This window comes from Phoenix dactylifera, chromosome 1 (genome assembly GCF_009389715.1).
Source record: "Phoenix dactylifera cultivar Barhee BC4 chromosome 1, palm_55x_up_171113_PBpolish2nd_filt_p, whole genome shotgun sequence".
Taxonomy (NCBI): domain Eukaryota; kingdom Viridiplantae; phylum Streptophyta; class Magnoliopsida; order Arecales; family Arecaceae; genus Phoenix; species Phoenix dactylifera.
The window spans coordinates 7,596,138-7,739,688 of NC_052392.1; the positions used below are offsets into that span (position 1 = coordinate 7,596,138).

The 143,551-nt window shown below is 39.9% G+C and overlaps 9 protein-coding genes across 14 annotated transcripts; 4 read left to right on the top strand and 5 right to left on the bottom strand.

Moving 5' to 3' along the window:
* The first annotated feature begins 8,938 nt into the window (after positions 1 to 8,938).
* On the top strand, positions 8,939 to 13,169 carry LOC103697598 (lipase-like). Of its 2 annotated transcripts, none has more exons than XM_008779489.4 (8): positions 8,939 to 9,403; positions 9,505 to 9,599; positions 9,737 to 9,840; positions 9,970 to 10,070; positions 10,372 to 10,475; positions 10,570 to 11,007; positions 11,117 to 11,248; positions 12,732 to 13,169. In XM_008779489.4, exons 1-8 carry the CDS (start codon positions 9,164 to 9,166, stop codon positions 12,892 to 12,894), a joined length of 1,377 nt encoding a protein of 458 aa, XP_008777711.2. In that variant the 5' UTR covers positions 8,939 to 9,163; the 3' UTR covers positions 12,895 to 13,169. The 2 variants fall into 2 exon arrangements, with proteins under 2 accessions (XP_008777711.2, XP_026657099.2); XM_026801298.2 differs by having other exon boundaries at positions 9,164 to 9,403; positions 11,117 to 11,321; positions 12,732 to 12,866.
* A 952-nt stretch (positions 13,170 to 14,121) lies between these two features.
* LOC103697597 (serine/threonine-protein phosphatase BSL1 homolog) lies at positions 14,122 to 30,162 on the bottom strand. The gene is made up of 21 exons (XM_039125390.1): positions 29,958 to 30,162; positions 29,755 to 29,815; positions 29,385 to 29,463; positions 29,204 to 29,283; positions 29,007 to 29,101; positions 27,464 to 27,563; positions 26,219 to 26,288; positions 21,541 to 21,642; positions 21,176 to 21,257; positions 20,894 to 21,064; positions 19,485 to 19,668; positions 19,157 to 19,385; positions 18,906 to 19,076; positions 18,594 to 18,832; positions 16,455 to 16,539; positions 16,262 to 16,360; positions 15,993 to 16,192; positions 15,834 to 15,909; positions 15,361 to 15,496; positions 15,129 to 15,268; positions 14,122 to 14,586 (listed from the first exon to the last, which is right to left on the bottom strand). Exons 1-21 carry the CDS (start codon positions 30,160 to 30,162, stop codon positions 14,503 to 14,505), a joined length of 2,688 nt encoding a protein of 895 aa, XP_038981318.1. The 3' UTR covers positions 14,122 to 14,502.
* A 6,832-nt stretch (positions 30,163 to 36,994) lies between these two features.
* LOC103724232 lies at positions 36,995 to 52,283 on the bottom strand. Of its 2 annotated transcripts, none has more exons than XM_008815427.4 (3): positions 51,931 to 52,283; positions 51,787 to 51,829; positions 36,995 to 37,343 (listed from the first exon to the last, which is right to left on the bottom strand). In XM_008815427.4, the coding sequence occupies exons 1-3, from the start codon at positions 52,189 to 52,191 to the stop codon at positions 37,219 to 37,221; spliced, it is 429 nt and encodes a 142-aa protein (XP_008813649.2). In that variant the 5' UTR covers positions 52,192 to 52,283; the 3' UTR covers positions 36,995 to 37,218. The 2 variants fall into 2 exon arrangements, with proteins under 2 accessions (XP_008813649.2, XP_038981324.1); XM_039125396.1 differs by having other exon boundaries at positions 51,946 to 52,278.
* A 4,149-nt stretch (positions 52,284 to 56,432) lies between these two features.
* Positions 56,433 to 57,399, top strand: LOC103724231 (histone H2AX-like). The gene is made up of 2 exons (XM_008815426.4): positions 56,433 to 56,762; positions 56,939 to 57,399. The coding sequence occupies exons 1-2, from the start codon at positions 56,565 to 56,567 to the stop codon at positions 57,155 to 57,157; spliced, it is 417 nt and encodes a 138-aa protein (XP_008813648.1). The 5' UTR covers positions 56,433 to 56,564; the 3' UTR covers positions 57,158 to 57,399.
* Positions 57,400 to 71,086: 13,687 nt separating this feature from the next.
* LOC103724228 (squamosa promoter-binding-like protein 9) lies at positions 71,087 to 109,065 on the top strand. Of its 3 annotated transcripts, XR_005511407.1 has the most exons (11): positions 71,091 to 71,705; positions 75,949 to 76,124; positions 78,875 to 79,131; positions 79,275 to 79,349; positions 79,458 to 79,565; positions 92,811 to 92,928; positions 97,980 to 98,115; positions 104,649 to 104,826; positions 105,758 to 106,336; positions 108,346 to 108,724; positions 108,867 to 109,065. XR_005511407.1 is itself a non-coding variant. In XM_026800420.2 (10 exons), exons 1-10 carry the CDS (start codon positions 71,173 to 71,175, stop codon positions 106,732 to 106,734), a joined length of 2,220 nt encoding a protein of 739 aa, XP_026656221.1. In that variant the 5' UTR covers positions 71,087 to 71,172; the 3' UTR covers positions 106,735 to 108,339. The 3 variants fall into 3 exon arrangements, 2 of the variants coding, with proteins under 2 accessions (XP_026656221.1, XP_008813644.1); XM_026800420.2 differs by lacking the exons at positions 108,346 to 108,724; positions 108,867 to 109,065 and adding an exon at positions 106,675 to 108,339 and having other exon boundaries at positions 71,087 to 71,705; XM_008815422.4 differs by having other exon boundaries at positions 108,346 to 109,054.
* An 878-nt stretch (positions 109,066 to 109,943) lies between these two features.
* LOC103724230 (ribosome biogenesis protein NOP53) lies at positions 109,944 to 120,737 on the bottom strand. Its single transcript, XM_008815425.4, has 12 exons — positions 120,395 to 120,737; positions 119,248 to 119,420; positions 119,127 to 119,172; positions 119,007 to 119,032; positions 118,061 to 118,141; positions 117,788 to 117,898; positions 116,341 to 116,426; positions 111,840 to 111,959; positions 111,635 to 111,757; positions 110,702 to 110,768; positions 110,531 to 110,610; positions 109,944 to 110,246 (listed from the first exon to the last, which is right to left on the bottom strand). Exons 1-12 carry the CDS (start codon positions 120,564 to 120,566, stop codon positions 110,237 to 110,239), a joined length of 1,095 nt encoding a protein of 364 aa, XP_008813647.2. The 5' UTR covers positions 120,567 to 120,737; the 3' UTR covers positions 109,944 to 110,236.
* A 2,070-nt stretch (positions 120,738 to 122,807) lies between these two features.
* On the top strand, positions 122,808 to 131,709 carry LOC103724227 (LEC14B homolog). 2 transcript variants are annotated; one of them, XM_039125410.1, is made up of 10 exons: positions 122,808 to 122,936; positions 124,240 to 124,624; positions 124,743 to 124,862; positions 126,011 to 126,088; positions 127,757 to 127,933; positions 128,469 to 128,546; positions 128,732 to 128,907; positions 130,277 to 130,453; positions 130,816 to 130,876; positions 131,377 to 131,709. In XM_039125410.1, the coding sequence occupies exons 2-10, from the start codon at positions 124,274 to 124,276 to the stop codon at positions 131,566 to 131,568; spliced, it is 1,410 nt and encodes a 469-aa protein (XP_038981338.1). In that variant the 5' UTR covers positions 122,808 to 122,936; positions 124,240 to 124,273; the 3' UTR covers positions 131,569 to 131,709. The 2 variants fall into 2 exon arrangements, with proteins under 2 accessions (XP_038981338.1, XP_017702405.1); XM_017846916.3 differs by having other exon boundaries at positions 130,298 to 130,453.
* A 786-nt stretch (positions 131,710 to 132,495) lies between these two features.
* On the bottom strand, positions 132,496 to 134,951 carry LOC103724226 (myosin heavy chain, embryonic smooth muscle isoform-like). The gene has a single exon (XM_008815421.4). It carries the CDS (start codon positions 134,701 to 134,703, stop codon positions 132,655 to 132,657), a length of 2,049 nt encoding a protein of 682 aa, XP_008813643.3. The 5' UTR covers positions 134,704 to 134,951; the 3' UTR covers positions 132,496 to 132,654.
* Positions 134,952 to 140,163: 5,212 nt separating this feature from the next.
* On the bottom strand, positions 140,164 to 140,472 carry LOC103717248. Its single transcript, XM_017845215.2, has one exon. It carries the CDS (start codon positions 140,470 to 140,472, stop codon positions 140,164 to 140,166), a length of 309 nt encoding a protein of 102 aa, XP_017700704.2.
* Positions 140,473 to 143,551: the final 3,079 nt, after the last annotated feature.

Below are 143,551 nucleotides of genomic sequence, written 5' to 3' on the forward strand. Positions count from 1 at the left end.
TTCGAGTCATGTCTTCAATGATCCACGAGCTCAAGACAGCCGGGAATAATCTCACTGATGAGCAGCAGGTTCAAGCGGTGATTCGTTCACTACCGAGTACTTGGGAGACAATGAGCCAAAACATGACGCACAATGATAACATCAAGACTTTTGATGATGTGGCGCGTCATTTGGAACTAGAAGCTGAGCGCTTAGAGGCTATTAGGCTTAATAGTTCCGTGTATATGGCTGAGTCAAGTCTGCGTAGGGCATTTAAGTCCAAGCGCAGAAACTTTGACCGCTCTTCCAACCAAAGGACAGCTAGTGGACCAGCTGCCAAAAAGGCAAAGACCATCAAGCGCAAAAGAGGTAAACGCGCTGGAAGGAAGGATAAGTCCAAGATGGTCTGCTACAATTGCAGAAAGGAAGGCCACTTCGCTCGTGAATGCACTGAGCCAAAGAAGGTATTTTCTGACCACTCTCGTTGTGTTTTTGTAACAAGTTATGCTATGGTTGCTAACTCCTCTCCTGTGTGGACTATAGACTCAGCAGCAACCGAGCATGTAGCGCGAGACAGAGTCAGATATGTGGAATACCGCCGGTTACCTGCTGGAAGTAAAGACATAAAAGTGGGGAATGGAGTCAGCGTGGAGGTGCTTGGCATTGGTACCTACAAGCTGAATTTGCGTGGTGGGCGCGCTCTATTGCTCCATGATGTGTTATATGCTTCAGAGATTCAGCGGAATTTACTTTCTGTAGTTGTGTTAATGAGACTCGGTTTCCGTTTGTTGTTTGAAAATAATGACGCTACATTGTATTTGGGAACAAATTATTATGGTTGTTGTTTTATTTCTGATGGTTTTATGATATTGGATTTGGATTATTCTAATGTCGATGATTCAATTATTTATTTGACTTCATCTGATAATGTTAGTTCACTGACATGGCATGCTAGGCTTGGCCATATTGGGCAAGATAGGATGACTAGGTTAGTTAGAGAAGGTCTTATAGGCAATCTCGCTAAGGTCTCCTTGCCCACATGTGAACATTGTCTAATTGGAAAGTCAAAGAAAAAACCATTCGAAAAGGCCACTAGGGCATCGTTTCCATTGCAATTAGTCTACTCTGATATTTGTAGTCCAATGAGCGTGAGGGCTAGACATGGTGATGTCTACTTCATCACATTTATAGATGACTTTTTTGTTATATCTTTTTGATCTCCCATAAGCCTAAAGCATTGGATTGTTTTAGACAATATATTAGAATGGTTGAGAATCAATTAGACAGGAGTGTTAAAGCTCTTAGAACTGATCGTGGCTGTGAGTATCTATCTAAGCAATTTAAAAGGCTCTGTGATGAGAAAGGAATTAAGAGGCAGTTAACGATGCCAAGTACGCCACAACAAAATGGTGTGGCGGAAAGAAGAAATCGTACAATGCTAGAGATGGTTAGGTCAATGATGGCGCAAACAAACCTACCGATATCTTATTGGGAGGATGCATTGTTGACTGCAGCCTACATTCTTAACCGGGTGCCCTCTAAATCAGTACCTTCCACCCCGTACGAGCTATGGACCGGTGAGAAACCTAATTTGAATAACTTGCGGCCATGGGGTTCAACGGTTTTTGTTCACGATACTTCTCACAAGTATGGAAAGTTAGGCCCTAGAGGAAGGAAATGTATCTTTATAAGATACCCAGAGCATTCCAAGGGCTATGTTTTAATAGGTGAACAATATGATGGAAGTGTGACTGAAATTGAATCACGAGATGTGGATTTCATAGAAGATGAATTTCCAAGCAGAGGAGAGGTTGATAGAAACTTAAAACTCTATGAAGTTGTGGATCAAAGGGAAGGCGCTCCAAGTGGCCTAGTAGAGGATGAGTAAGAAATTTCTCAAACTCTTAGGGATAGTGGGAGTGACTCACTACCTAGTGGGAGTACACCATTAGAAGATGATCAACAACAACCTCAACTGCGTAGAAGTCAACGTGGAAATATTCCCCGTCGTCATTTTGAGATTGAAGGGGAAGCTTTCATGGTTGCTCCGCATGATGATGATAAGCCCAGAACAATTGACGAGGCTCTCTTATCTTCTGCTAAAGATGAGTGGATAAAAGCAATGGATGATGAGATGGAGTCAATGAGGACAAATCAAGTCTGGGATCTGGTAAACCTACTACCAGGGCAAAAGACAATTGGGAACAAATGAGTTCTTAAAGTCAAACGCAAGGCGGATGGGTCAATCGAAAGGCATAAAGCTCGCCTTGTGGCGAAGGGTTATACCCAGAAGGAGGGTATAGACTATGAGGAAACTTTCTCTCCGGTTGTAAGGTTTGCCTCAATTCACCTTATTATGGCCATTGTTGCAAAGTTTGACTTGGAATTATATCAAATGGACGTTAAGACTGCTTTTCTCAATGGAGAACTAGATGAGGAGATTTATATGGATCAACCAGTTGGTTTCGTGGTAAAAGGACAAGAGCGCAAAGTATGACAGCTCAAACGGTCCATTTATGGCTTGAAACAATCATCTAGGCAATGGTATCTTAGATTTCATCGAGCCGTTCTATCGAATGGGTTTACGATGATCGAGGAGGACCATTGTGTCTATGTTAAACGGTCCAAGAATAGTTTCATTATTTTGTCATTATATGTTGATGATATCTTATTGGCCGGAAATGATTAGGAGCTAATTATCGCCACAAAAGAATGGCTATCCTCCAATTTTGAAATGAAGGATATGGGTGAGGCAGACTACATTCTGGGAGTTAAGATCTTCAGAGATCGCTCAAAAAGACTTTTGGGCATGTCTCAAAAGACCTATATTGAAAAGGTTCTTAAATGCTTCCAAATGTATGATTGTAAGCCTATTGACACTCCTATAGTGAAAGGTGAAAACTTATGTCAAGAAATGTGTCCTAACCCTTCAGAAGAGATTGAGAAAATGTCTCGTGTTCCCCATTCTAGTGCTGTAGGTAGCTTGATGTACGCTATGATGTGTACACGACCGGATATATGTTATTCGGTTAGCTTAGTTAGCAGATTTCAGTCTAACCCTGGGTTCCTTCATTGGAAAGATGTTAAGAGAGTTCTGCGATACTTCAAAGGAACGATGGACTATGTGCTCTGCTATCAGGGTTCGGATTTGCAGCTTATTGGCTACACTGATGCTGATTGGGGCAGCGATCTAGATGAGCGCAAATCGACTTCTGGTTATGCTTTCTTGCTTAACAATGGCGCCATTGCCTGGAGTAGCAAGAAACAACCCTGTATAGCCTTATCGACCATGGAGTCGGAATATATAGCATGTTCAGCAGCCGTTCAGGAAGCAGTTTGGTTGAGGAGGTTCCTTCGGCACCTTCGAGTTGTCAAGGATACTTCAGATCCTGTGACGATTCATTGTGATAGTACGGCAGTGATTGCCTATTCTAAGGATTCCAAGTATCATGGAAGAACCAAACATATAGACATTCGATATCACTACGTGAGAGATATGATTGCGCATAAGGAGGTGGTCCTGAAGCATATTTCTACAAGTCGCATGGTTGCAGACCCCTTAACTAAGCCTATAGCAAGAGATGCTTTTAAGGCACATGTTAAAAGTCTAGGGTTGCATAGATTTTAATTTTTTCTTTCTTTCTTCAATTGATTCTGATTTGTACACCTATTTGGGATATCAATGAATATGATGTTATTCACGAATTGTTTCCACACATCTTTCATATGTTTGAACATATGATGTAAAAGGTATGTCAACAAGCAAGATTGGCTCACTCACACGAGCAATCGCCTCTGGCGCTTGGAAGCGAGCAGAGATGAGACATTGTGTCTCTTGATATCTTTTGTGGTTCAAGAAGAATTGTTGACACAATTAAATGTCACCTTAGTCGGAGCTAAGATGAGGTCTATCTTGTAAAGATCATACATGGATATCCCACAATTCATGTAGCTTGTGTTTTAGCCAGATGCAAGATCTTCATTTGGCGCCTTGGAGAGGCGAGCAAATTTGAGAACTCGGGTTAGGCGCTTGATGAGCGACTAGACTAAGATATGTACAATGGATCGAGACATACGCTCTTTATCAAAGAGAACTCCATTGTAGCATGTATTTCATACTGCATGTGCTTTACGCGACCAATTAGGGAAGTGAGAGAATGAATCCCTGCTTCCTCACTGCGTGAGTCCTTGAGTCATTTGACTTATTTTTAAGCCCTTGTTTACCTTTGACTATGTCATAAGACTAAGGTTTTGATGTCTGCTACTCTAGCGTGTTGCCTATGACTAGATTAATGCAGTCTAAAGGGGCATTGCTGGGAAAACGGTTATACCAAGGTTAAGTGGCATGAGGGCGAAGAGAAGACTATTCATTGACACATTAGTGAGTGTATTTACTGTCGACAAGTTATGGCGCCATTTTGTATAGTGACATAATCGTGAATACATTACGATAATGGTTTAAGGGTCAAGCTTTGTTTTGAGTATTTATGCTCAAGAGGGATTAAAAAGGGCTTGATCTGGTGTGTCTGAATGAGTCTAGGGCATAATGAGACACTTAAGGATGTTGCTATGCTGGTCTTCACTCGTGAGAGATTTGGTGTAGTGCTCCCACATTTTTTTTTTTTTTACATGTGTGCTCGATAGTCGCACAACCTGTTTGCTAGTATAAACAAGATTGAGAACACTTAAGGAGATGTCTGACTGGGGTCGTGCCCACTATGTGCGAGTGGGAGATGTAATAAAGGGAGGGCGCCCTTAGTGGGCGCTCCCCCCTTTGCTGGCAGTAACGCATGGCTTTAAGCCAGGCGTTACATGCCGTTTTGCCGGCCCAAATAATGCCAGCAAATGGCCATTGATGGCCGGATTCAAATCCGGCCATCAGTTATATTTTGGGGGGCCTATATAAAGCCCCTCCTCCCTAGTTGAGTGCACATGAACATGAACAAAATTTCTTCTCTTTATTATTTTAGCGTTCTCTCTTGATTGGGGCATTCAGGCTGTGGAAATAGTGGGCGTTGCTCCTGTAGAGCGTTCCTTCACCGAGTAGAAACTCTGGCGGATCAAGCTTTGGGGGTTCAAATCTTGGAACACGTGAAACAATCCTTGGAGGATCAAATTTCTAAGATTATTAGGTATGCAAATTTCCGCTGCAATATTTATTTGCATACTTGATGTTGGTTCATAGGATTTCTAACATCAATCAACCTTGTCCTGCAAGAGCATACTTCACCAGCGAGGCGTTCTTCCTACTAAAGCCCAAGCTTGCGATTTTATAACAATCCAAGACCTCACCCAAAATAGTTAGCTGGAGCCTGAAAAGTATTATTTGGATTTTTGATCCTGTATAAGTATCCAAGAGCTGAAAACCACGCCAGTATTAAAGTCTAGGAAACTAGATACAGTATCTGACTACAAATAACATCAAACCAAGGAAGTTTGGGAGTCTATGGTTCTTTAGATGATGAGCACGTTTGACACATGTGATGACCCGTTCCTTCATGGAGAATAGCTTGACCTACAGACGAACACCCCAAGTGTCATGTGTATCACATTCACATCACAAACCCCTCTGACTATATGTGTGCATGAGCCTCGATGACTCAAGTGTGAATGTAGGCGTCCTTCAGCTATATACGTTCTTCATCCTTGTTGAAAAATTAGATTAGATGGAGCAAGAGGGATGGGGCGTGAACCATGCGTTCCAATCGGCATGCATTGGTGTACTTACTCGTCATCAATTAGATGCTGGATGCGAGTGATTTGGGCACGATGCCGGTCTGGTTAACACCACCGACCTATCCATGTATTACACCAATCCCTAATTATCGCATCATTATAATGAACCAAGTGGTAATCTAATGCATAATCGATCAATAAAAGTAACGCTCAGAAAGAAAAAAATACATAGCTGTAGGACGACCCACCTATTGTGGAGTCAAGATTCTCTGCAGTGTATATTTTGCACCGTAGAAATTTGTGCACGTCATCCAATCATAAAGACGGACGGCCATCTAACATACGATGCATTATGTATGGCATGCAATCCGATGTGACCAACTATGCTTGTTTGGTGGCCATTGTTTTTATGTTAGATGAGTGCGGTGAAATGTACACTACAAAAGATCTGAACTCTTCATTGTATTGGTTGACTTTTCTAGGCTCGATAGTGTTTGGTCAACAGTGCGCCTGTGCTAGATCTGGACCCAAAGGTGGTCGTTCAACTATCACCGTTGACTTTCTAAACAAGGATTTCAACGGTACTTTATCGCCAATCCGGACCGTAAAGCGTAACGGGGGGTTCATCATTGGTCGCAGCCGTCGCTTTTTGACTCGGACCCAAACAACGCCTTGACGTGTAGGACACGCGGCAGCATTTATGCTTCAAAACAAAAGTTTGTATAAGTTTCCGTCGCCTAAGAAAAGAGACAGCGACGTGGTGTAATATAACTCGTCAAGACCGGACACTATTAGCAAAACAACCTAATAGATTATTTTAGTGGAGGAGATTACCATGTAAGGTTTTCTTTGTTTGAAACCACGACCAACCACCTGTCTTTCTGGAAAGCTCTTTTGGCATTTGACAAGTAGCGTATACATCGCCAGGGCCTTTGATTGGTTACGCTAAGAAAATGAAAGCTCTATCGCCATGCCTTGGATCAGAGAAGGCATGATGGGTCATCAAACACCAATAATATAGTGTCCTCCCTTGTTCTTTAATAGCTTATGATCAGGAAAGATCACCGCATAATGATTTCTCAATTTGTTGAATCTGTGAGATCTCGTGCAAGCGTATATTTAGTTCTATATCAGTTATTCACCGAAGAGATTTTAAATATTTATACAGAATTAAGCCACTAGTCTTTTTAGGTTATGTTTTGGGTTGTGATAGAATCAATGCAATTTTCAATCCAAGATCAACAAATATATATGTCTTGTTCTTCATAAATAGAACCAATTAGAAAGAAAAAAAAAAGGAGAAAAGAAACACACTAGTGGCTAAGTGCTTGTGATGTAGTTACTAATTGTGTTGATTGTTGAGATTATTATTTTAATGAAGGTGGGCTTTCGACCCATGTTGCTAATAGAAGTATCAAGAGTGATTACCACTGCACTCACTACGAATCTATTTAAATTATAAAAATAAAATGCATTATATACATAAGAATGTCCCATCATCCATGCCTACTAATAAAAGTGCTTGTTTTTTAATTCCAAAAAAGTAAAAAATTTTCCAAGCACGACGACTAATATTGCCGATCATAATCTTGTTAAAAAACAGGGGGGAAAGAAAATCTCACCTCTAGGGCATGTTAAAACCCAGTCTTGGCAGTAATAATGTTGTTAACAATTGGTAGTTCAATTAGTTCTCATCTATTTCTCCAAGTGAGAGGTCTTAGTCTCAAACTTAATTACCGCCAGTTCCTCCAAGTGATAGGTCTTAGCCTAAAACTTAGGTATTCAGTAAATCTCTTATGCACCAAGGTAAATCACATCATTTTTTTTCTATAACTTTTTTTTTTTCTTAAATCATGACCGGTGAGCTTCAGAACAAGGCCGGCAAAGCCATATGCTCAGCTCACGCCGACGGGCGGCATCGTGACCCATTCGTATAAATATACCAACTCATAATACAGCACAAAACCTCTAGTAGAGATGGCAGTATTTAACTTTTTAATCCGTTTAATTTGATTCTACCTATAGTAGGTCAAATTAGATTATCTGTTTAATAAAATGATCATATTTGATTAGAATTTTTGGCATATTTAATCAATAAGTCAGGTTCGAGTTGAATCAATCTTGTATCCAATCTAAGCAGAATGGTTTTTCTTTGACTCAGCCTTATCCAATGTTAGCAACGACCATGGGAATATTAATGCTTTGTATTATAAACTCCAGGAGGAAAGGGAAGAAAAGAGCAAGGAATTGACCCAAGGAGGGCAGAAACAAATCGTCTCCAGAGAATCCAAGAAATTTCCTCACAGAAAACCACCACTCTTCGTCACGAATGAGGCGGACAAGCAAGAAAAATTGACCGCAACAAGGGACCATTCCTTGGTAAAACCATATGCATAGAATAAAATAGTGTGTCGGTGTTTCCAAACTTCCTCTCGCGTATCGGAGCGAGGACAAGGCGCCAATTAGGACACGTGGCATCTCCACCCACACGTTATATCTTTTGAAGGAAAATCTTATAAAAATAAGTCCCACATTTTCAATCTATTATCTACATCTAGATTTTATACTCAAGTACTATATATATATATATATATATATATATGTTTTTTTGCAAAACAGTTAACAACCAGAAACTCATCCAAATAGTTAAAAAATATTATTTAAATTTTTTAATTTTATATAAATATTTAAAAAAGTTTCAGTAAATAACTAATATAAGACTAAACATGTACCTGCAAGTCATTCTAACTTTTACGTCCTCAAAATATTGCAGCACATCGAACATTTTCTCCATCTCCTAAATTCAATGTTTACGGTCGGAGGATGAGCTCCACTCTCAAACACCGGCGAATTAAGCTTTCTAAATTACAAACAACAAAGCAAATCAAACAGTAAATGCTTAAGATGATGCACCCCGATACAGACTAATGCTTTGCCTTAGATGGTCAGAGTTGAATCATAATGCTTTAGTTTTAACAAGACTAGACTGGCCAACATTTGGCACCCAGCTTTTTCTCTGAAACTCAGCAACTTGCCTCCCAAGTTTGCAACAGCATTGTATTAGATAGGGTCACCCCATTATTATTAATAAAAAGATAAACATAATTAAAATATAATAAAATAATATTTTTTTAAAATTTATTTTGTTTATTTTTAATTTCAAAGTGGCACAGTAGAACTCTGGGACCACACGGTGGAACATGAGATTGTTGTGGGAGGTGTGGCAAATACCACATGCTTCCCGAGACCTTTCTAGATTCTTTCGAACATAGAAACCGAGCCCCGAACCTCATCATTTCCCTCCTCTAATAGAGCAGAGAAGAAGGAGAAAAAAAGGAAAAGAAGAGGAGAGAGAGAGAAAGAGAGAGGAGGAGGAGGAGGAGGAGGAGGAGGAGGGGAAAAGAGATTTCTTCCATTCTCTGTTCCATCCCCTCCTTCTCTGCTACATATTTGATTTTTTTTCATCCCTGTAGAGGAAGTCGGGAAGCGTGCGCAGCAAGGGAGCGAAATGGTCCGGCTATCCCTGGGAGTCTTGGGATTAATGGAGCTCTGCGTAAGCGCTCTGGTCCATCTTCTATATGGCTTCTATGTATTTAGCACGGCAGCGGCGGGGGATCTCTCGCAGGCGCTCTCCGATTGCTTCCGGCCTCATGCTGTTAACATGGCGAAGGAGAAGGTGGTGGTGCCTCTGGATGGGTCTGTTCCGCCCATAGTTCTGGTCCATGGAATCTTTGGATTCGGCAAAGGGGTATGTGGTAGTATGATTGTGATATGGTCTTGTTGTGCATTTGGATGTCGCATTCTTCGAGTAAGTTCTTTTTTTTGTGGGGGATTTTGCATGAATGGCAGAGGCTTGGAGGGTTGTCGTACTTTGCCGGGGCTGAGAAGAAGGATGAGCATGTTCTTGTGCCTGACTTGGGCTCTCTGACAAGCGTGCATGATCGGTAGGCTTGCCAAATGGACTGGAATGTGGTTGCTTGATTCAATTTCTTTTCTTTTTGTTTCCCTGTTTTCTGTTTTTAGCTGTTCTTGTTTTGTGATTATAATTTGGCAAGAGTGTTGTTGGGATTGATGGTTTCAGGGCACGCGAGCTGTTCTACTATTTGAAGGGAGGGCAGGTGGACTACGGGGAGGAGCATAGCAGGATTTATGGGCATTCGCAGTTCGGGAAGGTTTATGAACAAGGTAGTAAGAGGAGCATTTGCCTCGAGATTCATTCTCTTATTTTTGTGTTTTTCTGAAGTCCTTTGATTTCATCCTGTGACAAAGTTTTGGCTAATTCTTTTCGATTGGTGGATTTGGATTTGATTGCAGGGCACTATCCATTGTGGGATGAACACCACCCAATTCACTTTGTTGGTCATTCGGCAGGGGCGCAGGTCATCCGAGTGTTGCAGCAGATGCTAGCTGACAAGGTCTGCCTGTTTTCCACTCTGCTCTTGAATAAGTTGGCAAGATGGCATTGAATTTTATGGTTAAAATATATTTCTTTGTAAGTATATCCTCAATCAATATATAAATCGAAAGGTTAAAAAAATCGAAAAATCAAAGAAGTTTGAAAAAAAAGTAAAATTTTTCAGAATTGGTAAAACTATTTCGATCAAAAGTGTATCACAAGGAAATCTACCGTTCATATTCGATTTCTATAGTATAGAAAAAAAAAATAAAAAACATTAATTACTGGTGATTCTCATGACCACTATTTGTTGAATTCAGGAGTTCAAAGGATATGAGAACACTTCTGAGGATTGGGTACTCAGTGTAACTTCATTATCAGGTGCACTCAATGGAACCACGAGAACTTACCTAGATGGAATGCAGTAAGTATGATTAAATTTAGTCATCTGGCCTGGTGTTTGACAACATGTTTCTTTCATACTTCAGTCTTTTGCTGATCCGGAGGTTTTATCTCAGACCAGAAGATGGAAGGTCTTTGAAATCTATTTGCCTGCTCCAGATCTGCCGCATAGGAGTCATAGTGTATGATTGGTTTGACATCTCATTGCTCAAGAATTACTATAACTTTGGGTTTGATCACTTTGGGATGGGATGGAGGAAGATGGGCATTTCAGGTCTTGTCGATCTGCTATTAGGGAATTCAGGGCCATTTGCTTCTGGTGATTGGATCCTGCCCGACCTTACGCTTCAAGGCTCCCTGAAGCTAAATTCCAGCCTGCAGACCTTCCCTAACACTTTCTACTTCAGCTATGCAACTAAGAGAACAAAAAAGATTATGGGTGTCACGGTGCCATCGGGTGTTCTTGGAATCCACCCTTTGCTCTTTATTCGAGTCTTGCAAATGTGCCGATGGCGGTTTCCCTCAGATGCGCCTCCTCCCTACAAAGGTTACAGGTGTGTGGTGCGATTTGCTGAATTAGAACAGCATTAATTTTGTAGTCCTTGACATAACATTTCGCTTGTGAATGTCGATGGAACACTTATGTTATTTTGAATGTAACAGGGATGAAGATTGGGAAGACAATGATGGGGCACTGAACACAATATCCATGACACATCCTCGCATACCAGTAGAACACCCAAGCCATTTTGTTGTGGATGATGCAGACTGCCATACCATGCAACCAGGGATCTGGTTCGTGCTCCTTTCATCAGCACAATAATTTTAAAATCGACAAAAAAATGGCATGTGAACAAGGATTCAGGCAGTTAAGCTAAATTTTGAATTTTATGAACTGGGTCTATTATGCATTAGTCCATTATTATTTCCAATCCAGTGAGAAACAAATCATTCAAAAGTTTTTCAGGTGTCATTATTATCACTGATCATCCATCATACACCATTTGTTTGTAAAGATTTTTCTAAATCAAAGATGTTTACTTCCAACTGATTGGTTCTTAATATCTAAAGCTATAGATCACTCTGTTGTTTTAAATTGTCCATTATTCAAGAACTGCAATCGAGCATTTTAAATTGTGAAGTTCAGTTCTATGCTTTCTTAGTTTAATTCAAGAACTTTTGGTTCACAGCGGGACAAGATGTTGTCTTCAGATTTAAGACACCTAAACTCTAAGGAATCCTACTATGTTTCTAATCACATAATTCTTGATGCACAGACTCCATTTTCCAATATACTTCTTGTTTGCTTGGGCCTCTGAGAGTGACCATGAATCTTTCTGTAATTCTGAATATACTCCACGCATTCTTTGCAAACTTTTAGCAGTATTTTATTCATAATATTCCTTATTTCACTTTGTATTTTATAAATCTCAGGTTTGCTAACCACAAGTGATATGAAATGGAAATTTTTATTACATGCACAAACCACATACACTACTATATGTTTGTTTTTGGTATTTCAATGTTGCTGATAGTTTAGAAAAGTCGTCTTACTAGATATTTGCATTCCCCCAAGTAGTTTTTGATATATTTAATATGGCAGCTTTCATTGCTCATGAGTCATGAGTACCCCAGCTGCTATCATAAGTCCAGCTACCAGAAGGGGTTATCTGTTCCTTTCCAACTATCACATTCACCTGCATTGTCACAAATAATTTCTTGTACTTGAGGTACAAATTATACTTAAATTAATAATACGGCCATTATAGGAGAAACTCTTCTTGATTCTAGCTTATACAGTGCATCTTTAATTGTCATAGAAGAGAACATGAGTGCAAGGTATCATATGAATGCCAGAAATCACAAGTAATGTTGAATGGGAGAGAGAAATTAATTTCTTGATGTATTTGAATGAGCTATCCATTACATAGAATTCTTGTCAGCACTTTATTTGGTAGGAGAACGAAGATTAGGCCTTTCGAAAGCTTTCCTGACTGTAACGGTGCTCAATTATGCACCCCATGAGCATTAGGGTTTTTCTTTTTCATATTTACTTATCAGAAAATGCTCATGGGTGCACTTGGGATTCAGAGACAAGGTCCCTTTATAATATTAACTAGACCGATAGTTTCAATTATTTCTTCAATAAATTTTCTTTCTAGAAAGAAAACTTTTTCATTTCACTGTTGTGATGATCAGACCCATCATCTTTATTGGCAATGCTTTTAACTTCGAGTGAGAATATACTGACATGACTGGTGGTGCTGGTTTCTTACAGGTACTATAAGATTGTGGAAGCTGATCACATTCTTTTTATTGTGAATCGGGAAAGAGCAGGAGTGCAATTTGATCTTATATATGATAGCATCTTTGAACGTTGCAGAAAGCATGCATTTAGGACCACTCCGCCGCCAACGCTGCCTAATGATGGCCGCTCATAGACTTATATTCAGTCCATTTACGCATACACAACAGAAAGGTATCAAGAGAGAGAAGCAGGGTTATGGACTTTTGGATACTCTCTGATTTTCTTTTTCTTTTCTTTTTGAATGGATATCATCTGGGTCTTAACAAGGGGCTCAAAATTTTCATTTTGTACACCAAAATCATCTTCAATATTTCAAACAGGTATCTCCAGGAATCTTAGATGTACATAGTTTTTTATTTCATGAGAAGAATCGAAAATGGCAATTACAATAATTTCTTTCGTGGATTACTTTTGCAGTCAGTTAAGATGGATTGGGTTTGCACAAAAAGATAAACTTGTAAATCTCAGCTCCTCTTCTAGAAGATGCATCATTCACATATTAATAATCTAGAAAACCTTCACAATTTGTTTCTCCAGAAAATCAACCATGGCTCTTCTGCCCTCCAAAACTTTAAAAAATCCAACTATCACTCATCCAGAGCCTCTATGCATGTGGTCCAGTGCTACTTGTCAGCACAGATCAACTCATGGATTTGGCGAATGTGTTCCGAAATAATTTAACTCTGCTGCAATGTCAATTATGTCCATACTTTAAAAAAAAAACATAAATTATCACAAATTTCCTAAATGATTCCTGAGTATTTTGTCAGACCTGTAAGTTCTGAATTGTTAGCTAAAAAACTTGTCTCATGGATTCAGAAACTACCATGCTCTGTAGATTACTGATTAATGGTGAATGATGCCACTTGTTTTAGGTGTTGCTGCTACTTGTTGCCTCATGGCATGTTTTCCATATTTTGTGAATACTGAATGACCTGTCCTGAGTCAAAATTTATTCCGCTATGACTGAAGTTGTAATTATGGCATCTTCCACAATTTTGTGATGCTTTGGACCAAGTTCTGCAGTGCCGGAACCACATCACCCGATCACCATTTGACCACATGGAGATCAAAGAGGATCTGAACTTGCATGAGAAAATAGGATCAGTGAACAAAAGAGGCAATGATGGGGGGCTTTTGCCTTCTCTTGTTTGTTTTGAGGCATTAATGAGGTTTATGGTGTGAGTGTGTAGATAAGGGAGAATAATGATGCTTGCAGAAATGCCTGCGGCCATCAAAGTAAGAGGCATAGGTTGACAATAGGGCCATTTTTACAACCAAAACCATTTTGGACTGGGGAAGAGCGTAGATTGATGTCAAATACAAGAAATGGACAACTTTGCATAGAGCCTGAGAAATGCCTTCAAGATCGACGAAATCACTCCAATAGGTTATTGAACTATGCTCCTTGAAAGCAAATTACATTTTAGCGGTTGCATCATTAGCCATGTACATCACAAGGATTCACTTGCATCTCGCTGTAACTCAAAAAGGTTTTACAAACAATAAGAACATTTCATTACAATTTACCAAACCATGTACATTGGAACTACATCTGCACTGTGATGGTAGATGACATAGGGGGGATGAACACTGGCAAATATCACATTGCACACAATGGAAAGAGCAATGCCATATAATGCTAAACCTGGCATTCAAATGCCAAGCAATTGTGAGGTCCGCACTTTCTCCGCAAAAAGAAGATTAATCTCTGTTTGGACATGATTCACAGGGTTTGCGGTCATATATAAGCAAGTGAATTCCGGTCATTAGCAGATTGTGGCCTGCCTCGAGTAGGAGTAGGTGGTCTTTGGATGTTGAGTTCCTGAAAAAAACCAATATTCAGATGTCATGCATAGTAAGTTAATCCCAAGAATCTCATTTTCAGAGTCTCAACATGGGAGTATCTAATAGTATATTCTGAGGTCGATGAGGCCTTACAGGACATTGTGCCAAAGAAATTAGAAATTACTGATTCTACAAAACAATGAAATACACGGTAGTGGCAGTGGTTTCATGATACGTAAGATACATATTTTGTAAAGTAAGTTTTGTTCACATCGTGCCTGGTGAAAATGCCTACTTTCAACATCTGTGCTTGAGAAGTTATCAATGATTCACTTCCTTAAAGTTCATTAAAGCAATTTAATAAAAGATTTATCCAGTAATTAAGACATCATTAAAAGTTAAGAAGTTAAAACTTAAGGATGCATACTGACAAAAGTATGCTCATGATGCTCTGGTGACTACATTGCTTAATATGCAGGGGTAGAATGTATGAAACTAATCAAGTATTCTCTAGAATAATCAGAGTGAGATTGGCATGATCCTGAGTAATGAAAGATGCAAGTTCAGATTGGTTCTCACCTGCATCCATGTGTCCTCTAAGACGTGGTCAGGTGAAGAGTCAGGTGATCGAAGGGGTGGTGGAAGTGGATGAATCAACTTTGGAACCACGACTAACCCCCTACCAACCACAAGTATAGCCCCCGCATTGTTTGCCGTCCCTGATGCAAGATACAGCTTAACACAAAAAAAAAAACTCTATATCGATGATATATATAACTAATAAGCGAAATCAAGTTCAAAGTTTGATTACCGCAATAATTAGTTGCTGAAAATAAAGTTATCAACTGCCCCTGAGCAAACCTTTCAAAACCATCCATAACACATTCATGAGCTCTTATGATGAGCTGTAATTTGTTTCTCTTACAAAAATCAGTGACTCTGTCAGGCTGCACATTTGGAAAGACTTATAAGACGTAAAAAATAGTGATGAAAAGAAAGAACAAATTACAGCCTGCAATATGTAGCTTATGGTGCCTGGACAGATGAAGTCACCCAATCAACACCTATGGCAGTTTGCTGCCTGATAGCATCCAAAGGACAAAATATTCAAAGATAAATATTGGCAAAAGGAAGATTGAGAGCCACAATCATAACCATCAGGCCTCAGCTATATGCGAATAGCCCTTCAAGTCAATGACAAGACATGCGAGAAAACAAAAGGAGGAAGGAAGAAACTAGAAACAAGCAAAAATCTTCATAGGACCAGGTAATGCATCACCATACCCCAAAAGTTACTAGACCAGGTCCCCTTGCATTTGGTCTTAAGCCCTCGATGCTATCATTCTCTGTTGGATCAGACCTGTAAGTTAAAAGATATTTCAGTCCGAAAGACCGAAGTCCAAAAACGAATGATCATACATATGTGATAAAATTTTGAATTACCATAGAAGGTCCATTAGAATGATGGAACCAACATCCATGGTGATTGGCCTTTCAAGTTTCTCTATCTGCTCGACTGAATTTATAGACCTTCCAATGCCACCATGCATGCAGATTATTTTCTTTTCTATTAAAGCACCAAGTGGCAGGTAGTTGAAAAGTTGATTAAATCGAGTCCATGCCCATATACCATCACTTTCCCCCTGCAAAATTCTGTTATCAATACTAACTTAAAAGCAAGAAACATATGTGTTTGCCTTCCTGGTTCCTACCATTCTCTCGACGCATTCAAGACGAAAACCAAAAAGAGCATTAATGTCAGCAGCCTCATGGTTTCCCCGGATCAAGTGGATATTCTCTGGATATTCTATCTGCATAAATTGATTACAGGTCAACAGCATGCCACATAATCACAGTTGCAGGTGCAAACAAACTTATGTGAACTTTCAAAGGCTAAAAGCTTACTTTCAGAGCAAGAAGAAGTGTTATAGTTTCCAAACTGTGTTGCCCTCGGTCAACATAATCACCCAAAAAAAGATAGTCTATATACCTGAAACATAAATTTATATGAATGTTCACAAGTGTTCAAAATCCAATTCACAGGCACAACCCATCTAGCAATCTAATAATTGGAAGATACAGTATGCAGATCAAGGTGTTTTGTTATAGTATGGATGCTGAGATATCTATTCATGAGCTTTAGGTCAGGCAAGAATACAACCATGTCGTGCTCTTTGAAAATAAATATGTAAATGCAAATTCTTATGGAACTGCCATCCTTAAAAAATTGGTCTTCCAAAAATCAATTTCTACATCCAGTTTTTTTTTTATTTTTATTTTTATTTTTATTTTTATAGCAATGAGGAGCAAGCCCCCCAGGTTACAATCTCTCAACTTGGCTCCCATGGAATCAGCAGATGTGAAAGCTAAAAACATAAAAGGGAAACAGACAAACTTACCTTCTATAATGTAACTATTTTGTAAATAATTGAACAGAATTTTATTGAAGCGGTAAGGGCCAATCAAATCTAAGAAGCAGTAAGTTAAAATCTGTGTTAACGAATACTGTTCTCGTTCCACCTGGAAAGGCTAGGGCTAGCTGATGATGGTTACAATATGGTTATGCCTCGCGTCTGCCACTATTTGACTACTTAGGAATAGAGGTGCCTTTTCTTATGGAGAATTATTTAATACTTAGAACCCAGCATCAATCCACTCATTTTGCTAATGTTAATTACCATGTCCTTCATGAGCTTAAACAAGATACCAAACCATGGTTGTACAAGCAAAAGAAGTTATGGTTAGCTTACACTAAGCATGGCTGTCATTTCACAGGTACTTGACTTTGCAATACGGCCACCATTAATATATATGAATTCCAAGATTATTTTAACAATTGATTATCAAGCACTTTTAGCCTTACTTTGAAAAGTTACCATAGTCTACTGCATCTGCAGGTTGCTTGCCATTTACTATGAATTTCATTAAGGCTTAATTAAATCTTATGCTTTAATCTTAAGGCGAGCTACATAATGCCATGCTTTGTCATCCACCTACTACCAAACCTATCTATTCAATTATCTCTAGAAAGTTTAACATTCCAGATGGTACTCTAACTGGCTGCATACCCTTCTGTAAATTTTAACAGATGAAACAGCTTCTCTATATAGAGCAAAAAAAATATAATAATGGTTGAGCACATGACATACTTAAAAGAAAGCAGGGGAAGGAAAAAATTGGTATTAAATGAAGATTCATAGCAGTTCTATGACAAATTGGTAACAGATGAGATAAAAAAATATAAAATCTAATTGCTTGAAAATTCAGTTGAGCTACAGCAGGGCATGTAGGAACTAGGATGCAAGTGATTGCTTCAAGACGAAGGCAAATTTGATTTGACTGTGACCTCGTCAATCACTATAATTTGGAGTAGGCTCTATGTATATACCTCCCATTTACTTTATGCATTTCTTTCTCCATCAGAGTCATTTATTAGCGAGAGAATATGGAGTTATTTATTTCAAAGGAAGCATAATGCACCAACAAAATTGGAATTTCATCTCGCGATGTCCATCTCTATTTTCTTTCTCTGCTATATATCATGGTTGGATAAGAACCACTTTCTCTTAGCAAGAAAGGATCATATTCAGATCTGTTCTCATCCTAGTAAATATCTGTAACCTTCTGCAAATAATAGATGTTGGGATTTGCTCCAATGCAGAACTGTATCCATGACTTGGAACTCCTAGCTTAACCATCCAAACCTTCCCATGCATCTCTCACTACATTGGGATATCTTCAGGGCATGACCATGTAAACAACCAACCCTACACTTTGTTCTCATATAACCTTTAAAATCGCAAAAATTCTACACCATGGACAAATATGGCTGGTATTTAAACTTTTCATCAAATGCCAGGAATGCCCCTTGTGAGACTCTCTTGCTATCTTTGCCTTCGCAAGTGCCCATGTGCCACCTTAAATAGCATGTGCATGTTCCTTTGTATGTACCCACGTGTTTGCTACTTGACTATTATCTGAAACCTGAACAGTTCTTTCTCTTTGCATGTAAAAACAATGCATCAAATCCAGATTTTGGCTTACGTTATATCTCCAGCAGTCGAGGGAAAACCATATTCATCAAATAACCGCATAAGGTCACCAAACTGCCCATGAAGATCACCAAATACTTTTACTGGAGCTTTCAATTGCAAAACTGTGGGTTCCTGCATAAATATTTGCTCAGCAGCATGGCAAAGCTCACCAACTTCATATGAATCAAGAAAAAAACTCCGATTAGCAGGAGGTTTCCAACTTCTTGGTCTGAGCAGTAGGGAAATAATCTGCAAGATGAAAACTGATAGTAAGATATTAATGTCTTAGTTTGAAACCCATGAAATTAAGTCGTATACTTGCCTTCTTATGCAAACCCTGGGGAGATTTCTGTCTATTCAAGAACTTCTTTATCGGCTGTGCCTGGTCACCATTTGAAGGATACATTCTTCTACTCTCATTTTCAAACTGATCCAATGAAAGCTGCCGTACCAGACCACCCAGACTGCCAACAGCCTCTTTAGCTACCACTACCTGCAATATCAGGATAGTATGCATCTGCTTACACAGAATGGAAGATTCCCATAATTAAAATTGACAGAATGATATCATACCGCTCGAGGGTGTAGCCGTACACCTGGTTCAAGGGAATCAGTACCATCTGAAGAGTCCTCTGAGGCTGGTGATTTATGATTAACTTGAGACTCAGACTCATTTATATCCGAAATGCCTTCATCTGTGGAAACTGCAGATGCTTCCTTTGCAGCTCGCCAGGCAGCACTAACCGCTTCAGCTTCAGCAGCAGAAGCTTCAATCAGCTTGTCGATAGATTTTTGATCCATGCTGATAGCAATAAACAGTATTAGTCATCTAACACAAAATTTAGAAGAAAAATAAATCTAATGACCAAATATGTAGAAAAAGAACTGCAAAATTAGAAACCTCAAAGAGGTTGTCTCCAGTCTGCTATCCAAAGATTGTTGGAAGGATGGAGACTCAGAATGAAGACTTTGATTGACTTGATGATTTGTTGCAGATGGGATCCTATCACAATTGTACATGGAGGAAGTGATTTCAGATTGAAAATGTGAATTCTCTGCAACAAGAAGATCATCAAGTAGCGTCTCTGCAAAACAGAGCATACAACAATATCAGAAGTACCAACAGAAAGAAAAAAAGCATTGGATGGTGTTTTGGGGGGGGGGGGGGGGGGGGGGGGGTCCATGTGGGAGGAGAGCAATTACTTTGATTCACACAGTGTCAGCTATCTTTTTATATGATAAATTGTGCAGTAAGCATAACTCTATGGTGAATGGCTTATATATATTAATCTCCCAATCTAGTGCTTGCATAAAGAGTGTAAGACTGATCTGTCACTAATTTTAAGCACGTCCAATAAACCAATATCTTGCCCACTAGAAAAGGGAAGTCAGGTATGGCTACCATTTATCACTGCCAGATGGCAAACAGCAAGGTTCACAATATCATTTCAGTATCCATATCGATACAGTGTCTGTATGGATCAATTCAGCATACCAACCCTCAGTATGCCCCCCATACCGAGGATTGGTATAGGGCAGTGCACACTGGTGAGGCAAACCTTGGCAAACAATTCTTTTACACACTGGTGAGGCAAACCTTGGCAAACAATTCTCTTGCTTTTGCCAGGTAAGGCACAAAATCAACATTTTAGCATGAATTCTGTAGAGACAAAGAAATGCTCGTTCAAATAAGCTCATCATGTGTATCTTATCATCTGAGTTTACTTTCAAAGTCTCAATAGAACAGGGTTCAAAATTATTCACAAAGTTATTAAACATATATGATCTCATTTCCCCCCCCAAAAAAAGGAGAGAGAGAGAGAGAGAGAGAGATAAGGCTGGCACTAGTGGTGATCCACTAATTTTTTTTCTTTTGTGTATTAAAGAACTATAACATAATCCAAAAATTGGCCCTACTATTTCTAGGTTGCAGTATGTTATTAAAAATCCAGCTTACAGACATATCAAGCAGCAGTGAACAAGAGGATTAGATGTCACAGAAAGGAAGCAACTGTCCTAGTTTCCTAGAAATGATAGGAAGAAAATGTGAAAAGAGCGAATTATTTTGATTAATTACCATATAATTTTTTTTGATGTATATGATGGATTATCTTTTTTTAGCAGAATGGCTTAAATCAAGGTGAGTCTAAAACTAGTCAAGAAGGTTCTTACAACTAAAATCAAAGGCAATGTTCTTCATCCTTGCATTTTCACTTGATTTTAAGCTGCTAAATGATAGACATAAGAGTCAAGTCCAATTGCGCATGAATCAAGAGCATTATTCAAACATTGTGGATTATCAATCTTTACCTCCTTTAAGACCACCATATATATAAATTTGAGTGCCAACAGGGGCAGCAGCATGGCGGCAACGACGCAGAAGCTCCAAAGAAGGATCATGGACATTTGAGGACTTGTGCAAGCGGGAGGAGGTAACAACACCATTTTTGTCCAACCACACCCCAGTAGCAGTATCCAGAACTTCAACAAGAAAAAGGCAATGATCAAACAAGACTTGAAACATCAAATAATAATATGAAACTTTATACAAAATAACGCGCACACACACAGAGAGAGAGAACCAGGAGTTACCTGCAATAGATCCTTCACCTTCAACAGCTCTCCCCCCCCTAAGAGCACCTCCAGTAACATGCAAACGAGCATGAACAAAAACCTGTTTAACTTAGACAGTCACTACATGCAAAATAAATTGTTATAGAATATCACAAGTACACAAGTTATCGTTCATAAAATATACAGATGACAGCCCAACAGTTTACCAGCCAACATGCAAATTTCCCAAGCCATACAGCTAGAGGGCAATGCCTCAAACATCCAACTTTTGTGTATATGACAGAATGTAATAGCAATAAAGCTAGATCTTCTTGATTTTTTTTCATAAGCAAACAAATAAGAAAATAAGGACGATGCATTCCCTTGTACTGTGAATCACTTACCGCTGCATGTTGATACCTTGGTGATGGAGAGACACCAGGAGCTAGAGTCCACTCCCACCGGCCATTTGTATGCATTAGCAGTCCATAAGCATCAGATTGTGGCTGTAGATACAATTAATAATTACCATGTAGTACTCGCAATGGAAAAGCCTCCAAATCTCCAAATCATGCCATAAATGTAACACATCGGTACCATTTTAAAACTTGAATTAAAAGTAAATATTAACTAAAGTCACTGTCAATGAAGTTTTAAGTCTTTGGGGGGAAATGTAGTACAAGAACATATATAATAGATCTTTTGCTTCAAGGATGATTAGAATAACTTTTTAGCCACACTATGCCTTCCAGCAGGCACAGCACTCACATTAATGCATGGTCATAAATGACTGAAATTCCTGGCAGTTTTGTAAAGAAAGAAAACTTTTTATTCAGACACTTGACTCCAAACAACATATATAAGGACCCAAGCTTTGCGAAATAAAAAGATTCCCTTGTTTATGGGGAACTCCTAAGCTAGGGCTGAAAATGGATCGGATATAAATTGGATACTGGTATATTCATATTAATATCCATATATTTTAAGCGGATACAAATACGGATACAAATATTAAACTGACACCAAAATTTACATCCATATTTGTTCCAAATGGATACAGATACGAATCGGATATTAAGCATATCCACATTTGTTCTAAATGGATATGGACACAAGTTGGATATCATTTATATCCATATTTTTTCCATCTCGACATGGATATAAGATGGATATTAATTGGATATAGATTTTGAGCAAAATTCAATAATGCAACTACCATAAAAGATATAATTATAAGAATACCAATCCATTATCCACATCATATATGACAAGTTGGATATCATTTATATCCATATTTTTTCCATCTCAACATGGATATTAGTTAAATATTAGTTGGATATGGATTTTGAGCAAAATTCAATAATAAAACTACTATAAAAGATATAATTATAATGATGGCAATCCATTATCCACATCATACACGATGCATAGATAAGGAGGTATGGGTCTAAGTCATAATTATCAGACCCACACAAAGATTAACCGAGCCAAGGGCCTGGATCACTGGTGTGGCCGGGCTATTGTTAAAAATATAAAAATAAAAATATTTAAAATAAAACATAAATATAAATATAATAACAAACTTCTACATTAAAGGCCACCATTACTCCTTAATTACAGCATTAATGAGAAACAATCATGAATTATCCATTTTTAGGAAATTTGTTACAAAATTATGTAGTATTCAAAGTCAGTGAAACCGTCCCGAACTGGACGTTTTCGGCCGTCACAAGCCGTACTAGTGGCTCACCAATACGGTTCCGGCAATGAAAACGAAAACCATTGCCGGAGCTGGAGAAGGAGAAGAAAAGACAGAGCAAGCAAGGGAGGGACGCCGACGGAGAGCCAGCGAGGAAGAGGAAGGGATGCCGGCCGAGGGCCAGCAGAGGCCGCAGGGGGCGAAGCTGCGGCTGGTTTGCGACTTCACTTAGAAATCATGATTTTTTTAAGACCACGATCGGACCCCTATTTCATTCGAAACAGAAAAATCGGCCGCGACCTCGCCTCCCGCGGCCTCCGCCGGCCCTCCATCGACGTCCCTCCCTCTCTCTCCCTTCTCTCTCTCTCTCTTTTTCTCTCCCACTGTTTGTGTGCCCTCTTCTCTATTGGTACAAGTCCGGCACAACATGGCGCGGGCTCGTACCAACTCGTGTTGCCAGAGAATCGGCATAATGCCCGGTACCAGTTCGGCCAACCTTGGTAGTATTGATATTTTTTTAATATTTTAAAGAACAAAATTTTAAAATATCATAAAAAAATTAAGTATATTTTCTTTTCATTCATTGTCAAAGGGAAAATGATTGATTTTTTAATTTAAAAATTATTTATAAAAATATGAAGTATCACGAGATACTTCAATGACTTTATATAATGATGTGATTAAGTTTTAAATAAGTATAATAAAGCATCATTATGTAACAACCACTTAATATTGTCCTAGTTGTTGAGTGATCGTAGGGCTATGAGCTATTTATATTTAAATGAACTTTTTACTAGATATCCAAATCCAATTCTTAAAAAAATTTAAAATCTGAATCCATATCCAGCAAATCCAATTCGATACAAGAATCACTTTCCAGATCCAACCCGAACGAATAGGAAAACAAGCAGTCGGATATTATTCGACCCATTTTCAGCAGTACCCTAAGAAGATCTATTTGAAAAGTGGTCTAATGTGGTGCCTTAGAAAAACAACCTTCTCAAAAATGGAAATAACTGAAGGATTAAAAAATACAAGTGGTGGCTTTATTCAATGAATAATTTAATGTAGTGCTTTTTTCAACACCTATATTTATCCAAGTTCCAAAATCTAAGTCAAATTCCTCTTCAAGTTAAAAAGAGATTAATTTTTTAAAAAAAGAAAATTACATAAGAGTGCAAATCCTCTAGGGGCTACATCTCGACTCCAACATCATCTTTCTCTTATGTTGCATCACCTAATTCCTCCTAAACTAGAAGATACATCTAGTCAAAATTTTGCATGAAAGAAAAGTTTACCTTAGCCGGCCCATTTTGGACCACAAATTGTGTCAAACCCCCACATCAATGGGATGCAATGAACACTTCTAAGGTTGTCACGCCCTCATAGTGCTTAGCAAGAGCTTTGTTTTGGCTCCTAGAATGCTGAAGACAAAACTATATGAGAAAGTAATGGCATCCGGAATTTACGATTCGCAATCGACTCCTAGTTGTAGCATATCTTTCTTCTAGACCTTGTCCAAACCTACCCAAAGTGGCCAAATTAGTCCGCAATGAGTCTAATGATCCTCCTGGATCAAGCCATGCAAAATTGCAAGTCTTATTGCCATTTTATAGAATTTTCTTGTTAATCGCCGAAATATGCATAAGTCACGACACACCAAAAGCACCTCTCCACTTCATATATATTTAGCTTTAAGTTCTAATCATGGTCTGCCGAACCGGACCGTACCGGCCGGTTCGGCCCAGTACGGACCGGTCCGGCCTGGAATCGGTACCCGAACAGCGTAAAAACAGGTTCCAGCTATTTTTGGACTGATCTTGACCAGTACGCATGCGTATCGATCGTGTACCAACCGGTTCGCATTAGGTACATTTTTTTTGCATTGGAAAGCGCGCATGGCCCTTTCGGCCACGTGCTCCTCGAGTAGAGCGCACGCGCGCCTACTCCCCGACCCGCGCAGTTCCCCGCGCTGTGCAGCACCGCGCGAGCGATTCCCCCACCCTCGCGGGGCAGCGCGCCCGCATGCCCACGCGGGCTCATTAATGCCACAGCGTGGCATTTAATGCCACTCTGTGGCATTTATCCCTCGGGCGTGCGATTTCTCGCCCCACGCGGTTCCGCGCACTGGGGAACCGCGCTGTGAATTCCCCCACCCACGCAGGGCAGCGCACCCGCGTGCCCACGCAGGCTCATTAATGCCACAGAGTGGCATTTTGTGGCATTTATCCCACGCATCCGTGCGCATACATGAAAATCAGAAAATAAAAAAAACGTTTACCGATTCGTACCAGACTGGTTCCGATACGAACCGAACCGTACCGGTCTAGTAGGCGATCAGTACGCCTACCGGTACCGGTACGGCAGACCTTGGTTCTAATTATATTCCATATATCTTCATCGATCTCCTAATTCTCTTGTACAACAGTATCTTCGTTAACAAAAACATTCATTGATATTTCTTGTCCATAAATCTTGATTGGGAACTAATCTTCCCTTCTAATTTCATTGAAATTGCATTCTATACACTCTGTTTTGATTTTTGATAATTTTCAGCATTTAACTATATCCTCTTCTCATCAGTCAACACTAAATCATCTGTAAATGTCATAATCTCCAAAGTAATGGTTAAATTTCTTTGTACGTTGAACCCAAATAGAAAAGTTAAGAGGTCACTGGTCTAATCAAAAGGCAGTATATGGCTGAGATCAGACAAGATTATTTTGAGGTTTTTCTTAGAAGTATATAAAATAGGAAGGCTGGTAAGGCTGCTGTCCACTTTTTTCAATGCTTTTTCCTAATTCTTTTCCATGCTCCAATTCTTCTTTTATCTCCTACTTTTATTGCCCTGTATAAGACCCTGCAGTTCAGATTGAACCAAACTTGAATTGATTTGTACTGGTAACCCATAATTAATTCTCTCTATTAAAGCATTAGGATCTAAGAGCCCTAAGGACAACCACTAAACTTGGGGACCATAAAACCCTTATCTTTACCCGCTTTTTTCAATAAGATTCCTTACATATCATGCAAAACTCAATATAAGTGCGCAGACCTAGGAATTCTGATTATAAGCTTATCAAAAGAACAAAAACACAGCATTGAGGTAAGCATAGTATTTTGGGTGTTCTAAACTATTGTATCATACTTGTACATAGCTTCTTTTGCCAGTGAATGTACCACGTCCAACATTGAACTTGTCTCTCTAAGGATAATTCCTCCAATCAGATTAATATAGGTTATACTATAGCTCATTTTGTTTTTCCATGTTAAAAAAAAAGTAACAATATTTTTTTTTTTTTTGCTTTTTGATGAAATATCATTTAATTGACAATATACTAAATTAGATTTTCTTTTTTCAAAATACAAAATAAGAATTATACCATTCCAGAAGAGTCTCTTCCACCACAAAGCAAGAGCATGCCATCTGAACGAGCACTAGCAGTAGCGTACCTGCCAAAATATAAGAAAAGAAATTCATTTTTTGTGAAGCAGCAACTGTTAGAGTTAATGCAGTTGTTGTTTCAGCAGAAAACAGAATATAGAGGATTATAATGTCATTTGTAGAATGAAAGATATTAACAAGCACACTCAAAATGTATCTCACAGAATGTATGTAAGTTATCATTAGCATAAGCTATTCTAGAACTTCTCTAGCACCATATGCACCTCCATCTCTCACTCTAATTTGACATGGTTGATGGATTAACATTTTCTTTTTTCATTAAAAGGCAAACTAACCATAAGGCATTCCCATTCACTTTGGCGACTTCATATTTTTAAGAAGTATTACATGTCCTGATGTGAAACAATTGTTCACAAACACCTTCACATACTTTAGTCGACAATTCAAATAAATTAAAAGTTCATACATACATTGGAGAGCCTCAATATACTATCCCAATTATTATCTACATGCATTTTCTAATAAAGATTCATTTATAAAGACCATTAGCTACTCTTAATATGTCCAAGTTTCCTGTCTTAAGCATTATAATTCTCAAAGAAGCCACTCCTTCTTCAAAATTTAATATGTTATATTCAGACTTTAGTTAACTTGTAAAGTCAATGCTCTTAGGGGGCATTTGGTTGCCTGCAATTCCAATTACTATTGGAATTGCAGTTGTACTCGGAATTGCCGCAATTGGAATTGCATATGCAAAAATTGTTTCTGTTCGGTTGCCTATAACCGACAATTGCAAATGCATTTTCCGCTGTTTGGTTGTATGATGCTAAAAGCAATTTGGACCCCTGTCCATTCAATTCTACTTCTTTTTTATCCCCTCCACCCCCCCCCCCCCCAACCGAATGTATTGGCTCACATGCATTAGATGTGTAGAGCACTAGTTATAGATAAAATTTCAAGAAAAATAAATCTTTGAAGTCCATAGGCATATTTTTACTCATTTCATACAGATATGCACTGAAAAGTGAAAAATTAGTATGCCTCCGCAAGAAACCATGTTGTAGATTTCTAGCATGAATGTAAACAAGATCTGCTTGTTACCAGAAATAACCTCATGCAAAGGATAAATAGATTAAGCATAAAATTGGCTATTGCAAATGACCAATAGAGACAACAATGTGTTACATTTATCAACAGGTTATCAACTTATAAGTAAGCTCACATTCTTGCTGAAGGTCTGTCACCTTCAGGGTTGAGTTTCTGCCATCTGTAGGGTTTCTGTGCCGTATCCAATGCCCAAGCATCAGAAAGAACCCTCTTACCTACACCAAAAGATTCTATTCAGTTTCCATAGAACTAAATTGCCATAAAGGAAAAAAGAAAGAGTCAAAAATTTTGGGACCATGCTGTTGTCAATAAAAAGATTGAGGAAAACAAGGTGGAAATGGTAATTTGGACTTCCTACAGCTACAGGTAAAATTTATGTTCCCTCCAAATGGTTCATTCACACGCATGGAAACTGTGAGAAAAGATTTGAAAAAAACTGGTTGTGAGGCAGAGGTAGGCTTCAATAGGGGCAAAGAAAGATCCATGGATCCAGCCACAGTTGGTAGGGAAAACATTGTTTGTATGGTTAGAGTTGCAATACTGTCTCATAAATACTGTTAAATATTGTCATTTTCAAGCAAGGAAACAAGGCATTTTCCTGATATAGTAGTACACAGAAGTAGAACCCTTCTGCAACTTAAAAGCCAGGTGTTAAGAAATAATTTGGAAGAAAAGAAAAGGAGAAAAATGCGGAGAGCAGGATGTCAGAAAGCAGTAAGAAAAATGACCCATGCATAAATTCATGGATAAAGAAAGCTTTGGACGCCTTGAATGTGGTATGCTGTTGTTGGGTGCAAGGACCTGTCTACGTGCCAGCAGCTCAATAGAGCTGGAAACAAGAATTTGATCTGTACAAATCTGAGTGCCTTCACTTGATGATTCATCTTCTTGCTCGTGCTTTGGATTTGTGAGAATCAAGAGAAGAAAGATCCTCAGATATTATTTTTCCACTGGCAGCTAACCAGGAAGGAAGTTTGCTGCAAGAATTCTGAAAGAGGAAGACAAGGAAGGCTCAGATTGAATGCTAGGGGTCGGTTCCACTTTGGATCTGGAGCTGGAGGAAAGTTCAGAACCCATCAACTCTGGGAAGATGCAACTTGAAGGCTGCAGTTATCCCCAGAAATAAAAAGGAATAAATTGTAGAGTTATTCGATGGGTCTAATTCTTCGTTATTCGAAAAGAATAAGTCATTTGGAATGATTTACATAATTATAAAGCACTAGTATGACAACATCAGCTAGAACTTGACCTCGTGTTTGTACCATGTCATATCTAGCTAACATTGTTGACCAACATTAAACATACATAAATATATTAAGATCACTTTTCCCAACTTAAAACTATTTTGAGTAGTATTCTGATGATAATCTTCTGAGGAATTAGCCATGATATATCTGATCCATGCATAATATCATGAAAAATGGATACAAATTTTTGACAGTGGACATGTTTGAAACATTAGAATACATATTAGATTATTATGGCTACATAAAATTCTATGAATCCATCTGGATATACCTTGCTTGTTCTAAGAGAAATAGCTGAGAATACACGAATAGTACCATATAATTATATAATAATCCAAAATCACAAGCTAACATCCAGTTATCCCTAAACAGCAATAACATAGCTCGATGAAAGTTAGAGGCATAACTCACCATCATTGCCACTAACGGTGACAAGATAACGTTGAGCAACCAAATCCATGGTATGGCCATAGCGAGGTCCTGGTCCAGGCCCTTGAACCACCACCCTGAAACAAATTTCAGCAATGTCGAAAGAAATGATCCATTCCAAATCCACATAGGCAGACAAAGAAAAAAAACATTGAATATAACATCACTTCAATCTTCACCTGTGCCACTTGAACTTATCATTTGTCAGGTCAAGCACGTAAAGATCATCCGTGGAATGCCCAGCAGGGCCTATGCCACCCTAGCAAGACAACATCGCCCAGTAATTTATCATCCCAAAAAAACTACGGGAACTCCAAGAATTCAGAATTTGGCAAACAGATTCTATTTAACTCCTATCACCTGGAAAACTACCATGGTGCCAACCGCAGCTGCAGCATGTGCAGCCCTCGGCGAAGGTGGCTCTCCGACTGGATGCAACCTGTCAGATTTGAATTATATTACTCGATTCTCATGAAAAATTTCGACTTGAGTCCAATTTCATAAAAAAGGCACCTTTTTCATCAAAAAAAGGAAGAACAGTTCAAGGATGATCGGAAAGGAAAGAAGAGAAATTAGAGTAAACATTAAATTATATTACCTCACTCTCATGAAAGATTCCAACTTGAAATCAATATCCCATAAAACAAACTATCTTTTATCGAAATGAAGAAAAATTCTATGACAATTAGAAAGAAGGGCAGAGAAATATGGGGAAAAGGAAGATCAAGACCTGGTCCATTTCCTGGTCTCGACGTCGTACGAGTGAATCGAATTCGTCACTCCCGCCAGCCCTTCACAACAAAAAACACCATCAGCAACAAACATCCGTCCAACTCGAATCAGATCAGAGCAGCAGGGAATGGGGGGGAGAGAGAGAGAGAGAGAGAGAGAGAGAGAGAGAGACGAAGGAAGAGGGGGGATGGGGAGAGTAACTGATGCCGGGAACAGCGGAGGAGGCGCCACCCTCGATGGCGGTGGCGCCACCGAAGAGAATGAGGCGGGGGCCGTGAGATTTGGTGGCAGCCACGGCGGTGAGGGAGTGGCCACAGCGGGGACCCGGGGCGTCGTCGTCAGTGTCCCAGCTCGCGTCCAGCGGCCTGTATGTCGGTGCCGGTATCGGCCACGGTTTCGTGTCCATCTTTCCTCCTCCGCCACCGCCGTCGCCGCCGCGAGACTTCGGAAGACGAGGAGGGACTCAGGAGGAGGGCGTCGCGGACAGATCGGAAAAGGGAGGAGGTTGCGGAGTCGAACAGTGAAAGCTAAAGCCCTAAAGGGACCCGCCTGGGTTCCAGCTAGTGCGACCCAGTGGTGTAGGAGAGAAGAGCCGAGATGGAACGTTGGGTCAACTCTGGGGTGCCGTTTCTCGGTCTCTTTCGTGGAAGTCAAATCTTAGTAGTTAATGCATCCTTACCCTGGAGCCGGCCAGCGTCCGCGGAGAATTTGATGCAGAGTTTGTCGCTGATGGCTGTACACAAATCTCCACGCGGAAGTCCAATCGTGCGGTTGCCAATGGACACCCATCAAGGTTTTCATCTCGGCTATCACTTTCTATCAGTGTCCTTTAATAATCGATACAAGATACATAAAAACAATGAGGTGGTTTATTTTGAACCCAGAGATATTGATTAAAATGAGATCGAATGATGACCGGTATACCTATAGGAGTTAGATAAGAATGCACATAGGTCCGATTGTCCGGATTAAAGGCTAATCCAAGTTCAACCCTATCTTCATTAGTTGTTAATTATTGAAATTGGAATCGAAATGATGAATGTCGAAACCAACCCAACATGATACGGTTAAGATCCGTGTCGTTAAAATTGCTTTGGTTTAGAAGTGTATGCATATGTGCGTGCGTGCATGCCTGCGCGTGCATGCATGTGCCTGTGCGTGCTGCGTGTGTGCTTGCATGTGGGTGGAGAGGTGTGTACAAATGTTTGTGTCGTTCGGATTGGCTTTGGTCTATTTTATATGAACCCTTGACCCAGTCCTAAACAAATATAATGGGGCTTCCAAATGCTAAAATCAAATTGTCCTGATCATAATAGAGGAACCCAAACCAACCTAACCATTAAAACTAGTTCATTAGGGTTGACTCAAACCTATTTACACCCCGATTCCAAGACGTCGAGGGGGAGGGGGAGATTCCGCGAGAGGAGACTGAGGGCGCCGATGAGAGTCTTCATCTCCTCGATGTGGTCCGAGGAGAAGGAGCTCTCGACGGAGGCCGCCATGGCCGAGAACGAGAGCTCGAACGAAACCCCCGCTTCTAAGTCATAAACATAAAAGAAGGCAACGGTCCCTTTCTTTTTCCCCCTTCGAGAGAGCTCTCTCGCTCGGTTCCTTCTTCCTTGGTGATGGAATTCGCTCGCTCGCTCTCATAACTGGAAATGTCGGAAACCGGAAACTTGGAACGGGCACGATGGTCGGTTAACGGGTTCGGGTGCGCAAGTATATATAGCAGCGATTGGGACACGTGAGATGCACGTGACTAGGGAATTGTAACGTTTAGCCTTTTAGTTTTATGTTCGGTTTCCACTTCGGACCCGCTTGCGATCTTGAGATCCAAAAGCGGGTCTCGTGCAAGCTGTGAGATGCACGTGCCTAGGTGTATGTACGTAGTATATACTCCTTTTAACATGAGGTTAAACATACACTTTATTTCCATGGATCAACAACCTCAAAAATTGTCCAATTAGAATTTATGAAATATGGGAAGCAATGACAGATGTCAAGTTCACATGTAGTCTCACTAGGCATATTTGTGTAAGTTGACAAATTTTCTCTAGCTTTTGCTTGGTGCATTCTTAATTATTTTCTCTCTTCTTCTTCTTTTTGTTTTTGGCTAAGATGGGTGGATCATATCTGATGAGTACGGATACACCCAATAAAATCGAAAAATAAAATACTACAAAGTGCCAGGAGCAACTTCCTATCTTCAGCCCATACGGTGCTATCCGAATGACTGACTACATAAGTAGCCATTCAGTCCGCAGCCCCATTAGCTTCACGGAAAACATGCTTGGCCTGCAAGGCCCCTCCAGCCCCCACCATTGCCCAGATATTTCGAAACAAAGAGTGGACGCAACCATTGCCCTAATTATTTTCTCTTTGAAAAAGCAAGCATTAAAAAATAGTTTATTGTATAACTTAACATAAAAATATATTTTATACCATAAAAAATAATTTTTGTATAGTTTTTTAAAAGCTTTATCATATTAGTTTTTCCTATAGCACCATTCTTTCATTTGTAAGATGCCTATATATCCTCCAATAAGGACAAGATAAAGAAAATTATTAATTTCTATCTACATCGTCACAAATCCTTGCCATGTTTTCCACTTCTATATATATATATATATATATAGTGTCTAGGTAGATTCTATCATTTTGCTTTTTGTCACTTATTTTCTTTTGTATCTATTTTTAGTATTTATTTTATGTGTAATTATTTTATATTTATTTTTAAATTACTATGTGTTACATATACTGAGTCATGAGTTCTTTCCCATCAGATTAAAGCCTATTTTCATAAAGAAGCAAGAAAAATCAGCCCCAATGGTTGATTTAGCTTTCTTAAAGAAAAAGCAAGAACAGTAAATTTTATTTGACATTGTTGTTGTCCACCTGCTGCCTTCAATTATAACAACATATCATATGAAATATAGGAATCAGTTTGAAATATAATAAATATATTTAGTTTATAAAGAAATAGTTACAAGTAGTAAGTAAATATAATTTTTTTTGAAGAAAAAATGACTAACTAGCAACTATTGAATTAAAAAGAAAATATTAATTATATTGTATGCTTATTTATATCAAGTTAGACCGTGTCAAACAAAAGCAAGCTAGATCCAGATTATGTTCAACTTCTTCATACTTTAAGCTCAAAATATTGGTTCACGTTTATCTCATTCATTAATTAAGTCAATTTTTAAACTGAAATTTTTGACTTCAGTATGAGCTACTAATGAACAGCATGCTCACATGTCATCCATGGATATCTACATTGTAGCTTTTGATGTTTAGTTGATTATGAGAATGTAAACATAAAAAGATAAATTTTGAATTTTTTTCCGAAGAATCTCTATACTTAATCAAAAGTTTTGAAAACAATTGGACCAAATTAATTGTTTATTATTTAGCCTTTTTAGTTGATAGATTATTTTTCCCATTCTAAGATGTGATCAAATAACATGTATTCCTTTCCAAGTGGTATATACGAGCTTTTAGTCAATCTATTAGTTATTAAATATCATTAATTTCGTGCATTATATGTTGTCACGGAGTGCAACAACCAAGTAAACTAATTCAACATGTTCGAAATGTTATATGATGGTAAGTACTTAAAACTAATACTATGATTGTGTTTTATCTTGATTAAGATAAAGATAAAAATAATTATCATACCTATAGCATTTCGATATCTCAACTCATAATATGCATCATACATTTAATGTTGTGTCAACCTAGCGAGTCCATGAGCCACAAACTAAGTCAGTTCTGGTCTGGACCAGACCAACCCAATTCATCCATCTCTCTTCTTTCTCCTATGCACACACCTGGCCCTGTGTCCCCTCCCTTTTCTTTTCTTTCTTTTTTCTTCTTCTTCACTTCCTAACTGAGCTCTACTACCACCACACAATCTTTGCCAATGCCTTCAGTTTTGCCGCCACCACCTCTCATCTTACCATTCATCCAGTGACCATCCCACTGACATTTTTCCTTCTATTCATTTCTCTCCTGCCTTCTTTCTTTCTTGCTCGCACAATATAGCATCTCCTTCCTTCTCTCATCTCTCTCTCTCAATCGGCCCACTCTCTTTGTCTTCCTTTTCCTATCTTCTACCATTTTGTGCATCTAATTGGTAAGAAATCCCTCTCCATTTCTTCCTATCCCTTTTCATTATGGTTTTGCCCTCTCTAATTTAACCTGTGGGTTTTCTTGTGTGGAGAGAAGAGGCCACAGTAATGGAAAAGAGGAAGTTGGATATGAGGCCTAGTTTATAGCTAGAGGCTCAGATTGAGGTAAACTCCAACCCTATTATCTCTAAATTGGTAAAATATTGTAATTTGACAGTAGATTTGAGAAAGAAAGAAAAAAATATAGTCTTATGTTCTCTGTCCCCTCAGGCAGGTTTCCAATAGCATAGCTTAGATCCTTAGTTAATTATGGTATCACATATAGGAGGCGTTTGGTAACCCCAACAGGATCACCACGGTGATCTAAGATCCCCGGTGATTCGAATGCTGGGGTAATTTGATCCCTAATGATTTAAAATCAATGTGTTTGGTAGGCCATGGTTCAGTGATTAAAAATTCTTGAATATCCATGAATAAAATTACCAATTAGATCACCGGGGATCTTAAATCTTCCCTATTAATCTTCTTAATAATTAATATAAGATATTTGTGGTATTGTTACTAATTAGTAACAATATCTTCTTACTAATTATGGAGTTATTATAAAAATATAGTATATTTTTATAAGATATTGTTATAAGATTAATTAGTAAGAAGATTCAAGATCACCGACCACATAATATCACAAATATCCCCAATATATCTTAGATGGATTTTTTATGTGTTTTTAATTCTCATGAATTAAAAATGTAAGTCAATATACTAATTTCTATAATAACTCCATAATTTTGTCACATATTCTACTTTTAGTAGCCCTTATCATATATTTATTAATCATATAAAATATATTATATTAAAATATTAATATATTTATCAATATATTCTATAAAAATATATTTATTACTCCTATAAATTATTAATCTTATAAAAATATGTTATTTTTCATTATAGAATTAATATTTTTATTTATTTTTATAATAGATTTTTTAATACTAATAATTATTTTGATTAGAAAAATAAGATAAATAGGAGTAATATATTAAATATTTTCATTATATAAATATAAAATATAATAATATATTTCTACTATACTTTAAAATTATCCTTCAATAATAATATGATAATAATATGATTAGTAATATATTATAATATAATATATATCATTAATATAATATATAATATCAACATAATATTATATATATATATATATAACATTGATATAATATATTGATGATATATTGATATATCAATTTTTCTGCTAAATTGAGGGGTGTTTTTGTCTTTAACTTTCAACCCAAGATCACTGTCCTGGGGTGATCTTGGATTTCCGACCTCAAGGACGGATATTCCATCATCGGGTTGGGCGGTGATTTGAGGAGTGGAGGTGATTTACGATCACCGCCACGTAGGATCACCGTGATGCAACCAAATGCGGTGATCTCATCACCTCCACCCATATCACCCTTGATCCTGGGACGATCACCCCATACCAAATGCCTCCATAATGTTTATTCTTGCCATTCATAAGACTAACTTTATCATGTAATGCAGATTCTAATTGCATTATTAATTATGGATTGGATCAAAAGCAAGAGAACTACATTTAGCCTCCTTCTAAAGTTACTTCAGTTATAGTTCCCATGACATATGGAATACATACAAATAGATATTAGCCATATATCCAGCCAGATAATGGCAAGTTCATGGCATGAAACCAAGAACATTAGTTAATGATAAAGTCTTTCTAATTACTCCCAAATAATATGACTCAAGCAATAAAGGATCCTGCCAACTAGGAACATTAATCAAGATTTGTCGTCTCAATGCATCATGCCTTGCATTATACTGGTACCAAACTGATATTTGGTATGGAAAGTGTATCGAAAGTATTGATGCGCCAAACTGACCCATACCGATATGATACCGGCTTAGGTACTGAAATTGTTATTACGAACTTTGACATCAATACAGAATTAGGAAGACCTACCTTATTGAATACATTATCTCATTCAAACGAGGAGCAACCATCTACCAACTAGAGTAGAGTCTAAAAGGAAAGCGAAAAAGTATAAGCTCTCACTAATATAAATTGTAGCAACTGAAAGGCCATGATAAACCTTTGAAATAATAATAACGGCAAGACTGACTACAAATAGGATAAATATGGATAAGTAAATCATAAGCATGAATACCTTCTCCTATCCATATGATACACTTATATGGATCCAACTTCAAGGATCCCATGCAATGTCTAGTCTGCTGGAACAAAAACTACTTCCATTTCTTGCAAAGAAATTCTCTATTTACACAACCTGAATATAAGACACATTCCTCACAGTGACTGCTTTGGTCAATCTATCTTTTGCTCATCAAAAACCATCTCAAATGACTTGGGTTATTATAGTTAACAATTAATGCAATCTCAAGCAGATAATTTAAAATTCATAGTTATATGAGTTACTATTACTGTTTAAAATTTGTACTTAATTACAATTTGTAGGAATAAATTAAAAAAATCACTACTAGTTAATTAATTACGTAACATGAATTAACAATAAACCGTGTTTAATTCAAATTTTATCTTACTTTTGCTTTTTCTTCTTCTTTTTAATGAAATTTCATCCTGCTTTTGCATGATTTGGCACATGCACAATTTCAAGATTCCGGCACCTGCAAATGTGCTGTCAAGTTACATACTACCAAACCCAAAGAACAGTGTCATCCTTTACATTACACATTCACTGCCTGCAGTGCCTATGGTTCTTAAATGCTATCTAAAGTGAACAAGGTCACAATTAGTGCAATGCAACCGCCCTTTGTTTTTATCTGTTATATATACAGTTGTTAGACATCAAATTTTGGAACAAAAGTAAAGAATGAATAGTTGAAGAGAATTTTGCGTTTCGGACTATGCAATGAGATAATGTTAGCTCATTATGCAATGAGATAATGTTAGCTCATTATGCAATTCAAAATAAGTTTTTGCCAAACACACATCATCAACAGGCTCCTAAACATTGTATAATAGCAATTAGTGTTCATAAGCATTCAACCCACCATTCCTTTCAATTTTATTGACTATCTCAACAGAAATTTGAACAGCAAAAATAACAAGATATCAGACTTGAAGGTGAATGATTACTATTGCATAAAGCATCCAAGCAAATATAAAGTGTGTCTAAACTATTTTAAGTAGCCCAAGATAAGACTAGACATGCCTCGTTGATGAAAAGACAATATCATGTGAAAGGCCACCAGGTAAAGCCCTACAAATTGACATTGAACAGCAAGAACAAAAAAAAATGGTCAAGGCACACCACAAAGCCTCAAAACTAAGCCAAGCTCTGTTTTACCACTTTGGAAGAGTTTCTTTTTTCCTTCTCAGACTCTGGAATATACTTCCACCCACGCTTGTTTACGCCGCTCATTTTCACAGGAGCATCAGCTGCTCGTATACCTGCAGGATACACTTCCATGTAAAGATACTCAAATACATGATTAATCAAAAAGGGATGTATATAGTCAGCTATAAATTGGGTGCATTAAAAAAAATCAAGATTCACAGACAAATTTAAGTGACTAAGAACAACAGGACCCAGTGCAGTCAATAGAAATCCAGGTTGAGCACCTGAGAGGTGAAGATTGCTGCTTAAACTTTGCAAATATTTTAAGGAGTTACTTGTGGCAACTGTGAGACAGTAGCAGCAAGCAAAGTTTGTTGCAAGTTTGCTCGTGTAAAGCTCATGTACATGGAGACATAATTATCATCATGCTGAGCACCCTGAAAAACCAGCGTAGTTTCGTAAATAATTACCAAGTATATTTGAACTCAAGGCTAAATCTCATTGCTGATTATGCTCATCTCTCATGCATGAAGTCGTTTTTACTGCTCCCACGAACTTTTGATTTCTACTGTAATTCATAAAATGAACAGGGCACCTTTCCTGCTCAATATTTGATTTCTGCTCAATAAATGGTACTAGAGGATATTCCTACATAATGCCTGCCCATTAAGAAAATTAGTGTCGCTACCTACGAACTTGGTTAAAATCTTGCACCATTAGAACACTCGCTAATCAGACTCATAATGAAATGTTCAGGATTTGCTATTCTCTGTTTTTGGCTGCTTTAAGTTGGCACCTTTAAAGCACATTAGGCTTCTCTTAATTTATAAAATGTTAGATCCAGTCCATTCATCATAGTGTTGACTACAGATATTATACAAATACTTGCCAATATGGTCAATTTCAATTGTGATTTTCATTAGCATTGCTCTGCAGACATCATTCTGCAGCCTTGCAATATTTTTATTTCTTTCTCAAAGGAAAAATTAACAACCTAAGATATCAAGATGATGCCAGAAGTGGCTGCTCTGAAATCATGTCCTAATTTTACACGGATTTTCTTTTCCCTATTCATCATAGGCCATTATTTATAGCAAGCTTGGTAAAATGAAGTTTATCAATCAAGGAGAAACAAGGACAAACCACAAGTTTCAGACATAAATGCAAACATATCTACCACAGTCAAATTATCTAACTATAATAAAGCATAACTTTTACATTCAAAGTCCAAAAATTCCAACAAATTTGTGAATTTCAGTGTTTATATCGGCAGATGGGAGTGTAATTGTATTATCCCCCTAGCTATAACAAAGTGTGCTTGGAGCTTTCCCAACCCTTCTCCTTCAAGAAAAAAGGTACAAGCAATGTATAATAATAGACTAAACTAAATTATGGTTACGAAATAAATCATTCATTAAACATTCCAATTTCGACGGCATCGGCATATATTTAGCATAACAACATGTCTGCACAAACACTAAGAAATCAATAAGCGCTGATATGGCTGCCCATAAGCCAGTATAGGCACTCAGGTGATCTCCCTTGCTAAATTTATACAATAGGAGTCTTAAGGTAAGAAGTGGCGCAAGCACCAAGGCAGAAGGCACATTGACAACCTTTGAAGTCAATCTTAATTCTCAAACAACAATGATAATGAGTCATTTGCCAATTTCCTTGTCAGATGCCTGTATCACGCACACAGATGACTCGCTCATGGCATTCTATGCTACAAGTATTTATAAACTGGATCAAACATGTACTTTCGTATAAATGTGCTTGACGAGTTAACAAAATAACAGAAAACACAATTTTTATAGAATTTGTAGCTGTTACGGGGGAACTTAGCCACCATGCCCCACGTGACCGGCACGCGCGCCCAGGAAGACTACGGCTGCCCCTTGATCCAGCAATCCGACCTCGGGTCGGATATCTTCGGCTCCGCAGCCCGACCCCGAGTCGGCTGCCCCTTGATCCAGCAATCCGACCTCGGGTCGGATATCTTCGGCTCCGCAGCCCGACCCCGAGTCGGCTGCCCCTTGATCCAGCAATCCGACCTCGGGTCGGATATCTTCGGCTCCGCAGCCCGACCCCGAGTCGGCTGCCCCTTGATCCAGCAATCCGACCCCGAGTCAGCAATCTCTCGACAACAACAGACTGTTCCTCTGAGGCACGCCGCGGCCCCCTGCTCCACTACTCCCTGCAACGGCCGTATCCGGCGCTGCCCCACGATCCCCTGTAACAGCCGTACAAAGCGGAGCTCCACTATGCCCTGCCATGGCTGTACCCAGCGCTGCCCCACGACGCCCTGTAACGGCCATGTCAGTGGCAGCCCCATCGTGCCACACAATGACGAATCCCCGGAAAAACCCCCAGCCTGATATATATGAAGCTGGGGGGGAAGGGGGAGGGTAAGAGATATCTTCCAGAGTATCATCTCACCTGCTACCTTCTCCTTCTCCTTCTCCTTCGATCTCCTCTGACTTGATCGTCGGAGGGCCCCCACTACCCCGGTGGTGGTGCGAGGCTTGCTTGCAGGTTTCACGGCGGAGGGCGGAGCGCAACCAAAGCAACTCAAAGGGAACCCCGTTCACACCGCTGTGCCAATCGTTCTCGGTTTGGACCACCAGCAACAGTTGGCGCTAGAGGAAGGGACGGATCTCAGAGCGATCGTAATGGCACGGCGAGGTGGTCGTGGAGCTTCCAATGCTTCGGGTCGCGGGGCCTCTCGCGCCTCCGGCCGGGAGGCCGTTGCATCTCCAACACACTCTCAGCAACACTCCACCACCCCACCGCCCATTCAGACGGTCGAAGCCGCCCAGTTCGACCAGCTAGCCCAGCAGGTTCGCGCCCTCGCGGAGGCGGTGCAGAATCTGCAGGGTGCGATGTCCCGGGCGCCGCAGCGGGCTCAGAAGCCACTGCTCCCTGAGCGCTCGCCTGTCCTCCTCAACCCGCGCTCCTTCCTCTCCCATGGGGAGGAGCGCCGGCGCGAGGAGGATTCTCGAGCACGGTCTATTCTGCCGGGACCTTCCCATCGGAGCTGCGCGGGGTACGAGAGGCGGGCCCGGGCGCGTTCTCAGACCCCCCAGTCCTCGAGGAACCCGCGCTCCAGTCGGTCCCCCACTCGCCGCTCCTTGTCTCCCACCCACCGGTCGCGCTCCCTGGACCGGCGGGTGGACGATCTCCACCGACAACTCCAGGTCCTGAAGGGCCATTCCAAAGATCCCTTCGCCGACTTAGAGATCTCCTCCCAGCCGGCGCTTGCCTCGAGGATCCTGCGGACCCCGAATCCCCCGGGGTTCAAAATGCCGGCGATCGAGCCCTATGACGGGGCGGCAGACCCGCGAGATCACGTCGAGAGTTTCAGGACCCTTATGCTCCTCCACGGAGCATCAGATCCCCTTCTCTGCAAGGCCTTCCCGGCAACCCTCCGTGGCCCGGCGAGGGCGTGGTTCGCCGGGCTGGAGGCTGACTCAATCCGGTCTTTCGACCAGTTCACTCGCCTCTTCATCACTCATTTCGCCGTCAGTAGCCGGCGGCGACTGGTCTCCGACTCCCTCTTTGACGTCCGGCAAAACGAGGGAGAAAGCCTGCGGGATTATCTTACCCGCTTCAACAGGGCTACGCTGGAGGTCCGGAACCTGAGTCAGGAGGTAGCTCTTTCAGCCCTGAAGCGTGGCTTCCGGAAGGGCAGGCTCACCTTCTCCCTGGACAAACGCCTGCCGCGGAGCTTCCCAGAGCTGTTGTCCCGGGCGAACCAGTATGCGGACGCCGAGGAGGCGGCCGCCCACCGGAGCAAGGAGGCTGCCGAGATCCCTCCAAAGCTTGGGAAGAAAAGGCGGAAAGAGGCACGCCAGAGGAGGAGCCCGACGCCCCAGCGTCGGCGCAGAAGCCCGTCGCCGGCGAAGAACCACAGCGCCCCACGCCCTCGTTCTCCGCCCCGACGTTTCAACCGGTACACCCCTCTCCTGACTCCCCGGGCCCAGATCCTTATGGAGATCAAGGGGCGGGAGGACCTCCCGGCCCCGAGACAGATACGAAGGATCCCTGGAAAGAGGCCCTCCCAGGCGTACTGTGAGTACCACCGAGACCACGGCCACGACACAGAGGACTGCTTCCAGCTTCGGGACGAGATCGAGGCTCTTATCCGTCGGGGGCGTCTCGGTCGATATGTGAGCGACCGACGTCCCCCCGCAGACCCGCGTCCGGCCGACCCGGCTCCTCCGGAGCCTCGGGAGCAGAATCGACCCGTTGCGGGCGTGATCCACACTATCACTGGGGGCTGCTCTCGGCCCGTGAGGAACGCAGGGGGCTCGACGGAAGCGTCAGGGACGGCCGTCGTAAAGAGGCAGAGGGTCGGCAATGTAATCACCTTTTCTGATGAGGATGTAAAGGGGGTTCAGACTCCCCACGATGACGCCATGGTGATCTCCCTCACTATGGCAAACTATGATGTAAGGCGTGTTCTTGTGGATAGTGGAAGCTCAGCTGATATTTTGTTTTACGAGGCCTTCCAAAAGATGAGCTTGTCCAGACAGTTGTTGCACAAAATGTCCACCCCCCTCGTAGGATTCACCGGTGACGCTGTCCCGGCGGAAGGTGTCGTTGAGCTGCCTGTGACTGCGGGCGTCGCACCCGCAGAAGCCACGGTGCGACTCGGGTTCTTGGTCGTCCGTGTTCCCTCGGCCTACAACGCTATCCTCGGGCGACCCGGGCTGAACGCCCTTCGCGCGGTGGTCTCCACGTACCACTTGCTCATGCGGTTCCCCACGGCGGTCGGGATCGGAGAGGTCCGAGGTGACCAACCGACCGCACGGCAATGTTTTCTAGCAACCCTCAAAGGGAAGAAGCCCGTGGAAGCCCTAAGCGTCGAGTCCCTTGATGCCAGAGACGAGGTGGCCTTGCGGCAGGGGGAGCCGGCCGAGGGTGTGGTCGAAGTCCCCCTCGAGGAAGGCCGCCCCGACCGGGTCGGCGCCAATCTCGATCCGGGAGCTCGGGCCCGGTTGGTGGAATTCCTCCGAGCCAATACCGATGTATTTGCCTGGTCGGCGGCCGATGTACCTGGGATCGACCCGGAGGTCATTTCTCACGCCCTCAACGTCGACCCGACCCACCGACCAATAAAGCAGAAGAAGAGACACTGTGCCCCGGATCGGATTCGGGTGGTCGACCAGGAGGTAGACAAGCTCTTGGAGGCAGGATTCATAAGGGAGGTAAGCTACCCCGAGTGGCTGGCAAATGTTGTACTTGTCCGGAAGGCGAGCGGGAAGTGGAGGATGTGCGTCGACTATACCGACCTGAACAAGGCGTGCCCTAAGGATAGCTTTCCGCTTCCACGAATAGACCAACTGGTCGACGCGACTTCCGGATATCAGCTGCTGTCTTTCATGGACGCCTTCTCCGGTTACAACCAGATAATGATGGCCCCACAGGACGAGGAGAAAACTGCCTTTATAACAGACCGGGGGCTGTACTGCTACAAGGTAATGCCCTTCGGTCTGAAGAATGCTGGCGCTACTTACCAGCGCCTCGTCAACAAAATCTTCAAAGAGCAAATCGGCCGGAACATGGAGGTGTACGTGGACGATATGCTGGTGAAGAGCCGCCATGCAGACCAGCACATCGCGGATTTGGAGGAGACTTTCACCACCTTGCGGAAGTTTCGCATGAAGCTGAACCCAGCGAAGTGCGCCTTCGGCGCTTCGGCCGGGAGGTTCCTCGGTTTCATTGTCAACCAGCGGGGTATCGAAGCCAACCCGGACAAAATCAAGGCCATCCAAGGTATGTCCCCTCCGACCAAAGTAAAGGAGGTTCAGGAGCTCGCTGGAAGGGTCGCCGCGCTTGGACGATTTGTGGCAAAATCGGCCGAACGCTGCCAACCATTCTTCAAGGTGTTAAAACGCCCGAAAGACTTCCTCTGGACGGCCGAATGTCAAGCAGCATTCGACCAGCTCAAGGAATACCTGGCGTCTCCTCCCCTACTGTCCAAGCCGCAAGAAGGGGAGATGCTCTACCTCTATCTGGCGGTCTCCCCAACCGCGGTCAGTGCGGTGCTGGTTCGGGAAGAGGCAAAGCTCCAGAAGCCCGTGTACTACATCAGCCGGGTCATACGGGATGCCGAGACGCGGTATACGAAGGCTGAGAAGATCGCCTTCGCGCTGCTGACCGCGACCAGGAGACTCCGCCCCTATTTCCAGGCCCATTCTGTCACCCTCTTAACTGATCAACCACTACGACAGATCCTCAGCAACCCCGGGAATGCGGGACGGCTGGTGAAGTGGGCAATAGAACTCGGTGAGTTCGACATCCGCTACCAGCCTCGACCCGCCATCAAGGCCCAGGTGCTCGCGGATTTCCTCGCTGAGTGCACGGTGCAGGAGGCGGAACCTAGACCGCCGGAAACGCCCAGCCTCGACCTCCCGACCTGGACGCTTCACATCGATGGGTCGTCGAACCCCGAGGGTGGAGGAGCCGGGCTGGTCCTTACCAGTCCTGATGGAGTGATAGCCGAGTATGCCTTGAGATTTGGATTTCCAGTGACCAACAACGAGGCGGAGTACGAGGCCCTAGTCACGGGACTCAAACTCACCAGGGAGCTCGGCATCCGGCGTTTGAAGGTCTTCACCGACTCCCAGCTGGTGGTCGGGTAGGTCCGTGGGGAGTTCGAGGCCCGGAGCCCGACCATGCAGAACTACGTCCGGAAGGTGCAAGCACTCATTCCCGATCTCGGCAGTGTCGACATCCAGCAGGTCCCCAGAAGCGAAAATGCTAGGGCCGACAGGTTGTCCCGCTTGGTGAGCGCAGAGGCGCACAACTTGTCGAGGGCAATCTACCTGGAGACCCTGGAGGCCCCGAGCATCGGCGAGGCTGGAGCGGTGATGGCGATTGATCCGGAGCCGTCTTGGATGGACCCGCTCGTCGCCTACCTCGCCGAAGGGATCCTCCCTGAAGACGAAGATCAAGCTCGGCGACTTGTCAAGAAGTCCGCCCACTACGTACTCTATGAAGGGAGGCTGTATCGGGCCTCGTTTACCGCCCCCCTCTTAAGGTGCCTCCGCCCCTCGGAGGCGGCCTACGTCCTCGGCGAAGTCCACGAGGGCGTTTGCGGATCGCACTTGGGGGCTAGGTCCTTGGCGCACAAGATCATGAGGCAAGGCTATTATTGGCCTACCTTGTTGGAGGACTCAAAGGATCATGTACGGAAATGCGACGCCTGCCAGCGCCACGCTAACGTCCAGAGAGTCCCTTCTGTCCCCTTGGCACCAATCACCGCACTCTGGCCCTTCGCACAGTGGGGAATGGATATCCTCGGACCATTCCCCGTCGCTTCAGCCCAGCGGAAATTCTTGATTGTTGCAATCGACCACTTCACCAAGTGGGTGGAGGCAGAGCCGCTGGCCACTATCACGGAGGCGCAAGTCCGGAAGTTCGTGAAGAAAAACATCATTGTCCGATTTGGGGTACCCCGAGTCCTCATCTCGGATAATGGTCGACAGTTCGACAACAAGCATTTCCGTGATTTCTGCGAGGAGTTCGGGATCGAGCATCGGTTCACATCTGTGTCGCATCCCCAAACCAACGGTGAGGCCGAGGTCACAAATCGGACAATCCTCCAAGGAATTAAGGCGCGAATCGGTCGGACGGGGCAAGCTTGGGTCGAAGAAATCGAGAATGTCCTTTGGGCGTATCGGACCACGCATCGGACCCCTACCGGGGAGACACCTTTCAGCCTAACCTATGGCACGGAAGCGGTTGTTCCCGTGGAGCTCGGACTCCCCTCGCCCCGGGTGGCCGCGCACCGACCCGAGGCCAATTCGGAGCAACTCCGAGGGAACCTGGACCTCTTGGAAGAAGCAAGAGAAATGGCGCAGGTTCGGATGGCGATGTATCAGCGGAGGGTGGCCCGATATTATAACTCCAAGGTCCGACCGAAACTTTTCAGAATCGGAGATCTGGTGCTAAGGCGAGCCAAAGCATCTCAACCCGCGGAAGGTGGGAAGCTGGCGCCAAATTGGGAAGGCCCGTATAGGGTTCGCTGGGTAAACCGACCTGGCTCCTACCAGTTGAAGGCCCTAGATGGTCGAGAAATTCCGAGGAGCTGGAATTCCGCTAACCTGCGGGCGTATTACCAGTAGAACGACAAAGCCAGGAAGACAGTTCGAAAAATGTACAATTCTTTTCATTTCAATAATTCCTGGTTACAACGGTGTGTTCGTGTGATTACAAAGAATTCCCAGAGGGGAATTGGGGAGTAAAGAAAACAAGGAAGAGGTGGAGACTCCGTGGAGCTGAAGATCTGGGATCCCGAACCCTCCATCCGAAGCAGCTGCAATCCCACCGGGCGTGGGTGCTTCTCCCCGGAGGCGCCATCGACGCCTCACGAAAAAGATGAGGAGCCGCCGCAGAAGAAGTTCCCGCTGCCTCCAGAGGAACGCCACCTCCAAGGGATATTCCGGTCCTCCCTAGGAGAAGGGGAGGGAAGGAATACAAGGGAGAAGAGCGCGAGGAGGCGCGATCCCGGATGAAGCGTCTGGCGCAGAGCTCAATCGGGAGGCGGGGCTGAAAGGAGGGGGGATGTGATCCCGGATGAAACGCCTAGAGCGGAGTTCCGCCGGGGAGAACCTCCTTGTTGATCCCAGATGAAACGGCTAGTTGGCGGAAGTCGCGAGGGGCGCGCCTCCCGTTCCTCCGGCAGGGGTTTCCCAGCCACACGCCGGAGAGGAGGTCCACGATCCATGGCAACCTGAATAGCTCCGGCTTGGGAGGCTCCACCGCACCTGCACTTATATTTATAGCCAAACTGTGGCCCCCCGGTCGTTCCGATGCGGGTGGCTCCAATAAAGGCGGGCGCACCGAATCCGGAGCCGTTCCAGCTCTCGAGGCGTATCCTCCCACGATCTCCTAAGCGTCGTTCTCCTTAATTGCATTCTTCATGCAGGACACTCCGGGCGGTGTGTATCCCACGGCCCACGTATCTCCGCTCGCGCCCAGGCCGCATCCGCCTCGAAGAGCGCGCGTATCGCGGCCGCTTAACTGACACTCCTTGCAAGCAGCAACTGGCGATCCGATTTCTCAGGTAACGCCTCAATTAGCATTTAATACCCTTCTGGTGTTCCCCAGGCGACGCTTGGAGAATAGGAGAAACACGATCGTAGCTGGCCACGGAGAAATCCCGTCGAGCGGCAAGCGACAGGCGCGTGGCCAACGAGCGGAATTTTCCGAGGCTCGGCCCTCGGATGCCAGGCTAACCCGATGATCATCCCGGGAGCAGACTAGCCTGAAGCCCCGACCGGTCACCTCGGCTTGCGCCAGCCTTGGCCGACCAACGAGCGGAATTTCCCGAGGCTCAGCCCTCGGATGCCAGGCTAACCCGATGATCATCCCGGGAGCAGACTAGCCTGAAGCCCCGACCGGTCGCCTCGGCTTGCGCCAGCCTTGGCCGACCAACGAGCGGAATTTCCCGAGGCTCAGCCCTCGGATGCCAGGCTAACCCGATGATCATCCCGGGAGCAGACTAGCCTGAAGCCCCGACCGGTCGCCTCGGCTTGCGCCAGTCTTGGCCGACCAACGAGCGGAATTTCCCGAGGCTCGGCCCTCGGATGCCAGGCTAACCCGATGATCATCCCGGGAGCAGACTAGCCTGAAGTCCCGACCGGTCGCCTCGGCTTGCGCCAGCCTTGGCCGACCAACGAGCGGAATTTCCCGAGGCTCGGCCCTCGGATGCCAGGCTAACCCGATGATCATCCCGGGAGCAGACTAGCCTGAAGCCCCGACCGGTCGCCTCGGCTTGCGCCAGCCTTGGCCGACCAACGAGCGGAATTTTCCGAGGCTCGGCCCTCGGATGCCAGGCTAACCCGATGATCATCCCGGGAGCAGACTAGCCTGAAGCCCCGACCGGTCGCCTCGGCTTGCGCCAGCCTTGGCCGACCAATGAGCGGAATTCCCCGAGGCTCGGCCCTCGGATGCCAGGCTAACCCGATGACCATTCCGGGGGCAGACTAGCCTGAAGCCCCGACCGGTCGCCTCGGCTTGCGCCAGCCTTGGCCGACCAACGAGCGGAATTTCCTGAGGCCTAACCCTCGGATGCCTGGCCTAGCGCCGGAAGAATTTCCTGAGGCCTAACCCTCGAATGCCTGGCCTAGTGCCGGAAGAATTTTCTGAGGCCTAATCCTCGGATGCCTGGCCTAGCACCGGATGAATTTCCTGAGGCCTAACCCTCGGATGCCTGGCCTAGCGCTGGAAGAATTTCCTGAGGCCTAACCCTCGGATGCCTGGCCTAGCGCCGGAAGAATTTCCTGAGGCCTAACCCTCGGATGCCTGGCCTAGCGCCGGAAGAATTTCCTGAGGCCTAATCCTCGGATGCCTGGCCTAGCGCCGGATGAATTTCCTGAGGCCTAACCCTCGGATGCCTGGCCTAGCGCCGGAAGAATTTCCTGAGGCCTAACCCTCGGATGCCTGGCCTAGCGCCGGAAGAATTTCCTGAGGCCTAACCCTCGGATGCCTGGCCTAGCGCCGGATGAATTTCCTGAGGCCTAACCCTCGGATGCCTGGCCTAGCGCCGGAAGAATTTCCTGAGGCCTAACCCTCGGATGCCTGGCCTAGCGCCGGATGAATTTCCTGAGGCCTAACCCTCGGATGCCTGGCCTAGCGCCGGAAGAATTTCCTGAGGCCTAACCCTCGGATGCCTGGCCTAGCGCCGGATGAATTTCCTGAGGCCTAACCCTCGGATGCCTGGCCTAGCGCCGGAGGAACTTCAAGAGTCAGGAGTCGGCGAGGCGCTACCGAGAGTTAAAAAGAGGAAGGATGAAAGTGAAATGAGGAAACACTCTGTTTGCATTAACTTTCGTTGCACCAGGGCCGAGACCCATACAACATGGCAAAACGCCAACATACAAAGAAAAGAACAAAGAAAAATACAGAGGGTCAGCTTGGAGGAACCCCTGGGTCGGGAACGGCGAGCACACCCGCAAGGGGTAGGGAGACAGTTGGAGAATCAGCAGGCAATGGCATCGAAGGGGAGTCGAGGAGGAAGACCCCACTCAGGTCAATTTCGGGGTATCTAGCGGACACCCTCGCCAGGCCTTCATCGAAGCCTAAGACAAAGGAGTCGGACCCCGCGTCCGACATGTCACGGATGAACTCGGCGGACTGACGATAGGCCTGTACCGCCTGACGCCCGATTTCCGCGCTCTTCTCGGCCAGCGCCGCCTCCGCTCGCTCCGTAATCTGAGCTTTCGCCTCCATGACCTTCGCCACAATCCGGTCGTCCGCCTCGGAGGAGACCCTCAGCAGATCGGCCCGAGCCTCCATGTGCTTCGCCTCGGCAGCAACGCGAGCAGCCTCAGCCTCCTCCAGGCGCGAATGAAGCTCCTGGTTGCTCGCGCGGGACTCCTCCAAGGCCGATTCCAATTCGGCCAGCTTGGCTTCAAGAGATCGGGCTCGGTTGCGGGCGTTGTCGGCTGACTGCTGGGCCTTCTCCCACCTCTCCCGGAAGTCGGCAGCCTTCCGGGACTGCTCTTCGGCCCGCTCCTCCGCCTTCCTGATCTCGCCTTCGAGACCCGAGGCAATCTTGAGTTGCTCCTGGGTCTCCAACAGTTGCCTCTCGAGGGCGGCGAAGCCGAGTACCCGCTCTTCGGCCACCTGGAGCCTCGTCTCGAGGTCCCTGGTCGTCCTCCCCGCCGCAGCCTGGCCTCCCTCCTCTACAGCTTTCAGTCGGTTCTCGGCCCTCGCCAGAAGCCTCGCCTGTTCCTCGTGGCTCTCCTCCAGACGGATCATGTACTGGGCGAGCTAAGAGATAGGAAAAATGAGGGCGTCAGGCGGGGATCAATAGAGCCTATAAATGACGAAAGCGGCCAGAAGAACACTCACCGACATGAGACAGACGCAGCTGGCAGCTCCGACGTCAGGGATCCCCATCTGCCGGACCCGCCTACGGTCACTCTCCAGCAGCACCGTCTCGATGAGGTTTCGGGCGCCGGCGAAAGTGAAGGCTGACCCCGACTTCGCCCCGGAGCCGGACGGTGGTTCTGCGGCCTTACCCTTACCCATTGCTTGGGGGAGAGTCATGCTGACCGTGCTCGGGGCGGGGGCCGCTCCAGAAATCGACAGGGTCCCGCTCGGCCGGGGCCTCGGCGCGCTCCTTCTCGTATCATCCGAAGCCGACCGAGTCGAAGGCCGGGCTGGGGACCGATCGCGTCCGACCCGGCCGTCTCGGGCGCGCCCGGGTGACGCCTCCGGAAAAGCGGTAGTCTCATCACCGGAGGGCTGATACGGCGTCAACTGTCGGTCCGAGCCCGCGGCGTCCCCCTGATCGGTGGGTCCGGACCCGTCTGTCGGCGTCGGAGTCGCCTGCTGGCGGGACTTCTTCGCCGGTGGGACCCCGCTCGGAGGAGTCCGTTTCTTCCTCCGGACCGCTTTCAGTAGGGACGCCCTACTGACAGCCATCGCCTTGTCCGACCGCATGACATCGTCGATTTCTGCAAAAAGGACGAGATGGTCGGAGACTGAGAAACTGATGGAAAGAAGAAACGAAAGAGGAGAAAAGAGCTAAAAAAGAAGTGGTGGCGGGCTCACGGTCGGCGGGGACCGAGCTCAGACCGACGTTCACCAAGGCATTCTCGGAAATAAGGCGGGCCACCGAGGGAAGCCGGCCCTCGGCAACCAGCCCCCTCAAGACGGCAACGCCATCGGACTCCTCCCTCGACAACCTCGATAAGCCGATCGGGGCCTTCATCGGCGTCTCCCAGGTTGTCCCGATTCCCCAAGAGGGATCTACGTCAATGAAAAAGAAACGCTCCTTCCAGCCGTGAATGGAGGAAGGAGCATCCTTGACGAGGCCGCACCCTCGCCGCACCGCGAAGCACCACCACCCTCTGTCCCGGGAGTGGCCGTTCAGGCCGTAGCATTCCCAAAAGACATTCAGGGTGGCGGGAACCTCATGCATGCGGCAGAGAACCTGGAAGGCCGTCAGGGTGCGCCATGAGTTCGGCACCAGTTGCGTCGGCGCCACTCTTAAACCCCGAAGCACCTGCACGACTAAGTCCGAGGGGGGAAAGCGGAACCCAGCCCGAAGGATGTCCTCATTGATGGCGACCTTCCCTGGAGGAGGATGGGACATCCTCTCCTCAGGCCCCGGGAGCGTAATGTTGCAGGCTTCGGGAAGGTGGTACCGGGCCACGAACCTATCTAGGTCTTCAGGGACCAGCTCCGACTGAATGCGGTCCGCCCTTACTTCGTCCATCCCTAATGGCCAGTGAACCTACGGTCAGGACGGGGTCAAGAGGGGGGAAGGCACCGGAACGACTGGAGTACACTAACACGAAAGGAGAAAATACGGAGAGCCCTAAATTGAAGAGTGGGGCAACTCACCGGAAAGGAAGGAAGAACGGCTCCGAGAGCGTCAAAGGAGGAGCGAACGAACAGTTCGGCGGCAACGGCAGCGGCACAAGGGAGAAACTTGAAGATGCCTGTGAAGAGAAAGGCGGACGGGGGTGGGCCCCCGGTTAAATAGGCGGAAAGGCGGGTGACACCTCGATGACGCCAGAGGACGCCTGGCTGCCGAAAGTTTGTTCGCGCCCCAAAGGCGAATCGACGCCATTAAGGAAGGATGTCCGCCGAAATCCGCAGACCGCCAGATCAGCGACAACTGCCATACGCCATAAAGAAGGCTGGAAGCTCGGAGCGCGCGCGCCTTTCCGAGGGATGGCGGCAATCTCGAAGCATCACTCCCTTCACCCGTTCCCCTCCTGGTTCCAGGCTCGGGAGTGGGGGGCTACTGTTACGGGGGAACTTAGCCACCATGCCCCCCGTGACCGGCACGCGCGCCCAGGAAGACTACGGCTGCCCCTTGATCCAGCAATCCGACCCCGAGTCGGCAATCTCTCGACAACAACAGACTGTTCCTCTGAGGCACGCCGCGGCCCCCTGCTCCACTACTCCCTGCAACGGCCGTATCCGGCGCTGCCCCACGATCCCCTGTAACAGCCGTACAAAACGGAGCTCCACTATGCCCTGCCATGGCTGTACCCAGCGCTGCCCCACGACGCCCTGTAACGGCCATGTCAGTGGCAGCCCCATCGTGCCACACAATGACGAATCCCCGGAAAAACCCCCAGCCTGATATATATGAGGCTGGGGGGGAAGGGGGAGGGTAAGAGATATCTTCCAGAGTATCATCTCACCTGCTACCTTCTCCTTCTCCTTCTCCTTCGATCTCCTCTGACTTGATCGTCGGAGGGCCCCCACTACCCCGGTGGTGGGTGCGAGGCTTGCTTGCAGGTTTCACGGCGGAGGGCGGAGCGCAACCAAAGCAACTCAAAGGGAACCCCGTTCACACCGCTGTGCCAATCGTTCTCGGTTTGGACCACCAGCAACAGTAGCAATAAAAGATTACTGACGGCTGAGTATGTTGGAAATGTCGAGAAGTCATCAATACAGATCACTCTTATTTTAAAACAAAAATCGCAGAAAAATCGCATTCTTTGTAAAATTTCCCCTTCCTGTAACAAAATGGCAAGGACAAGGACACGGAGAAAAAAAAAAGAATTCTTTTTGACTCACCGGCCTTGTATCTAATCCCCCATGCCTTGCCGTGCCGCCCATCCTGCAACGTAATAACATCAAACAAGATGAAGACGGTGGGAGATTTGAGAAGGAAATGGTGGTGGAAGGGAGAAAGGGGGATTTGGGAGGGCTAGAAGAGACCTTGTAGAGATTGACCTTGGTGAGCTCGTAGGAGACGTCTTGCCAGTGGGTCTTAGCCACCTTGTAGCCGAGCCCCCAGCTGGGGAGGAACTGTATCACGTCGAACAGGTTCTTCTTCTTCCTCCGTTTCGGCTTCGACTCCCCGGCGGCGGAGGAGCTCGGAGCCGGAGGAGAGACGGAAGTGCTTAGGCTTCTGAGGAGAACGAAGGACTGGCGGAAGAATCCGGTGATCGCTCTGTCCGTCACCGCCCTATTCATCATCCCCGCCGCCGCCGCCGCCGCCGCCAGGGCTGTAGAGAGAGAGTAGCGGCTCGGCCTTCACACCTAAAGGAGCAATGGGGACACACAGGAGTTTATTGGGTTCGGTTCTGAATATTGAGTTAGATTCGGATCCTGAGAAATCGGACCCAACATCTTATCGGGTTCGGATTTGGATAAGAACTAGAGAAATCCAAAATCCAATCCAGTCATATAGCGTGCATGCGTCCATGTCCATCTATGCGTGCATGCACGTGTGTATTTGGTTTGATCTATCGATCTTATCATCATAGTCCATATACCCAAGTTTGCTAGATATCACCAACAACATAACTTGTGACAGGTTTTTCAAAAATAAGAACAACACCAAATACATTCTAAATTACCTATTTAATAAATAAGTCTTTTATTCTTCTATTTCAAGTTTATTGATTAATTTAGTAGATAGATTGGTTGAGATTAATGGTACATTCGAATACCTTGTGTATCATTTGAGAAAAAGCCAGCTCAATCCAATTTTTGCTAGCCTTAGTTACAAAAATTGGCCTCGGCCATGGATTTTGATGAAAAACGAGAATTTTAATTCTATTTTTCAGATTTTAAATTTTTTATCTTAATTTGACCTATCTAACCTAATACGTTGGGGTTTACGGGTCGACTACGGGCTAGTTAACTCCAACTTGCTAGCAAGTCGAGCATGGTTTAGGTCATAGAGGGAGGCTGGATTAAATAATATATGTATATAATTAAATTTACATCTATGTTAAAATTTAAGCCATGGATGGAAATGGCAATCGAGCCGGATGGGGTCAGATATAAGTTGGGTTGAACACTAGTCGGATCAAAAATTTGTCCACCCAAGTCCGACCTGTTTATGAAACATATAACCATACTCGATCTACATAACCCATTTATCAAACAGATCAAGACAAGTTAAATGGGTTAAACAAATTAAGTGAATTTTTTTATAGGTTAAATAGATTTAAACATATTAAATAAATTAAGCATGTTGAGTTCCTTAGAATAGAAATATGTTAAATATGTTTTAAATGGGTTAAACATTGTCTTGAACGAGCTATGACATAATGTAATTATAAATAGGTCAAAAGTCTAAATCCAAATCCAACCCATTTAATAAATAGAGTTAGACAAATTTTATCCGTCTATATCACATTAGAACCAACTTAAAGCATGCTCTTTGCAAGTCGAGTTGACATATTGGACCATAAATTGTCATCCCTAGCTATGGTCTATGTAAGAATTCTTCCTCCTCCTGTATATTAGCTTTGGTAAGTTCAGGAAAACCCATATATTGGAGAGCGAGGACTCAAAATGTGTTGACAGAAGGCTCTTGGGTTGCAGATGGCCGATGAATCTTATTGGGCTTAGGATGATGTCCAACCATAACAAATTATGGCCCTGTTTGGGGGAGCTGTTAGTAGTAGAGCTTTTGGAAATAGAGCTGTCTGAAGCAGAGCGTTTATAAAAACTGTTTGCTGTTTGGTAACTACATTTCTAAAGTGTTGTGGCACTTTAACATGTATTTGGTAAACAAACTGAGAAAGTACTTTTGTGTGACAAAATGACCATAAAGGACATTACCAGTATTATACAACAGAGCATAATAAAATATAATATGTATTAATACATAAATATATGATATAGTATAATATTAATGTAATGTAATATAATATTATTATAATATAGTACTATAATATTATGTATTAGAGAATAATAATTTAATATAATATTAAATTATTTAACATAACATATCAATGTATTATGATATAATGTAATATAATATTATATTTATAGTATAATACAATAATAAATGTATAAAATATTATAATTATTACTGTAAATTAATTTTTCATCCTTCTAATGACCATATATCTCTCTAAAAATTTTCTAGCTAGGTGATAAAATTGGTTAAATAATTACTAATATTTTTATTTATTTATTTATTTAGATCAGATTATTTGCCACTCACTCATTATTTTTCTTTTTATTTATTTATTTATTTATTTCTTTGAAATATAGAGGGGTCGCGGGCCATGGGTGGTGGCTGACATGATGGCTGCTACCGTGGCAGCCACGAGCTCTCAAAATGAAAAAAAGAAAAAAAAAAGAAGAGGAGGAAGGAATAGAGGCGGCGATATTGAGAGGAAGAAGAAGATAGAGAGGGAGAGGGAGGGGATGGGTGAGAGAGGAAGAGGTGGGATGAAGGTTTTAGAGGAAAAAAGTGAGATTTAAATTGAGATATTTTGGTCCAAAAAAATAGCTTCCCGATAAAGCTGAAAACAGCATTTTCGGAAAGCTTTAAATTGGAGCTTCTCCTCAAAAACTATTTTTCAAAAATTTTACCAAATACTATTTTTTATCTAAAAGTATTTTTGAAGAGCTAGAAAGTATTTTTTGGCCCTCCAAAAGCTCCCCCCAATAGGGCCTATAACAGTCGCAAATAGATTGCATGTTGGACCTCTACTAGTGCTGTATTTTTATCATTAGATATCAGTTTGCACAAGTTTAAAATGTAACGGGTTGGATGGGTCGACTAAAATATTTGACCCAACATCAAGCATTCAGGATTGATCTGAATTTATGTCAGACACAGTTAAAAAATAAAAATGGCTTAGCTCCTTTAGCCAAATTGGTTTTATCCAAGTGCCAAAAAATTTTGCCAGGAGTACAAACTCAACCTTACTCGCATCTACATTCACAAAAAAGAAATAAAATTAAGAGCAGCAAAAATATTGCAAAAAAAAGAGAAAAAAAAGAAAATGAAAAGGTTCATCTAGATTCTCTAAAGTAGGATCGAGTTGTAGGCAATTGATAGTAGTCGATCATCTACAATGCGACCTTGTCGACACCATCGGATACCGAGAGGGAATACCATACAAGTGCAATTACAGGCTATTTTTGAGGTGAAAAACAAAAAGCTATTTGGATTGAGTAGAGTTGAATAAGTTGCTCATCCCACTGCCATTATTATGCCTTTCAAATAGAAACTAAGTAGGTTACTATTTATATTAATAAAATGTTAGCTATATTTATACTTAATTTTGTTAGATTTTTATTAAATAATGATTAAAAGTTTTCATACTTAAAACATCTATATTATGTATGTAGGTTAAGAAAAAAGTATGGTGTGGATGGTTGGTGAGTCGATTTGAGGTGCATGAGGTTGTTGGTTCGAATCTCTCTTCCCTTCCGACCTGAGGTTCCTTGCGCCTGTGCGACCCAAGGTTCGTTGCACTTGTGCTCGTCCGACCCATCTCGTGCGCGTACTCATCCGAAGCACGAAGAGCCGAGGTCATATCTCGTCCGTGCTCGTCCAAGAGGAGCCGAGGTCGAGATCGAGGTCGGGCCATATGTGCAATGAGCCAAGAGGTGGGTGGGCTATGCCTCGCACCCAAGGCGTGAAGAGCCACGTCGCTTCCTCGCTTGCATCTCTTCGCAACCGACCTCGCATCCGTTGACCCTACTCCCAGTATTTTTTCAAACTTTATTACCAGTTTTGACCGTTGGACCGGTTTTTGGTCGCGTCTGTCCCGAAGAAGTCTATAAATAGACCTCTTCGGATTAGACAAAATATACAATCGAAAGCAGAGAACTTCCATTCTCCTTTTCTGCTATTTTCCTTTCAATCAACGGGCTTGCGGCATACTGATTCTGGGTTCGAAGGCTTCTTTGATCCGTGCAAATCATTGAGGCAGAAGGAACAGTGCGAGAGGCTGTTGTATCTCAGGAGTAGAATGCCATCCAAGCCTAGTGCACTGTAAGACGGTGAAATCTACTTCAAGGAAAGTGATCAACATACCACGCCTCAGCATTTCGGATTCTATTTTTCCACTTTCTCTATTTATTTTCTCTAAGTCTATTTCTGCCTATTATTTGTTGAGGTAGAATATTTTAGTTTTTACTAATTCTGGGGCAGTTTATTCCCAACAGATTTATCTTGGAGATATTAAATTAATATTATTAATAAAAAACTTCTCACTTAACAAAAGCCTCTTTTTTATATATTTATCAACAAAAAAAAACTAGGTAGTATAGTTTCAACCAACCGGTCTAGTGTCTAAATCCGGAGCGGAGCCAGACACGCTTCGCTTCTAAGATTACACCACGTGGAACAATCCAGTCCCTCCACGCTGGCGATCCGTGGCTACCCCCATCTCACAAATCGCAGAGAACCTCTCTCTCGCCCCTCTCCGATCCTCACCTATATAATGAAACCCCCCAGACCCTCCTCATCTCTAAGACCGCTCCTCCCTTCGGTCTGCTGAAAAAACCCCGCCGATCCCTCGTTCCGATCCTCTTGGCCTCCACTGAGGGTTAGGGTTTTTTCGTTTCCTCGATCCAAGAAGAAGAAGAAGATGAGCTCCACGGCCTCGACCAAGGGCGGCAGGGGCAAGCCCAAGTCCTCCAAGTCCGTCTCCCGGTCCCAGAAGGCCGGCCTCCAGTTCCCCGTCGGCCGGATCGCTCGCTTCCTCAAGGCCGGCAAGTACGCCGAGCGCGTCGGTGCTGGCGCTCCCGTCTACCTCTCTGCCGTCCTCGAGTACCTCGCCGCTGAGGTTGGTGGTCCGATCTTTATTGCTAGGGCTTTGTCTTTATCTTATTTCTGTTCCATTTCTGATTCAAAGTTTGTTCTTCTTGCAAAATTTGATTTTTTTGTCGGTTTTCGTTATATTTTGGGGAACCTTTCTGATTCAAAGTTTGATCTCTCTTTTTTTAAAATGATCCTTTTCAGGTTCTAGAGTTGGCTGGGAATGCGGCAAGGGACAACAAGAAGAATAGGATTGTTCCGAGGCACATACAGCTTGCGGTGAGGAATGATGAGGAGTTGAGCAAGCTTCTTGGGACTGTGACTATTGCTAATGGCGGAGTTTTGCCTAATATTCACCAAACTCTGCTGCCTAAGAAGGTGGGGAAGAAGGGGGACCTGGGGTCTGCATCACAAGAATTCTAGATCTCTAACAATCTCAAGACAGGATGGGGATATCTTCTGTTTGGGGGTTTTATGTCAGGGGTAGTGATGGTTTGATGTATGAATATGGTCGACTAGTTGCAGTACCTTTTTTGATGTTGAATCAAACTATACTCTTTGCTTTATACGATGAAAATAAGTCAAAAAATTGATGTTCTTCTGTGTTTTGTGGTATTTGCTTGATGCAAATTGATAATTTGATTTTCTTTGTTTTTTTTCTTTTTTGTCTTTTTGGTTCAAAATTTGCTAAATCTAGTTTCTTTTAGTTTTGAATCACATTGTTTGATGGATAGTGTCTGAGTTGGTGGTTTGATTTAATGCAATGGTGTTGATGCTGTTCACATGGGTTTTGTCTTGTGTTTCCACCCATTGCAGGACTTGTTGAAGCCTGAAATCTAACATTTCTTGTCTTGAATTTATTATGGTGTTGATATAGGATGTTTGTCGCTGGCTTTGTCTTCTGAAATCAACATCTGATTTTGAACTTTCACCCTTTTTCCCCACCCTGTCGATATGTGTGTGGTTCAGATGGGGGAAAACGCTGATGTCGCTGATGTCACTTTCAGGTTGATATCTGGTTAATTCATTTGCTTATTTGCTGGTTGGTTGTGGTTGACATTTGCTCTTCTTCCTGGAAAAGCGGAGAGATAAAAAAAATGTTCATTTGTTGCAAAACAAATTACTTTGGTTCTCTTCTTAGATGTCATCGTGGTGAAAAGATGGGCTTGGTAATCTGTAACAGTGGTGTGCCCTTGCATGTTAGGCTGAGGGTGCTGTTAGAGCTCTGAATTTGTCTGAGTCAGCTATGGTCTTTCTCAAGTCTGCTGGTTTGCTGTTGCAAGTCCTACAAGTTGAGAAGGAGCTGGGGAAGGGAAATGAGATGGGAGCTCTGTCCCTCGTCAAGGATTTCTAGGGAAATGTGTTTGTGATTTGGAGAAGCAAAGCAGGTTGTCCCCCTCCCTACATGGGCTCTTTCCTAGAGATTGTGCCAGGATATCTTTTGATGTGAGTGCTTGCCATATTTTAATTTTATGTGCTGATCTCTTGTCATTTGAACCTGAACAATTTTGATCTAATTTTATGATTTTTGGGTAATTGTCTAATTTTATGTTATTTATGGGATGTCATAACATCAACATCCAACACATTCAATTTTACTTCTTCTAAATTGACAAAACATGCTCTCCATTTGGTTTGTTTTGGATGGGGCTTATCCAGGGACACTATACAGATAATACATAAGATGTTAATGCTTGTGTAAAATGTGTAATTCAGTTGTACTGTCTTGTGATAGAATTTCTTACCCAGATTGTGCTGTCAGTTTCCATCCTCGCCAATTATACATTATATAGGATGAATTGCTGGGTGATTGCTCTTTAATTGTTTGCTTCTTCCAAGCAAAATTGTTTTGGGTTGACTTGAATTTCGTGAAGATCAAGTAGATGCATGCCAATAATTCTATTACACTTATGGGGCAACTATCCCTTAAATTTCATTTATGCCTTGAGATTTTCTAGTCTTGTAACTCAAGCTTTTATCCATTCATGTTTGATATTTAATGATGCCAATTCCTCAATTCTCATTGAAGCCTTGAGATTTCTCATTGTTTTGACATGTTCATTCACTTTTAATCTTCTTATATTATTCAAGAGATGATTCTTTTGATCTACTTATGTTACTTGTTTTTCCTAGCTGTTGCTTTTCAAGCAATTCCGCAATGTAAAACCGCTCTTACTTTGACACACTATTAAATTTAAATACAAATAATCATATCTATTTCATGTTCAAATTCTCAGAAAGTCTCATATGTTTGAATTATTTACTTCTTCTATAGATAATTCTTTTTCTTTTTCTTTTTTAAAAAAATGAAAAAATTCTATGGATAAAAGATTTTTTTACATCTGCCCACCCTAGATCTTGTAGTGGTGGGAGCCTTGTGCACTGGGATGTTCTTTTTGTTCCTTTTCTCTTTCTTTAGATCATGATGATTGTTTAGCTTTTCCTTGTTTAACGGTGAAAGTTGTTCTGTAGGTGCTGTGAAGACTATGTATCCTGGATGAGTTGAAGCTAAATGGAATTAACATAGCTTCTTTTTTCTCCTGTGAATGTAACTTTGGGTTTGATAGAGAGAAATCTTTGACTTGCTGCAGTCCTAGGAGGCAAATATTGTATCTTTCCCTAGGTTTACTGTTTCTATGGACTTTAGATTTGGTGAGTTAAATTTGCCTATTATACTGAAAAAGATTTTCCAATGCCTGGATTAATAAAACATATGATTCGCTTCAGTTATGCTAAGGGGAATTTTACATAAAATATGCATTTATTTTTGAGGTTTATGGTAATTTATTCAGATTTTTCCGCTGATTAATGATGGCTCAATAAAAACAAATTCAGTGGGGATAAGTGAGCTTGCTTGCTTTTACACCTCATTGTATTTTTCATTCAAAAAGATCTAAATAATCTGTCAGTCTCATTTTCGTGGGGCTAGTTTTGCTGAATATTTGCTTCATGCTTATAAGCTTTCTTGGCAAGGAAGTATCAAGAAAATTCACATGCAGTTATGTTTTCTCTATTGTTAGTTCTCAGATGGAAATTCTCTTCTGACTTTTCTGAAAGTTCTTTTGTTTCATTTTGAAATCACAACTTTGCAAGTTGTGTAATGAAGTAAAGATGAAAGAGAACTACTTTTAACAACATAAACTTGAACAATACTTCAATAATTTAAATAAATGGTGAAAATAGTTTTATTTTGCCAGCAATCAGATAGCTAAATCAAAGGAGGTGACAATCAGTAGGGAAAGAAAATAAACTCAATAGTTTCCTCTTGTTTGAATGAATCAGGAGAGCCGATAAGAAAGTTGTGCAGATATGTGTTGGCAACCCTGATCCACTAGTCTTTTGTTTCTTATTGTTGAAATTGCTTCTTATTAGAGAAGGAAAAAAAATTAGGCAATGAGAATATAAAACCTTTTCTCCCTATTTTTGTCTCCTGGAATTTTTCTTTCATCTTTAAACAAGAGAAAAGAAGACTTTCTTTTCTGTAAGTTTCTTTGCAAGTAGTTCTCTTTATCAAAAAAAGAAATTTTGAGCCTTAATTACAGGATTTGATGAAGAATCGAAGCCCTATTTACCTAGTAAACCTTTTTTTTTCCTTTCCTGTTGTGGGTGTCATATGTTTTTAAGACTGCCTACTTCCAGTTCATGCAAATCAGCTTCTTACACCATCTTGTCTATACTATGTCCATGTCTTCAGATAATGTCCAGAAGAGGCCCATTTACCATCCTTTTGTGGTTGACTTAGGCTGGTGTGTCATTTCCCAACCATTTTGATTACCACCTACAGATACCTGTCATTTTCTAGCTACCTTACCTACCGCTGTACTCATCCATTTTATTTTGCTGTTAGTGGAATTTCTTAGCGAGTCTACTTCACTGAATATTCCTTCACTGGTCTTAATAACATTCTTGCCTCATATCTTGCACCACTATTTTCTGGATTACTGATAATTCATATTACCATGCTGGGCTTCTTTTTCTTCCATTTTTCTTCATTGGACTTGGATGTTCTTTTGATAGGTAGGAGGCTTGACTGAGATATGAGGATGCCATATCCCAACCTAAGAAGTTATGTAACCAACATTTGACTGATTAACTAGCTGCATTGCTGGGTGCATAATTTTTATGTATGTGAATCTTCCATTAATGATGTTGGACAAACTTATAGGGGCGACTTATACATAGTTCTATATGTTAGGGTGCAAGCCATCTATTTAATAACATGCACTATTTTATGCAAACCTAGAGGTAGATGATATGCGGAGGTCATTAAAGCAATGAGAGCAAGCAAAAGTATGTTACATGAAAGTCAATTAATCATAAGATTTTTCAAATTTAGAGTGCAGATGATGCAAAAGAAAAGAATTAAGCCAAGGTTATATCGCTGTGGCACTATTGGTAAGATGACACTGTCCTGCTTGATTTAGGGGAAAGGGATTTTGTATTCTGTCTTTTGAGCCTTTTGTTTGTATTGCTTGAGTGTCTTTTTAATAGCTCTTATCTATCCCTTTTGTTTTGGCTGCTATTTGATTTTAAGCTCTTAGGTTTCTTTTGATGGAGGAGTCAGGAACTTGGTGCTTGATATGATCGGTTCCAACCTGAGTCAAAAATACCACAACAGGGTTATTCAGGTAAATCATGTATGAGTTGTGCATATTAAATATTCCTTATTTTGTATTTTCTCCTTTGTTGTTATGAAGATGATATGTAATATATGTTGATTTTAGTTTTCAAATCTTGTGGGATAGGGCTGTCCTAGTTTGCCCATGGAACATGATGCACTTCCCGACACTTACGACAAGGGATGCCAAGATGTGCCTATTGGGATGCTACCCTGTCCCGGTATCCCGACATGTGAAATAGGCTTTCTTAATTTGGTCCAACAGGATTGGCATAAATTTAATTGCAAGAGCAGGAAATGCTCTAGACATGCTTAAATCATATTAGTCATCAAGTAGCAATAAATCATATATGTTTTAATCAGATGGTCTCAAGGATGGTACTGACAAGTCTGAACTTTTGCCCACATGCACTGCATCTCTTAGTAAACAAAATGAAGTATATGTTTTGGATATGCTCATCTGAGCTAGTTTGCTTCTTTGCAACATGGAGCTGGTCATTTCTTGATAGCTTTCTTGCTTGGAGTCCTTCCAAAGTAAGCCTTAATGAAAGAAGGATCAATGTGCAAGCTGTAACGTCTTTTGTTGATTTTGAGTTTCTTGATGAAGTTTGTTTCCTTTTTTTTTTCTATTTGTTCTTTTTTCTTATTGTTTTAAGTTTTGCATGTGCCACTTTCTTCATGCCATTGGCATATTAAATTAGGAGTTTGCTGGTTGCCTTGGCTTTTTGCATCCAGGATAGAGGATAACAATCTTTTGAAGATTTTCTGAAACTCTTTTCGTTAAATGCTTCTTGCCTGTCTTAAATTTTTGAAGTATGTTTTTATCACGATCAATGATCTCATTGCCATATCATTTAGTATATATTATGCTTAAAACACCAATGATGTGCAGTAACTGCGGTTCTTATGCCATACTGGTAGTTTGTTTTATAGCTTGTGAGAAAGTTAGATGCTTTCTGATTTTGTTATGCATAATTCTGGAAAAACATATTGGTCTTTTTTCATCAATACTGTAATGTGAATGTGCCATCACTTGCTGAGCCTTGTATGCTTATCAAATCAAGTAATTTTTTTATTGCCCTTCTCAATAATTAAGTCAATATAGTACGCTATTGGATTGCTAGGTGCCTGTAGGCTGTCCATGTGACCTGTTTCTAGTAGGATTATAAAAAACACATGGTGTGTTCTGAGTTAGTGAATGGTGCTGGAATGACCAATTGCAGCTTTTGTTTTTATTAATGTGGGAGAAAGGGCCAGAGGATTTGTTGGTTGTTCAACGACACAGGACAATGATGCATTTATTAGATGAGCAGCATATGATTGTTTGGCTCTTGGTGCTCCATTTGTAAAGCTAGTAGGGCTTTCATTTTCATTGTGTAGCCTATGCAAATACTCTCACATTCTCTGCATGCTTGTATGAGCTGTAATACTTCTGGTAAGATATGATCTTCAGTCCTGTTGATGCAGAGCATGTGATGGGCCATAAAAATTGAAATTTATGCTGTTAATTATGGTTTTAAATGTTTAAAAATAAAAAAAATCAATATTTAAAATATCAGGATTTCTTACCTATTTGTCCATTGATCAGAAATTAGGTAGTTTTTCGTGGCAATGTACCTCTTTGGGCTCGTTTGGTTCGCGGGAAAAGAAGGGGGGAAAGTGTGGTCAACGGGAAAGTAATGAGATGCCTCTTGTTTGGTTGGAGTTTTCAAAGGAGAGAGAAGGGAAAGTTATATTCCCATGGGAATGTGATTCCCACATTTCATGGGAAAGTCTTTCCCATGAGAAACATGGGAAAGTTACTTTCCCATGAGGTGGGAATCACACTTTTTTTCAAAAAGTCCTTTCAGCATTAAAGAAGCATTAAAGAGGCATTAAAAATCTAATTTTTATTAAGGGCATAATAGGAATTATATGTAACTTTCTTAGGAAAGTGGATGGCCAACCAAACATAAGTACCTTGGAAATTTGTCACTTTCCCATGGTCAACCAAACATGCCAAAATTACTTTTCTAGGCATCCTCTTCCTAGAAATTTGTTTTCCAGAAATCATATTCTTAGGAAGGAAAATGCTTCCCGCGAACCAAACGAGCCCTTTGTGAACTTGAAGAGCCCATGTTGGAGTTGGCATGGCATCGCAAGTCAATCTAATATGGATGCCGTTGCTACACTGACCACATTTATGCATATAACAGAAGGTCACTGCTTCTTCCACAAGAATATGGAACGGTCAAATTTGTGGGCTGTTTCGAAAGACTATCTTTTGGTTCTTGAAATATTCATTGCAAAATAGAAAAGTTTCAGGCGACATGCAGTGAGGCATGTGACTGAAACTACAACTTTGTACTGGATTTTATTTGTGTATATCATATTATTTAATAAAAAAAACCATATTATATATATCCAAACCAAGTGCATAGTGAAATCTATACACAAGTAATCCTGAATTATATATGCTAGATACAGCTGTCGCTTCTAATGATGTTCTACCATGCTTCTGTTGAAATGCAAAGGGAGTATATTTCGCTCCTGCATTTGTACAAAAGAAGCTGCATCTCACTCCCATATGGCACCGCATTCAGATGCAGTATAACACAATACTACAAAACACCTTAGATGATTCATTTTTCTTGTTTTCAACTATAATTTACACTGCCTATATGTTTCCTGCATGTATATTATTTTCAGAGTTCTGCAGGTGCAATATGGAGCACCTAATGTTTTGAAGCTTGTCCATGTTCTAGTTGAATAGTTTGAAACGCATTAGAAGGCTCTGCATTAGAACTTAGAATAATGTGAGAACCGGTTAATCTATTTTTTGAAGTTGAATTCAAGGACCAAGTGATGTCATATATTGAAGGTACTGATAACATTTTTTGGCATCTTACATGCTACTTGTGTTTTAGGCTCTTAATCTATTCTTATTCTATTCCTTGCAGATGTCAGACTCTTTCTTTCCTCCTCTATAGCATTGTGGTATGTTTCAAAGAGATCTTATTAGTGCTGTTCATTGTGTTATTCAGTGCATTTTTGCTTTCTTTTTTTTTCTTTCATGCCACTTACCCACACACTATCTTGTTCTTTGTTTAATTATGTGTTGTTGTTGAGAATATTGATTGTTGCTAGAATTGGATGCCTGAAAGCACATATGCACATTGTTGCACCTTCTTGAAATTAAACTTACAGGCTGCATTATCTCGGATAAAGTGGCTGAAGTAGATATAAATGACAATTGTCTTCGAGAACTAATCTTGATTTACTCTGGGAAGTTAAATATTGATGCTAATTCCTGAATTTGGCATTTGATGGAAGGTTTGGAGGAGCAAGGATTTATCTGTTTCTAATGTTTTGAAGGCCATAATGATATAAATTAAAGCGAAAACAATTGTTAAATGTTAAAGTAACTACTTTTGAATGCCAATTGTTTGTTCTTTTTCTAACTATTTTTGAAATATAATATAATAATATAATAAATTATAATAATAGAATATTTCTGTTGCACACATTAAAGAATGAGTTTTAATGGTAGTTGAGCACATTAATACCAATGTCCATATGGTGCCGGAGAACTCTACATAAGATGAGCCTCCATTTTAGATATATGTGCAACCATTATTTTTCTAATATCAATCATTTCTAAATCACATCAAGCAAGCATATTCATGGTGTTTATATGCTATCAGACTAGAAAGGCTCAACACTAACATGCTCCATCATTAACATAGTATCCTCTTTACATTGTAACTCTCCAAGTTGTTTTGCTAGTAAATTCCATCATTGTTACGGGCTTCCTCATGGCACATGAAAAGCTTAGCTTACATGCATACATATAACATATGTACATGCCCATGTGTGTGCACCCATATATACATATATATGTACACATATATATATATATATATATGTGTACATATATATATATATATGTGTACATATATATATATATATATATGTGTACATATATATATATATATATATATGTGTACATATATATATATATATATGTGTACATATATATATATATATATATATATATATATATATATATATATATGTGTACATATGTCTGTATGTATGTATGTACATATGTATAGATAAATAAATAGATAAATAGCTGCACTCAATTTGGTTGGATCGATTGTCTTTGGAATTGTCTGATCTGTACCAATTTAGACGCATCAAACTTTCTACCCTACCATTAATAGCAGCTGTTTGGGAAAAAAGAAAAAGAAAAAGAAAATCAATTGGATGGGACATGGAGATGGACCAGACTAAGTACCATTTCAAGTCATTTGCATTAGTCTATAATAGTCAAAAAGAAAGTGTAATTATCAAAATTTTTATCTATTCATTTTTACTCTAAAAACCAAGTATCCTTGAATTGATCTTGAAAAACCCTTAAAAAGATGAGTTTTCGAAGGTTTGCATTGCTCTGAAAGCGACTTTCTGTCACTTTTCAAAAGGAAGAGCCTTCGGATGCGTGGGCTCCGCTGTCTGGAAGTGAATCCCGGGGTGGAAACGACACCTAGCCCATTCCCACCCAAAGTAACGGGTAGTTCTATATACACCCCCCCTATTGCTCAGGACACCCCCCAAAAACCAAAAAAAAAATACCCAAACTAACCTTTAGTGTAATTACCATATTGCCCTTGAAATTTTCTCATACACCCCCCTTCCTCCTCCTCCGTTTCGTTTTGAAAAGAAAAAAAAAAAACCCCCTCAAACCCCCCTTAAACCCCTCCTCCCCCGTTCCCCCTTCTCCCTCTCGTCGCCGGCATTCTCCCGATCTCCGACCACCTCGCCGGCTTCTCCCGGAACCACCTCGCCGGCTTCTCCCGAATTTTTTTTTTTTCACGGTTCGTGCTCCGTTCGGCACTGGATCGCCGAACAAAAGGCTTCTGTTCGGCTGAACAGTGCCGAACAGAAGCCTTCTGTTCGGCAACCCTCAACCGAACAGATCTGTTCGGCTGCACAGTGCCGAACAGAAGGCTTCTGTCCGGCACTGTTCAGCCGAACAGAAGCCTTTTGTTCGGCGATCCAGTGCCGAACGGAGCACGAACCGTGAAAAAAAAAATTTCGGGAGAAGCCGGCGAGGTGGTTCCGGGAGAAGCCGGCGAGGTGGTCGGAGATCGGGAGAATGCCGGCGACGAGAGGGAGAAGGGGGAACGGGGGGGTTTTGGGCGTTGGCGAGGTGTTTTGGAGGGGAAGAGCGGGGTGGGGGGGGGGGTTTGGGGGGTGTAGAGAGCAATTTAGGTGAGGGGGTGGGGAGGGTGGGGGGTAATTTAGGAATTTTTAATTTTTTAGGGGTGTCCTTAGCAAATGGGGGGGTGTAGAGAGTATTTAATTTTTTTTTAATTTTTGGGGGGTGTCCTGAGCAATAGGGGGGGTGTATATAGAACCACCCCAAAGTAACCACTTTCCCGACTTTAGACTCGGAGTGGGTATGAAGTGGCCAAAAGTGGGGCCGGGCCTTCGTTCACTTTACCCTGACTTCCTCGCCTCTTTCCTCTTTTGTCCTCAAGTGAATAGCGTGATACACGTCCACGTGGTCCGCATAATACACATAATATAGATATATTTTTTTCAGCCTCTCTTGATTCTTATATTTTTTCCATCTTAAAATTATATTGGTGTATCGTGTGCACCAATATAATTATGCACCATACTAACCATATCGTCTCATTTTTATAGACTAATCATCAAAATGAACATATGATGAATGAAGCCTTCAGAAATGAGACGATCTAATTGGTATCGTACATAGCTATATAGTGCATGCAATATAAGATATGATTTCTCTCCTCGAACTCCCAGGGCATCTCCGTGTTAGATCTATCTTGATCTCGTGATGCCACACGTTCCCATGGGCCATTTTTCTGGACTTATGATCATATCCTTCAGATAGCTTACGTCCAAAAACCTCAAGCTGACCTATAACACCATGAAGGATGGGCGCATAATTATATCCTTTGGGGGCAGCCTGGCTGAAGCCACCTTGTGAATATTGACAAAGCCATTGGATTTTTTCTAAAATTAAGCAAGTTCAAGATAGACCTCTGAGTCTCTAAATTGGACAAGTTCAGGATAGGCCTCTAAGTCTCCAACATCTGCACCTGTAAATTAGACTAGTTTGAGATGAATCTGTGTCTCTAAACTGGACAAATCAAGACATACTTCCAAGTCCATAAAGATAGACTCACAAGTCTTTAGACCAAGCACTTCTACAAGAATTTCAAATCTTTGGACTAAAATTGACTTGTGCTGATAATGTACATTGTGGTTATGCCTCTATCTAAGCCATGTAAACTTGATTGAATTGAAATAAAGGTGTGTTTTTAACTTAATTTTATTTAGTGTTTTCCTCGACGTCTCTTAGTCGGAAGGACCTTAAAATAAAGGGATAATTAACAATGGGCTCTTGAACATGCTAGAAGCCATGGTCCATATAAACCCCTCCCTAACAGGACTAATTTAAATAGATTAATTTATAAAATAAATCGCAAATCTCTCGTCTCTCTAAACCTATCCCTAGAGTAGATTTGTTATCCCACAAACTTTAACACACCCAATATTACTTGGCTGATCCTCCTTTGAGACCTCAGGACAATGCCAAAATAAAGGGAAAAAAAAATCAAATAATGGTTTGTTTTTCTTAGTCACAATGAAATTATGGTATGTAGCAAGAGAATACTTACCCCTGCTAATGCTGAAACTTGAACTAGACTATCTTTTTGGGTGCTAGTTCTTATGTCTGCATGGTGCAAAATATTATAGAAGTAGGCACTACTGGATTTGCAATTCAGTTCGAAACCATCTAGGAGGCAACTTGCTTCATCCTTGGCCTTGCAACTGTTATTAATTCAAGCTCTTACATAAAGTTAAAAAAAAATTACTTTCTTTAATACCATTAGCCTTGGCTAGTATTTTGAATGTAATAGAAGTCCAACATGTGACCTTTCTCAACTCTATGATAATTTTAGTTTCTATATGACACCTATTGTTTAGGAGTTTTCTCTAATGTTGGAGTCTTTCTTTATAAATAATTTTCTCTCTGTTCTTTTTTATGCTGTTTCTTTAGAGAGGCACCTTTTCAAGGTTTCTCTTCATGCTTTTCCTTAGCAATTATTGGTATCTTATAAATAGGAGGAAGACCTATAAGATTGAAGCATGTAAAATTGTAGCCTATAAATCATGATCGTACAAATCTCAACTTCGATTCATTGTAATATTTTATTATCTTCTTTTATTTAGCCAAATAGTACTGATATTTAAGAAATTTATGATATAAGTATCCCTAATTTGGCGGTGCGATAGCAAAGAAAAGTAAAGTAACCTATGGGAAAACTATTTTATTGAGATTTGTAACAAGGGGATCACCCATCTGATTACTACCCAATCATTCACCTCATATCCAGATCTATAATTTTGAAATAATTTAAAGTCTTGTTCGTTCAATCAAGTAACCATTATATTGCATCAAATTCAAAATTTATATAAGATAATACTTTAAAATATCTATAAAATTATTTATCCCACCAACCCATCAGTCAAATATATTCCAATACCATGGATGATATATAGGAACTGAGATATTAAAGTCTTAGCTATTATAATAAAACAAATATAAGTATTTGAAGGCTGTGCTTTTCAAAATTATTTGTTGAAAATTTTGAAATATAAAAGAAGGATAACAAAATCCTAGCTGATACTATATGAATATTATATTCACTGATATCTTGAGTCATGTTGGTTTATTTCATTTAAGGGCTAAATTTTTCATTTAATTACAACACCAGGTGTCCAATATGATACAAATTGATAACTTGGTGGACATCCTAGGTAAGATGAAAATCTTGTTTATTGGCAATCTAGTATAAGTTATGATACTAAAACTTATAATAGATGAGTAAAAGCATGAGACTTTTTTTCTTTTTTTCCGAGTAAAGTGGAAGCATAGGCAGTAAAAAAAAAAGAAATCCGAAACAATTGATATAGTCAAAATCAATTTGCGGAAGATCAAAACCACAACCACTTGAAAAAAAAATTAAATAAAACCATTTTGATGGTACTTTATTTTTTGTTTTTAAATAAACTTCGATATCTACTAAAGTTATTGTATTATAATCAACCATAAAGTTGCCATAATAGTTAAATTTTATTTTAATTTTCGAAGGTACTTAACCTTCTAGCTCGACCATAATTTTGGAATATCTCGGTAAGGTACGGTGTTTTGCTTACAACTTTATTTGTTTACTGTTGTTTTATTTTGGAATGATGCTTTCATTGATCTATAAAAAATATCAACCACAATTATGGCTTCGATCAAGCTTCGATCGAACTGATTATGGCTTAATATCAACCACAATTAGAATGCTGTAGGAAAATAAACTTGAGTATACCAAAATTTAATGACCTGGGTTACATGTTCAAGATTGGATTTTGATTTCACAGCCAATATGAGACGCCGAACAACTTGCACCTAACCTATTTTGTTCACGTTCTCAACAACCGGGATGTCAACATTCATTTGTCCTCTCTCATTTAGTTTAAGTCCACCATTTGGCCACTGGTATATTAAATAACATCATGGTTTGTGCCACCCACGCGCCATTCTGTGCATGGCACAGTTTTCCATACCATACATGTCCAAAGCCGAATCCCGTCCGTACACTTGGTAATCAGATGCTCGTTCCGAACACAAAACACCGTGTAGCCCTAAAATTTTTTTTTTTTTTTTTTGCTAAAACAAAAAGGGGAGGGGGAGGAAGGGACAAGCCCATTCCCGCGGAGTAGCTCCCACTGGCATCTACCTCGCCTGGAGAATATTCGATGCGGACAAAAATGACCGTGTGTTGGGCACGCCGGCTGGTTTTACTCATACCTTCCCCACTTGTAGGCTTGGCTCGTTACCCCTTTGGGCTCCGATATGGTTATTCTTTGTGTGAGTATGTCACACCTAGTATCACCGAGGTTACCAGCGGACCAATAAGCCCTTCCAGACTACGTGTCCGAGCAGGGAGCATCCGATTTTCATAATTTAATCGACGTCCACGTGTTTCGAACTCGAAACCACTTAGTTGGAAGTAAGGTACAGTTCCACTGAGCTACCACCTCAGTATCGCCCTAAAATTCTTTTCTCGCTTAGATTTAGATCAAATTATGCACCAGCAATCAGTGAATCCCATTGGTTCCACCACCAATGATGCTGTCTCAAACATACAGCTGATCCCAACGAAGCACGCCACGTCCCACCGACCCTCTTACTTTTTTTTATTTTTTTAATCTCTACATCTGATTCCATCAACCGGACCACCATCATCCAACGGTGACAACGAGCTTATACAATATAAGATCATGTATAAGCTTCACAGAGTAGCGCAGATAGCTGCATGATTCATGAATCATGGCTCTTCTTGGTCGCTGTCAATTGGAATATCATATTCACGCGGAATATTATATTCCGAACCATGTCGACATGGTGTTCCAAATTGCAGCCCGCCTATCCGTTCTCTCTCTCACTTTCGAGCCAATGGTCCTACGGTCCTACCAAAGAGACGGCCCTGTCGGCTCGAGATCTCTCCGCAGAAATTTGATATGCGGGAACAGCATCTGCCGTCAGAATTTTTCATTTTGACGGAAGATATGTTACTCGCATATAACGTTTTATGAGAATAGTCGCAGAATAGAGGTGCCCGCCCACCGTTCTCTCGCCCCGCCTTCGTCTCAAACTATACCAGCGACGACTCCTCCCGCTAAGGAAGAAGAGAATTGCTTCCAGTTGTCTCTCGCTCTTCGTGTCCTAGGGTTAGGGTTTCGGGAAATGGAGAATTCGGATGGCGTGGCCGGCGAAGGGGCGACGGCGACGGGCGCTTTGGAATGGGGAGGCCTGCTGGATTTCACCATCTACGACGACAGCCCGCTCTTCCTCCCCTGGGGTGGCCCAGAGGACCGCCCCCAAGACGTGGAGGTGGCGGCAGCGGAGCCTCCACTCCCTCCGCCTCGTGCGGTCGGCAGCGTGGATCGCGTCCGGAAGCGGGACGTGGGGCTGGTCTGCTCGAATTACTTGGAGGGTCGGATCCCTTGCTCGTGCTGGGAGGCGGAGGAGACGGCGCAGGAGGAGGGGGAGGGGCAGGAGGTGGCGATGGAGGGAGTGGAGAGTAGTAAGGGAAAGAAGCGGGCGAGGATGGGGGGGCCGCCGATAGGGCCTCTTCGGTGTCAGGTGCCGGGGTGCGAGGCCGACATCGGCGAGCTCAAGGGGTACCACCAGCGCCACCGGGTGTGTCTCCGGTGTGCGTATGCTCCTTCAGTGTTTCTTGATGGGGAGACCAAGCGGTACTGCCAACAGTGTGGCAAGTAAGTTGGCCATGGAATCTCTATTTGTTTCTTTCCATGCCATCGTAGTTTCTACATAAAAGCTTATGGTTCTTTTATCGGCTCTCGACTATTAGAATCTGAAATTTAATTATCTTTAGACTTTAGGGAAAAATTGTTCTTTTGCGGCCGTGCAGACCGCTAGTTGGCACTGGTTGGGTGGAAAAAATTAATAAATGTATTAAAAAAAGAATCTTTTGAATTGAAATGCTAGGTTTGGAAAAAAAAACAAAATTCCATCATGGTGATCCAATTTGTACGCTCTTGTTTTATTTGGTTGTAGAAATTTTGACCATGATGAGACATGTTTCAAATATCAGTTATTCTTGTTATATTGGTGATTTTGTTAAGTTACCACGCTGACTAGCACAGATAGGCACATTATTGCTGATAGATACATGAAAGATATAAGGGCTATCATAGGGAACTCTTTCTTATAGTTATAATGGATTGCTTTATAGTGGTGAATAGGCATTTTAATCATTGAAAATGCATAGCTGAGTAACCCAGATGAATCCTTGTATTAGGAATCATCATCTGGTATATGGGTCGGTACTCATAAACATCATAAAAGTATGTAAGCTATTCCATTAAGCCCCTGTTTTGCACCGTTGCTGTTTTTGTGTTCTTGTTTCTATACAAATTAGTCAAATCCTCTATGGAGATTGATGTGGCAGACTGCATTTGTAAGAAACTTCCGGAACTCTTCACTTCCATTTTTGCTCATTTTTGAAAGCAATAAATCTTCGCTTCTGCTAGAAAAAAGAGTTTTATCATGTAAGTTATCTGATCCAATATATATTTCTCCTTCGGTTTTTGAAAACAGAAACAAAGCAACAAAAGAAATACCAAACCGCAAACCGGCACTATCCTTTTCTGTCTAACGGATGTTATGCAACTATAAGGAGCATGCCCCGTAGATTTGCACATTAGAAAAATGGAAGTTTGGACTAATAAATCCAAATAAGTGGTACAAACATGGGCTGGCTGCTTAAGCTAATGGCCAACCTAGAACTAACCTATGACAATATTCAGTTGGCTCGTTTCAGCTCCAATTTTTTCAATGCTAGCACAACTTTTGTCAGGCAAACTTGGGCCAAGTTAGGTCAGTTTTGGTTGTATCTTTTATGGGATTTTGGTCATAAGCCAAGGCTATAATTCAGACTAGGTTACGGGAATTTGTGAAGCCTTCTGTTGCATGCAAGTTTCAGAGACCTAGATCACTGGCTTTACTAACCCTTTTTTTATTTGTATGGTGGAGATTGCATGATCTTATATTATTGGAGGCTTTAGACTTGTTATTTGACATGGCAACTTAAGTTACAATGGCTTGTCATTTCTTAAACAAGTTTTTGGCCTTTTTGGTAGTCCAACAGGTAGAAAAAAAAAGGATGATTGAGAGGAGAAAATGGGCGGACGGATTGCCCATCTCACTCGGGCATTTGTACTACCCTCTTCACCTAGTCCTCTCCTTTTAAATCCTACGGGCCTGCTTAAAGTGTGGATTTGGGATTCAAAATTTGTTTTTTTAGGGCTCAGTATTTAAAGTCTATGCTTAATAGAGACATTATGTCTTTGAAGAATAGAAGGAATTGAGAATCAGAAAAAGAAACGCCATAAAGCAGTCTCCATCAACTACCTTGTTATGGAAATATTGATTTTGTATCAAGTTGCATTTGGTTCAAGCTATCTAGGTCTTTAACTCCAATTCAATCTAACTTGAATCACGTGATATGTTCTAGTCTAAGCCTGACTCGAGGTAGGTATATGTCAACCCAACTTGACCTGAACTATGAGTTATGTTGGGTCAGGTATGGATTAAACCAGCCCAAGTTGCATGCTATCCAAGTATGCAAGAAAGGAAGATGCATGCGACAGAAGATAAATTGATAATTGCTGCTGTCCTAATATCTTAACCCGTCTAATTCCTTGTCATATAGGTTAATGAATGATTGTTTGTAAAGTTTGCATTGTTGGGGTTATCAGCTGGCTCTCAAGTTGTATAACTAATGCTAAATCTGCCTACTGACACCCAACACGCATATTTGTGGTGTAATTCTGGTAAGGCTACAAAATCTGGGAAAGATAAAAAAGGTATGTTATATAGCAAATGAAAAGGGACTTAAAAAGGAAATCTTTTAAGGGTATTAGAAATTTTGAGGTTATGATCGATAGAAGTTGGAGTAAGATGTTTTTTTTTTGTGGAGAAATTGAGTGCATTTAGGGCCTACTGTTCACATGACAAGGAGTTGGTTGAGATGAGTAGGCGAGGACAAGAATTATGGGAATCAAGGAAGCCCTTAGATTTCATATTCCCGTAATCCAAGATTTTGATTGATATGAAAAACCACTAGAAAGTTAACTCTAACGTTTTGCTAGATTTTGGGATTGTGGGATCAATGGCCTCCTCGATCCTCCCTAGTTTCCAACCTGCTTGTCTTCTCCCTCACTAGCAAGGTTCGCCGTCTTGGTACCGGACTCTGTATCGATGCCACACTAGAACAATGTCGATACGGTATGGTATAGAATTTTTTTGGCATATCGAGTGTCGGTATGCCACCTGTACCGAACTGGTATGGTACGGTACGCCCCGTATTGCCCGATTCAGGCTGGTACAGCGTACCATGCTCACTAGTTTCTCTTTCATGGGAGTTAATCATGGACGTGGTATGCAAAGAACAAAAAATGCCCCTAATGTCCAATCTAGCTATGTTCAAACCAAGGAGAAGGGAAAGGGGGAAGTTAGAATTCCAAACTCTATGGGAGCTAGGTAGCCCATTATTTTGGGAATGGATTTGTGACTAAAGGGAAAAAGTGAAGAGCATTTTTTGTAAAATATGGCACTAGCCTATCATCATCATGGATGGGATTGTTGAAGTTTATGACAAGATATATCCACAGATCTAACTGTGCATTGGGTTTGGGATATTATACAGAGATCAATAATAAGAAAAGGGTAAAGAAAACAAAAAGGAGATCGAGACATAGGGAGAAGGTAATTTGAACAATCCTATTAAAGGAATGCAATGCTGGAAGGCCATAACTTATCACAGGGTGACATAAGGTGCTGTTTGGATGCCTGCACAGCTTATACATGGAATATTCCTTTGTAGTTAAGAGACAGAATAACTTGGCAGGGTGAAGAGAGGTTCTTTCCCTGATCAGGGAACCTTGTGGCTCCCAGATCCCTAAAGTTTAGGATATGTACCAGCTTTCTACTGGAATACATTATCAAAGTTATGCCATCGTGAGAGCTCGGCAACCTCCCTCAACTCAACCAGTCAGACTATTTTTCTCTTATCTCCTTTAGATGGTGACAACTGCTGATGATAAGCTATCAGCAGATGAGAAATTCATGCATCCAAATAGTTCCTTAAAGGCTTTTTTATAATAAGTATAACGTAGCATATGCAATATTAATTAAAATGATTGGTGGAGGTCAATACAAAGCTGAACAGCCATCAGGTACAATATACCATAAGTCTATCTTTGGTCAGTGGAAATTTAAGTAATTGCATTGTGACAATTGTCATGGAGAACTCTTACTCTTCAAGATATGGATGATAAGCAGATCTTTTAGAATTAACTGTTGGAGAATATAACATATCCTATATGGAAATTTTAGTTATAATATGCCTCATAACATTTAATTCAAGAATAATTAGGAAATTTTTCCTACTCTTGACCCTATCACAAGAAAGTTATGCTCTCAGACTTACATTTTGGTACTAACTTGAAGATCCTTCATATAAGCAGATAAGAAAAGTAGGAGACAATAATAATGCTACACCTTACAAGGATCCATGAGATTTTAAAAGACTTATCATGCAATCAGATATCTTTAAATTAATATTTTATTTACTGATAAAAGGAAAAATGGTCTGCTGGAAATATACATGGCTTTGATGTTGTAATACTTTGTTAGAAACAATTTTGTCCTTGACATGGCGATTTTATCAGTTTATTCTGAAATAATTCAGGCTATAATTAATTTCAGAGGAGGAAAACCTGCCCTTTGCAGCCATATATAATTAAAGCATGCCTGTGCTTTTGAGCTTCGTATATGTAGGTTCCTAGAAAATGTATTTCAGGTTTTAGAAATGGGTTCTTAGTTCTGCTTAAATAGTACTGGGAGTCTGCTAGTGGTATTTCCTAGAATGTAATTCTGGGGAAAATCTTAATTCAGGGAATCTATGATTAATTGTTTCTTTTGGTTGTTTTCCAGGTTCCACATATTGACAGATTTTGATGAGGGTAAGCGTAGCTGTAGGAGAAAATTAGAGCGGCACAACAAACGAAGGCGGAGAAGACCTACCGATCTTATAAATATTGTGGAAAAGGATAGGGAACATCAAGGAGACATTTTGGAAGATAATAATTGTGTTGGTAAACCTAGAAAAGGTACAACTTGTATAACTCAAGTGTCTTCTGCAATTACTTCTGTTCATGTAGAGATAACAGAATTATGCTGTTGAAATCCAATTTCTAGGATGCAGCATCTTTGAAAACATAAGTTTTGGTGGAGGTACTGCTGTATCAGATTTGTGGTCCTTACTGATTGAATTGGGATGACATGTTTTGTTTCAGTTCATAAGCCTACTGCCTCTCTCGAGAAAAAAGGGTGTAGAAATAGTATATGTTTTAGACTTATTCAGTCATGCATGACTTAAAATGCTATCGGTCAATAAGATTACTGTGCGGGCATGCCGTGTTAACTGACGCAGCATTTTCCATTGTCTCATTTTTTTTTCTTTTTTTAAAGAACTTCTAATTTCTCATATTTATGTCTTACTTAATGGTGTTTGGGATTATCTAGTCAGTTGTTCCATGCTTCACATTATCAACATGCTTTGTCTACTGAAATCTATCTAGGAAGACCCCCTTTCTTTTTACCCTTTCCCAATGCATCAAGGTGGATGGTGGTCTTTAAATCCTGTTAAAATCTGATTTGCAGACCAAAGTTCACTTCAGTGGTAGGGACTGAAAGATTACAATTGCTTTGATAATTCATGTTCATATTTTTTTCTCTGTGCCCTGGTTCTTGGTTGTGTAGCTCAATTAGTTCCTCTACTTGCCATCTTGGCTGATGTAATAAGATTCGTTCCAAGATATCAGCAGTTATATTCATATAGTGGCCAAGCTATTTTTTGAATATTATTTTTTTGACTATCTCATTATGTTTAAGATGTATTTTGAATATTATTTTTGACTATCTCATTATGTTTTTTTAATAAATAAATAATACAATTACTGCCTAAAACAATAGTGCTTCTTGCTTTTTACTACGTTAGCTATTCATTTGAGCCCTCAGTCATTATATTCTATCCGAGTTATTGGTATATCTTACGCCTTATGAAATTTCTTCACCCTTAATATCTCATTCCATGTTGGCGATATCATCCACTGAGCTGGTTGAGACACTGTATTTTAAAACCCTTTTTGGCATCCAAACAAAGAGCTTGCATTGAATCCTCCAAGCATCCTCCAAGTATACTTAATACATAAAAAGTGCTATGTCATCAGGAAGCTTGTACATGTTAATTATCTCTCAGCCACTTTGAATCAACTTGAATTTGGTAACAATTGATGGAGGCTAGAATCTAAAGTTAGGTTTTCACTTTTAGCATGCCATAAGGCTTTTTAAATCAAGGATATTGGTGTTGATATGCAGGTTCGTATTGTATTTTGTGTACCTTGCCAGCAAGATATGGGCATAATATCGGGATATGTAGTGTTCTGTTATGCATGCAGATCCATTCCTGTTTGCCTATTGGCATGGACTGGGGTAGACTGGTATGGATTGATACATGCCCTCTCTTTTGCCATGCCCTGGTGTGTAATGGCCATAACACCATGTGGTGTCATATGTTGATAATTGTACCTTTCCATATTGTGATTGGCACAGGAGTAGCATGTGGTACTTTTAATCCACTTTTCTACATATTCTTATGTGTAATTAAGCACTCATTTACCTTTCACGCTACTAAAATAAAAATTGATACCATTGCACACTTCTTGATAACTACCTCTTAGACAATATGGTCTAAATTCATCTACTTTGCCAAAATGATAAATTTCAAACCCTTCTTCTCAGTACATGCTTTGAAAACCTTACATTGTTTACCTCTTAGCAATAAAAAATATCAGTTTCTTTTGTTGACATGTTTCAAAACAGGTTATATTAAACTTCTAAAAGTAGTAAATTGCAACGATATCTTCCAGTTCAAATGGACACTTCTCTAATTGACATATAGAGTACAACACCGAAGAATGACCAAAAGACACAACCATAATCATGGAATGCCGTACCGGCTTGTACCGGCCGGTACGTACCGGTCCGGCCGTGGACCGGTACCGGAACGGATAAAAAACCGGTATTTCCCGGTTTTTTATCCGAACCGGCCGGTACGGGTGCGTACCGGCCGGTTCACACCGGTACGATTTTTTTTTTTTTAGAACCACAGCGCCGCGCGCTGTGGTTTTTGAAACCACCGCGTACCGGCCGGTACGTACCGGACCGGACCGGTCCGGCCGGCCACCGGTATGCCGACCGGTACCGGTACGGCGGACCTTGACCATAATGCTGAAGGGAAACAAGGGCTTGACAGTTCTCCTTTAAGGTTTCCTTGGATTTACCACGAGAAGATAGCTTCTCTTTGTTCCTAACCATGATCATTAATTCATAGCAATGAGTTTCCATGTACATAGAACCTTCAAAATTGTTCCTAAGCCAATTGGAGTACTCAAAAGTTGAGCTACCAACTATAATGTCTTACCTCGGACATTTTTTTTGGGCAGTCAATTAAGAAAGACACTACTGACCACTGAGACATATTAACAGATATTCCTTTTTAAACAGAATATACTTTCTGTTTAAACAAAGACTTTAAAGAACGCTCTTTCAAGTAAAATGCTCCGTACATCCTTTTGTAAAAATTCTGTTAGATTCTAGATCAATGTGCCCTTTATTACTAGTATAGTTCTAGTAGCAAGTGCTTTAGTTGTTTTCTATCCATCATATGCTTATTTGGACCCTAGTTCTGGTTTAAATTTCAGTCTGTATTAACTTGGCTTGCTAATCGTCTTTGAAAATGAGATTTGCTGTATACACATCTTGTTTATTTAGTTTTGCTTGCTTCTGTATTGTTCAGAGACATTAGATGGATTTGCATGTGGTACAGTTGAGACATCTGTAAGCAACAAACTGAGGGAGAGAGAAACACTATTAGAATCTGAAGATGGGCATGGTTCTCCATTTCATTCTCTTAGTAGTTTCAATAATGTTCATAGCAACAGCATCATGTCTTTCGTTGCATCAGATGAAGCCCAGAGAGAAGAAAAAATTGATAATTCTAAATCTGGCCTTTCTTCAACATTTTGTGACAATAAGAGTGCTTATTCATCTGCGGTAGGTTCCTATTTCTTCATCATCCTAGCAATTCAGGTCATACTTTTTCTTGGTAATGCCTTAGCTAGGTCTATTCATGTATGGCAGCAATATTATGCTTTGATTTTATTGCATGAAGAAAATGATGCATTACGTGTTTGTAGTGTCCGACAGGTCGTATATCATTCAAGCTTTATGACTGGAACCCCGCAGATTTTCCTAGACCACTTCGCCACCAAGTACTCTTAGAAAATTATAACTGCAATTTAATACTTTAAGTGAAATAATTGCTTTCTGCCTGGAGTTGCTAAAGGTCAACGAGTTCATCTTGTTCTTTGAACATGCAGATATTTCAATGGCTGGCAAGTATGCCTGTTGAGTTGGAGGGTTATATCCGTCCTGGATGTACCTTGTTGACTGTATTTATTGCAATGCCACAGTTCATGTGGGAGAAGGTAATAGACTTTCCCTATTAAAGAACTCCCCCTTTAAAGAGCACAGAATGTCCTTGGTTCATCATTAGGATGGTAGGATCCTTGATTCTTCCTGCACTACTTGTGTCAAAACCTACACTATTTATGATTCCAAGAAATTATCTCATATTGCACCATTATTTGAACTTTGAAGCAATGTATTAGTTATCCTTAGCATGGAAAACAATAAAATATTAAATTACCTTTTACTGTGTTTATGCATTATTGCACCTTAGTAATTAATATCTGACATTTTGATATGCTTTTTCTAGTGTAATACTTCTTAAAGACAGCAATAGAAGTGGCTTTGTCATATGCACTGGAGTTTTGTATAATAAATTAGGTGCACCGTGCACATTCAGAAGATACATGGTAGCTGGGAGGATGGATTGGAGTTGCTTGACTAATTACCAACATGACTGGGTTTTTGTTGTGATGGTGTGGTCATTTGCATAACATGCAATGATCGGTGATCCGATTTGAGCCAGCTTGTTAGAAAGAGGGCATAGACCATAAAAGCCTAAACTAAAGTTGTGATGAAGGATTTGAACAAGTACACGAGATGATAATGGCCAGCAATAATATCAAGTGGTGCAATGTAATCTTCAATGTGGTCCAACATTATTGGGTATGCTATTTTCCCCTCCTTTTTTTGGCTATCAAGACCTCAATGATAACATCTTTAATTTGTTGGCGTACTTTTATGTGGTAAGATTGCATGTGCACAAGAATAGCAGACATAGAATATGTGTGGTAACTCTTGGGTTGCTTAGAAGTAACAAAGTATATACCGAGATGTGTTTTGGATGTGTGAGAAAGTCAGCGAAAGGGCTTAAACTGGGAAACAAGAGGAGCATAGACCAAGCGGATCTAGATTGAAGTTATGAAGTTATTTCAACAAGTTCAAATGGATGACAACCTAATAATAGTGTGAGGACCTGTGCGGGCGTGTGCGTAGTCCCACATCGGTTATTCACCGAGGAGATCTTGGGTACTTATACAGGGCTAAAGAACCCAAAAAATACCTTCCAGTTAGCTTTTTGGGTGAGGTCCTGGGTTATGATAAATGGTATTGGAGCGGACTTGGCCTATGGCCTATGTGGTCTAGGGGACACCGCAACACGAGTTTATAGAGGCTGACCATAGGCCTATCGTGGTGCTTGTGATTAGATATGAATGGATTTGCACCCTTAGCCTGATGAGGACGTCAGAGCTTGAACAGAGGGAGTATGTGAGGATCCGTGTGGGCATGTGTTTAGTCCCACATCAGTTATTCACCGAGGAGATCTTGGGTACTTATACATGATTAAGAAACCCAAAAAATACCTTCTGGCTAGCCTTTTGGGTGAGGTCCTAGGTTGTGATAAATAGTCAATGACATATTATAGGCTTCGCAAATTTTAACTAAGTTGGTGTTGCTGGGGGACATGGTCAAGACCCTTGTGGATGGTGGACCCAAAATTTCCTATTGTAGCTATTCAATATATAGATTTTGTCCAAAGAGGCCCCATTTATTTAAGCATCATAAGCTCACAATTCTGAACTTTATGTCCAAACATAAAAAGAAACGTCAATTGGATGGTGCCTTTTTGATGGGACCATACTTACCCAAAGGGATTAACTCCATCTTTAAGTCAACGGGTTCAAGCATGAAAATGGGTCTCTTTCAAAAACTTGGCATTTTCTGAGTTAAACAGTTTTGGAGACCACACTTTCAAGTCTTACTACCAAAAAAATCATTAATTTAACTTTTATAAAGGACACTCAGGTTAATGAGTTTGTCTTGTGATACATGCAAGAATGCTGGATAAAAAGAGCAAGCAGAAAAATATATTAAAGTAAACAAAATGATAAGGATATCAATTCCCTAGGAATGGAGTCCTGCAGGAGAAGTTGAAGCAGAATACTGAACTGTCGGATTACCCCCGCACGCGTTGTGACGATCGCAGCGGAAAGATGCATGGGGTCGTTCATCTCATGAACGTTTTAGGGAACGTAGATTTCAAAAAAATTTTAGAGTTCTCTAACTCTAAATTTATAAAATCTAAAGGAAAGATTAAAATTAAAAGACTAGATTAATTCCAGATCTACTACAATTCCTCATTGTATAGAATTTATAAAAATTTAATCTTTATTTTTGAGCGGGTAGAACTTCACCACTATCTGATGATCGTTGGATTTTTGGTTCGCTCGAAGCCGCAAAAGCGTCTGGCCTCTATAGGTATCCACACGAGGTACAGATCGCTCCAAGATCTCACTGGGGTGCTAGCTCCCTTGCAGAGATCATCTTTGATGGCTGAATTTCTCTCCCTTTAATCAACTCCTTGATTACTTTGCGAGGAAGAAGGAGGATGACGAAGGTCGAAGAGGAGGAAGAAGAAGAAGACGCCTCTTCTTTATTCTTTGCTCACGCCAAGGAGGGAGAAGGGAAGAGGGTGGCAGCTGCAAGGAGGCTTCAATACTTCTATGCCTCACGCCTGGTCCCTTTAATGGGCATCTCATGCCCACACAAACAAGGAATAATTTCAACAATCAATCACTCCTTGATTCATCTCTCTGAAATCAGCCACACCCCTTAATTCTATCACAACCCTTACTTAAAAGAGTTTGGAGAGAATCCAAGGGACGTGCTTGTGCCATGTGGCAATCCGTGTAAACCTACTGCAGCCAATCTGCACCACAAGGACCCTTAGGGCCCATGTTTATGTGCTTGTCAAACTACAACAACCTCACCGTGATTAGCTAAGGCATCGCAGGTCTAAGTACTAGTCATACAATTGCAGCATCAAGTAAGTCATTGACGAGTGGATAGACATCCAAGTGACTTCTTGTTTTGGTCACGCTCAGTACCTTTGTTCTCTAACAAGCACTTGCACAATCATCCTAGTGCCCCCACACTATGGACTTAAGACTCGTCTGTCAAGGAAAGTGATTTGTGCACTAATCTTATCGGATCGATCACCGTCCTTCGTGATGATCCATCGATCAGGAGCTATTCAGGAATTAACTATTAATTACACATGCCTTAAATTCTCAACTCTTGAGAATATGTGTTATTATTTTATTAATTCCTAGGATAATTCATGGACACATAATAACACGAATGAACAAAATGCCTAATTTTATTAATTGATAAAAGATTAAATATAAATTTCATGCCTCCAGAACAATTACAATGCGTCTGCCAAATTGGCTTCTAGGGTATACTCCTAACATTCTCCCACTTGCACTAAAGCCAATCAGACATATATCTAAGCTCCATCTTCTCAAGATGTGTTTCTGTCTTTTGCTGACTCAGCTGCTTAGTGAATGGGTCTGCTACGTTATCTGTGGAGTATACTCTCTGCACCTTTACATACTTCTTTTCGAGGTAGTTGCGTATCAGGTGATATCGTCGCTGTATGTGCTTGGACTTCTGGTGAGACCTCGGCTCCTTAGCCAGTGCTATGGTGCCATTGTTGTCGCAGTAGAGTGTGATGGCATCTGATGACATCACGCCTAACTCTTCAACAAACTTTTTGTACCAGAATGCTTCCTTTGCAGCTTTAGAGGCGGCAATATACTCAGCTTACATGGTAGAATCTGCAATGATTGGTTGTTTGGAACTCTTCCTATTTATCGAACCACCATTGCACAAGAACACATACCCTGATGTAGACTTTCTATCATCAATGTCAGTCATAAAGTCTGAATCTGTGTATCCTTCTACCTTTAATTCTGATCCTCCTTCAAAGACCAAGAACATATCCTTAGTTCTTTTTAAGTACTTAAGAATGTTCTTCACAGCTATCCACTGCTCTTTACCTAGATTCGACTGATATCTGCTTGTGACACTCACAGCATGTGCTATATCAGGTGGTGTACATAGCATGGCATACATGAGGCTTCCTATAGCTGAAACATAAGGAATCTTGCTCATGCATTGAATCTCTTCTGATGTATTGGGGCACATCTTCTTGGAGAGATGAATCCCATGCCTGGGGGGTAACAATCCCCTTTTAGAGTTTTCCATGCTGAACCTCTTCAGCACTTCCTCTATGTACATTTTCTGTGACAGGCCAAGTATCCTTTTAGATTTATCTCTATAGACTTTAATTCCCAAAATGTAGGATGCTTTCCCAAGGTCTTTCATAGAGAATTTCTTAGACAACCATACCTTGACCGAAGTAAGCATGGGAATATCATTCCCAATTAGGAGGATATCATCCACGTACAATACGAGGAATATAATAGCCCTTCCACTAACCTTCTTATAAACACATGGTTTCTTTTCGTTTTTGATGAAATCAAACGATTTGATTACATCGTTGAAACAAGTGTTCCAACTTCGAGATGCTTGCTTTAGTCTATAGATGGACCTTTGTAGTTTGCAGATCTTGTGATCACCATCACTGGAAGTGAAACCCAAAGGCTGCTTCATATAGATATCTTCTTCAAGATATCCATTTAGAAAAGCAGTTTTCACATCCATCTGCCATATCTCATAATCATGATATGTTGCCATGGCAAGCAATGTTCGAATGGACTTCAGTATGGCTACAGATGAAAAGATTTTCTGATAGTCAATGCCTTCACGCTGACTATAACCTTTCGCCACTAGCCTTGCCTTATAGGTCTCCACCTGGTCATCTGAACTTATTTTTCTCTTGTAGATCCATTTGCATCCAATAGGTACTATACCTTCTGGTGGATCTACTACGGTCCAGACTTGGTTGGTATGCATGGAGTCCATCTCTGGCTTCATCGCTTCCAACCATTTCTCGGAATCGATGTCTAACATCGCCTCGTTATAGCTATTGGGATCCTTAGAATGATCCCTATTTTCCACGAGGAATACTTCCTCTACTTCCTCTGTAAGCATACCTAAGTACCTTTCAGGAGGATGGAAAATCCTACTAGATCTACGAGGTGGAGGAGGTTCTGCGTGTATTAGCTCAATGTGAATAGGTTTTATAAGTATAGTGGCTTGTTGCTCTTCAGAGACTTTCTCCTCGAGCTCAATTTTTCTCCCACTGCCTTTATCAAGGATAAACTGTTTTTCCAGAAAAACAGCATGTCGGCTCACAAACACTTTGTGATCCTCTAGGACGTAAAAATTGTATCCTAATGTTTTCTTAGGATATCCTATAAGACAAACACTAACTGTCCTAGCCTCTAACTTGTCCGCCTGTTGTCGCTTGACGTGGGCCGGACATCCCCAAATCTTGAGATGACCAAGACTTGGTTTTTTACCATGCCATATCTCATACGGTGTGGTAGGAACAGACTTAGAGAAAACTCTATTCAATATATAAATTGCTGAAAGTAGGGCATCTCCCCAAAGGAATAAGGGTAAATCAGTAAAGTTCATCATGGACCTGACCATATCCAATAGGGTCCGATTCCTCCTCTCTGACACTCCGTTGAGCTGAGGTGTTCCAGAAGAGGTCCATTGTGAAACTATACCATTTTCTTTAAGATAATCATGGAATTCTCTACTAAGGTATTCGCCTTCTCGATCTGATTGAAGAACCTTAATGAGTTTTTCTGTTTATTTTTCTACTTCATATCTGAACTCTTTGAGCTTTTCAAAAGCTTCAGACTTATATCTCATAAGATACACATACCCATACCGAGAACAATCATCGGTAAATATTATGAAGTAAGAATAACCTCCCCTAGCTTGCACATCGAATGGGCCGCACACATCAGTGTGTACTAGGGTAAGTATTTCAGTGAACCTCTCCCCGTGTCCTACAAAGGGTAATTTGGCTATTTTTTCTTGAAGGCAGGATTCACAAATCGGATATGACTCGGAAGTCAATGAGCCTAGAAGTCCATGTTTCTCCAATTTGTTTATTATGTCTTCTCCTATATGACCAAGTCTGAGGTGTCACAAATACTTTTGATTTATCTCATCTCTAGATCTTTTAGATTCTATAGTACTCACTGTTTGTTCAGATATATTCACAGACACATTCAAATGTAAGTGATAGAGACTGTCAATCATAAAACCATGTGGAACTATTTTATTTCTCAAATAAACAGAACAATAGTCTTTATTGAAATTGAATTCAAAATCTTTCTGTGCTAGACAAGATACAGAAATTAAGTTTCTGCTAGCAACAGGTTAATAATAACAATCCCTAAGTATCAAACTAAATCCAGACGGTAATCGTAAAGGGTAGGTGCCCACAGCAATAGCAGCAATTCTTGCTCCATTGCCAACCCGGAGGGTTACCACACCTTTTGTAAGTCTTCTACTTTCCTTTAGACCCTGCATAGTAGTGCACAAGTGAGCACTAGAACCAGAATCTATAACCCAATTGGAAGTAGAAGCAACCGTTAGATTAGTTTCAATAATGAGCATATCTGACATACCTTCAGAAGGCATGTCATCCTTCTTGCTCTTTATACTCCCCATGTAGATTGGACAGTTTCTCTTCCAATGGCCATCTTCGTTGCAATGGAAACACTTTCCCTTGTCTGCGGCCTTTTTCTTTGGAACATCCTTCTTTGGCTTCTTCTCGGTCTTTTGCTTCTTTGCAGACTTCTTCTTCCAGGTAGACTTTCTCTTAGAAGTAGAAGTCAACTCGACAGCGAGAACTGTGCCCCTTGAACTCTTCAAGGTTCCCTCAGTTGTTACCAACATATTTAACAATTCAAGTTTGGTGCATTCAATCTTGTTCATGTGGTAGTTTACAATAAACTGCCCATATGAAGAAGAGATTGCAGGATCAAATCAGTTTGCAATTCATTGTGCATGTTCATGCCGAGCTTCTCAAGCTCCTCCAAGTCCTTTATCATGGTCAGACCATGATCATGGACAGACTGCCCTTCGCGCATCTTGGCCTTGAAGAGCTTCTTGGACACTTCAAATCGAGCTGTGCGACTCTGTTTACCATACAACTCTTGCAAGTGATTCAATATGTCTCTGATAGTCCTCATGTTCTCATGCTGGCATTGTAGTTCATTGGACATGGATGCCAAATATAGCACCTAACTTTATTGTCATCATCCATCCACCTAGCATGCGTCTCATGCTGCTCAGCATTCGGACGATTTGGTAACACTGGGGCGTCATGGTCTAGTACATACCCTAATTTCTCACAACTTAAGACAATTTTCAAGTTGCGGAGCCAATCTTTATAATTGGGTCCGGTCAATCGGTTGTTCTTAAGGATGCAGGTTAAAGAATTAGAGGCTGACATTTTTATCTGCAGAGAGTAAAAATTCTAGTTAGAGTTTTGTACTTGAATTTGAATTTTTATTTGTTTTACGAACTTTTAAAACAAACATCTCCCACTATTTTTTCGAATCTTCTACACTCCTCTAGTAGAAAAACGGAAACCTGCGACTCTAGGTTTTAAGTGGGGTGCTACGGTCCCACCAATTTACATGCCACCTCACTCATGGAATGCCGTACCGGCCGGTACGGGCCGGTACGTACCGGTCCGGCCGTAGACCGGTACCGGAACGGATAAAAAATCGGTATTTCCCGATTTTTTATCCGAACCGGCTGGTACGGGCCCGTACCGGCCGGTTCGCACCGGTACGATTTTTTTTTTATAGAACCACAGCGCCGCGCGCTGTGGTTTTTGAAACCACCGCGTACCGGCCGGTACGGCGGCGCTGTGGTTTTTGAAACCACCGCGTACCGGCCGGTACGTACCGAACCGGACCGGTACCGTACCGGTCCGGCCGGCCACCGGTACGCCGACCGGTACCGGTACGGCGGACCTTGACCTCACTTAACAGTTATTGGTGACACATAAACGATGAGTGTACAACTCTTTGTACAATGCTTTATAAGCAAATTGTAGCCAACTTGGTCTCCAAGTCATAAGGGCCTCACCTAACAGTTATTGGTCATGTTCCTTGGTTAAGTCAGACCCACCATAATTTCTGCAGAAGTAAAGTCATCATTAGGTCCTCACGTAACAGTTATTGGTCCCCAACCCCATCTTTACCCCACAACATCTCATGCTAATAGAGAGGTCCAGCCCTCCGATGCAATTTGCTCACTATGTCCGGCCGAGACAAATTAACGCCGGAAAGACCTTAGCAACTCTACTACGGTGGAAGACCTCTAGACTTAATATTAGGTAATCTAGTCTTAGTGATTCCAACTTTGAGCTATTCATAGGAGATAATCGATCAATTAGCCAGGTAAGCAGGTGGGAGGCTCTCCTTACTTAGAGAGTAAGATCCTAATTAAGTAACCACCTTTAATGCTTTCCTAGACACCAATTAGATCAATTAATCAAATATGGCTAGCTCAATGTACCGTTCACTCTTGACTGATTAAGGAGGTTTTAGGTATCGAATGGGGTTTACATCTTATGTAAATATGAAACTGCTTTCATATGTTATGCATTTACATCTTATGTAAATGTCATATTGTTTAGGTTTACATCCTATGTGAATATGAAACCCTTAGCATATGTGTTTACATCTTATGTAAATGGCATATTAGTTTAGGTTTACATCTTATGTAAATGTCCTAACCTATCTGGGTTTTTATTCACATCTTATGTAAAAATTGCTTAACATATATATACATCTCATGCATATATTAATTTGCCTTTTTAAGCACAATCCTAAACAAAATTATCCTTTAATAAACATTATTCTATGATTTAATCATATCTTATGCATATCATGCATATATCAATTTTCTTTTAAGCATAGGCATAAATAGAAATTTATCTTTTATGATTATGAATCTTTGATTGAATCTTGTCAAATACTTCTTATGTAATTTTAGATCTGAAAATTTTAATTAAATATGCTATCAACTGAAATTCTGATGATGCAAGATATGATTTTAATTATTGCAATCTTATTGTAATTAAAATTAATCATGCAAGATATAGATTTTTCAAACAAAAATCTGCATGCGGAAATCAGAAATTTCAGCATGCAGAAATTTCAGCAAGCATATAAATTTTTCAGATCTAAATTAAATCCTAATCAAGCCTATCAATTTTAATCTAAATCCTATAAACGCGGCTCTGATACCACTGTCGGATTACCCCCGCACACGTTGCGACAATCACAGCGGAAAGACATGCGTGGGGTCGTTCATCTCATGAACGTTCTAGGAAACGTAGATTTCAAAAATTTTCTAGAGTTTTCTAACTCAGATTTATGAAATCTAAAGGGAAGATTAAAATTAAAAGACTAGATTAATTTCAGATCTACTACAATTCCTAATTGTATAGAATTTATAAAGATTAATTTTTACTTTTGAGCGGGTAGAACTTCACCGCTATCTGATGATCGTAGGATTTTTGGATCGCTCGAAGCCGCACAAGTGTCTGGCCTCTACATATATCCACATGAGGTACAGATCGCTCCAAGATCTCACTGGGGTGCTAGCTCTCTTGCAGAGATCACCTTTGATGGCTGAATTCCTCTCCTTTTAATCAACTCCTTGATTACTTTGAGAGGATGAAGGAGGATGACGAAGGTCGAAGAGGAGGAAGAAGAAGAAGACGCCTCTTCTTTCTTTGCTCACGCCAAGGAGGGAGAAGGGAAGAGGGTGGCGGCTGCAAGGAGGCTTCAATACTTCTATGCCTCACGCCTGGTCCCTTTAAATGGGCATCTCATGCCCACACAAACAAGGAATAATTTCAACAATCAATCACTTCTTGATTCATCTCTCTGAAATCAGCCACACCCCTTACTTAATTCTGTCACAACCCTTACTTAAAAGAGTTTGGAGAGAATCCAAGGGGCGTGCTCGTGCCATGTGGCAATCCGCGTGAATAAGGAGGGGCATCCGCCCCTCCACATGGCGTGGGGACCATGAAAGGAAAGGAGGGGCGGACGCCCCTCCTTTCTTTGTGCGTGTGAGAAGGAGGGGCGGACGCCCCTCCTTTCCTTATTTGCTCGACACGCATGAAGGAAGGGCTCTCTCCCTTCCTTCCATGCGTAGGTCACCTAATCCAATTAGGATTTACATGGTCCCACCTGATCAATTGAATTCTAATCCAATTAGAACCCAATGTGTCCTCTAAATTGATTTATGTGAATCTTAATCTAACTAGGACTCAAATTGGACTTTATGAATTAAGTTTCTTATCTAATAAGGAGTTTTAATTAATTAGGCCTTCCCATCCTTATCCAATAAGGTTAAGCCCATGGTCTTCCGTACCGGCCGGTACATACCGGTATCGGACCCTACCGGTACGGTACAACTACATATTTCGGTACCGAACCGTACCGGCCGGTACCGGCGCGTACCGGCCGGTACCGGCCCGTACTGATCAGTCCGTACCGGCTCCAAATTTTTTTTGGCTTTTAGTCCCATCGGTACCGTACCGGTTCGGCTCGGTTTGGTTCGGTACCGTACCGGTACCGATGCCTACCGGTACGTCGGTACAATCGGTACCGCGTACCTTGGTTAAGCCTAATTTAATTAGGTCCAATTAAATCAATTAAATTGCAATCTAATTGCAAATCCTTCTTCTTTCTTTAACTCACTAACTCTTAGCGGGTTAATCCAATTGACATTCAATTTTAATTGCGATTTTTAAATCGCAATCCAACCGTCAGAACGATCAAAACCTCTAATGTGTGTGACTCCGTAGGTTCTATTCTGACTGGTAGTGAGATATATTATGATCTCTATTATAATATCATCGAAACTTCTTTCAATGGGTTGAAACGATTTCAACTCTACTCTTAGGGTTCACTGATCACCAAGTGAATGCCTTCGAGTCTCACAATCCACTAGTGACACCTAGCAGCATATAGTGACAACCCAGCAGAACGAAAGGGATGAACCTTTAGGTGTAGTTAGCGTATGATACAGTACCTCTATCATGGATCCTGACATGACGAAGGTTATGGATAACTCGTCAAACCCCATCGTCTATCTTATGTTAGATTTTTTTGACTCAAGTTTGAGATTGGAAAACTCTTTTTCCAGAACTGCCATGGCCAAGGTCTTTCGAATTTAGTCTAATAAATCACATAGGATCACTCCTAATCTATTAAGGTCGATAATCCCATCTAGATGCAACCTTAATCCGACAGTAAACTTACTGCAGCCAATCTGCACCACAAGGATCCTTAAGGCCCATATTTATGTGTTCGTCAAACTGCAGCAACCTCACTGTGATTAGCTGAGGCATCGCAGGTCTAAGTACTAGTCATACAACTGCAGCATCAAGTAAGTCACTGACGAGTGGATAGACATCCAAGTGACTTCTTGCTTTGGTCACGCTCAGTACCCTTGTTCTCTAACAAGCACTTGCACAATCATCCTAGTGCCCCCACACTATGGACTTAAGACTCGTCCATCAAGAAAAGTGATCTGTGCACTAATCTCATCGGATCGATCACCGTCCTTCGTGATGATCTATCGATCAGGAACTATTCAGGAATTAACTATTAATTACACATGCCTTAAATTCTCAACTCTTGAGAATATATGTTATTATTTTATTAATTCCTAGGACGATTCATAGACACATAATAACATGAATGAACAAAATGCCTGATTTTATTAATTGATGAAAGATCAAATACAAATTTCATGCCTCCAGAACAATTACAATGCGTCTGCCAAATTGGCTTCTAAAGCATACTCCTAACATGAACACTAGCTAGCTTTCCTTCCCCAGAACTTTCTTCTTGAATGCAGAGTATGGGAATGCATATGGACTCATTTTGGCATCACCCCCTTCTCCTTATTTGTAGACTTGGAGGGCAGGCTGGTCAACCAAGTGGTGGTCTTTGTAGTTGCTAGACTTGCCACATGTAACGGGTGTTTTCCCCCGAGCTGAGACGAATGTCACACTGCATGGATTTGGTTCAAAATATAAGGGAGGCTCAAGCTTGAGCTGAGTTTGACATACCCTATTCAAGCTTGGCTCATATCAGCTCTAACCTGAGCTGAGTTGAGCTTCCTTTTGGTTCTCTAATCTAACCATGTTCAGGCTCAACTCAATTAAGAGCCAAGCTCCAAAAACTATGTGAACCGAGCTCCAAAAACTATTTGAGTTGGGCTCATTTTCTAATTGTGCTGAGCCTCAATTGAGTTGATCTTGAGTTGTTCATGAGCAGCTAAAATCATTTATAACCCTAGCCACGTGATTGCTTTGGCTTGTGCTACATTGAAGAATTGACACATGGCTTTTTGTATTTAAACCTTTTGGCAAGAGTAGTTTGATATAAGAAAGTTGGGAATGGGCACAATTTAATTGCATGCCATGTAGTAGGGAGGTGGATTGTAACAAGAATATGGGGCACATGGTATCTAAATTTGTGCCATGTGGGAAAAAGAGGTAGTGTATGGAAGAATTAGATTAATGGCAATTTAACTCCATTCTACGTAGCGACAAGGAAATACATGGCATCATCGATCTGTGGCAAGTAGGATGTAAGATGTGGCATTAGAGAATTTTATGACATCTAATAAAGGCAAAAATAAAACATGAGTCTTAGGCTACGATTGGTTATGGAATGTGTAGCGGATAGGTGGATAGCTATCCTTGTTCTTCATTATACCTTTAGAAAGGTACTTATCCCGTGCTCCGAGGATTGGGTTGCTTGATTTCCAATTGGAGTAATAATGGAAGGGAGATGGATGAATATAATAATTAAAAAATAAAATATGGGATGGAAAATAGGAAAGGGAAGAATAACTTTTGATACAAAGGCGACAGGATAAGAAATTGATTTATTCTGCAAAAATGGGTTATCCCATCTTGACTAGAAATATTTTGTTCTGTAAAAAGCCAACTTGTTTGGCATGATAAGCTATTATCTTTCCTATCCCATCTCCTATATTCGGATTTTATCTAACCAAACACAGCCTTAAGGTTATCAGGCCTTGTAACAATAGTCTCTTTCCTTTAGAACTGCTACTCATTGCAGTAATACTCTTAAGTTGGTTGTTTCCATCTTGTTCTAGAGGCTTATGTAAAAGGCATTCGAATGCATGAGGCTCCTATCATTGCAAGGTCTGAGGAGAGTCAGACGTATGCAGCCTTAACCCCATGTGTGGAGACATTGTTTTCGTGTTTCGAACCCATGACATCCAAGTTAGAATGGAGCAACCTTATCATTGTGCCAAGGCCTGCCCTCTTTTAGAGGCTTATGTGATGAAATCAAATCCAATCTCTTTCTTTCTCATCTATCCATTGAGTGATCTAATTTCAAGTTTGAGAGTGGCATCACCTACCTAATTGGAACATTCTGAATGTTCTTATGTGATTTTATTTGTGTTTTATATAGCTGTCTCAGGATGCAGCTCGCTGTGTAAAAGACTTGGTATGTGCACCTGAAAGTTTGTTTTTGGGAAGAGGCAACATTCATATTTACCTAAATAACATCATTATTCAAGTTTTAGAAGGTATGTCATTGCTCCATTGATTTGGATAGATAAGTTCCATTTATCCTTTATTTTATCTTTATAATGATGATCACTTCATCCTTGCTGAAGTATTTCTTTTTTTTTATAATTAGGCTTATTAGCATTGAAATTTTATGCAACTTGAGATATTCATTGTAGCATGTTTGTTTATGAAAAACTTTGTATAGGTTTGAAATTTCAGCTGAAACAATCTATCTTGGCTGAAACTGATTGATTTTGGCTAATAAGCCCAAACTGAAACTGACCCCTAATCTTGGGTTTCAATTAGTTTTAGGATATTTTTGGATGATTGGGCTGAAAATCTTATTGGATTCATGGATTGAGCTAGTACAACCAGCAAAATCATAGGATCACAGGCCGAGCTAGGTCTATATTCATAAGCACCTAGAAATGGCTTTGGAGTCGTCCGGCCCGAATCCCATAGGGAGAAAAAAAGATCCTTAGCAGTTTCAGCTGAAATTGTTTGGTTTTGGACCTTTTGGTGGTTTCGGCTAGTTTCGACCGAAACTGTTTGTTTTTGGTGGTTTTGGCCAGTTTTGGCTGAAATTGACCGTAAGCAGCTATACACACTTCTTTTAAGTATTATTTTGGCGTTTGCAACTATATCTGGATCATTTCTTTGTTCATTGAAGTACATGGTTTATACTTTATACTTTATATAATATTAATTTTCAGTGATTTTTCTTACATAGTTTATATACTATTAATTTTCAGTGATTTTTCTATGATGAGATACATGTTTTGAAAAAAATAGTATACTTATCGAGCTGGTAGGCCTCAAGAAACATTGACATGAGAGTAAATCTTACTTTTAAACATCTCTTGATTTGATGTCCAACTTGGTAATACTAATAGATCCCGTTTTCTTTTTAACATCATCACAGAACAACGAACTTTCAACTTTAGTGTGCTAATCAACTCAAATGCATTAGACTTCATAACTGAAATTGTTTCTGCAGATGCACTAAGTATAACTTGGAACGGTTTGAATATTTTCAGAATCGATTTTATATTTGGTTTTTTGTCCATCAAATGTCTGATTCACAAAATAGCGGAGTGCCATCTCATATAGAATGTGGAAAAATGAGAATGATTCAAAAGGCAATATCATGTAATTGGGGTAAGAACGGTGTTATAATTGCATGCTATCTAGCATTGTTGGATCATTGTGGTTGTGCTGCAGCAATTTTGGCTCTTTTTATTGGACATAATTTGATAGTGAAAAGAATAGTTAACAGATTTATGACATCATGTATTATAGGTATTTTCTTGCTACTATTTGAACTATTCCTTGGTTCTTCACTCAACTACTGTCTTCTTTAAATGGCAGATCGCCAAAAAATGTTTGTGTCATTGTTATAAGTTAGTTGGGAATCAACTTTTGAAGATGGACACTCAGAGCTTGGGAATAGCCTATAAGATTTGAAGAAACTTCTTGAAGAATAGGAAAAGTAATCAATGACAATGTTATGAGTGCAGCCATAATTCTTCAATTTATAAGTAAAACTTAATAAATTGTATGTGTTGTGCTTTGACTTGGTTGCAAAGGAGGATTGAACCAATCTCTAAATGTGATTGCATTTTTGATACTAGCGGCATCATAATTTTTTTCAGCCAATCTTTCTTACTGTGAGGAGCCCTATCGAATTTGGGTCCAACAAAATGCCGTTCCACAACTCTTATAATGCGGTGTTTAACAAAGCTTACTAGCATGTTTGTTTTAAGAAATTCTGTTTCGAAATTTAATTAGAGTGCTTTGTATTAGAGTGTTGCAAATGTGTTAAAAAACTGCAAGTGGCAGATGGGTAGTGAAGGTTTTCCTAATGCTTAGTGTTAGAATAGGGCTCAAACTGGGCTAGCTACAAGTTGGGCTTTAGGCTTGGCTTGAAAGGGTTTGGGCTCAGGTTCGGGATCGGGCAGTAGAGCTCAAGTGAAGATCAGGCCTAGCTTGAGCCCACCCTGAAGCCCGATTTCGAGCTCAACCCATTGCCTAATCCCCTTACACCTTGCACTCCATCTTTGCCTCTCATCTCTCTCCCCTTACACCCCAGTTGTCCCCTCCCTCCTCCCACCTGTCCCCCTCTCTCCACCCTTCCTCTTCAACTTCCATTGTCTCTCTCTCTCTTCCCCCTTCTCACCCCCATTCCCCTCAACCCACCCTCTCCACTTCCCGTCTCTTCTTTCTCTCTCTCTCCCCCCCCTCATCGCCCTCTCACTTCCCACTTACCTCCCCTCCCTTTTCCTGCCCGCCCCCCTCCCTTGCCTTTTTTTGCCTCCCATCTCTCTCTTTCTCCCTTTTTCCATTCCCTTCTAGATCTCCCCTAGGGGTGGCAATTTTAGCCGACTCATCAGGTACTCGACCCGGCCTGACTTGAATGGGGTGGATTTTACCCGACTTGTATAAACTCGGAGTCGGGTATGAGTTTTAGATATAATACCTAAAGCGGGTTTGGGTCGAGCACGGGTAATAGTATGCCTCATCCCAAACCTGACCCGAGCCCGACTCGACATAATATAACCTTAATCCACCCCCTCTCTCGGTTTCCTAGATAGATGATATCCGTCATAGCCCTATTCACCTTAGTTGTCCCTCCCTCTTTTTACTTAGAAATTTATTATTGTTGAAACTTAGAAAACATATATATTCTATGAAAATCACAGCGGTCGATTATTTTTGTTTATTTTGTTTCTAAGCCCTCAATTAATTTGACTTATGTATGAATGTTTCTAATTAGAATATATTGTAGTTATTGATGTATACTAGGATTTTCTCTATCTAAATCAAAAATTGAGTCATAAGAGAATATGCTATAAGCTTCTCCCATTTATATAGTAGCTATAATCTCATTAATTACAGCTATAAGTTATAATTATCCGACCCGACCCGACCCGACCCGATCTGACTTGTCTTGTCTGCCCGACTCAACTAGCCACAACCTGCCCAATCTACTTTACTCGGCTTGAGATGGGTAAGGGGCGGGTATTGGTATAGGGTTTTTAATTGCAAGGAGGGTACAAGTGTTGGCCGACCCGACCCATACCCAACCTGTTGCCATTCTCCCCTCCTAGAGCACTTTCATCCCCATTGTGCTAGGCTTGGGCATGGGTTGGGCTGATTTGGATTCGGGCTTGGCTCGAGTTGCTTGGAAACCTGCTTTGACCCAACCCCAGTTTGAGCACTATTAATGCCTAGGAAGGCATCCAAAGGTCGAAACAGCCCAATAATGATAAATTTAAAATGATAAACCTAATATCTATATAAAAGTGAATGGTCAAAGGGATTTTGGTTCTTGCCTCTTTGACCATCCACTATTTGATTGGTGACCAGTATGTGGCCGTAGCATGGGCCTCCACTAACTAGCAACCCACCCACTCTATGGATTTTTGCTTGCTTTTGTTTCTTTTCACCTAGTGACTTCGGGGTGGTTCATATTGGCGTTTGAGGTAGGGCTGCTAGCCCAGGCCTGTTTCTGCAGATTTTCTATTTGATATCTTATGCCTTTTTTCTAAAAAAAGAAATCCTTCAATTCTTCATCCTGCTCCCAAGCAATAAAGTTTAAATGTATGGTGGGACCTTGAGTTACCACCTAACAAGGAAGTGCTGTACCATGGGCTCATGTTTTGTATATTAGATATTTTTAAGTAGAATTTCATAGGAACTTGGATTCTTTCAAAGTAACAACTCCCATCATTATCTCACATTCCCTTCAATATCAATCAAATAATACACAACTTATATAGCTGATCTATTTAAATGTAATTTTTAGAAAAAAAATCTCCTAAATTTTAAATTTATAAATAATCATTAATTAATGGGTAAAATATGATGCATTTGATATAAATACCTTTTAACCGGTCAAATACCTGTATTAAATATGTCTTATGTAGTGTGTATGATCTAGGCTAGGGCCACTAGGCATGTTAATTGCTGAGGTCTCAAATTGCTAGCTTAGACTTCATTAAGTTTAATTCAGGTCTTCACAATCCAAAAAAGATTAGCTTAGCAATAGTTACTTAATTTGGCAAACTTGAATCTAATTTTAACTTGGTTCTCAAGAAATCAAGTCAACACAAGGTTAACACACAAGTGCATTCTATTAACCGTGAAAGGTAAATAGTTTGGTTGGCACCTTCATAAGCAATAATCTCAAGTAGGATGGCCCTATTTAGTTTAGATTCCTTATCAGAGATGTTTATTATTTAAATTCTTTTTTTCTGAAAAATACTGGGGCATCACTTTTGGAATCCAGACTTTCTAGGTGGCCTAAAAGGTGAAAAAAAAATTAAACATCTATCAACTTAGGCAGCAGCACCAAACTATCAATACCTGACTACTGAGGATGGTATTGATTTATGAATTAGTACTAAATTTTCCAAGTTGGTAGTTTGTGTTGATCTTCTACATCTTCTAAATCAATACCATCCTCAATAGTCAAACTTGATGAAAACATTAAGGTGGGCACTTAGGCAGCGACAACACCAGTTTCTTAGAACAGCACTAGCCAAGGGATGGGCTCTTTCTACCCATTCTGTATATTATCTTTTCTTTCCATATTAAAATAGAAACTTATTTTTTGATTATACAATGCATGATTATATGAGGTCGAGTTCGTTATTTATAGAAAGAAATAACTATTTTTTTTCGATGAGAATTTGTAGTACTTGACATGAGAGAAACCTGTCTTTGTATTTTCTAATTAAGAAAAAGATTCTTCAATATACTGAAGTGATACTCCCCCCCACCCCCCACCCCCACCCAAAAAAAAAAAAAGAAAAAAGTTTGTTTCTTTCAGCGCTCCTGCTTGATTTTGTACTTTCCCCAAATGATGAGTCATTAATGATGAATAAATGACCTGGCATCGGTAACTTTAGTGAGGCATATGTGCTACTATATATACTTGCTGACCTCTCAAGATTGCTCGTCAATAATTGGTTCCTACACCTCATTCCAAAGAATTGTGCTTGTATCTTGATTGAAAACAATTATAATTCTCAAATGGTGTCTAAGATTATTTTGCTCATGAATTTAGATGGGACATTGTTAAATAGCATCAGGATGGAGGTGCAAGTTCCATGGCTTCATTATGTGTATCCTACTTTTTTCGAGGCTGGCAAACCTATGGAATTCGTAGCCTGTGGCAGTTATCTTGACCAGCCTAAATTCCGGTAAAATCCACTAGATTTAAAACTTTTTGCTGCAACTACATTTTGCACATGTATTTGTCTTAATACTGATTGTTTATCCTTGTTCCAATTTACATCGCAGATACTCTGGCATATTTTTATTCTTAGTGTGTGCAACCACGTGGTTATGAACTGCTATTTCAGCTGACCATTCTTATATTTTGTATGCCAATCTTGATATTTGTATGTACTGACATTATTTTGTTATGCAGTTAATCTTTAACTACTAAAGTTTCCCAGGAATTTGGGTAGAGCTAATACAAACACTGGTGGTGAAATTAGTATATATATATTTTTACTACTTGATCAATAGCATTTATTTTTTCTTCTATTCCCCGTGACTTCTCTTATCCTCACATAGTCACATGGGTGTCATGAGTCAGATCATGAAAATGTGGTTGGGTAGTGCATATATAAGGTGAGTGTGAAGTTATGGAAATCTGTCACACTGGACACTATCACAATATGGTTTCTAGTGCTTTGCATGATAAGACTGTTTTGATTGTTTTTTTTTTCTGTCAGAATATTAGGTTGAGCAACAGAAGTGTTAATCTCTTGGAGATTATAATTTTGCTATTATTTAATAATTACAAAGGGTGATCAAGACAGATGAACATTTGTTTAAAGCCAGCAGCTTTTGAATCTCTTAATCCCTTGGGAGCATATAATTCAGAACCTATGGTCAAGTTATAATTCAATGGTTTCTTTTATTCCTTTTTTATCTTCTATTTTCTTATGCATAAGACCAATATCACTATAGGAGAGAGACATTTGGCAATTAGGGCTGAAATGGATGGGCTATGGATCGGATACTAATATATCCATCCAGGTTGGATGCACTGGTATTGGAACCTGTACTACTTACCCGACAGTACGATACTAGTATTGTGCTGTTTCAATCTGTTTCAGACTCTTTTTTTATTTTCAAATTTTGAGCTAAAATCAGCATATGGTTTGCCAGCTTCAGTTCAAAATTTTAAAATAAAAAAAATAATTCGAAACCCTCTCTTGTTCCACTCTCCCTTGTTCGGAAATGAAGACAGTGAGAGAGAGAAGTGGGAGGAGAAAGAGGAAGAGAGAGAGAGAGAGAGGAGGGAGGTAAAGGGATAGGAAGAGGAAGGGAGGGGGAGAGAGGGAGGGAGAGAGAGAGAGAGAGAGAGAAGAAGCTTCTCGAAGAGCTTTGAAGCGGGCTGTAGGCCGGGACGAAGAAAGAGGGACGGAGAGAGACAACCTACCTCTGATTGTTGTTGGGTTTCAAAGGGGCACGATGGGTTTCTAAGCGGGATGGAGGCTAGAGTATTTTGAAGGGGCCTCCGATGTTTCTCTAGCCTTCGAACATAGCGAATAGGGCGATGGAGCCTTCGACTGAGGGTTTTGAAGTGAGTGAAGAGGATTTTGAAGCAGTTTTGTTCAGTCAGCCTTATATCCCATTTTGAACCGGTGAACCATGTCACTAGCCGATTGTTCCGATTCGGTATGCCTTGAACCACGGTTCGGCATTGTTCGTCAATCCTTAACGTCCATATTCACATGCATTGTTATTTGATGAATATGAATGCGGAAACACAAATTAATTGGATGTTAATATTTATTTCCATATCTTTATTTGCTTTTCTTTGACCGGTAGAATAGGAATATGGATATTAGTTGGATGCTAAAATTTATATCCATAGCCTAATAGAGTTGGATATTAAACCAGATTTGAATATATACTTTTTATCCATTTTCACACCAATATGCTTTGACAAACACATAGCTGAATTAACCAAACATCTAAAATACTTGTGGACAAATAAACGGCATTACATTTACCTGTACTTCTGCTTGACATGACATTTGCAAGGATTTTATATGAGGTATAACAATTTTGTTACTAGGCATCATTTTGATTTTTGTGGCATTGGATCAATGCTTTAGGTGCTGCACTTTATGTGACTTGTGGTGCTGGCCTATATTCTATTGGACCATGGTCTACTGTACCGTACTGAACCAAATCGATAAAGTATCGATACAGTACCGGTACCGAAATTGTGGACCTTGTATCTGGCTATATTTTAGTTAGAGTATTTGACTTGTATTTTTTTAGTGTCCTAGGAATTTTTTCAGAGTTGCCCTCTGGTTGCAAAAGCTTAATATATGGTGAATGAGAAAGGTTTTCTTCTTTTCCAACTGCCGCTTTAGATTTCATAGCGTAATCTATTGTGAATGAGAAAGGTTTTCTTAGATAGAATTTTGGCACCAATTTTTAGTGGGGCTGGAACTGAGGCAGATTGGGTTGGTTGAGGGCTAATCTTAACCCAACCTTTTTATCCCCAACCCTCACCCATCCAAGATCCCATCTTCAGCTAAATTCGGGTTGGGTCGAATTAGCATTGGGTTGGGTTTGGCTCACCGGTGGAGCTACAGGGGCCGAGTGGAGGGCGGGGGGACAATTGCCCCCCTAAAATGGAACTCCTTGAACATGGGTTCTTATAATCGAGAAATTGGTTTCATTTGCCTCGCTACCCCCCCCCCCCCCCCCCCCCAACCAACCAAAAAAAAAAAAAATGGAATCCCTTGAACATGGGTTCGTATAATAGAGAAATTCATTTCATTTGCTGCCCCCTCCCTCATAAAAAAGCCAAAAATATAGGGCTTTAAGAAGTGGACTCTTATAGTTGGATTTCCATGTTTGTTTAGGCGCTCAAAAATAAAAATATTCTCTCAATCTACCTATTACTTAGGATTTCTTTTTAAAATACAAGAAGATCCATTTATGAGTTGGGATCTCCATAGATCACATTGCAAGAGGAGACAAACTATCCTTCAAATCCATGATGTGTTCTAATATATTTTAAGAAATCAGCTATAAATTAATTTTCTTTTAATACTTAACGTGCATAAAAAGAAAATATTTATTAGAGAAAAGATGAAGAGTAGGAAGAGGCCAGAGGGATGCAGCAACATAAATATAATCAGGTATTTACATTCTTAACTCTCAAAAAGGATTTGTTCCTTATTTTTTTCTGGTGGGATTTCTTCTTTCTTACTATATTCTCGAGTCCTCGATAATAATAATAACAGTTCCTTCTAAAATGCTCGATTCTCATATATTTTAGGTTTGCTATATAATGTTGTATTTTGACAACTGGATGGTGCTTGATATAGAAAACCCTTTTTATCTAACTTGAAACAATGACAATCTTGCATGTATTAAATATATAACAAATTAGCATTTTCTTGTTAGTTCAACTGGTTACCATATTAGTAATTAAAAAAAGCTTATGCTACCCACCCCCATCCCCCCTACAAAAAAAACCCCAAAATCCTAGCTCCGCCACTGGTTGGGCCATGTTAATTAGGTTAGATCGGGTTGACTAGAAATTTTAAGCTAGAGGGAATGTTTGTGATGTTTTTGCTGGACTAATATTAATGGGGAGGTCGCAACCATCCATTCACTTTGGAATACACTAACACAATATTATAATTAACATGACTAAAGACATAGTTGGATGCAACATATAAGTAATCTTATATGAAACATAAATATGAATTATTTATTTATTGGGTTTGGTTCAGGTTGAGTTGGTTTTGGGTTGGCCTAGGGTTGATTTTGTGTTGGGTTTAAGCTCAATCCTAACACCTCAGTTTGAGGTTAGGCTAAAATTCTGGAGCCCAAGCCCCAACCCAAATTTGTAAAACCTCATCCAAACCCTGCCCACCAAGTGGGTTGGATGGGTTAAGTTGTTGAGACCAATCCAAGTTCGACCCCCAATTTTCAATGGGCTGATGATGTGTTCGTATTAGGTTGTATCTTTTTTCCAATCGTTGCATGAAGTTTTGTTGATTTGCCCCATGTCCTATCCCATTTTGATGAAAAAAGGCCCAAGTTTTTTTAGCAGCACAACTTTTGCTGCAGGCTCTATCTGCAAGCCACGTAGAACTTCTAAAAAAAAAGTAAAACATTTACTGAGTTTAGCAATTATTTCCATTGAAAAATGTATGGCCAGATTGAAGTTGTCCACTATAACCTTGAAGTCTATCGAGAAACCTCATTATAATGGTCAGCTGATCATGTTTAGCCTAATTCTTTTTTAGTGAAATTTTTATTGCAGTCTATATAATTCATAATAAAGAAATGTTGAAGGAAAAAAGAAGCAAAACAGAAGAACAAAGTTTTAAGGGAGAGCTGAGAGAAAAAAGAAGAAAAGCATAGAATGACAAACAATTATATTTCTCTTTTCTATTTCATCTTTTGTGCATTTACGTTTCAAATGTCTGATATGCCTCAGATTTAGAAATGACTGGTTACAATTGGTATACCACAATTAGATTCTAAAAAACCTAGAATGTAAAGAAAGTAAGTAGGCAGCCGGTCACAGATTGCAGCCATCAGTATTTAGAGAACTTGGATTCAACTATTCACTTAAAAGATCCCCTGAGAAGTTCAAGTTTTGAGTAAGTTATCGATGGTATTGAATCATAATTGAGAGGATTATAAGTTTTGAGATGAGATTCAACTGGAATAGAGGGAAAATTTTCAAGAAAAATTGAATGACCTAGGTGTTCAATGGAGGAAATGACTTTATTTACATTTCAAACGTGGAAAGGGTTTCTCTATAGTCCATAGAGTTTATTGTTGACCTTTATGAAGATTTGGATCCTTATTTTTTGATTGACCAATCCTTGAGGTTGAGCATCTTTGAAGTGCTATTGCTTTTGTGATTTATATATACAATTACTAATCCTGATGGTGTTCCATGGTCTCAGAATTTGTTTACTCAGAGGCAGAGTAGCAAGCTATTGGTTGCAGCAGGTGATTATTCTATTAGGTACTATATGTTCAATGGTTTAACAAGGTTTGTTTGAGTTGGTTTGAATTGGAAATATATTATCCAGAGGAGATTGATTTAGTAGGTGTCAACGAGTCTGCAGTAGTGAACTCAAGAGATGAGTTTTCTATAACCCATATCTGCTAGATTCAGCCAATTTAAGCTTATGTATCATTCAGTTAAAGTATTAAACAATGGTGTTTACTTGAAGCTGGATTAGATATCTGGCAACAATCAGAATTTTAAAGCTAATTTTAGGGGTTAGCTATTTATTAGCAGAGAGATTTTCAGTTCGTCTCTGCTATCTTGGGTTGCTTTTAAGTATTTTTATGTTTGTGATTTAAATGAAATTATTTGTTTAACAGGAGAGGTTAATTGAGGCTTTTGGGATTTAGAGAGTGACATCATACTGATAATTGCTGCTTTAAGTTATTTAGATATGCATATATTTTTTTGAACACCTGAGATTTATGTAAGCATAATGTGTAGTTGCAACTTGCAACCTTTCTTGGAGATGAGTTTCTTCAGATTTTAACTGAGTATGTTCCTTAGGTTTGTTCTTCTGACCTTCGAGCTTGTTGCTTGCTTGAGGGTTAATTTTAGAAGAGCTTCATGGTTTGCACCATCATGGGGGTTTGTGAAGCTTTGTTCCTAGCCAGTGTACTTGGTCCTAGGTTGGGGAGTTTACCTTTGATGTATTTGGCTCTTTCATTGAGCAATAGGACTCTGGGGAAGTTGGATTGGTAACTGCTGATTAACAAGGTCAACAAAAGACTGGATGGAAAGGAAACTACTCTCCATTGGAGGCAGTTTGATCTTGATCAATTCAGTTCTTTTTCTTTATCCATGCACTTGGTGTCCATTTACAGCATCCTGAAGTGGGTAGTCAGAAGATTGGACCAGGTTAGAAGAGCTTTTTTTGGAAAGGAGAGGAGAAAGTCCAAAGCTTTTCTTGCCCTATGAACTGGAATGCAGCCGCTATATTTTCCTCAAGAAACAAAACACAATCAGAGCTATGTTTAGCTCTCAGTTTTTCTAAAGAGTGGGGAGTTTTATGTTCTAAAAAAGATAAAGGGGAGTTCTGTCGGGAGTGGGGTAAATTGGAGAGCTTGTTGTAGTTGCAAGAGTACAGGGCCCTCAGTGTTGGGCTCCCTGTTTCATCCTTTAGTAACTTCGAGGGATGTGTTCTTTGCCCTTTCTATTTCCTCAAGAGAAAAAAAAATCGGTTTGTTCCTTTTATTGCCTGGGAAAATTTTGTGTGAACTCTACTACCGTTGCCGATGACTAAGAGTAGTAATTCAATATGAAAAACGTTTGAAGCGATCCCTTTGATTCTATGCATATGGCTGCAGTTTGTATTGGTTGCCAAGGGAGAACAGTTCCATGCAGTGAATTTTGACTTCTATCAGTGGGTTATATGTAAATGTTCATATAATGATGCCTTATTTGACAAAATTCAATTTTTATTTTAACATCCCAAAACTTCTTTATTTCGGTGAGGAACTTGTGACTTTAATCTTCAGTATTTCAACAATTTTTAGTGGGGTGATGGGTGTCACAGATTTTGTATGTTTTGATTCCGTTACAGTTATTTGAAACTGTTTCCGTCTCTAGAGTCTCCAGTTCATTTTACCTGCCATAATAAGTGTTTTTTTCTTCATGAAGAGTAATTGGATTTCTTAGTAATTATTTTTTTGATGGCAGATTTCTTGTGTCTTTTGCTGGAAAGTATCTTTCATTAAAGTCCTGTCATGCCATCTGTCATAAGATCACCGAATGCAATGAAAATGGGGTGGGCTCTATTTCAAGCATTGAGCATGAAGTGTTCAGGATAAATATAACTCAGACAGATTCAGAAATTTTTGGCCCTGCATTTATTGAGGTTTGTATATTGTGAACATTTTTCTAAATATTTTTGCTGAAATTGACCTACTGTAAATTGTAATTCTTGGCTGCTAGTTGTGCTCAGCTCTTGCGGTGCATTGCTAACTTGCAGTGACCATTGCTTGCTTGATGCTTCTGTTCATGTTTAATGTGCCAACTACTCTTTATTCTATTGCATAGGCATACCTAAACATAATTACTGTAGGATGCTTGAATCCGTAGTGCCAAATGATGCAGGAAGAGAATTTTGTTTTTAGAGATCTAAAAGATGGGATGTTCATAGAATAAAAGGAATAAAAGTTTGGGACTCTTCGTTGCAACAGATAATTAGTGGAAAATCCACCAAGCAGCTTCAGCATTTCACTCGATTAGTATCAGAAACATCAATGCTACAGTCTATCCTGGTGGGGTACTATTCTTCTTGATGTACAACTTTCATGGAGGAGGAAATAATCAACAAGTACATAATAAGTTCAATTTATAATATTCAGTTCATTTGTTACTCTAAGAGACATTAAAAAAACCTTACTAACTTAAGAAATTAAACCTAAGATAACAACCTAAAATAATTAAAACTGTGAACTACATTTCTGAGTAGGTTAATTTCATGATCGTTCGACATTGTGAATTTTATCTGGTAATTCACTGAACTTGCTGTCTTGTGGTTACTTAGGCTTAAAGTACATGCATCATAGTTACATGCTATACATGCATGAGCTCTTTTCTTTCCCTTTTTTCTTGTGTACACTGCACTAGATTTTAAATTTCAGGCTGCATACTCACTTCTTAGTTCTTATAGTTTCATAGTTGGTTTAAATAATTTCAGATTAGGTTTTTATTATTTTAATTTCCACTGGGTAGTAGATTTGTCCCTAGGACTGGTCTGCATCATTAAAGCAACTCGATAATATGCCAGCTTGTTTTTGTAGGTAGAAAATGAATCTGGAACATCCAACTTCGTGCCCATCCTCTTTGGAAACAAGCACATATGTTCTAAGTTAAAGAGGATGCATGGAGCGTTCTTTGAATCTCTCTGCACAGACAGCATCATCTCTCAGACCACTGATACTGTTGCAAATCCAGGCTTTTGCAAGGCTCTTGTGTTAAAGCAAAATTCAATATCTGAACTACTTTTGGATATTGCATGGTTGCTTAAGGAACCTCGGTTAGAGGAAACAGAAACACTCTTGAGTTCAACAAATATTCATAGATTAACTTGTTTATTAAAATTTTTAATACAGAACAAGGCTTTCATTTTGTTGGAAGAGATACTGCGTTATCTGGATGCAATTGACTGGGAAGGCTTAAACAGCAGAGTAGATAAAGCTTTAGATGCTGATTCGAGGCTTTTCTTGAACTATATAAACCATGCAAGAGAAATTCTGCATCACAGAATTCCACATGATGAGAAATCAGAGTTAGATCCACTGGACTCCCTTTCTAGAGCCTCCATGCCACAAAGCTATGCGATGAATGATGGGAATAATAGAATGTCTTGTTTGAACCAAGTAAGTTCACATTTTTTCCTAATCTTTATTTTTTGGGGTACACATCATTCTTTTTTGGATTGAATTTTTCATGACAAGTTCAATGGAATGATTTTTTTGATCTAATTGTTTCTACTAATTATTTTTATGTCATCATTGACGGTGGTTAATTAAAATTGACATAGATATTTTTACAAGTGCTGAGCCCAAGCTTTCGTATCATTTCTGTTGGATATTTTGCACATAATTAATTTTTTACAAAATACAGATCCATGATAAAATAATTTCCAAACCAAAATGTTAAAGATAGGTTGTGATATCAGAACTGATGTTGATTTAAGTTGTTTCTTGAAACGCAGAGGTTGCTGGTTCGGTCCTTGTTACCCATTACAATAGTGAGCGTATTTCAGGGAAGTTGAACTTAGCTTATCAAATTTATAAAATAATTAGAGAAGTCAAAGTGCATGTTTTTTCATGCTGCTCCTGTGCTTCTGTGTGAGATTTTTCAGTTATTGTTCCTTCTATTCCCATATTTTTTACTTGTTTTGAGCCTTGACATCTTTTTTTCAGCCTTTAGGTGGACTGAAGCTGCTTGTACAATGAGTAGGTATAGGAGCACATAGGGGGTGGTTTGCATTAAATTAGGACGCCTGCTTAGGAAGTGAAAATATATTGCTATTAAATCTTGTAAAAAGGTTAGTAACTGGTTTTCATGTTCTATTAGATATGAACAAAACATAAACAGCGTAATGGTAATTAAACCATAATCAGCTCTAATTCTTAGTGGCTGTAGTATACTAGTATTAATTGCTTGGTTGAAAAGGAAGTTGTTATTTGGAATCATCTTTAAGCAGGAGAAGGATTGCAAAGCAGTAGAATATTTGGCTGCTAATCTGGATACTTGAAAAAGAAAAAAAAAGTATAATTCTTTTTAGACTTAATAAGGTTCATATATTGGGATATGAAGTGTATTTACTTGAGAGAGTGGAGGACTAGGGTATCATGTTTTCTGCATTTAAGATGCAAGGTGAAAATGGTGGTGGACGTTTGTGTATAAAGCACATCTATGTTTGATGTAGCATAGGAACTCGGGACTCCAGGAAAGATGAGGGGGCAAAATATGTCTTTAATATTATAGTGTGGAGGTGGAGTTAGGTTATGATCTGCCATTTCTATACGCATATCTTTCAGCTAAAAGTTAATATCTATTCAAATACTAGCCCAAAAGAAACTACACAAGACTATGCAAGATATATCTATTATATGCAGATATACACAGAGGTAAACAACATTTTCCTTAATCTAACTTGCTTTTGTTGGTATTCTAATTGGTATGTGTCTAGAATCTCAAAACATGATTTACTTATTTACCCAAATCCCACTTTCTAAATCTAACCAAAAACTTCAGTTCTTCCACAAATCTATGAATTAGTACTTTGACTGAAGCTGGATTGATTAATTTATACTGTAAGAAGGTTTTCTTCAAATAATTGTATATAAAAATGAATTTGAATAATAACCTAAACTGAACAAATAAGATTAGTCAACAATTGATATGTTGTCATGTTGCCTACATGCCCTACGAATGACAACATGCTTGCAAATACTGCCGTTTCCTTTTTTTGATCAAATTCTGGAACTAGTTGGCTGTTTGGCTTTGAACCATTAAGCTAAAGATTTTGGTAGAATGCTTCACTAAAGGAGCAATACAAGACAATCTCATTGAACCCAGACCCACCAAACTGAGATGTGCAAGTAATTACCGGGATCTGTGATGCAGCAAGGGTCATATCCGGCAGTAAATCATTGACAAGTTGGATAAAAAATTGTGCAGAACCGGTCATTAAAAAAAAAAAAATGTATTGCACATATATTCGAATTATTATAATTCTGCTGAGATGTTTGGCATTATCTGTTAGTCTCTAATCTAAATCTGCTTGTTTTTTTGTCAGAGCGGTGGCTTGACATTATTAGGCCTTTGAATCACCATACTATAGTAACTTCAAAACCAATGCCTTTTTGTGTTGCAGAGTACAGAGAGAAGGGACAAAGATGGTTCAGGCTCAACAACTCCTCAAGCTACTCAAGGAAATGATGAAACTGTTCCACTTCTAACTAGAGAACGAATTTCTGGACAGATGTGCCGGCTGAATTCGGGTACAAGATGGACATCGGAATCCTGGGCCAACATTTTCCCTAGTACAAAGACAAGCATTCGTGCTGCTCTATTTGTAACAGGGAGTGCTTTACTGTGCTTTGTGGCATGTGTCGCCCTTATCCACCCTCGCATGGCTGGGGAATTTACAGATTCTCTGAGGAGGCTTTTATTTGCTAGTCCGAAGCCAAGGAATTGAAGATAGTTTTCCTTTCAAGTTTTTTATCATCTGCACATTGTACGATTGCCAAACTGTAAGTACCACGCTGTTAAATCTGTTGATGGGTCGGCCAGCAGTATAAAGAAAACATAATGCATTCTCCAACGCTGGCATTTGTTTTTTTTTTTTCTTTTTTTCTCACCATTATTCTCTCAATCTCTGTCTCATATTTGAAGGGGTTCGCTATTTCTAGTTGAGAATGATTTAGAGATTGGGAGGTTTGGTGGTGGTGGCGGTAGTTGATGGAATCCGTATTCCTCGTTCCCTTGGGTACGTATTTCTAATTTTTTTTTTTCTTTTTCCGTCATCATGTACGTTTGCTTGTTGATTCCTAGTATGATCTCTCTTGCATAATTGATATATATTTCTGGGGCCCACCATGTTTGTCGAGTGGATTTTAATTAAATCATAATGCAGTCCGTTTCTTCCGAAAGATATCGCAATACGGGTAAGCAATTCATGTGAAAAATGAAATCTTGATAAGCAAACAAAATCTTCTTATGGTTGCCGGTGCTCATCCATACGGCAAGGGTTGCACTTGGTCTTCTTGCTAAAAGAGAGGGATCAAAATAATGCACTGCCAATGTATCAACAGAAGCTTGATTTATCCAGAGCTTTCATTCACCTTCGGTTTTACTTCAGACGATAGAGATTAGACTGATGAATCGTCTACAATAATGCCTGCCACCATTTATCTGCACCATCGAGTGCTTTGATCAGCTTATCGCCAGCGCTACTTGTTCTAAGCCATTGTGGATACTAGAGGATGTCGACAACATTGGCACATATAAGCAAGCACTTGTGATGTCGACAACATTGGCACATATAAGCAAGCACTTGTGAACATTAAAAAAGAGATGATCTCGCAATATCATGGCCTGCTAGAAGCAAACTACCCTGTCCACAGCTGAGTTTTTCCACAGGTGGGAGTTCCAGTGGAAAATGGGCTTCCCTTGTTTCTGAAGGACCAATATTTGCATCCTAACAGATCGCAGAACTATTTCGCAAGAGGCATAAAGTTTATTGCTACTCTTGCAGTTGCTTCTTGCCTGCTGCCCTTGCAGCGAACTCAACCATAATTGGAATTAATAACTGTAGTCTCCAATATTATAATGGAAACTGCAGTGCATATTATTCTCTACCAGCCAAGAATAAGCAGTCACGCCCTGAAGCTTCTGACAAAGGAGAACTTAACATCCACATATCTGATTTGCAGCGTCAAAAAAGAGACTCGTGCAGTCAAAAGCCTACCATGAATTTAAAGGTCTGCCCTTCAAAGAAAGAATTCAGAGGTCTGGAGTAGGCAAGAAGTCATTTGATACATACAAAATTCTGTACTCTTTTTGAAAATTTTCATCAATCAAAAGACCTGAAGAGTACTCAAATTCCACTATCCACTGTTGCATATTGCTTCTAACAGTACTCAGGAAGGAAATCAGATATTACATTGACCGAGAAGGTAAGAACCAAAATCTCATGCTTCACTTGAGCAGGCCCCTCCATTGCATATCCACCGTATTCCATGTGATCCAGCCATAAACAATGTCTACTTCTTTCTGCGTGGTAAACAAAATGCAACAATTAGATGAAAATACCTGATAAAAAATTGACATCAGTAAATAAGCAAATAGGCGCACTAAGTTCTTTTTTCTGAAAAAAAAATTATGGCAAACACACTAGATACTGTACGTTGAAGAAAAGGTTATTGGTGTGGTATGTGTTAATTAGTGTTTGTTTCCCATTTGGAAAAACATGCATGCAAGAAATTATAGAGATAAGACTACATGTTGCATGGGGCAAAGATCAGGAGCAGAAGACACAATAGCCAATCAATACAAACCTGCTCCTTTTAGCTTTTGGGACAAGTAAACCCCGTTTCTCAAGGCTTTTGAAACGATCCCTTGCAAGAGTGCAACATCCCTAAACAAAATAATAGGTGTGCTAAAATTCAGATGTAGCCAAGAGCTGAAACTGGAAGGAATCAATATGTAAATGAGAACCTAGTGAGTACCTTCAGCTTACGCAGAGACCCAGAGATTTCCTCTGTCAAAAGAACCTGAAGAGGAGCTGGTTCAAATCTGCAAGGGATGAGAAAAAGAATCAATGAAACCATAGTTCTGGGAAATCAAGAAATGGTAAGAAATTATGGATTTTTAGGAAAGTTTATTCATCTTAAAATAGAGATAATTTCGTAATAACTAGAACAAAGCACATTCTGGCAGGAAAAGCCAAAGGGTATCCCCATCAATCGGCACATGACAAGTACTCAATTTCGTTAACCCATCAGATGTCAAGTACAAGATGGTCCATACATCTGCTTCTTATCAGGCCAGGGTGACTCGCAGCTTTCCTCTTCCCTCTTCTGCAAACTGGCCATTCTCGCATGTATTTCATCATTAGGTGCAGGTTAACTCCACTACCAGGCAGAGTAAAAGCTTCCACTTCAGAACTAAATACCGTAGAGAAGAGTTTCGAGATTTACATTAAGCATGATATATATTCCAATATATCAAGGAAGAAGCTCAGTGTCTTCAAGGTTTAGAGTATTATTCCTTTCAACCTACTTTGTTTTGAAGCCTGGTTAAACCTAAGATAATCCAGAAGATCTTAGCATCACAATCTTTTTCCATAGTAGTTGGAGCACTGTCTTGATTGTCTGATCTCATAGTCTTGTAGACAACTTGGATAATTACTAATTCAGAAAACTAATTCCCAGTAATAACATGGGGGTGAACTTGTACATAACTAAATAAACATTATAATCTGCCAAGACGAACCAAGTAAATCTTCAACATGCCTATTAGCTCAAAACCACAGCCCAGACAATATGTTCTTTAACAATGCTTTGGCATATACAGTTCAAGAAATTGTTGTTGCATTTATGCATTATCTAAAGATTCTAAACAGAGTAGAGCAATAAAGTTGATGAGTTATGAGATGTTACTTGTGCTTTCCCAGGCGAGGTGGAGCTGCTTTTAGTCTATCTTGCTTAGAAACAACACGTCTCCTATGTCTTCTGTGCTTTTCTTCATCCTCTTTAGCTATTTCTTTCAAGATATCTGGTAAACTGCAGTAAATTGATGAAGCAGTAAGCTAAAATTCCTCATTAAAGACACTTCACATTCTTGAGGATGAAGACAGATAAGTACCTATCAATTTCCTTATTAAGATTCTCCAGCTTCTCAGCTTCTGCTTCTGCTTTTAGCTGATCCTTGTGTCTGGCTCTCCGATTTCGCTCCACTCGAGTTACCACTTTTGTTTTTAATTTTCTGCACTCAGAAGAAAAATAGTTGTTCTAATGAACTTGCCAAAAAGCAATACGATTTCAAAGCTAATCATAGACGCTTAGCAGTGTATGATAAATTTATTTAACTGCACAAGGTTCAAGCATCAGATTTGCCAATTTGACATATATGCTTTCTAGGTTATATAAACTAGAGGAAAGAAAGAAGTGCAGTCATCTGGTGAGTTTTTCTGGTGTCGACTTTCTTGAATAGGGTAACAATCTGAAATTCCAGAGTTTCCCGATAAGGGTCATTGATTTAGTGGAGCACCTGATATCTAAGCAGCTGCAAGAGTGCCCAAGTGCTTCGACGATCATGAAAATTAGTGCAAACGAAATATTTCTCCAAAAGTGGCTTGATGCATCATTCCAAACAAGCAACATCAAATTGTTGTAAATTGTACCTTTTCAACCTTAATATAAATAAAGTTAAATTTATCTCTACAGTATCATCATGCAAGGTCAGCCAAAACAGTCTGAATAACATAACATGACTAAGCCAATGACTCTTAAGAAAAAGGTTTCCTGAAGATTGATGACATATGAATCTAACAAATTTATCTGTATCTTCTGATTAATATTTCTCACTTCAATAGCCAATCTTCCAAAATAAAAAAGATCGAACCAACATTACCTGCATTATCTTTTCATGTCAAAAAGTAAAAACAAGGCCCAGACACAACACCTGCTACAAGATTTTACTCTTCAGAAAGGATTGCTGGAAAAATATTAGAGGACCAATAACAATATACTAATGTCAATTAAAACAAACTGAAGTAATCATGCATATTTATAAAAACCAATTTAATAGAACTATACTGGTACACCATATAATTGTTCATAAAACGTTCCCATGCAGGAATATGTCAAAGATTCAAAGTATCAGAGTATTGGAAAATCTAAGTTCAACGTATACAAGGTCATTAGCTCTTGCTATTTCATCAAATAAGTCATTCAATATGAGAACTTACAACATTTAAGGCCCCTTTGGCATTGCTTTTGGAGGTGATTTTAAAGTGTGTGGTAAAAATTTTGAAACAGCTTTCTAGCTCCTCCAAAAGCTAAGAAAGGTCTGCTAGGGAAGAACTCCAAATTAGAGCTTTTGGGCAATAGCTCTATTTGAGATGTGGGGAGAAGCTGCTTTTTTCTAAGATGAGAGACCTGTGTTCAAGTCCCAATAATGGTTTAACAAGTAATCTAAAAATAATCTATAAATTAACAATACTTTATAATAATAGATTTTTAATTGTACAATAAAATAACAATATAATATTATATAATGTAATAATAATATTTTATCATTATCATCATTATGATATTATAATAATCATATTATAATATTATAATATTATTATAGCATTATAAAATATTAAAACAATAATGTCATAATCATATTATAATAATATTATTATCATATAATATTATTGTTAAAATAATGTATATTTTTATAATAAATTTAAAAAATTATTACTAATTATATTATTCAGGTTAAATATCAAAATAAATAATTTATGAATTAAAAAAATATTTTATAATAATAATTTTTTGATAGTATAAATAGTTAGATAATTGAGTGTAATATGTAATATCCTTTATTATCATTTCTTGATATTAAAAGCACTTTCTTGGTTTGGTTATCAAACATATGTTAAAGTTTCACAGCACTTTTAAAAATATAGTTATCAAATAGCAAACAACTTTTTATTAAAAGCTCTGCTACCTATAGGCTACAGCAATGCCAAACGGGCCTCAATATCTAAAATATTCCTGAAGTCTTTCTCCTTTCATTCTTAAGTATTTTAGCTTGAATCCATAAATGCAAAAATGCCTGTACCATACCACATCGCATTCTAGCATGCGTTCATATAAAAATACGCACAATAATCTCTTTAGATATGAACAATCAATTGCTATATGATTCTATTTCTTTCCCATCGAGACCATCTTGGGTTGAATTGAATACACAATGACTTGCACCAAAACTCCATCTTATAAAATAATGTATGACAATTTAAAGAATTTGCACTTCCTATATAAAGATGCAAGTAAAACAGGAAGGTAAGTAATGCATCCCAGATCATCTAGACCAATATCATCCCATATCTCATATAGTTCATGGGATGATGGTCTGTTCCCTCATTTCCTTATAGCATCGAACTTCTACAAAGTCCCTACACTCCTGTAGCACCTTCACCTTGGATTCATTACACTTATCTTTCACTAAGACATCTGAAGAAGGACAAGCACTAACAAGCAGATATAAGAATCAGTCAATCATTCATTGTACTCTGTCAACTATCCCAAGCCTTGTCAAGGGCAACAGCAAGCAAGTATAACAATTAGTCAAACATTTATTGTACTCTGTCAACTATCCCAAGCATTGTCGTGGCAACAGCAGAAGTCAGCATATCTCCTAAACATAACCTCAACCGCAATCCCACAGGATAGTTTATATGAGAACTTCATATAACTCTTCAAAGCAGAAAAAACACTCAGCTGATTTCCTGACTGTACACTTAAACCATACTGATCATAATACTTGCAAACCACATTCCAATGGGAACATTGGAAAGACAAAGATTGCAAGTGCATATAATATCACTTACAAATATTAACCTGCCTATCATTGGTATCCCCTAATTAACAAATTATTACTATTGAAAAAATAATTTTCAGAAAACCATTATTTTTGCAATTTTAAAGTCAATGACTCTCCTAATTAAAATATTGAATAATAAGATTTATGAAAAAAGGGGTGGATTTGGGTTGGATGAATCACTCGTTATCCAGTAATAAACTGAAACTTAACCCATACAAATAGGTTTGGTACGGCAACTCTTTGTCTGCTATTTGATTGAAACAACTAATTCAATTTCAATTCATGCATTGATCCAGAGGTTTGTTGAAGAGTCCACATAGATGCATTCGTCGACCATTTTAGTTTTTTTTTAAAGAAATATAAATTAAGGGTTTTTTGTCAAAGAATTCCCTCTCCAATAAAAAAGCAGAGTGGAAATACTTTCATCCTAAAATGATTTTAGAACTCATTTCCGCTTCAAATCAAGTCATGCAACTTAACTCTCATATGAAAGATTGATCAAGGTAGATAAAATGCAACAGGGAGGGTGCAGTTTGAACCTACCATAAGAGTAACCCACATACTGTTGCTTATCCTGGAGCCGTTGGGAACTGTCTACAATGGCATTCTTCAAGGAAGACATAATAATTCGTAATCACAAACTTAGTAAGTCTCTTTTATCACATATATGTCATTATGATTTGAAAGGAAAATTCTATAATTAATTCCTTCAATACGATGTGATTAGACATACAATCTAGTGATCTACCAATAAGGTTAGCAGATGTGCCATGGACACCAAGCATCAATGCATCTATATAGGGTGGGAGGAAATTTTGGAACGGGAGAACAACTTAAAAATTAATCCATCAAATTACGAAATGGAGGATTAGGATGGAGAGAATAAGGAGATTTGTTTAAGGATAGATATAAAACAGTTGGCAATGTCAACAAGAATATTAAAAGGATCCCATGGTTTTCCACTACTTCTGATGAGGCCCAACTTTTAGAGTGGCACTACAGTATAGAGCACTATTTGCAAATCCAAATGCACGTCTCAAATCTCACAACTAAAATGATACTTGTTTATGGATTCACAAGATTAACTTTGAGGTTAGCAACTCATGCAATCAAACAACCAAAAAAGTTGAAGTTATGAGGAATCAAAATTGATTTTTCGAGTTGGATTCAAGTTAATTATATTGAGGGATTCATAAAGAAGCATAGGCAAGAGCTTCCACTGGAATCTTCGGATCCCTAGAGCTATCCCTGACAACCTAGCCATGAATGTTAATTCAAGAGCACAAATCACCAGCCCCATGGCAAAGACCTACTACAAAATTGTCATTCATCTATGTAGGAATGGAGATCATGCTGGCATAAGGACAAATCTTCTACCAACACAGACCTTGAAATCGGCAAATTACACTTCTTGAGAAATTAAAAGGAAAACAATATTTTGTTGGGCAACCTGTTGTCATGGCCTCATTCTTTTGAGAAGTAATATTGCATCATTATCTTCAGAAAACCTCTATCATCTTTCACGGAAAAAATGATATAATGGATGCTATTAAAAAGTTATGAGAATCATTCACAAAAATCACCAATTTACATAAATAAAATCAACCATCAAATATAATAAGAAGCTTTACGATATTAAGCTATGTTCTACATGAAAAAAATTCTCCAATCATATATCTTAAATACTGCACCTTCTTTCTCAAATGGTATAGTATTCAATTAACAGGACATAAGAGCATTATTAACAAGAAGATTTAGAATAGCAGACCTTTGTGCATGCAACTCATTGCCAACATCACCCTCACCCCCTTCCACATCACTTTCATTGCCATCATCTGCATCCAGAAAAAATTTCTAGAGAGCAAAAGGTGTTAGCAAACGAGAGCAACTATATGTTTGTATCAATGTATGAATTTGATATCAGCTAACATCTATAATTATGACAGGGGTCAAGCATTCCAGAACTGCCAGATGGTACTTCAACTCTTGCACCCCTTCTCCATTTGGAGGACTTTCATACAAATTAGTGAAGTAAAAATGAACAAAGAGTATTTCCAGAAGGAGACAGATTCAAGCAAATTAATCATAGTACTGTATTAGAGATTTAGGAAAATACAAAATTAATTATGGCTTAAAAGTTCAATTTAATAGTAAAATGGATCAGCCAACTTTTGAAGGCACAAACTGGTGTATAAAATTCTATATTAGGCATGTAACTTATCTTTTCTAAGTTTTCTTAAGTTGGCTCTGGATCCTACATCTTTTATTTTGCAAGTTTGAGCTGAGGATGCCAATAAACTCCTTTAAAGTTGGGTGGCGACACAATGAGCCTCAAACAAAAAGTTTAAGGTGGATTTTATAGGCTTTAGAAATAATTAAGACACTCATCTATCTTGCAACATGACTTGATTAACAAGTAAAAAGTAGGTCTAGAATTTACTTCATCAGCCTATGTCAGGGTAACCATGTACGGATTGTATTTTGTTTGCACTAAGTTATGAATGACCTTTACTTTCTCATAATCGGATCCAAAATAGCCTAACAGGATTTCTTAGTCACCTCATCCACTTCTTCAATTCTTCCGTTCTTATAATACACAGTATCAGCAAAATATTGCAAGTAAAAAACATTAATTCTTCCCTTCTTACTATACAAAGGATCGGCAGGATTTTGCGGGTAAGCAAAATATGCATCACCAAATACGCTTATAATAAGAAATTAAAACCTGCACTTGCAACTGAAATATCTTGAGAACATTTATTCCTTTCAACCTACTTTCATTTGGAGCCTGGTTACAATCAGTAATTTGGGAACTAGTGCTTGACACATACCAAATCTAGATTAGTTTTAATGCACCCATCTATCATGGTCAAATGATCACATGGATAAAAATGGGAATTACACGGTACAATCACAAGATTTGGGGATACTCAATGGAAAAACCCATAAGCTAATGGTCGTGGAGAGCTTCCCCTCGTTATGCATAGTAGTAGCAATTATTTTTTCTTACCTCTGCATGAAAAAAAAAAAGCTAAGAAGTTTTGAAAAGAAAACCTCTTTAATATCAACTAAAGAAACTACGAAGATGAACTAGCGGCTACCTCATATGCATATCTTACTTCATAAAATTTCTGGTTATCTTCATATCAACCTAGCCATTTGAATCTTCTACTTATACAAAAAAGCAAGAGAGAGAGAGGAATTTCTACACTCACATCTACTTCAGCCACTATTTCACCAGGAACTGTAGGTGGCACTGGTTGAGGTCCCAATTCTTTTTTATAAACTTTTTGCATCTCATCTGCAACAGCTCGGGCCAACGAATCCTATATCCAAAGCAAGAAAGCAAAACAAAAAACAACTGACCCTCATCATGGACAGAACTTGAGAGAAATGAGACTATCTTATCTAACTAGCCTCTAACCAGCCTCTTTGATGAGCTACATATAACTGGAATGTTATAGCGCATTAGGAAGTCCACGAGATACCTGATGAGCCTCAAATGGAGGATTGAATGAACATCCTGGTGGCTCCACTTCAACCGCCGGAATAAGAGAGGTGGATGACTTCTGTCAAATCCCAAGAATGTTATTAACGAACTTTATGAATTCCATAATTTCAACAAGAAAAGAATACAAAGTCACCCTCTTAAGAATCTTTTATGCACAATCTAATCTTGCAAATAATAACAATGAACTTACGCGGCAAGCTACAGGTAGAATAAACGGGAAAGAATCAAACGGTGATTCAGACAGTTGCCGCATGATCCTTTCCCATGAAGAAAGCAAGAGATCACCAAGCACCTGTCTGTGAGTCAAAATTGAAATTTGCAAATGAACTGGCTCTTGTAGGTGTTTTTTTCATTTTTAGTTTCAAACTTTTTCAATGTAGCTTGTGAATCAATTATTGGAAGAATGTAACAGGTGGATCCAGCTCTTCAGCATTTTCTGTTGGGTTGATGCTTTCAGCGCCATAGTGCTGACCATTGAGCTATATGTCTTTCGTTTCACAGTACTCCCTGTTGCTATGATTGACTTTAGTGATATACTTAACATCACCTTCAAAGGAAATAGGATACAGTAGCCATCCTAGCATGGTCTACGAACATAGTGGAGGTATAATGTCATCATCATGGCCATCACTTGGGCAAAGCATGCCACGTATGCACTATGCAACAATAGGTAAATCAAGATCTTAATTTTACTTTCCTTTTGTTGGAAAACATCTCACGGCATGCAAGAAGACAGAGACCACATGAAAAGCTTCAAGTTGTTTAAGTTCACTTCAGTAGTATTTTTTAAGGACTTCCTAGATGGAAATTGCATGGTTCGAGTAGCCATGTAACTCTAGGCTTCCTCAGAAGTACTAAATGTTTAAATAATTTATTTGTTCACGAGTCATCAGATCATAAATAATGAGATATGATTGTCTCACCTTTTTGGCCTTGGCACGCACTTCACCTGCAAAGTTTGAAGGGAGATAAAAAGATCAGAATGGAGTCAACATTAGGTAATTATAATAAAGCAGTGCTGAACATATTAATCATGAAAGAACCTTTTTCGTTCCATATGTCATGGACTGTGGTAGCTGAATCCTCACCCTGAAGATATCAAGAACAGATAATAAATATAAAAGATAATTTCCAGGCCTAAAACTTCTCTAACAGATTGCATACCTTTGAAGCATTTTGTGTTTCAGTTTTTTCTTTCAGAATTTCTTTCTTTTTCTTTTTTGACTTTTTCAATGTTGAAGATGGTACAGGTTGCACAAAGGGATTGCTCTGAAGCAAGCTCTCGTAATGTAGAACTTTCTCCCTCTTCTTTTCTATCTTCCTTTTGACAGGAATATCTGTAGCAGTCATGAAAAGACTCAATCAATCTCTCGAAAAGATTATTTTAAATGAGGATCAGCAAAAATAGCTTGAAGTAGAAAATATTCCCAGAAAATACATATGAAAAGGAATTGCACAACAGCTACAACGGCACATTTTTCCTTACAAACTAATAGAAGGCTAGTCCAGCAACCTTTTCAATGTCAAAACAATATGGAACCAGGAAGTTCCCCAACTACAAGAAGTCACGGAAGTTATTAACAAAACAGCAACCTAAACTTTTCATGGGTCTTCCTTGCTTAGTGAGAACATCAATATGGAAATAATAAGAACAACAGGCTTAAGGAATTGAAATGATGACGATTCAACAGTATAGTCAACTTGTCACTACGGACCATGCATTCTACATTTTCTTTTTTTTTTTAACAAAAAAAATCATTCTACCACATCCAAACTGCACTGGAATCTTTTTGCTCTTGTCATGCATTAGTCTTTCATTAGTTTCATTTGTAATCGAATTCACTAGTTTTTTTAACCCAAAAAAAGTCATATTCTCAATCAAAAGTTACATGTTGATAAAATAAAAATTACAAAATAACCCATCAGCCATTAACATACAAACAATAACTGTGCTTATACAGAGTGCAAACCGAGACCTCCTAGCCCTCCTGCTTAGCCACTCGCTTTCCACCTCTCAATTTCTAATATAAAATATAATTATAATTTCTCGCCCTAAAAATTGGATTTTTCCAAAAAAGAAAAATCCTACAGGAGAAACATGTCCATGATCTCTCAAACTCGCAACCAAAGATCCCCCCAGCTTCTCACAAATTCGTACCTTTAGCAAGAAAACCAAACATATACAATAAAAAAAAGACAAAAAAGGGAGAAAAAAAATCCAGCTAGAGCACGAAAAGAACAAATAGCGTTCGAAGAACAAGAAGCAATCAAAAAAATCCAGTCGAAAAGGTGGAGGAGGAGGCGTGGCTGCCTGTGGACTTGTCGACGTAGAAGAGGGAGTCGCTGGGGATAGAGGGGAGGGCAGCGGCGCCGCTGAGCGCATCCTTGGTGGTCTTCTCGAAGTACTCGTCGATGTCGTCCGTCTTGATGTTCGCCCTCCATGCCTTCTTCCCCTTCCGCGACCCCTTCGCCGCCTTCCCCATCCCTTTTTCTCGCCCCCAAATTCCTCTCCGCTCTCAAAACCCTTCTTCGCGAGCGAGCGAGCCTGAGGCGCGAGGAGGAGGGAGCTAGGGTTTTATTAGGTAGGGCCGAGAGCAGCTGGTTCAGGCGGTCTGGTTGGGGCGGCAATGGGTCAGGTTGAGCCTGTTCATGTTGACCAAAATGTAACAAATCCCTAAATATTATTAGATGATAAATATGGGAAGCTATTCTCATAACACCCCCCATTAACCACTTAATTAAAAATATCCATGCCCTAATAATATTTTGGTTAAAATATAACCTTTTAACCCTCAAAGCATCCAATAAGTATGGGAAAAGTGCATGCGAAAACTTTCTCTATCCTCAAAATGTCCTTTTTTTTTCATAATACTCTTATAATTTTTTAAATTTTCATTTATTCTCATAATATTGCTATTAAACCTTCTCACTAAAAATCTCTATGCTCTCGAAATATTTTGAAAAAATTTATATACCTTTCTACTCTTAAAGAACCTATCTCCTGGTCTGGTTAAAATTTTTAGAGATTTATAACCGTACAAATCATACTACTTAGGATAACCTAGTTGAGGAGGTACGCTGAAAATTTCAAAGAAAATTTGCTTCTAATTGGAGCTAGAGCTTGAGTTTCCTGAAGTTCTCAAATTATTATTGCAAAGAATATATTTATATTTGGCATGGGTTCCTATTTAGAGATGAGAATGATCAACAGCTCTCAACTTCATCTAGCCTTACGTACAAAGATGGATGAATAAGATGTTTGAGGCATTATTTCGAGACTGTGTTCTCCACCTAAGGCTATAGCTCAAATAAACTCTTCTTCAAACTGGAATGTCTACTTACACAAAATCTAAGAAGAATATTGTAACAAAGCAATAGAGACAACATTATCTATGTACTAATTCATAAAAAGCCTAAATAAATAAAAAGAGGAGGAAACTTTCTCATAGCCTCAAAATCCCACATTATACTAGATATTTAGTTTTCTCCAAAGTGTTTGCCATATTCCCCTTGATTTTCTTTTTATGTGCTGATTTTTTTTTTCTACTTTCTAAACATAAAGGAGAAGACAATGGAAAGGCTTCTCAACTACTCAATTAACAGTTTTTTCCTCTTCAGCATTTTAGCTCAATTTTTTCCTCTGTCTTATGCTTTCTTTGTGTTGCCATTTCCTTGAATTGAATTCTTCCATGACCCCTGTCACAAGAGGAGAAGAACATGAAGAGTAGGAAGCAACTCAAAAATCTAGTCATCCATGCATAGATATACCATTTTCTACCCTGTTTCTCTTTTTTCTAAGGCTTGCTTAATTCTTATCCTCTGCATTATCCTCCACAGTTTAATCAAGGTGTGTGCAATATTACCTGCAATACCCCATCCACAATTCTCAAACCTGAAATCTTATACTCTTCAAGCAAAGCTAATGCATGGTTCTGAAGACCAGCTTTGAGATAACCCTCCATCAGAAGCGAATAAACCGAACCATTTGGTCGAATCCCCCTACTTCCTATGTCGGAAAGATGACTTCTTGCTTCATTAAGCCTGCCAGCTCTAGCTAAAGCCTTTATGAGAAGAACATGAACCTTCCACATTCAAGCAAACACCACTCTGCAACCACCTATCGAGCACCTTGACTACAATCACAAGGGGTCGGCTGCGGCGAAGGCAGAGACGGTGGCCGGAGGGAGTCCAAAGCGTGGGGGAGGCCGGGGTCGGGGCCAGGCTGGGACGGGGGAGAGAGAAGCTCTAGTAGTCGGCGAACGGCATGCCGGCCCCTGCCGGGAGGAGGAGGGTCGGCGGCAGGGGTATTTTGGGAAGAAGGGGAGGGACAAGATTGCCACGTAGAGAGATTAGTAATCAAGTCTGCTCTGGAAGGTTTAGAATGCAACTAACTGACTGACGCGTGTCCTATTTACCACAGGTTTTGAGTACACGATGTACGTGTCATTCAAAGAGGACGGTCGGACTAAAAAGAGGAGTGGAGTTTTACGGGATGGTTTGGGTTGTATCTTTCGCGCGAAAGAACGATTGATCATCACTCGAGACGTGAACCGTTGGATCTCGCCTTGCACAGTTTTCAAAGCTCTCCAATCTCTTTCTTCCATCCGTCTGCACAGATCTGGAAGCGGCCATTGCGCGATCCGATGGTCGACGTCACGAAAAAAGGTGAATCATTTTTTTGTGGAAAAGATACAATCCGAACCTTTACGGGATCCGCTCAATAGTTAATCCCTCTCCTTCACCCGCTCCAAAGATCCGCGCCCTATTTAGTCTCCGCGACTCCAACCCCCTCGTCTCTCTGTCTCTCGATTGGGGTCGAAAGTTTGGAACCCTAATTTCGAGAAGGCTCCAGGGTAAGTGGCACAAATATAGCTTTTAAGGATTGGAATGGAATTTTTTGGTTATTTTTAGCTGAATTTTTTGATCTGTGATAGCGAATTTGACTGTTCATGTTCCAATGATTCGTGAGGTTTAGTTTAATCAATCTGCTGTCTTCTTTTTTCTGATAAAAAACCCATTTTTGAAGTAAATGAGTGAGAAAGACTGTGTTTTCTTGAAGACATCGATCTTTTTTCTTAAAAAAGATAGTGCTTCGTGGAAGATTTTTTTTGTACTGGCATCAAAGAGAATTTGGACACGTAATATTATTTAGATTCTCTCTCCCCCCCGCCCCCCATGGCCGCTTTTCCTTAAACTTCAGCCCTCTTTAAGCTCTCTTCTAGGGAATTTGCTTTGTCTAGTATTGCTTTACAGTTAAAAAAATAGAGTTTCGTTTCGAAAGTCAATGAAAAAAGCTATTGAATTAACTGAACAAACAGATACAAAAGGAATTCAAGTACAAATCGGCATAAGTCGTCAGTTCAAATCCGATAAAAGGCTTTTTCACTAAACTCAAGATTTAGTCTTCGTTTTTCAGTGGAGAACAGAGATTTTGAGCCCCAAATTAGATGCTCTTTCTTCATCACCATCTTGTAATGTTTCCAAGTACATAGACTGATTTAGATTTCTTCCTTTCTTTTCATGCAAAGATGGGATCAGCCCTTCTTAATTCATTGAGAATATTGTGGTTACATCAAGAAATGAGGCAGAAAAAAATTGAGACAGTGCCTCGTGAGGTGCCTGACAAGGAGGAATATAGGAATGATGAGGGGAAGGGGGTGAAGAAGTATGGCATACAGAATATAGCCTACCCATCATCTTCAATTTAGCTTCATCCTGATTAATTTTAGGAAGAGCAGCTGTAATTGGTTCTTCAGTTCTCTGTTTGCTGAATGTTTTGGTGTTAAGAATTGCATATCTTTCACCATCTAAAGGTGTTTGCAGTTATACATAACGTTCCCAATGGTGTTTGACAAATTGGTACTTCATTACATCTTGTGGGGAAAGACTAGACATTTTTCTGCTTTCCTTCAGTCTTGCTAATTGTAGCGAGTTTCCAGTTGAAGAGATGGGCTAATTGTTTATGCACATTTTTGTGTTTGTTTTCTGGTTTTCACATGTTGGATGTCATCTTGTTGCAATCACAATATGGTTTGTCTATTGGTTCTGGCATTATGAGGTTACAGTTACTGATGAGACACTCTTGATTTTGATATGGATCTTAATTCTGCATTTGTTTTTGCAAAGGGGTTATTGACACCCTGAAATTTGATGCAGATTAAACATTAAAGAGTAGTTATTGGTTTCCAACATGCGTGGGAGGGTGTATACCAGTGGTGGAGCATCATCTAGAGAAAAGCTTGAAGAAGAAACTTTTACCATTGATGATGACATCTCTCATCTCACCAAGATTAGTTCAGAACCATGCGAGAACGTTCGTAAGGCCATGCCTAATGAGCGAACGAAACCTATTCCAATGATTAAGATGTTGTCAGGAAGAGAATTTAATTATTCTGGAAGGGGAAGGTTTTCTTTAGCCGATTGTTCTTATCTTCTTGGTCGATGCCTGCCCGTCAATCTTTGTAGTAACGAAAGGATGGATAGCGAAGCATATGTGTCGCAGTTCTCCTCTGATGGTTCCCTTTTCATTGTAGGATGTCGGGTATGCTGTGATTTAAAATTGTTGGAATAATTTTCAAAAGGAGACCACTGCAGTAATGTCTCAAACTTGTTCAACTAATGTCTTTCTATTTGTCCCTGTTTCTTTAATTATTAATCAGAGAAGCCATATCAGAATATACAATGTTGATAGCGGGTGGAAAGTGCAGAAAGACATCAGTGCTCGAAGTTTGCGGTGGACAATTACCGACACATCTCTTTCACCTGACAAACGATTTCTTGTAAGTTTCCATCACTTCTTTGCAGCCACATATTAAAGGGATTTTCTTTAATCCTTAGTTTTTGGTCTCTACTTGGCAAATATCCTTAATTCATCCATGCTTCTGGTGGATCGTGACTACTTTAGATTCACCAACAACAGTATTTCGGAACTAACTGTTAAGGAAAGAGAGCCATTCAAGAGCCAATATGTCAACTCCATGACAAGTATTAATATTATCAACACTTAACATGAAATTTGTAGATATACATCTTCCATTTTAAAGCTTAGAACTTGCAAGTAGGGTAACGGGTGTGGTGTGATGTGGAACCCACCTAGTTATATTTTATCGAGAACACAAAGCCTGGTCTGGCCTTCTTGATTTATCATTTACCAGGTCATCCACTTTGGGTTCATATGTGAATTCTTGTTTTTATGAGGCTAGAGCAAGGTCATATAACGTCTCTCAAAATGTTTAAAAACTTGCTAAATGCATTGCCGTCTTTAAGCTATAAATAATCTTTGGTGTTTAAATCGAGTTTAGATGGCATAGTTAAATTTGATTCAAATTTTTCTGAGAAACTAGTTTAACATAAAAGTAGTAGTTAAAGATAGCTACAACACTCAACAATTTACCAAATTCGGATATCCTAGTTGATCAAAATGGCCTTGACTTTATAAGAATTTGAGGAGTTAAACCAAATAAAAAAAGAAGTAGGTATAAAGATACAAAATTAGTGTAATGCATAAGTACTCTTCGTATTGAAAGGTCAAGAGAAACAGAGAGAGAGAGATATTGAAATTGAAGAATATAAATAATAAAATGTAAAATGGTAAAACAAAAAAGTTTTAATTGCATTGTCAAAATAAAAGAATACAAAGAACAGAATATCTAAGGAAAAAGGGAACAATTATAAGGAATGTGAAAAATAGAAAGGGAGGAAATAACTTCAATTACTGATGGGGTTGTCAATATGGCATGCTTACAGGAAAAAACAAGAGATTCAGGGCAAACTTTTCACAACAACTATCAAAGAAACTATCTTATGTAGTTAACTTGTGATGGTGTTCCAGTTTGAATAATTTGATGTATTGCATTTCTTTTAGCTAATGCTTTAAAATAATATCTTTTAGCATTCGTTATCCAGTTTGTTTTTCTTCTTATTGCAGGTTTACTCCAGTTTGACGCCAATTGTTCATATTGTAAATGTGGGAACTCCGGAAACAGAGTCAAGGGCTAACATCACTGTATGTTCCAAGCTATAAACTCAAAAATAAATTATTAAATTATTGATGGTTATCATGTTTCACTTATTTGAAGCAGATGTACTTTGTTCATAGAATTTCTTTTAGCATTTTCTGTGAAGTTATATAAGGGCTATAAATCAAGAGTACCGACTTAAAATCAAGCATATCACCTGAAATGGGTCGTATATTCAGAAAATGAGTATCAAAATCAAGCATATCACCTGAGATGGGTCGTATATTCAGAAAATGAGTATCAAGTGATCTGTTCTCTCATTCTCTAAAGGGCAAGAATGATGTTTCTGTCCATGTTGATCTCAACTTCGTGAGGTTCTCAGCTTTTACTGATTTATAACATATGTTGTTGTCTAGACACATTTGTGAATCTCGTAACATACATTTCAAACCTAAATCCTTCTTCAAGCTATAAGCCTATAACCGAAACTGTCCAACTGTATCCACCACAAAAAAAAACATAATTTGCTTAAAACCTTAAAGTTTTTTTTTGCAAAAATAACTCTGATAATCAAGAAAAAAGGATGACATTCTTAATTTTCTCATCTTGAATGTTTTTTCAACAAATGAGACCAGAAAATCTCTTTCCCTCTTGCTGCACTAATAGTCATTCTCCAAAAAATTCTCTACAACTTGCTGGCTATCTGCAAAAACAAAAAACATAAAACAGTTAAGCACACATTGGTGGAAGTAGCAAGAGCATATTATGTTATATACAACATCTAATGAAGCCCATGATATCTCTGACAGATAAAGCTTTTAACTTCTTGAAGTATGCATAGTTTGATAGCGTCACAAGGTCAAGCTTTGGGAAACATGAAGCTTTCTAGGTGTTTGAAAATAAGCACACAAAGGTAATACACAAGAAGACCTGGGTGGGTGTGATGAGAAGCAATCGAAATAATGTCAAGAAGATAGGGTTACAAGAGAACAAATGGAGTTTCATGAGTTATAAAGCTCATGTCAAGTGAATATGTTGTATAGTGCATGGCTATTGACCTCATAGCTCTTAAACAAATAAATGAAATGGACAGTATCTACACGTAATGCAAATACAGTGACATAGGAAGAGTTGATTAAAAAAAGGTGATATTTTTTTTCCTCTTGAAACTGGATATGTGGCTAAGATGTCATTCAAGGTGTCCATTTTTTTCCTTAAATTGTATTAGTCAATGTTTTAAATTTGGTACCGGACCCTTTACTGGTACTGTACCAGTACAGGTTGGTATGGTACCTTGTGTGCTGACACATGGTATGCTGCTGGAGTTGGCATAGAACTCATACTATGTCATAGTATAGGGGCATATCCCACGCCATCCTGGTCCGATATCAGGTGCAGTATAGTTTCGCCTTACTGTCTGTTATGGGTCGATACTTAAAACCTTGATTATCATTCATCTAGTATTTCCACTATTCTTTTGCGTGTGCTGTCGTAATAAATAATATGGTTGTGTCTTCTTTATTTACCATCATTTTTCATTTTTATATTTGGCAATCTCTTTGGTGCCATGATATCATATTTTTCTTCAAGTAGTCTCAAAATAGATGCAACCTATTTCCTCTACAGGTGCATGTTGGATAGTGGGGTAATTGTTACTTTCCTCTCATACCCCTGATGCAAGCATTTGCTTAAAATAACTATTCCATTTTGTGCAGGATATTCATGATGGTTTGGATTTTAGTGACCATGTTGACAGTGAATATTCCTTTGGGATATTTTCTGTTAAATTTTCAACTGATGGTCGAGAGCTTGTTGCTGGAAGCAATAGTGATTCAATACATGTTTATGACCTGGAAGCAAATAAGATGACATTGCAATTTCCAGCTCACACAGTATGACATTCTTTGAGTTTATCATTCTAATGGCTGAAGATTTTTTTAAAAAAAATTACATTTATGTTTATGCTATATTCTTTTTGATTTTGATATGATATTTTTTTTGTGCTCTTCCTGAAAAGAAAGAGACAATAATGTGCACTATGGTTTCAGCTTTGGTTGCCAAAGTCTGTAACGCCTGAGATGCCAATTTTCAAACTTAATAGCTTATAATTGTTGGAGTGTACAACATTGTAGTCTCATTTCACTGTTAGGTGTTCAATATGCATATTTTCACACACATTCTTGCTAGTTACAGTTATCTGGCTGATCAACTCTGCTTATTAGGATATCATGTCCCGTAGTTTACAAATTTCCTATCTTGCAATTTACTGTTTGAACTGTGTTGTTGAAGTAAAACTTTTGAGATACTTGAGGTTAAGAATGATTGGAGGAACCAAGGATACATCTTGGGCTAGATGCCACCATATATAGATTCAGTATTTCAAGCACCATTCTGAAAATCTTTTTCCTTTCTTGACTTTTCTTCCAGACTGATGTGAACACTGTAACCTTTGCTGATGAAACTGGCCATCTCATATTTTCTGGGAGTGATGATAATCTTTGTAAGGTAAGCACTAGCTATTTTGCATCAAAAGCAAGGTTTTCTTGCTCAGTTTTCTATTGCAATCCTTAATATGACTCCATTAGTAAGCCTCCTGAGATGGTGGTGCTTGTCTGCTATTGTTTCTTGGTGTGTGTTGAAAGAGTGTAATTAGATTTGGTTATGATATCTGGATGTTATATAACCTTCAGGTTTGGGATAGGCGCTGCTTTGTGTCAACACGAAAACCAGCCGGGATCTTGACAGGTCATCTAGAAGGCATTACTTTTATTGATAGCCGTGGGGATGGCCGTTATTTCATTTCTAATGGTAAAGATCAGACTACCAAACTCTGGGACATAAGGAGAATGTCCTCCACTCCGAAATTGTAGGTGTTTTTTTCTCCCCAATTTTTTCAGCTTGATTTGTTGTTTATGCGACGATCTTTAAATCACATCTCTACCACTATAATGCCAAAGGTGTGGGCGTGTCGGTGGATGGCATGCCTGATGTTCCCCCGCCCCTGCCAACCTCCTTTTGGAATTCAGTCAGCTTTATGTCTGTAGTATCCTCTCTAGTACAAGCACCCCTCCTGACTCTAACTTGAAGACAGAAATAGGAGTGCATCAACCAAGAATGAGTGTATTTAATGGCAGCCAAATGCTTTCCATCCGTTCGAACCAGTTGTGTGCATTATACATGCTGACTAACATTTCACTCTGGATGGGATTCCAGCTGTCCATCAAATATTAGTCCTTGTAAATTAGTCAAATGCCATGTGTTGTGCAGTATTGTCAATTTATGAACTACGAGAAAGAAAAATTGACTTTTATTAACTTGGAAGAGCCATCAATCAACAACTCAACTTCAGTCACATGTACAAACCTGCAGACTTACATGTTCAAAGAAATTGCTGTGACTTTTTAGAGCCAACAATAAAAGTTCTTATAACTACAGCAATACTTTCAGTTGGAAATTGGCCATAACTCCTATAATGGCACTACAGAAGACACCTCCCATCCTATCCAAGATAGTTTTTTGATTTTTTTGATCGGACTTTGCTTTTTAAGACATTTTCAGTGTTTTGCTAGTGCATATTGCTGACATTGTATTATGGCAAATGGGGTACATTGTGGCTACAGCTTCTTGCTGTCACAGCCCACCATTTTCTACTTGGGAAATACATGGTCATTATTAACTTTTTATTTTGACAACTTGTATAAATTTCATCCTGAATTTTGTTAGATATATCTCTCATATGTCGAGTAATACTTTTTTTCCTATGACTTTGTAGCCATGATTGTGCATAGACATGTTTTCTGTCATGCATCGATAGAACTGTGCATGTGAATTTGTGGTTACCATATTTCTGTGTGCATGTTATTTGGTATGCTTGTAGGCAATTTGCTCATATGTTGGTGAACATACAGAACTGGACATGGAAAACTTCTATGAAAAAATAAAATACCTAGGAGTGGTGCATGAAGAACCAGCAAACTAATAGTGGTTGAGAGGTGGAAATTAGTGCATGTTGCATACTGTGGTAAACATGTATAATATAGAATGCGGTTGTTTATATTACCTATTTATCTTAGGAGGATGGCATTTCTTTCTGTAAATGTTGTTACATGTGCTTATCTCATTGAAGTCCTCAATCATAATTTCTTATCCCATTTTCTGGAAGCTTAGGAGATTTTTAGGGATTATTCTTTTCATCTGAGTTTACTACTAGCTTATTTTCGTAGTTGTTGAAGCAGTTGCTCTATCTGCTCATGCAGTTCCGCACCAAAACTTTTTTCTTGGGATTATAGATGGGATGAATTCCCAGCAGAAGCCAGAAGACAGAAGCATCCATCTGATCAGTCAGTAGCTACATACAGAGGTCACTCAGTCTTGTGTACTCTAATACGCTGTTACTTCTCCCCTGCATATAGGTCAGCACTGAATATTTCTTCTTTAAAATAGTAATTCCAAAGTTCTCATTTTAAGTGCCTATTTTTATCCTCCAAAAAGATGCCCATTTTGAGTGCATTAGAGTGGACTACATTACATATATTAGTCTATTTATTGTATCGGTAAAGACTCAGAATTGGCTATTAATTTGCACTTAAACCTTATGCTATTCTTCTATAATGCAAGAACTGTTTGTTTAGTCTTGACCCCTTTGGTGCATCAGGATTGCAGCTTGAATTTGGACCCATTTATGTTGATTTTCCAATTAAAATTGCAGTTCTGACACTCATTAGGCTTACCTACTTTGTCGTATACAGTAACAACTTGTATTTACTTGTTACAGCACCGGTCAGAAATACATATACACAGGATCGAATGATGGATATGTTTATATCTATGATGTGGTATGTAATCTGAAACATCTCATATTCTCACTATTTGCCTTTTCCCTCAAATTTTTATTTTAATCAAGTTTTCCAATTTACGCATTGCAATTTGTAAATTTCAATGCTAGCCTGATCCTGTTTGTGAACAAAGTGCTATGAAAACTAATGCTATAACTCTTTTACCTCGGTAAGTTTGAAAATCTTATGAATACCAACAATCGCTCCTCTATACTGACCCAAAAAACCAAAAAAGAAAAGAAAAGAATGCAACATCAGCATCTGAATTTTACTGGTGCCTTGATACTGTGAAGATAGAAAAACTGTCCATAAGGAGGTTGGACTTTTGGGAGCTTCCAATGATCTGGGTTTCTGGCCATGACTTGACATACTTTCTTGCTTGCACTTCCAGCCGAGGCCTGGTTATGGCTTTCAAAATAACAAATAAGGATCCTTGCAATTGGAACTGCAGTAATAGTGGTATGATATGTTGCTGCTGTGTTAACTTTGCAATGTTTCAGGTAACTGGAGCTACGGTTGCAAGACTTAAACAGCATGATGCGACCGTTAGAGACTGTAGCTGGCACCCCTACTTCCCAATGCTTGTCAGCTCATCCTGGGACTGCTCCTTTGCTAGATGGGAATTTCCAGGAAATGGTGCAGATCCTGTGTTGCATAAGAAAAACAGGAGGAGACGTTCGCTAAGGCCATAGACACACAGTATTGTACTACTAAAATATAACATGCGACAGCGCTGTGGCTGATGAATGCCGATTTGTAAGTATGCCTGCAAATAATTCTTGCAGCTACAGAAGATATAATGAGCATCATTGTGTGATCACCATATTTGTTCATGTGTTTTGCTGCCTGTGTCTGAATTTCATGGCATGATGGTGCGAAAGGATATTTTGTTAGAAGTGCCCGTAGGTGCCTCCTCTCCGAGAATGATCGTTTTTATCCAAATTTTCTGGGCTAGAGCAGGATAAGGTGGTAAAGGAAGCATTGCACAAAGTTTTGTACTCAGGACAAGCTTAGGTACCTTCAGCAAGGTGCATTGAGGAATTAGAGAACTGCCAGCGGAAACTATAGAGATGCTGCAGTGCTGATCCTAGATTCTAAGATGGGCTCAGAACATTGTCATCTGTCTCTAATCTGTACATAAAATCGAAGTGCACTTAATCTGAAACCTGAAACAAAAAAATCAGGAACAAGAGAGCTGTTCATAAATTTCACTAGGCTAGTAGGGAAGGGCATCACATATAGTACTTCAAAGAAGACAACCAACCTGGGTCATTTCTCCCCTTAGAGAAAGAACAATTTCTTGCTAGTTGGCTCTTGGAAGAAGAAAAAAAAGAAAACTGATTACCATCACCATCATTTAGCCTTTCTCTAACTATTATTCAGAGTTTTTTTATATCCTTCCTCGCAACCTCCATCTATGTTAATTTAGATCTTTCTCTTCTTTTTCTACAGCCTTAAACATAAATTAAAGTACATCCGCCTGTAGAAGTCTCCTCAAATTTTTATGGTACATGTCCAGCTATATGTTTCATGAAGTACTACACGGTGGACCCAAATATTCACAGCTAGAAGAGGTTTTCACCTCTATGAAACATATAACTGGGCATCATAGAGAAAACTGGATAGAAACACATCTCCTTGCATATCAAAACATTAGGTTCTACATCAGAGTGATAGATGATTACCAAATCAAAGCAACTCACAACTTTAACCGAGTCCCGGTATCAACAAAACATCCAAAAGAAAATTCTGCAAGATCTTGAGCTGATATCAAAAGGTTAAGCACCCTTGGCCGCATAGGCGGCAAAGGAGATGGCAGCAAGAACGGTGGTTGCAGCGGGATACAGCCATCTCCCCAGTCCTCCCTTCTTCCGAGCCTCGGCCACTTCATGCTGCAAGACCTTAAGCTCCCTGCTCATGTCCTCAATCTTCCCCACCCTGCCCTTGAAGGCCATCTTGATGGCCTCCAACTCTTTCACAAATGGCTGCAGCTCCTCATCCTTCTCTTCCTCATTCCCAATACTCCTCTCGACATCATTCTCTTTTCCTTCAACTAATCCATGCAGCATCATTTCTCTGGTATCCTTCAGAAGGGAAAGGGCCCTCCCAGAGTTCATATCGGCAGCTCTGAACTTTATCTCCATATCCTCGAGACTCTGCTGAGAAGTTAGCAGTTTCTTCTCAGTCGAAGCTTTTTCCTCCTTCAGCACATCAGATTGCAGCTTCCGTTCCTCCTCCTTCCGAGCAAAGTCACCGAGTGCACTCCGAAGCTGCTGCCTCTCGTCTTCAACCTCATCGTTCCTCTTCTTCAACTCCTCAATTTGCACTCTCAGGCATCGCTCTTCCACCTTCTGAAGATCGAGGTCTCTCCAAGCAGAATCCCTCTCAGTTTGCAGTTGGGCGTTTGTGTTGATGCAGGCATTGCACAGAACTTGCAACTCATGAACAGTTGATTGGAACTGTTTCAACTCTTTCTGCAAAGCATCAATTTCAGACTGCTGGACAGCCCTCATTCCCTCGATTGCATCCTTCTCCCTTTCAATCTCCCCCATCCTGGTCCTCAAACCATCCAGCTCCTTGGCAGACACCATCATCTGCTCCTCGTAGTCGAGCAGAATTCCTTCCTTCCCCTTCTCCAGAGCACCCAACTCTGCCTGAAGCCTCTCGAGCTCCTCCGTAACCTTTTCATTCCTCTTCTCCATCTCCGCAGCTTGAGAACGCAGCCCTTCCTCCTCCTTCTTCAGCACTTCGGCAGCAGATTTAGAGCTATTAAGCTCAGCTCCCAGCCTATGGTTGCTCTCGGAAAGGCTCCGTATCTCTGACTCTAAAGTCGATACTTTTGCAACAAAAGCCTCCTTCTCGGCAACTTCAGAGCGCAGCTCCTCTGTGACCTCAACATTCTTCTTTTCCATCTCGGCAATTTCATTCCGCAACCCTTCCTCTTCTATCTTCCTTGAATCAATGGCAGCCTTCAAGCCATCAACCTCAGCCTCCAATATTTGATTGTTCTCGACATGGCTTTGATGCTCTGCTTCCAAAGCTGATACCTTCGCGGCGATCGCCTCGTTCTTGGCCTTCACCGTCTCCACCTCTTCTTGCTTAATCTTGATCACTTCTTCCATCTCCCTCTCAATACTTTCTACCAACTGCCGGTATTCGTCGAGGCTGGTTTCCATGGAAGCCTTCTCCTGGAGAAGAGAATGGATGGTTTCTTGCCTCTTATTCCCCTGTTCCACAAGATCATTGCGCTCAATCTCTAATTTCCCAACATTTGCTCCGGCTTCAGCTATACCAACCTCCAGCTCCGTGACTTTGGCTTCCAGAACCCTCAGCTCCTTCTCCTTGCGATCAAGGTCCATCAAGCTCGAATCTTTTTCCGATAGGGCGAGGTCCAGAGCCTTCTTCATCTCATCCTTCTCTCCAACCACCATCTCCAATCTCTCCCCGCTGCTCCTCAGCTCTTCCGCCATGGAATCCACCCTCGCCTGCAGCGACCTCACCCGCTCCTCCGCCCCCGCCAGCGACCGGAGGTCCGCCTCCACCCGCCGCGCCGCGAGCTCCCGCTCGGCGAGGCCGAAAGAGAGGACAAGGCAGCTGACGTCGCGCTCGACGCCGGCGAGGAAGGCTTGGTCGTCGGAGAGGCTATCGTGGCGAGACAGGAGGTGGCCCACCTGCTGCCGCAGCTCCAGCGTCTCCTTGACGAGGAGGTGGTTGAGAGTCTTGAGGCTCTCCATCTTGTCCGGTGATACGTCTCGGCCCGAAGACGGCGGTGAGTACGACTCCTCCTGCTCCTTCTCCGCCGCCGCCGCCGCCTTTTTTCGGGTCATCGCGAACGCTATATGAGGGGAAACTAGGATTAAAGTTAGGGTTCCGGGAAGGGGAGAAGGGATTTAATGCGAGGGTTTTGGGGAAGGGGGAGTTCGAAATTCGAAATAAGGTAAGCGGCGGGACGGACGGTTGGGATTCTACGTTTTGCCTTTCATCGGCATTGGGATCGCCGTCTCTTTGTTTCGCCGCGGCTGGTTCTTTTCCAATCTCCTTGGGACGCTAGATTTGCTCCGCGTGGATAGGATTAGATACACTTCTTTTTTTTTAATTTTTGGGTAAATCTTAGAGACAGCCACTTGTTTAGCGTGGTGAGGATTAGATATACTTGTTTCGTGCGGCGAGGATTAGATACAGTTGTTTCGTGGGGCGAAGATTAAATACACCTTCTTTTTTTTTCCTTTTGGAGAAAATATTTTCCATAATAAGACTATTATTTACACTATTCACTTAAATAGAATAATGCATTTAAGATAAATATTTACTTGCTAAAATATATTTTTGTTTCTTAAATAGTGAATTCTTATAGGGTAGAACTTTTGAAATGCCATTTCATGTTTTTTCAATTCTTTTTTATGTACAGTTTGCATTGTAGATTGCTGTGTACTGTGCAGCGCTCCGTAACCGTCATCAGAAGATAGCTATTAACAAGACGGCCTTACGTGCCATAGCACATCACTGTTAATAGCTATTCATCTTGTGATAGCAACCATCAAGTGTTGCACAACACTCTATAGTACAAACTACATTCTGTGGACCTGAGTTTATGATGTCGTAGAGAATTAATGGAAGTTTCCACCCAGTTCTTAACACACGGTTGTTGGTCGGAGCTCACATCCTTGAATTTGTCAGAACACATTCCCCTGTATCTAGAATTAAAACATGTCCATGCATTATCTTGTGAATGATTCCAAGCTCGTTAGCCAAGTGCTGACTATTCCTAGTGTGTTGGAGTAGTTGTGAGATCACTTAAATGATATTCTGATAAAAGGATGATGTAGCTGGATTTTTAGCTTTTATGTTTCCCCCAAGCATGGATCTATAGGTGGTGTTACTTCAACTAAGAATATTCTGATAAGTGGTGCTTTTCATACGAAGGTTATAGTTTATAGCTTGAAAAATGGATGGTTCTATAAAAAAATATAAAAAATATAAACAAACCTACCTCATTCTATTAATTTAAATTTTTGGGATAAATAGTGATTTTAACATGGTATCAGAGCAGAAGTTCTGAGTTCGCTTAAGTATCATTTTAACAGGTTCATCAATTTCCCAAAAAATAATGTTCAGTTTGTTCTCCTTAAATTGGCTCTATGAGAAGACAAATCATATACGAGTACTTAATTTTTTGATACCGTCCTTATCCTGCAGAGTTCCTACAGAAAACATTGAAAACATTGCTTCTTTCTATGCTATGGACTCGCAGTTCTATCGGTTCTAACTAAGAATTGTGTTTGGGCTGGAAATATTTACAATTCAGAGAGTACGATCGGCCCCCCTGTAGCCCACAAAGGATCTAAATGAGAAACAACGGAAGACACTTATCAATTTATTTGCTTTGAAGCATTTAGAGAAAGAGAAATGTTAAATTGTTTCGAAATGGGAAAGCAAATAGCAAAAGAACATTTTATTAACCATGAGCTCTAATATCTCTAGATCACGTCCCTGCCTTTCAATTCATATCACTTGCATGTAGGATTATTATGCACAGCGGAAGATTAAATAAAGTAAATTATTTTACTAACCTCCGGTGATAGTTGATTAAGCACTTTGATCAAACACCAACTAAGCACCTTCACACGAGAGGAGGAAGACTAAGCACCCGAGGAGGAAGAGACCTGCAGGAGAGAGAGAGGAGGAGATTCGGAGCTTCCAACCGATATAGGACTTGAGTGCTTTAGGTGATGAATCCACAGGCTATTTATAATGCTAGGTTAGGGATCCAGATCTTTATCTTTAAGGTTTATCTCTAATTAGTTTCTATCCATCAAGAAACTACCTGATAAGATAAACTCTGAATAACCTCTAATTAGATTGGATTAAGTCACCATTTAAACGAGGTTGTGTTTATCCTGATGTGGGTAAACTTGATCAAGTGGGCCACATCAAGTCTTCTAAAATTAGGAGACATGCTAACATTCTTCCACTTGGTCCACGTAACATAAAGGTGATAAAACTGTATTATGGCCATAAATAAAACTTATCCAATCTTGTAATCTTTATCAACAAATATCATTACATGAATCATAGCGGTTATATCTTATTATAAAGACATTTCCTTCCATGTATTACGATGTAAGGTATTTATTGATGTGTACTTTATAAGATATATCCATATCTTAATGACTAAATAATAGTCTTTTAGGATCCTTTCTTTATGTATCGAAAGATACCATACATGACAAAAATAAACTTTATGTGCACAAACATGGTCATGTATCAAAGCTGTAGGTATTATTCTCAAAATGTGAATACAGAAATGAGAGGAAAGATCAGACATCAAATGAGCTAATAAGTCCCATATGATCGACATGATCAATGTAAACTTTTAGCCGGCAATGGGATCAGCTCAGTACTGAGATATTCAATGAACACATCTCCAGATCTTACTTATTTTATCTCTCACAACCTTATACCTATGTGCTTATTATGGCTGCCACTTTTGTTATTCTTAAAGAAGAAAACTGTAGCCAAATTATCACAATAGATTTTTATCGGTCTTGATATAAAATCAAGGACCGTTAGTCCTGTTGGCATGTGAAGTTGTTTCACAGCATGCAACAAATTCTGCTTCTTTAATTGATGAAGCAGTTATAGACTTCCTTATATCCGAACATCCTGCAAAATTTGAATCTGGATATTCGACAACCTCCAAGAAATCTGTATGTCTATAAGTAAACTTGAAATTTTTGGTTCCTTATAAATGCCACAGCACTTTATTGGCAACTTTCCAATGTTCCTGCCCAGGATTGCTTTGGTATTTTCTCAACATTTCTACTATAAATGCAATATCTGGACGAGTACATATTTGAGCATAAATCAAGCTACCAACTGCAAAAGCACAAGGTATGTTTTTCATATACTTCAGTTCCAAACTATTTTTGTGGTGATTGTCTCAAACTGAATTTGTCTCCTTTGACAATGGGTGCTACTGAAGATGAACAAAACTTCATATTAAATCTTTCTAAAACTCTTTTGATGTAGACCCTTTGAGATAATCCCAATATCTTTCAGGATCTGTCTCTATGAATCTCTATGCCAATGACATATGAGGCTTCACCCAAATCCTTCATCTCAAAGTGTTTAGAAAAAAAAAATTTAGTTTCACATAGCAAATCCAAATCACTAGTTGCAATCAAAATATCATCCATATATAGGACTAGAAAGATATATTTACTTCCACTGACCTTAAGGTATATATACTGATCAACAATGTTCTCCGTAAAACCATATGAAGTAACAATATTGTGAAACTTGATATACCATTGGCAGGAGGCTTGTTTAAGTCCATATATGGATTTTCTTAACTTGCAAACCAGATGATTATCCTTAGATAAAAATCCTTCAAGCTGATCCATGTATACCATTTCCTCAAGATCACCATTCAAGAAAGCCATTTTCACATCCATCTGATGTAGCTCTAAGTCAAAATGAGCTACTAATGCTAAAAGAATCCTTCTTAGAAACTAAAGAGAATGTTTCATGGAAATTAATTCCTTCTTTTGGAGTGAAATCTTTGGCCACAAGTCTAGCTTTAAGTCCCTTTTGGTCTTAAAGATCCATTTACAGCCAATAGCTTTTGCTCCTTGTGGTAACTCGACGAGATTCCAAACTTGATTTTTAGCCATTGATTCCATCTCTTCCTTCATGGCATCATGCTATAGAGAGGAATGATCCCCTGTCATGACTTCTGAAAACGAATTAGGATCAACTTGTGCTCCAATATCAAAGTCGGATTCTTGAAGGTATACAAGGTAGTCGCTAGATATTGCTGGTCTTGTTATTCTTGAGGATCATCTTGATTCAATAAGAGGTTATGTATGAGTTTGTTCCTCAAGGTGTGGTTGTTCTTGAATTGGTTGTTCTTCAATTATATTTGAAACTGGATTTTGAAAAACAACTATATTACCAATTGATTCCCCACTTGGTTCATCAATTGGTTTCTTTATTTTCTCAAACGATATGGTTCGAGGAAAACCACTCCCACTAAACTCATGATCCTTAAGAAATTTAGCATTTCTAGCTTCAACGATTCTAGGTGTGTGCGTGACAATAGAATTTGAATTTCTTGGGGTTTTTAGCATACCCAATAAAGAAACCGCTAACCGTCCTAGGGTCTAATTTCTTTATGTGTGGATTATAAATTCTCACCTCAACTGGACAACCCCATATGTGTAAATGTCCTAAACTTGGTTTCCATCATTTCCACAACTCAAAAGGAGTTTTAGGAGCAGCCCTAGATGGAACCCTATTTAGTACATATATAGCGGTTTTTAAAGCTTCACTCCATAGCTTGATAGGGATATTCGAATAACTAAGCATGCTCCTTACCATGTCTATCAGTATATGATTCCTTCTTTCTGCCACACCATTTTGTTGTGGTGTTTCCGACATTGAATATTGAGCAATTATGCCCACTTCTTTAAAGAATGTAGCAAATGGCCTAGGCATCTGTCTAGATTCTATGTACCTTCCATAATACTCTCCACCCTTGTCTGATCTTATAATTTTAATTTTCTTTTCGGTTTGTTTCTCTACCTCTGCTTTATATGTTTTGAAAGCATCAAGTGCCTCAGCCTTATCATATAAAAGATAGAGATACATATACCGAGAATGGTCATCAATGAATGAGATAAAATATCTCTAACCATTCAGACAAGGTGGGGTAAATGGCCCACAAAGATCTGTGTGTATCATCTGAAGAGCTTCAAAACTCCTTTTGGCTCCTTTAGTGGTTTTATTGGTTTGTTTTCCTTTTATGCAATGCACACAAGTACCAAAGTCGGTAAAATCAAGAGTATCCAGTACTCTTTCATTTACTAATCTCTTTATTCTTGCCATTGAGATATGTCCCAATCGCTTATGCCATAATAACGAGGAGTTTTTCTTAATAATGTTCCTATTTATACCAATTTTTAAGGAGAGAAAAGCCCTATATGATATTGGCAATGTGAATTATAGTACCAGAATCAATTCACTATGTATTATTAGGAACATCAACAAAATTAGACTCATAACATACAAGAGATAGTAGATTACCTTTCTTCTCGAGCCACTTCTTGTATTTGGTACAATCCTTCTTCACATATCCCTTTTTCATGTTTTAATCTCTCTTCCTCTTGAACACACATGGTCAGGAGTTCATTAATTGACCATTTTTCCTTATGTGTGTTATAGAAAATTTTAAAAGGACCATATTTCTTAGGAAGAGAGTTCAAAATGAAATGTACCAAAAATGACTCTTAAATCTCTATCTCTAAACCTCTAAGTCGAGCAGCAATGTCACGCATCTCCATAATGTGTTCATGCACACTTTTAGAACCATTATGCCTCATGTCTGAAAGCCTTTTTATCAGGGTGCTAGCCAATGCCTTATCAAAGCTGATAAACTGCTCTTCTATGGCCTTCATGAAATTCTTTGCCTTATGGCAATTAGGGATCGAACCCCTGATTCCCTTACTGATATGAGACTTAATGAGTATCAAACTTAAGCGATTAGATCGCTCCCACTGCTCATAAGAAGCCTTTTCAGTTAGCGAACTTGATTCCATGGGGACGGGTGGTTCATCCACATGAAGCGCCAAATCAAGGTCCATAATAAAATTTTATCTTTCCGGTCAGAATAATTATCACCACTTAATAATGAAACCCTAGATGATTCAGTACTCAAAAACGTAGTAGGAACAACTGCAAAAACCAAGAATATATTATACTATGAAACCTTTCCAAAATTAAAGTAAATTCAAACCTCCCTGTGGGCAAAGGTTGCAACATGCATTGAATTCGCTTTAAACTTTATTAATAAGACTAGTAAATATCGCACACTAAAAATAAGAAATTTTCGTTATCTGTGGACATAGAAAATTCTCATTTCAGTGATGAATCCACTATCTTATCCCAATTAAGTCAATAAAATAATTATTTTCCTGTGGGCATAATAATTATTCTATTAACCTGATTGCAATGTTAGATACCGTTTAATCACTTAATTTGTCTCACGTTACTGAATGTGATCCAAATTACATGTCATAACAATTTAAGATGTTGTGGCTACTCCCAAATTATCGTGACGTTTTCTTTAAAAATAGTATCAAAATAAAGCTTTAATGGGATAAATACTTTATATGAATTATTATAATTCATCTTAATTATCCCAAATAATAACTTTACATGATTTACCCCTTTATGATAAAATTAATGCATTAAGTATGATAGTTAACGAACTTTAGATGTCTAGTTAAAAAATCTAAAGAATAACAACCAGATCAGCTCCAGATCAGTGGTGGAACACTAGGCTCACTTAAGTACCAGTCTTTCTTAGGCACGTATGCTTTTTTGACAAGCTTTTCTTAGACACCGTTATTCAATGGATAATTTTACTAGATATCCAACAAGATTTCATCATAAATATCATACTAATAACATTATTTTATCTCATCATTAACCTTATATAATGACTTTCCTTTGTGGCCGGATCATTATGTATGATGTAAGTGTTCAATTTCATGAGATGGTGATAAAAGACCTTTTATTGACTAAATTAAAGCATTCAAAAATTTATGGGATGCTTTATTATCACAAATATGCAAAAATTTAATCATCTTTATGTCTTTTGCATGTATCACCCTGGATCATGAATATATAAATAATTTAAATAATCATGAATCATCATAAGAAAGCATCTAAATTGATTATTTACACAATACAATTCATTACAGGGAGCAATACATAATTAAGTGTACTATTCTGTAATGAAACTTGAGTACATGGATCAAGTAATTGTATTGGAGGACCTATATGAAATAAAACTTACTTCTGGGAACCATATGTAAGTTTCGGAAGACCCCTTTTGTGAAATAAAGTATGTCAGGGGTCTATTAAACATATTCAACGACCTTTATGTAATTCAGATTTCCTCTGCGGATTAAGTATAAATTTCTGAAGCCCCGTTTGCTGAATTAACATACTCCAGGGGGTTAACTGTAAAAATCACAGTATAGGCCACATGAGTTCGGGTTTTCGGGTTCGAGTTTCGACCCGAAACCCGGATCCACTAACGTCATCTTCCTCACGAGCCCGATCGGAAGGAGGAGAAGAGGGAGCCCAAAACTGGCCCCTCTTTGCTAAACAGCGGCGGCGGCCGCCTCCTCCTTACTCCTCTCATGTGGTCGGAGAGGCCACCCACATGCCGCTGCCGGCACGGCGCTTAACTATCATTTTACATAAGTGAGAACTTTTTGTACATTAGCTGGTCAAAAACCTTATCCATGTTTAAATAACATGGCAACAACATAAGTATTATTATGCACAGCGGAAGATTAAATAAAGTAAATTATTTTACTATAAAACCTCTGATCACCGGCTATTTATAATATCAGGGATCTAGATCTTTATCTTTAAGGTTTATCTCTAATTAGTTTCTTTCCATCAAGAAACTACCAGATAAGATAAATTCTGAATAATCTCTAATCAGATTGGATTAAGTCATCATTTAAACGAAGTTGTGTTTATCCTGATGTGGAAAAACTTGATCAAGTGGGCCACATCAAGTCTCCTAAAATTAGGAGACATGCTAACATTTCAATCTGATATGACCAACAACAAACAAATTTATCTAGATTTTAATTTGAAATTACATGGAAATCTCTCAGGATCATTGGACCAGCCAAATTTGCTTGATGCGGAAATTTACTTCCTCGCATCAACTTTTAAGGAATTTGCTGCATTGGGTATCTAGAAATAAATAAAGATAAGAATTTTTTGATAAACATATTTTATTTTATTTTCCTTTTGTAGATTTAAATTTAAGTTCCTCTTTTTTCTTTAAAAACATAGCCTTCTTTTGAAATTTTTGCACGCTTTCATCTCAGGAACTCATGGGTGGACTTCAACTATATGTGCTCCATGCAAGATCCTTCCGAACCGAGGCCCTAATTTTATTTTTTTTATTTAGAAAAATAATTCTTCAGCTGAAAAGTAAAAAAGAAAAACTTATAAAGCCCTTTGACTAGTTCCATTCCTTTCTCAATTCAGAAAGTTCGAAGTTGAAATGGTTGGACGGACAATCAGCTTCACATAGGATCGTCCCATTTACATGGGTATGTCTTCGGTCCCAGTGTGGTCCTCTCTGCCTAATAGGGTTGGTTCATGAAAAATGGGGAAGTAGATACCATCCCGCTTTTCCGCGATCAAGTGTTTAGAGTCAGCTCTCTTCTTTCGACATAACCATAGTCAAAAGAGTGTTTTTTTCTTATATTTAAAGTTTCAAATGTCAATCCTAATTGGATGGAATCCCCCAAGAAGGGTTATAATGGGATCTAGTTTCTTTCTATGAAAAGGCAGAAGAACCTATATCCGGTTGATGGCCCCGGATTTTTCGGTTTCTTGATTTTCAAAAGAACGTCATTCGGGAAAAAAACTGCCGGTTTCTTAAGGCTTCAAACGAATGACAGGGATATTCGATTTGTTCTCATAACTTGCTTATTGATTGGATTCTCTCTACTAATTTTATGCTATGAAAAGTAATAAGAAGCCACTAAGGAGGTAGCTCAGTGAAACTAGGCCATTACTTCCACCCGCGCGGTCCGAGTTCGAAACGCGCGGGCATTGATTAAATGTGGAGACCGCATG

Bases quoted from the DNA above. Each gene is read 5' to 3' on its own strand.
- LOC103697598 (XM_008779489.4), top strand. From the start codon at position 9,164: ATGGTCCGGCTATCCCTGGGAGTCTTGGGATTAATGGAGCTCTGCGTA. The intron at 9,600-9,736 runs GTAGGCTTGCCA...TGATGGTTTCAG, and splicing joins CTGACAAGCGTGCATGATCG to GGCACGCGAGCTGTTCTACT. The intron at 9,841-9,969 runs GTAGTAAGAGGA...ATTTGATTGCAG, and splicing joins CGGGAAGGTTTATGAACAAG to GGCACTATCCATTGTGGGAT.
- LOC103697597 (XM_039125390.1), bottom strand. From the start codon at position 30,162: ATGGACACGAAACCGTGGCCGATACCGGCACCGACATACAGGCCGCTG. The intron at 29,816-29,957 runs GTTACTCTCCCC...TTTGTTGTGAAG, and splicing joins CTCCGCTGTTCCCGGCATCA to GGCTGGCGGGAGTGACGAAT. The intron at 14,587-15,128 runs GTGAGAACCAAT...GGTTTTTTTCAG, and splicing joins TAGAGGACACATGGATGCAG to GAACTCAACATCCAAAGACC.
- LOC103724232 (XM_008815427.4), bottom strand. From the start codon at position 52,191: ATGATGAATAGGGCGGTGACGGACAGAGCGATCACCGGATTCTTCCGC. The intron at 51,830-51,930 runs GTCTCTTCTAGC...ATTACGTTGCAG, and splicing joins CCAAGGTCAATCTCTACAAG to GATGGGCGGCACGGCAAGGC. The intron at 37,344-51,786 runs GTGAGTCAAAAA...TGTATCCTGCAG, and splicing joins GGGGATTAGATACAAGGCCG to GTATACGAGCAGCTGATGCT.
- LOC103724231 (XM_008815426.4), top strand. From the start codon at position 56,565: ATGAGCTCCACGGCCTCGACCAAGGGCGGCAGGGGCAAGCCCAAGTCC. The intron at 56,763-56,938 runs GTTGGTGGTCCG...GATCCTTTTCAG, and splicing joins TCGAGTACCTCGCCGCTGAG to GTTCTAGAGTTGGCTGGGAA.
- LOC103724228 (XM_008815422.4), top strand. From the start codon at position 71,173: ATGGAGAATTCGGATGGCGTGGCCGGCGAAGGGGCGACGGCGACGGGC. The intron at 92,929-97,979 runs GTATGTCATTGC...TCATGAATTTAG, and splicing joins CATTATTCAAGTTTTAGAAG to ATGGGACATTGTTAAATAGC. The intron at 104,827-105,757 runs GTTTGTATATTG...TTGTTTTTGTAG, and splicing joins TTGGCCCTGCATTTATTGAG to GTAGAAAATGAATCTGGAAC.
- LOC103724230 (XM_008815425.4), bottom strand. From the start codon at position 120,566: ATGGGGAAGGCGGCGAAGGGGTCGCGGAAGGGGAAGAAGGCATGGAGG. The intron at 111,960-116,340 runs GTCTGCTATTCT...TTCTGAGTGCAG, and splicing joins AATGAGTTGCATGCACAAAG to AAAATTAAAAACAAAAGTGG. The intron at 111,758-111,839 runs GTACTTATCTGT...AATTTACTGCAG, and splicing joins CTTAATAAGGAAATTGATAG to TTTACCAGATATCTTGAAAG.
- LOC103724227 (XM_039125410.1), top strand. From the start codon at position 124,274: ATGCGTGGGAGGGTGTATACCAGTGGTGGAGCATCATCTAGAGAAAAG. The intron at 124,863-126,010 runs GTAAGTTTCCAT...TTCTTATTGCAG, and splicing joins CACCTGACAAACGATTTCTT to GTTTACTCCAGTTTGACGCC. The intron at 128,908-130,276 runs GTAGGTGTTTTT...TTGTTGAAGCAG, and splicing joins ATGTCCTCCACTCCGAAATT to TTGCTCTATCTGCTCATGCA.
- LOC103724226 (XM_008815421.4), bottom strand. From the start codon at position 134,703: ATGACCCGAAAAAAGGCGGCGGCGGCGGCGGAGAAGGAGCAGGAGGAG.
- LOC103717248 (XM_017845215.2), bottom strand. From the start codon at position 140,472: ATGGAATCAAGTTCGCTAACTGAAAAGGCTTCTTATGAGCAGTGGGAG.